This window comes from Pleuronectes platessa, chromosome 24 (genome assembly GCF_947347685.1).
Source record: "Pleuronectes platessa chromosome 24, fPlePla1.1, whole genome shotgun sequence".
Lineage (NCBI taxonomy): Eukaryota > Metazoa > Chordata > Actinopteri > Pleuronectiformes > Pleuronectidae > Pleuronectes > Pleuronectes platessa.
Genome location: NC_070649.1, coordinates 1,630,720 through 1,750,816, shown reverse-complemented (window position 1 = coordinate 1,750,816; position 120,097 = coordinate 1,630,720). Strand labels below are relative to the sequence as shown.

At 45.6% G+C, this 120,097-nt stretch overlaps 8 protein-coding genes and 2 long non-coding RNA genes across 17 annotated transcripts; 7 read left to right on the top strand and 3 right to left on the bottom strand.

Annotated features, from left to right (window-relative positions):
- The first annotated feature begins 4,351 nt into the window (after positions 1-4,351).
- zgc:113142 (uncharacterized protein LOC503524 homolog) lies at positions 4,352-8,180 on the top strand. Its single transcript, XM_053417158.1, has 5 exons — positions 4,352-4,934; positions 6,100-6,487; positions 6,875-7,027; positions 7,150-7,283; positions 7,553-8,180. Exons 2-5 carry the CDS (start codon positions 6,136-6,138, stop codon positions 7,916-7,918), a joined length of 1,005 nt encoding a protein of 334 aa, XP_053273133.1. The 5' UTR covers positions 4,352-4,934; positions 6,100-6,135; the 3' UTR covers positions 7,919-8,180.
- A 1,441-nt stretch (positions 8,181-9,621) lies between these two features.
- LOC128430986 (uncharacterized) lies at positions 9,622-12,906 on the top strand. Of its 3 annotated transcripts, XR_008334092.1 has the most exons (4): positions 9,622-9,902; positions 12,024-12,113; positions 12,225-12,300; positions 12,580-12,906. It is a non-coding gene; the product is annotated as an uncharacterized LOC128430986 (long non-coding RNA). The 3 variants fall into 3 exon arrangements; XR_008334090.1 differs by lacking the exon at positions 12,225-12,300 and having other exon boundaries at positions 9,622-9,767; positions 12,362-12,906; XR_008334091.1 differs by lacking the exon at positions 12,225-12,300 and having other exon boundaries at positions 12,362-12,906.
- Positions 12,907-17,760: 4,854 nt separating this feature from the next.
- On the bottom strand, positions 17,761-33,036 carry LOC128430984 (protein Shroom2). The gene is made up of 10 exons (XM_053417155.1): positions 32,818-33,036; positions 32,028-32,176; positions 25,931-26,053; positions 23,497-25,810; positions 23,315-23,370; positions 21,466-22,077; positions 20,446-20,961; positions 19,829-20,000; positions 19,442-19,714; positions 17,761-19,359 (listed from the first exon to the last, which is right to left on the bottom strand). Exons 1-10 carry the CDS (start codon positions 33,034-33,036, stop codon positions 19,087-19,089), a joined length of 4,707 nt encoding a protein of 1,568 aa, XP_053273130.1. The 3' UTR covers positions 17,761-19,086.
- Positions 33,037-34,625: 1,589 nt separating this feature from the next.
- LOC128430983 (uncharacterized) lies at positions 34,626-36,205 on the top strand. 6 transcript variants are annotated; one of them, XM_053417154.1, is made up of 6 exons: positions 34,637-34,737; positions 35,136-35,195; positions 35,308-35,442; positions 35,626-35,655; positions 35,689-36,012; positions 36,101-36,205. In XM_053417154.1, the coding sequence occupies exons 3-6, from the start codon at positions 35,395-35,397 to the stop codon at positions 36,197-36,199; spliced, it is 501 nt and encodes a 166-aa protein (XP_053273129.1). In that variant the 5' UTR covers positions 34,637-34,737; positions 35,136-35,195; positions 35,308-35,394; the 3' UTR covers positions 36,200-36,205. The 6 variants fall into 6 exon arrangements, with proteins under 6 accessions (XP_053273125.1, XP_053273129.1, XP_053273127.1 ...); XM_053417152.1 differs by having other exon boundaries at positions 35,308-35,523; XM_053417151.1 differs by having other exon boundaries at positions 35,308-35,553.
- Positions 36,206-36,818: 613 nt separating this feature from the next.
- LOC128430982 (sodium/hydrogen exchanger 2) lies at positions 36,819-42,479 on the top strand. Its single transcript, XM_053417148.1, has 13 exons — positions 36,819-37,500; positions 37,584-37,909; positions 38,070-38,207; positions 38,821-39,071; positions 39,563-39,780; positions 39,855-40,054; positions 40,232-40,321; positions 40,404-40,474; positions 40,588-40,755; positions 41,077-41,182; positions 41,416-41,532; positions 41,616-41,709; positions 41,818-42,479. Exons 1-13 carry the CDS (start codon positions 37,212-37,214, stop codon positions 42,177-42,179), a joined length of 2,430 nt encoding a protein of 809 aa, XP_053273123.1. The 5' UTR covers positions 36,819-37,211; the 3' UTR covers positions 42,180-42,479.
- Positions 42,480-45,390: 2,911 nt separating this feature from the next.
- LOC128431248 (inactive dipeptidyl peptidase 10) lies at positions 45,391-73,555 on the top strand. The gene is made up of 26 exons (XM_053417512.1): positions 45,391-45,587; positions 56,067-56,181; positions 56,814-56,909; positions 60,678-60,772; positions 60,879-60,953; positions 62,165-62,217; positions 62,316-62,397; positions 62,879-62,999; positions 63,604-63,758; positions 63,858-64,079; positions 64,597-64,635; positions 64,841-64,948; positions 65,032-65,123; positions 65,526-65,573; positions 65,657-65,775; positions 65,901-65,948; positions 66,885-66,983; positions 67,071-67,140; positions 67,304-67,432; positions 67,506-67,571; positions 68,278-68,332; positions 68,450-68,549; positions 69,000-69,058; positions 69,870-69,942; positions 70,021-70,094; positions 70,693-73,555. Exons 1-26 carry the CDS (start codon positions 45,528-45,530, stop codon positions 70,822-70,824), a joined length of 2,385 nt encoding a protein of 794 aa, XP_053273487.1. The 5' UTR covers positions 45,391-45,527; the 3' UTR covers positions 70,825-73,555.
- An 813-nt stretch (positions 73,556-74,368) lies between these two features.
- On the bottom strand, positions 74,369-79,407 carry LOC128431250 (tubulin alpha chain). Its single transcript, XM_053417514.1, has 4 exons — positions 79,280-79,407; positions 76,387-76,609; positions 75,865-76,013; positions 74,369-75,598 (listed from the first exon to the last, which is right to left on the bottom strand). The coding sequence occupies exons 1-4, from the start codon at positions 79,280-79,282 to the stop codon at positions 74,624-74,626; spliced, it is 1,350 nt and encodes a 449-aa protein (XP_053273489.1). The 5' UTR covers positions 79,283-79,407; the 3' UTR covers positions 74,369-74,623.
- A 1,557-nt stretch (positions 79,408-80,964) lies between these two features.
- On the top strand, positions 80,965-104,968 carry gpd2 (glycerol-3-phosphate dehydrogenase 2 (mitochondrial)). Its single transcript, XM_053417511.1, has 18 exons — positions 80,965-81,283; positions 81,380-81,448; positions 93,816-93,925; positions 96,134-96,305; positions 96,734-96,858; positions 96,942-97,039; positions 97,303-97,466; positions 99,271-99,435; positions 99,649-99,793; positions 100,274-100,467; positions 100,611-100,745; positions 100,825-101,000; positions 102,250-102,381; positions 102,504-102,662; positions 102,753-102,865; positions 102,951-103,029; positions 103,153-103,251; positions 104,775-104,968. The coding sequence occupies exons 1-18, from the start codon at positions 81,253-81,255 to the stop codon at positions 104,898-104,900; spliced, it is 2,292 nt and encodes a 763-aa protein (XP_053273486.1). The 5' UTR covers positions 80,965-81,252; the 3' UTR covers positions 104,901-104,968.
- LOC128431249 (nuclear receptor subfamily 4 group A member 2-like) lies at positions 84,732-87,885 on the bottom strand. Its single transcript, XM_053417513.1, has 6 exons — positions 87,040-87,885; positions 86,149-86,278; positions 85,910-86,061; positions 85,629-85,828; positions 85,233-85,411; positions 84,732-85,051 (listed from the first exon to the last, which is right to left on the bottom strand). Exons 1-6 carry the CDS (start codon positions 87,883-87,885, stop codon positions 84,861-84,863), a joined length of 1,698 nt encoding a protein of 565 aa, XP_053273488.1. The 3' UTR covers positions 84,732-84,860.
- A 5,050-nt stretch (positions 104,969-110,018) lies between the features above and the next one.
- Positions 110,019-111,389, top strand: LOC128431179 (uncharacterized). Its single transcript, XR_008334117.1, has 3 exons — positions 110,019-110,141; positions 110,688-110,759; positions 111,368-111,389. It is a non-coding gene; the product is annotated as an uncharacterized LOC128431179 (long non-coding RNA).
- Positions 111,390-120,097: the final 8,708 nt, after the last annotated feature.

Sequence of the window (120,097 nt, the reverse complement as noted above, 5' to 3'; positions counted from 1 at the left end):
GTGTGAAGGCAGTGTGAAGGATTTCATGTGGAGGATCTTCAGACACAGAACAACACTGTGGCTGAGCGAACAGCTGGACTGCACCCTCAACATCAGCGTGTTGAAACCCGTCTGGATGAGGAGAACAGACACCTTGATCCCTCTCTGCACTGACATGTCGATTTCAGGCCTTCAGGAGACTTTAAACCTGAATTTATGTTTGTGGATTTTCACATAGCGCCCTCTAGTGGACAGATTCTGCCTTGTTCTTCATAGTCATAAGAAGAATCATCACTGATAATGAAACAGAAACACAGAGGGATTGTTCCTGAAGGTTAGAAATGACAGAAATGACCTGAGTTGTGAACATGTATGAAAATAAGCAGATAATACGTAATACTTGCTTTCAGGAAAGAGTTGTTTTTGCCAGTAGCTTTCATAATGAAACAAACACATGATTTGAGCTTTGCAGAAGCAGCTGCTTGTTGCATTCATGGAAAACATTGAGCTTGATTCATCATCGTCTTCCATGTGCTTTGCACCGAGGGAACAGAAGCTTTTATCAAGTATACTTCAGATTTTATATATTTTCAGGCAGCATTTGCTACTTTACTTTTCTCTTTAGGTCTTCCTGCTTTTTGGGAAGAGAGGAGGTTGTTTGCTTCCACTTCAGCTTGAGCACTTTCCAGCAGATCTGGGTCAGATATGACTTCTCACTGACAGAGTTCTACTTTGACTCAAGTCTTTAACAAACTGATCAGGGTCAGGATTTAAATTAATCAGACAGACATCAAAATAAACATGATTCCTTCCCCTTTCCCTTTCCTGCACATGCATGTTTTTAAATACCTCACACATGTGAATGAACAAACCAGGAAGTCCAGTGATGACCTTGACCCTTGGAGAAGAGTCGTCCATCTTTATTCACAGTCTGTCGGAGCTGAGGAGTTTTATTGGATCTTTATTGAACTTTAACTGGTCCCAGTTTGCCTCATGACAATCAGTGAGTTAAGAATTCAACCCACATCTGCTCTCATATCAATTCAGTGGAGTCAGATCTTCTTTAAGATGCAGTTGGTAGTTTGGCTCCTGATGGAATGTACCACAATAGGACTTTCAGGGGAAATGTGTTCATGTAGTAATGTGTCTTCGTCCTTCAGAGCATTGATCTGGACCCGATCACGTCCGTCCACGTGTTGACTTGGTTCCTTGTAACGTACACAAAGAGAAACGGGTCCAGATCTCAGCTGTCGCAGGTGAAATTAGCTTTATGTCGATGGTCGGTCACTTTGTTGGTAGCTGCTCTTTAAGACGAGTGAATGAGGAATGTAGCCGTGTTCGTGCCAAACGCTTCCGTCAGGTTTTTTATCAGGTGAATTCAGCTTCGTTAGAATTGTGTTTGCATCGAGCTCGAGTCAGAAACCATCAAGTCTCCTTCCTGGAGACTTTTATAAAGGCTCCATCCCATTAAGATCGACCCAGTAAGAGAATAGATGAGACCAGAATAACCTCCACTGGGAGAGTGGGGTTCTCTGATGAGCCCGTAAACCTCAAACACACGGACTGAACCAGAAGAAGAAGCAGAAGAAGTTGTGCTTTTAATTAATAAGAATTATATTTTATTAGTCAGATAAAAAGATTGATAACTGATTAACCAAATATTCATCCATCTTATAGGAGTATTATATTTATGTGTTTATCTCGCTCAGCGCTACCTCTGTCAGACCAAAGCAACAGTATTAGTTCCTCTTTGAGATTAATTGAAATGTTATGAGTTCACATCTGATAAATATGCATCATCATGAACAAACAGGGATGTGAGGAAGCAGCAATTTGTTTTATCTTCAATGTTGAAAAGGTTTTCAAGGATCAGGCCGAGTGAAATAATAATTAAATGATATATCACACTGAAGAGCTTCCTACAACAAATCAATCTTTTATGTATCAGAGAATATACTCGTTCCGCTGTACATTGTATTTAAATGCTTGTATTGCCTAAATATTTGCTACATCTATATATATAAATTAACTTATTACAAAGAGTATAAATATATATATATATATATATAAATAATCCATATTATGTGAATACTATGGTTGTGCCATGCTCACGCTGTCGTCACTTTATATTACAGCTACTTATGTGTAGTTACTGCAATATGCATATATTTATGTTTTTTAACCCCGACTGTTCCCTGTTCATTTCTTTGTTTGTCACTCTGTTGACACAACAACAGTTTGCATGAACTTGTAAAGCCCTGAAGCACCATGTGAATTCTAATGGTTTGTTTTAGCTGCATCAGAAAAATCAACTGCAGGATATTATGTCAAAAAGAAGTTATTGCTTTAAAGTTTTTCGCTTGGGTTCAAATTAAACTTTCTTTGTTTACTTGTTTTCTTCACACCTCTAAAGTTTAAATGAGCAGTTTTCTGTTGAAGCTCTGGCTGTGTCCCGTGCTACATGTTGCACTTAATGTACCACAAACCCTAGAGAAGCTCCCGTCCTGAGCCGCTGTCCTTCCCTAATAAAGGATGTCTGCCTCCACCTGCAGGATGAAAACACTCTCCACTGATATTCTGTGGTATTTAAAGTTGGTTTGATGATTTATTATTTATTCTTTGCGTCTCTGAGCCTCGTTCACACGTCGTCAACATGCGTCTCAGGTGAGTCGAGGACAAGTGGGGCAGAGAGACACCTCAGTGTTCACGTCATGGGCCAAATTTCTTCCAGGACATGGAATCAAATAACTCAGAATTCAGCACAGAAGCTTATTACAGTTGCAGCAGGAGATTACAGATTCAAACATCTGCTTGTGTTTCTCCTCTGGCTCTGTCTCCTCCTCCTCCTCCTCCTCCTCTGTCTCCTCAGCGAGGGCTGCAGACGAGAGAACACCGTGAAGAACGTGGGATGTCGGAAGTACGCGTTCAACTCGCTGCAGCTCAAAGCCTTCCCCAAACACTACCGCCCCCCCGACGGCACCTACGGCAAAGTGGAAACCTGATTGGACTGCACAGACTGGTGCGTTGGGATGTTTCCCTATTATTGGACCAGTGTGTTCTGGGAAGTGACGACATGAAACTGGGCAGAATCAAGACAATCCAGACACGGATCATTGGTCCATCACGTCGCCCCCGGCTGTTCAAGAGGCTTTGGATTTGGTTTGTTTGGAGATTTGTTCTGACTGAACCCACAGATTTCTACGAGCTGAGTGTAATAACTGATTGTAGGTACTGTAGCACCGTCTTATGTCTCGTTACACAACACAAGAATGTCGCCCCTGGCAGCTCTTTACTTAGAAATGACCGCCACTGCCTCCTGATCAAAGACTGATGTAATCAAAATGAGCTTCACAGACATTATGTATGAAAATCAAGACAAACTAGAATAACTCATTAAAACAGACAATACTCTAATTTAAAAACATGGTTCCATCTTTAAATACTGTTTCCCCTTCACAGTCGTTGAAGAATGTGAGGCCCTCTAAACTTCTGAAGTGCCCTTAAGCAAGACGTTAAACCCTCCCAAGCGTGAGGGGGGGATGAATCTGTGACGACTAGTTTTCATCCCATCTTTCAAGTGAATATATTCGGCCAAACAAAACAAATTAAAGTCTTAATTTCCATTTGTTTGGACGTTTTTTTAATATTTTTCTTCACACAGTTTTGATTTTATAGTTTTTTCTCTATAATCTGATCTTTACTATTTGTTGTGATCATGAAAACAAAATACAGCTCGTTTAAGGTAAAAAAATCCGACCAAAAATATTGAGTAATGTTAAAATATTACCAGATATGATTAAGAATTGATTTATGATTTTATTATTTAGTTTCTATGCAAAATGTTTTCATAAGGATTGTGGATTTTGAAGAGGTTTCACAGACACAATGTTAAAAAGCAGCTAAAACAACATTTTGGGCATTTTATTTGTTTTTATTCACACTCCTGCAACATTCATCTGCAATGATCTGTTTGTACCACCAGGAGGCGCCGCTGCTCTGCACTGTAAAGCCTCCACGGTTTGTCTGGCTCCATCATATGTGACCCGTTCAGTAAAAAGCATCTCACTGTGACATGACCCACACTGTCAGACTGTTATTCTGCTGCCACCCCTCCCCCCCTCACTAATGCATCTGTCACTCAGTTTCTATTCTGTAGCATCGTGTCACACGTTCATTTTAAATCTGCCTCTGAGGCTTGAGGCCAGAAATAAATATCTAAATAACGGTGCTTTTGTTTTCTGTTGTCGAGTTATTATTAAAATAGAGATAAAAATGGCCACGAACAAATTGGGCGGCTGAGTATTTTCCTTGTGCGGTTTTGTAATTTATCCCTTAACAAAATGTATTTATCAGCATTAAATGATCATTTAATCTCAATGTTTCATAACACAGATTTCTGCTCTTCAAAGGAATCAGATCCGTGAGTGAATCTCTGGGAAATCGAGACACATAATGTTTCAGGAAACAAAACCTGGATCTGCACCAAACTCTGCTGAGTTCCTCCCGGAGTCCGACCGCAGCCGCTCGCCACGATTCAAGGAAACCACTTCTCTTGTTTCTGTGGAATCCGGCTCTTTCATAACCAATTTTGCGGATCTTATAAAAATACAATTTAGTTTGATTTAGTGTCTCTGCATCGCCACATGTGTTACTTTAACCACTCCTTCATTTATCTATGATTGTTTGTGCTGTTAACTTACAGATCTGAGCCGACACAGTTACACTTTGTGCAGGAGGAGAATGTTTTCACTTTGTTTGTTGTTGAGCAGGATTCAGCACAAACCTCTGGACAGATCAACATGGAAACAGGAGGCGTCAGGAAACCAGACTTTACATTTTCACGAGGATCCAGAAAATCTGTTTCACTTCCTCTGCAGCGTCTCCTGCAGAATCCAGTCTGTGGCTGGAGCTGGGCCGGACGTCGCTCTCAAGCACAAACCGATTGGGAGTGACAGGTACACAGACTCCAGAACAGAACTGGTAACACTCACAGGAGGCAGAGACTCTGGAGTCTGACTGACTGCGTGGACGGTAAAAATGTTGTGGACGGACAGAGCAAAACACTGAGTTATAGATATATGTAAATAATCTTTTGGATCATTATGAAACTGTGGCAGGACACATTAGATTAAGATTAAGTAAAACACAAAGAAATAGATAGTTTTATCAAATGAGTAGTTAAATGAGAAACCAGACCCTCCCCTCCTCTCTCTCCCATCAGACCAGTGCTTCCATTACTTTCTCTCTTGCTGGCGTTCCAGTGAAACGAGCCGTGATAACACTTAATCAGTTCCGAGAAGTGCAAACCATGAAAGTGGTATCATCAAACTTTTGGGAAATAACTTACTGGGATAACAAAGTGATTAATACAGGTCAACGTTTGTTATCCAAGAGGCTTCTTCAGCTGATGCTGGGAGTCACTGGGAGTCACTGGTTGTCATTGACCCAGTGAGTCCTGTGTCCTGAGGTGTGAATTGTAGTAAGCTTCCTGGGGATGGAAGGTCTTTAACCTTCTCCTCCGGTCAGAGATAGTTTCTCTAGTTTGAAGTAGCCATGGCCTCCTGACCTGAACACTGGGGGAAACTGGTTCAGCAGTCAGGAGACAACCATGTCCACATGTTGAGCAGGGACAACAGGTGGTTTGAAAGTAGAGTCCCTCAGGACACATGGCTCACAGGGGGAGAGTGTTTTCAATGACTCCTAACGACCCTGCTTGGGAAGTTCCCCCAGAAAACCAGAGTATATAATGTGCCAGACAACATGTCCCCTTGTTGAGTCGTGGGACAGACGTGGGGACGAATGAGAACTAAAGAAGGTTGGTTTTTACACTTACAGTAATGAGTTTATAAGAAAAGGTTGTAATCCTCATAAAGCCGTGTGACTTTATCTGAGTTTACTTTGGGTTTTCCCAACACAATCATTTGTTCGTCCTCAGCAAACATGTCGAACAAACACTTAAACCCCACTGTGGTTCCCGGGTTGTCTTTTAACGTCACATGAGAACCTGAACAAATCGGCTCAAACACACACCAACACATCTCAAACCGCACAGCCATCACAATCGATTGCTGCAGTCTGGTGAATGAGTATATGTAGTGAGCTCGGCAGCTTATCACACAGTCCTCAGACACGGTGGTTCACAGACACGTCGGCAGCATGAACACGCTCCTCATCGGCCAGGTCATCGGCATCATCCCCATCTCTGCCCTCCTGCTCTTCCTCCTGGCCAAGCTGGTTTCTCGCCACCGCCCCGGCCCCATGCAGGACGGCCGCGGCTACGCTGTGCTGATCACGGGCTGCGACAGCGGCTTCGGACACGCGCTGGCTCGATGCCTCCACCTCAAAGGGTTTGTGGTGTTCGCCGGGTGCTTGTATCCGGAGGGAATCGGGGCCCAGAGTCTGTCCAGGCAGACGTCCAGCAGTCTGACCATCCTCAAGCTGGACGTCACCAAGGACGAAGACGTGAAGCAGGCCAAGAAGATGGTCCAGGACAACCTGCCGGAGAAGGGTGAGAGTCTCTGTCTCCCTCAAACTCAGATTCTGATGTTTGATGAGAAGTGTTTAGATTTTAACTTTCATCCTCAAAAATCAGCACGATCGTGACTTTGTTTCTCTTCTTTAACTTCTAACATTCAAAGTTAGGAGTCAATACTTTCAACAATTATTTTGATTTACATTCGGGACTTAGAATAAAAAAGAAAATATGTGAGACACAATCGTAATTTTGTATTGTTCTGGTTTAAATGAGCTTCGATAGATTTCAGTGACGTATCTTTGATGAAATGTGAAGATTTGATTTGGACTCATTGTGACATGAGAAAGTAAAAAGCACCACGAGACCACCGACTCTCTTCATCTCATTCTGAGTCCTGACCTCTGACCTCTACGTTCCCAGGTCTGTGGGCCGTCGTGAACAACGCTGGGATCACAGACTGGTCCGAGATCGAGTGGAGCACGTTTCAAGATTTCCACAACATGGTGGACATCAACCTGTTTGGCTGCATCAGGACGTCCATCGCATTCCTGCCTCTGGTCCGAGCTGCCAAAGGTACGATGTGGTCCTTCACTGTGACGTCACGTTGGAATCATAGAGGAGATGTTGAAGATGTTTCCTGTGACGTCACGTTGGAATCATAGAGGAGATGTTGAAGATGTTTCCTGTCTCCTCAGGTCGGATGGTTTATGTGTCGAGCATCTTCTCCTTCTTCAACTGCCCCAACATGGGAGCGTACAGCGTGTCCAAGAGGGGCCTGGAGGCCTTCGCCGACTGCTTGAGGGTCGAGATGGCCAGTTTTGGTGTGAAGGTACGTAATCCTTTGACACCACACAAACACACACACACACACACACACACACACACGAGCAGACCGCCACACCCCTCTTGGAGCACGAGGTGTAACTCATGCATTGAAACTGACATGTTCACATGCTTTTATTCTGAAGAGGTGGACGACAGAATTGATCAGGTGGCAAAGTTTCTTCTCCGTGTTTACTTTAATTTATAACTTTCTATCCTAATTAGTCTTTTAAGAGGTGAATGCAGCCTCTGATTTGTGTTTTCTCCCACTTTCAGGTCAGCATCATCCAGCCGGGGAATTTCGGCCAAGCCACCAACATCATCCGGATGAAGTCGGGCCTGGACATCTGGGAGAAGCTGGACGACGAGCGCAAGCAGACCTTCAACCGGCAGTACATCGAGCTGGCCAGCGAGTACTTCCTCTCCACGTGCAAGGCGGGGTTCAAGGACACGGCGCTGGTCATCAACGCCATGATGCACGCGGTCATGTCCGGGCAGCCCAAGTACAGATACCTGCTGGTCTCAGTGCTGGACCGGTTCTTCTTCCAGCTGCACCCGCTCCTGCCCACGGTCTTTACTGACGGTGTGTTTTCTCTCAGCTCCATGTACGGGAAAAGAAAAGAGATGCTTTACGCCAAGTAGGACAAACACGGGTCGCTCGTGGGAGATGCTTTGTTTGGGTTGTGAATCATTCTGTTGTGTGTGTTATTATTATTGTTATTATTTGAGTGTAACGGATGTTGTTGTATATTTTTATTATTTGTCTTGTATGCTTTCTACTGTTCCCTACATTTCCTATACAAGAAAAACAGAGAGTATCTTTATCACTGAGTTGAAATGAGCTGTTTGTTCATCTGTGTCAAACTCGTCATGTAAATCAATAAAAATCTCTCCAATAACACGATTGTTGTGAGTCACGTGCATTTGTTCGGTAAATAAGGACAACAACAGCTAGATTTTGACTAAGTGTAACTCACACACTCGTGGATATCAGTCGTTTGAATGTCTGATTATTTTCATCAAGATCCATGGATGTTTCTGTAGGAAATTGGTGAAAATGTTGTGAACACATTGTTTAAGAAAGTGAGAGAAATCCTGAAGTTTGTGTAAACCTGCTGACAAACAAACCAACAAGGGTGAAAACACAACCTGCTGTTTTGTGCTGAGCAGGTTGTGGACGTCTCTGAAGCCGTGAGAGTGAAGCTCAACAACAACCTGACTAATGAGCTCAAAGACCGGAGCTACACAATCCGGTGATACGAGTCACTAATCAATTCAAATCCCACTGTTGAGCTACACAAACACGTGTTGTTCACCGTGTTGATTGTGTGTCTCTCTCGGTCGACCACAGAGATGCCCCTGCTCAGGAGGAAGCTCTGATTGTCTCATGGTCTCCGGTTGGTCAGTCAAAGGTTAGATTGTGGTCACAGGCATTAAGTGAAAAGACATCACACGATCGATGAGTGTCATTTCCAAATGGCCCCCAGGGGGCGACAGACTCATCAGCTCAACACAATCAAACCATTGTTCCATCTTTTTTACTTATTAGATTGTTTGCCTCGGTTTAGAGTCACCGTGACCTTTGACCTCTGATTTAATCACTTTATCTTTTCGATTTTCTGTCTGTCATTGACTAATCCATGGACCAACAGGGTTAGTGGTTTAGTTTGATTTCCAGGAGTGTGTAGTCTATAAATATAATTTCCAGGAGTGTGTAGTTTATAAATATAATTTCCAGGAGTGTGTAGTTTATAAATATGATTTCCAGATATCTGGGCTGAAATGATGTCTCCACAGAACAAGGCTCTCACAGACGTGGATGAAACGTCCCTTTTCATAACTGTAAATATCAAAGACTGTATTACATCATTGGATTTTCCCATTTCTCACCAGACGCCACCTGATGGTTCAATTTTCAGTTCATTGTGGGTTGAATCAGAAGTTTCTCACTTGAAAGAGTCATGGTTTTTAAAGTTTGTATAAGCTCGTGTGAGTTTTTACAGACTTTGGACAACAGTGTGAACACGGCCTTTGTGGTATTAATACAATTGTTCAGTGTATAACCTAGAAAGTAACACAACTTGTGTGAGCTTTGACAACCGAGCTGTGTGGGCTCATGACCGGATCTTTAACCCAGTGGCGACAATTTAATGTTTGATTTAGTGAATCAGATTTGTCTGACACCATGTTCACAATTAAACACTGATCCCTGTTTACTTCAGCGATCTGTGTTTACTTGCGTTCGTGACATTCTGACAAGTCTTGTTTTCACTCGGTTAACTGCACTTGAACAAACAGGGGCTTTGTATCTTATTTATACTGTTTCACCACACAGGAAACCGGACTGAACCAGCTGACACACACCCCTGGGTTCTGGAGCTCAGACGCATTCTGCTGTCGTTTCACAACCTGGTACCAAACTTCCACTTCTCCCATCAGGCCTCACTGGTTCGGACCAAAGTGCAGACCGAAAATCATAGAAATGAAACTGGTAAAGTATAGATACACCTGTGGTTGTATGGAAAGTGCATCTGAGGTCAAACAGGTGAAGTGTCTGTGATGCTCATGAGGGCAGGAGGAGGGGTGATGTCTGTAGATCTGAGGAACATCACTGACTCGGCCAGAGGTGAGTGTCCTGAAGTGAACAACACCTCATGAGACTGGAAATAGCTTCGGCTCAACTTGTTTGTTAGCTTAGAGCAGAGGTGGGTGTTAGCTTTGAGCAGAATTAGCTGTTAGCTCACAGAGCATCTTTACCTGTTAGCTTATAGCAAAGAGGGCAAACTTAGCTGTTAGCTCAAAATGCAGAATTAGCTGTTAGCTCACTGAGCATCTTTAGCTGTTTGCTTATAGCTTAGAGGGCAAAATTAGCTGTTAGCTCAGAGAGTAGAATTAGCTCTTAGCTCAAAATACTAAATTAGATGTTAGCTCACTGAGCATCTTTAGCTGTTAGCTTATAGCTTAGAGGGCAAAATTAGCTGTTAGCTCAAAATGCAGAAATAGCTGTTAGCTCACTGAGCATCTTTAGCTGTTTGCTTATAGCTTAGAGGGCAAAATTTGCTGTTAGCTCAGAGAGTAGAATTAGCTGTTAGCTCAAAATGATAAATTAGCTGTTAAGTCACAGAGCATCATTAGCTGTTAGCTTATAGCTTAGAGGGCAAAGTTGTATCTGTTAGCTCAGAGAGTAGAATTTGCCGTCAGCTCAAAATGTTAAATTAGCTGTTAGCTCACAGAGCATCAATAGCTGTTAGCTTATAGCTTAGAGGGCAAACTTAGCTGTTAGCTCAAATTGCAGAATTAGCTGTTAGCTCACTGAGCATCTTAAGCTGTTTGCTTATAGCTTAGAGGGCTAAATTAGCTGTTAGCTCACAGAGCACTTTTAGCAGCTAGCTGAAATGCTGTAGCCCCCAGCTCTGGATGATATGAAGCTCTGGTGGGTTATATTGGTTTTCAGCGTGTGTCACTGGGTCTTCTCTGTGTGACGTGTGCTCAGAGTTTCCCACCGGGATCAGTTCCAGATGACAAATGGCTCAGAAAGCAGAGAACAGGGTTTTTATCAGTTACATCATCAGTGCAGAGAGTTAAAGTTAAAGTCATTCAGACAAAGACTTGATCTATAACAGTTCAATCATAAACTTTAAAAGGATATATAGAAGTTAAATATTTTTTTCCCACGTTAAATCTAACCATATATGCACATCACATGACATAAAGTGGTCCTATCTGCGTATATTGGCCGATAGCGACACATCCGTGAAAGTCTCACATTAGCCCATGTTTTTATTAATCATCTGATAAATCCACTGGGCTGTGAAAACCGTTGACACTCATCTTGTGAGCTGTTCCCAGAGGGGGTTTACCCCCCAGATATGAACCCCCCCAAACATATTCATACACATCAGTCCCTATCACGACACGGTGTAATTATGAAAAGCCCACTTTGATCATATGTGTTGAATAAGTTAAGAGTGGCTCTGACAACAGAGGGCGACTTGTGGAGCAGCTCGTTCACATGTCAGAACGTGGTTCTATTTATTTACCGTGCAGCTCATCTACTTGATGAATGGATCTCTGGCTGTTTGACATAGTAGCAGCATTTGTTGGCTTGTAAATCTGCCATAAACCATCAAACCAGCAAGCTGACGTCTGAAGTTCACCTTAGGATCCTTCTGGCTGTGATTCTTCAGAAAAACTAATCTTTATTACGATCTGGCCCTCACTGGGAAGAGAATTATCAGAAAACAAAAAAAAAAGAGTCACAATTCCAGGATATTTCTTCGAAGAGCGATATCACAGAAGACCTTCTCTCTAGCCCTCTTCTTTTCAGATTAGATAAACAACCTAATTGTGGTAGATAAGAGACACACTGCAACACTTGAGTCATCTGAGCAACTGACAAATAATCACTTCATTATGCATCATTCATAAAACAACATAAATCAGTGAGTGTCAGTGCTGCGCGCTGCAGAGATGTAGAGCCAGTTGTGTTACTCGTTTCCCTTCTCCTGCTTGTCATCAACATGTTTACGTGAACTCTCACAAAGTTGTACATTAACACAATTTCAATTAAATCCAATTAAAGGACACAAACAAATAATTATAATGCTGGAGGACTGAAATTAGTGGGAGTGATGCCATCATTGTGATAATGTGTGATGTTGATGCCCCCAGCTGGTCAGATTATGAACTGTTTTTCAGCAGTCTCACTTATTTGCACTGTTCTGTTCCTGCTGTGCGCCCCCTGCAGGTTGAAAGTTGACCTGCAGGAGCATCAGAGAACCGCCTCCCTTCCTGGAAGCTACTCGGGATTTCAGTGGTCGGATTAAATCATGTGGAGGTAAATATCATGAGACATCATGTGACCATTTTCATAAATGTTCAAACCATGTTTCTATCAAATTTAATGATCAGTAGGAAATCAGGTCAAAATGGTTATTTCCTCTTCCAGAAACTTAAGAGATGTGGGTTTTCGTGACTGAAATCTCAAATATTTGGATCACTCACAGTCCACCTTTCTATACAAGGTATTTATTAGTTTAATATTTTCTCTCTTTTGACATTATGTGTAAATCTAAATCATCCCAGAGAGCCAGGGCGGCAGGAAGAGCCCGACTGTCCCCAGCAGACACACGATGATGAACATTCACACGAAGATACGGTCCACGACCATGGCCACGTACTTCCACTCCTCCTTCACCTGTAGAGACAAAACAGAATGAGAAGAGGACGAGACTCTAGATGAAAGTCTCTTATTAACCAGAAGCAGAGACACTTGCTGAGAAGTCTGCGTCCTCTGCTCTCAGATGCTCTGCGATGTAGATGACCCCCTCCAGGGCTGACACCACAGCAGGAGACAGAGCAGCGCCGGATGGGCTCTGGATCAAACCATGCTCCACAGGGGGGGTGTCCCAGTCCAAACTGAGTGTGGAGCGTCTCTGTGGGAGGAGGGTGTAACCAAGAGATGGAGGGGAAGGCGGAGAGAGGGAGGAAATCCTCGGACGACCGCTTCTCCTCACCCCCGACCTCGGCAGGTTTGAGTAACCATGAATATCGCAGACGTGAATTTCATCTCCGCTGTCCAAGGAGTCCAGCTGGTGGCTGCAGTGGCAACCATGGAGATCGAGGTCCGACTCCTCAGTGATCCAGGTAGATGTGATGTCGGGGGGGCCAGGGGTCCAGACAGGGAGGAGCCTATCGGTTAGGCGTCCACAATTGGACGGCAGGTAGAAAACCAGCACGGTCAGGCAGGGGATGATGAGGTTGATGGTGTAGAACAACGGGCGGATGACGAAGTAGTAGGTGATGTCCGGGGAGCTCTCGTGGCAGCAGTCGTACTTCTGTTGTAGGTGCCCACGGCGTTCACTATGGCCCACTCGCCGCTCTACCAGTAATCCTGGAAGTTAGACTTGTGTTAGTCGTGCTCATGATGCGGCTCCTGTTGGTCAGTCGTCAGATTTCAGACTGAAATTCATGGCTCACAGACGATGTATCAAGTCGACAGACAGTCTAGACAGACCGTCTAGATAGACAGACTGTTGTTGTGCAATAGTGCTTAAAAAGTGTTACCATAGAATGGTGTGCCTTTATGCACTCAATAAATTTGGTTATCAAAATAAAATATAAAACATTAATATTTAAAATATTAATATTAAATCATAACTTTAATTGGTTAAAGTTCTCGCGGGGCACCACCCTTCATAGAAGGGAAAAGATAGCCAATTTATTGATTAAGATCAGTCTCATTTAGATTTAGTTCAATTAGAAATCTCAATATTTTACCATTAAAGATTATATAATGAATAACAAAGGTTTTGGAGTTCTTAACAGTGTTACGGTTGGCAAAATACACTTATGCAACATTAATGAAATAACAATTGTGAAAGAAGAACATTTATTATGAACATAATAAAGTATGAAAACACAAATTACTAAACAATCAAACTAACTAATGACTAACTGACTAAATATGAGTGTGTGTGAATGTAAATTAGGGGCCTCCCAAAATGGCTGACCAAATTTCACACCTTTCTAGAATGCTTTCAAAATGGTAGTTTATCCCCTAAGATAAGAGCCCCCCCCCCCCTTCTTCTGAGGTTGCTTTACGGGGGTAGGTTTAACTAGGTGGAGACTATGCGTGTGTCTGTGTAGATGTTAATCAGATAATGCAAGAGTCAGAGAGACCTACAAAGGAGGCCTGTGAAGGGGCCTAACTAACAATTACTTTCAAATAACTTGTTGCCACAATATCACACCACATATCAAACTTATAAACACACACCGATCAAATAAACAGTCTTGCTTAGCGTAGTATAATTATTAAGCCCAGATTATGTTACCAGTCCGAGGGAAAGGGGAAAAGAAGTTGCAGTCCAGTTGCAGTTCTGTGACGTCTCCTGGGTTTGTCGGAAGGGTTCTGCCTTAGCGGTCCTGTTGAGCTGTGAAGCTCCGTTGCTTGTTGAACTTTTCCTGCAGGACATCGCGTCGCTACGAGGAGTTTGTAGAACTTGAAGGGCGAGGAGATTTCCTTAAGAAGATGAGCTGGGAGCTGCACCTTTGACCTCCGGTAGTTGGTGGGAAGAGAAGATTAGGCTGGGGCAGCCAGGCCCTCTCAGCAATGCAGGAGAAACGACTGGAAAGCCCTGCTGTCCTCGGTGGGTGGATGGAAAGAGAAGGAAGCTGGATCAGCCAGTTCCCCACCTTGGCGATGTAGGAGAGAGAGGCTGTAGCAGCCTTCCGTCCTTGGAGGGATGTGAGAAGAGAGGAAGATTTTGGGGAGACCTCTCCTTATATTGGCCCCGGTGACCTCACAGGTCTTGGACCAGAGTGACCAATAGGAGTTGACCCTCGTGGTTCTTGACACCTTTGTGTGACATTGCCCAGATCCCAGGACATGCAGCATCCTGTTATATCCTCTGGGAGACTGAGTTCCTTGACTTTCTAAGATCAATGAAACCTGTGGCATCTTGGGGGATTGAGTCCACTCCAGCCCATGCGGCCTGTTTGTTTCAAGTTTGACTGAAAGGAGGCCTGTGGTTTGCACAAAAACCATGTCCCAACACTGTCTAGACAGACAGACAGTCTAGACAGACAGTTCAGACAGACAGTAAGACAGTCTAGACAGACAGTCCAGACAGACAGTCAGACCGTCTAGACAGACAAACTGTCTAGACTATCTGTCTAGACATAATGGACTGTCTAGACAGACAGTCTAGACAGACAGACAGTCCAGACAGTCTAAAACCGACAGACAGTCTAGACAGACAGACCGTCTAGACAGACAGTCCAGACAGACAGTTCAGACAGACAGTCAGAAAGTCTAGACAGACAGACAGTCTAGACAGACAGACCGTCTAGACAGACAGTCCAGACAGACAGTTCAGACAGACAGTCAGAAAGTCTAGACAGACAGACAGTCTAGACAGACTGTCTAGACAGTCGTTCTGTCTAGACAGACAGACAGTCCAGACAGACAGTCCATACAGTCTAGACAGACAGACAGACAGTCAGACCGTCTAGACAGACAGACTGTCTAGAAAGACCGTCTAGACAGACAGACAGTCCAGACAGTCTAGACAGACAGTCTAGACAGACAGTTCAGACAGACAGTCAGAAAGTCTAGACAGACAGACAGTCTAGACAGACAGTCCATACAGTCCAGACAGACCGTCAGACCGTGTAGACAGACAAACTGTCTGGACAGACAGTCTAGACAGACACTCTAGACAGACAGACTGTCTCGACAGACAGACAGTCAGACCGTCTAGACAGACAGTCCAGACAGTCTAGACAGACAGTTCAGACAGACAGTCAGACAGTCTAGACAGACAGACAGTCTAGACAGACAGACTAGACTGTCTAGACAGTCTAGACAGACAAACTGTCTAGACAGACAGTGTAGACAGACCGTCTAGACAGACAGACTGTCTAGACAGACAGACAGTCAGACCGTCTAGACAGACAGTCCAGACAGTCTAGACAGACAGTTCAGACAGACAGTCAGACAGTCCAGACAAACAGTCCAGACAGTCCAGACAGTCTAGACAGACAGAGAGTCAGACCGTCTAGACAGTCCAGACAGTCCAGACAGACAGTCAGACCGTCTAGACAGACAGACAGTCTAGACAGACAGACAGTCCAGACAGACGGTCAGATCATCTAGACAGACAGACAGTCTAGACAGACAGTCTAGACAGTCTAGACAGACAAACTGTCTAGACAGACAGTGTAGACAGACCGTCTAGACAGACAGACTGTCTAGACAGACAGACAGTCAGACCGTCTAGACAGACAGTCCAGACAGTCTAGACAGACAGTTCAGACAGACAGTCAGACAGTCCAGACAAACAGTCCAGACAGTCTAGACAGACAGAGAGTCAGACCGTCTAGACAGTCCAGACAGTCCAGACAGACAGTCAGACCGTCTAGACAGACAGACAGTCTAGACAGACAGACAGTCCAGACAGACGGTCAGACCATCTAGACAGACAGACAGTCTAGACAGTCTAGACAGACAAACTGTCTAGACAGACAGTTTAGACAGACCGTCTAGACAGACAGACAGTCCAGACAGTCTAGACAGACAGTCTAGACAGACAGTCCAGACAGACAGTCCAGACAGACAGTCCAGACAGTCTAGACAGACAGTCCAGACAATCTAGACATAGTCTGTCTGGACATAGTCTGTCTGGACATTGTCTGTCTAGACATAGTCTGTCTAGAAAAAGTATGTCTGTCTAGACATAGTCCGCCTAGACATAGTCTGTCTAGACATGGTCTGTCTGTCTAGACATAGTCTGTCTAGACAAAGTATGTCTGTCTAGACATAGTCCGTCTGTCTAGACATAGTGTGTGTGTGAGATTCCAGTTCCTGTGATTATATTTGACTGTTTATAACCTGACGAAATAGTGGTTCAGGTAACATGGTAATGAATGAAAACGCTGTAAGGTTGTTTATCCTAATTATTAAGTTAAACATTTTATTGAATTTTAATTTAATAGAGGACATTCATAACTTGTTAGGTATTAAATATTAGTATTATATCATAAAGCCACAAAGTTGTGTATTTTAAATATTATAAGTCAAATGTTTTATATATCTGAAAGAATAAAAAAAATATTATAGATAGATAATACAGTAATTTTTGTAAAATAGGAAACTACAAGAGACATTTACAGCTACACAATGAATATTGTTAAAATGGTAATTTACAGACTAAAAGATTTCAGAGAACATCAAACCTAGGATTCAGAGTTCTAAGTATCTTATTAAATCACAGGTTTCACGAGGAAACACACAGAGAAAGAAGCAATTTGAAAAATCAGTCAATCTTCACTTATCTGTGGACGCCTCACTCAATGGAGCTGATGAGGATCCAGCAGCAGCAGCAGCACAGTGGCGTCAAATCCATTGAAAACAATGGAGATGTTGTTTATTAATGTTGTTATAAATCAGACGGAGCTCAGGTGGTGTCAGAAATGTTCTTCCTTTGTTCCCAGTCTCCTCCGCTCGTCCTCAAACAGCCCCAGCCCCCTTCGACACTATCTCACCATCTCCTGGCGTCAGGAGCCAATCACGTCACGTGTTTCTGCTGCTGCTTTAATAATAATAATAATAATGATGATGATGATGATGATGATGCTCCAGTCTCTCTCTGTGCCTCTGATCCAATTACACATTTTTATTTTAGGACACAATATTTAAATATGTGAAGCTTCATGGTTTCACTCCCCCACTCACCCCCACTCACCCTTCTTAACTCTTTAGTATAAAGTGGTGACTGGGTTCTGGATACATCATTTCAGTCTCACATATTTAAACTTCTGGAATCAGCACAACCGCTCGACGAGAGGAAACTTAAGTACTGAATATTAAGTTTGACTTATAAGTCAACGCCCTTCGTTTTAGGGCCACGGTCATTAGTGATGAGGGAGCTAGTTAAAAACTCATAATACATATATACAATACTTTGAAATAATAAAAGTCGTCATCAACAAATCATTTTATTGCTTTGAAGCTGGTGGTGGAGCCCCCTGCATTCAGATGGGCTGTACGCAGGAGCCACGTCAGTCCATGAAAGTTACAGCGGTGCGGAGCTACAGTAGGCACGTCTTCTTTTAAATATACATGTCGAGAGTCTCCTAAAATAATAAAAGGACCAGAGTAAAGTGCTAACGTTTTGATTCAACTTCACTGAGAACCTCCAGCTGCACGTCAGTCCCTGTGGTGGATCCAAGGAGAAAACGCTCATAGCTCAGGAAGGTTTTTGGGGAAATGAAAAAGCTGTGAGGTCACAGAAAAGAAGCAGGAGCCACATCTGTACTGCTGGAACACATCAGCCTCGTCTTCTCCAGTCACCAGGTTCACGGCTTGTTCTCAAATAAATTAAAGAGTTCCTCTCCAACGTGAGAAAAGCATCGAATGTGACAGTGACAGCGACTCAGAGAGAATAATACACGTCGTCGTAAAAGTTGGGAAAAAACTGTCAGGATGAAACAGTTTAAAAAAATGCAATTGGAATCAATCTCTTCTTTTACTTTCATTAGAAAACAAAAAAGTATGTCAGGAAATGAAATCACAGGGGAAACGTTTCCCCTTTCTCCAATACACGTTTTCAAAAAGGCTACAATAAATTACTAGAAAATATTACTTTAGAAATGAAAACACAAGCAAATGCAGAGCGATAAATACAACTCGTAAACACAAATATCAAGGTGGGGCTGGAAATACTGTGAAATTAAAAGAAAACCAAATTTATTCTTCTACCAGTTGATTTAAAATATCATCTGGTGTGTGCATGTTTGGTTGTTGTTCGGTCACTAGGGGGCGTTTAGGTGCAAAACAACCAATTAAATGTATGGTGGCCTGAAGATTCAATTTAGTAGCTGCTGAAAAGATCAAATTTTGATTTTAGCTTTTGTATCTGAAATACCAGATTATCATTAAAACTAAAAATACAAAATACTGTTATATTAGTGATTATTGCCTAGTTTTACCAACAGTCCATGGTCAGTTTTTAACGCAGTGATGTATTAAAGTAGAAAATAACCTGTAAACAATGCAGACAGACTCATCTTCTCTCCATTCTTGGTTTGAACGACAGTGTCTCCGTGTCCTCGTCTAATGTGCAAAACATTATTTCTTTTAAAATCCTCTCTGGTCTGAGATCTTTGCAGCACAGGAACTATTATAATCGTGTCTTCTGAGGAACAGTAAACAACATGGATATTAAAGATGCTGCATGTTGCACCTCCAGCTTGTTGTGAATCTGATGCACGATTTCTTCTGCAGAACCAGATGCTGTTTCCAGGCTTCAGAGCATCGGCCTCTGCTCCAGCGGCAGACTGTCCAACAGACACTTCAGCTGCTCCTCGCCCAGCTTGATCTTGTCCTCCAGTTTGCGCTGCTCAATGATGAGGGCCGACTTCATCTTGACGAAGTGCCGGTAGTCGTCCAGGCTCTCCGCGTCCAGGTGGACCTCCATGATCCCGGACACCAGGCGCTCCCGACGGTCCAGGTTCTCCTTCAGCTCCTTGGCGTCTTCGTGCTGCCGCATCAGCAGCTTGCGTTTCTCTGTCAGGTTCTGCTGAGGGAGGCGGATACAGAAATGTCATCAGTGTATTTATAAACCAATCTGAATCTTTTTTTCACGTGACCTGGTTGATTACCTTCTCCTCGGGCGAAGCTTCGTCCTCCAGGCTGTTGAGGGCGTTCTCCACCCGGGCAAGCCGCCCCGACAGCGACAGCAGCAGACTCACCACCTTGTCCAGGTCGCCCACGAACATGCGGAATTTGTCGAGCTGGTTGGGCTGACAGAGGCGCTGCACGGTGACCTCCACCTCCCGACCCAGGGTCTCGTTGTCCTCCACATCGTCCTGCAGGCTCTGCCGCGCCTCCCGCAGCACCTCCAGCTTCCTCGCCAGGCTGGAGATCAGCTCTTGCTGTAGAAGACACATTGAGTCAAACACTATTAACACAACAAGGAGAGTTTTTCTACACTTCCAACTTCTACATGATGACGTCAATGTCCCAGGACGGCGGTGGGTGAGTTAGACCTTTTTACTGGCCAGATCGATGTCCAGCTCGTCCTCAGAGTCCTGCTCCTCCAGCTGCCCCTGCATGTCCTTCATCTTGATGAGGAGCTCGGCTTTGGGAGCTGATGTGTTGTAGTAGGAGGAGCTGGGCACCAGAGAAGCTGCTGCAGACACATCCTCATCCTCCCCCCTCCTGACAGGGAGAGCAAAGGAACAGACGGCTTTCAGGTTAATCTAAGAGTGATGGCTGGAGGATATAACTGTAATGAATCGTTTGACCACTAGAGGGCAGGCTGGGTGAAGGGTGGACATAGACAAAACTTTAACTCCCTCTTTTCTGGGCTGTAAAAGGCCTTTGAAGCTTAAATCTAAACCATTTTATATTTTATTTGATGTCACTTTCCTCTAATATTGATTATTCCCTTTACATTTGATGTATTTTATTTATAAATGCATTTGTCTTTTTTGACAAAGTTGTGAAATGTTTCTACAGTAAGCTAGTGTTGCTGTGGGGAGGTCAGAGGTCATCACTTTCAGGATGTCAGGAATTCTTGCTTCATCCAGATAAAAACTTCATCAGGATGTTTTGGTGAAGAAATGGAGACGACCTTGCAAAGGTTAAAGGATTCTTTCCCCACCTGTCCGGGATCCTGGGGGACGACGTGGTCGGCCTGGAGCTGGTGGGGGTCCTCCTCCTCTGGTGGGCTCCCTCCAGGATCTGCTCCTCTGGAGGAAAGAGCCCCTCCATGAGGTCCATGGTGGTCTTCCTGCCGCTCTGGTCGAGGATCTCCACAAGGGACTTGTCTTTACCCATGATGTCCCTGGCCAGTTCCTCTCTCTTGGCGTCCTCCTCTGAGCGCTGGACACCTGCCGAGCTTGACTCTTTGTCTGTCTCTTGTGAGGAAACTTGACCCGGGTCCTGAGTGACCTGGCGGATGTAGGCGCTGAACAGAGACGACACCGGGTGCTCTGTGGCCCCCAGGCAGGGGATGAAGGGCGAGGGCTCAAAGGGGCGGCAGGTCTCGCCCGTCGGGGGCAGGTAGGCACGCCCCCCCCGGTCTGAGCGGCTCTCAGCGTGGACGATCCTCACGGGGACTTTCCTCACTGGACTGTTCGCGTCCATCCCTTCTGAAAACTTCAGCTCATTTTCTGACCTGGAAACAGCTCAGTGTCAAAACCTGAAATTATTCAACTTCTATTTTTTTTAAACATGAGGCTGAGACTAAATCTGGAAGTGACTGAGGCGAGGGAGATGCCTCGGAGGACAGACGACGGAAAATAAAGACAAAACAGTATTGGCTTAATTTTCTTTGACAAACCCGAGAGCTGCTCAGTTGACTGGTTCTAATTAAAGGATCGTACAGTAGAGTCGCGATGGAAAGCAAAGGTCACAGCACTCATGTGGCTTTCACAAAATTACAGCCTCCACTTGGATTCATCTGAGGCTTCAGAGGAGATGCAGCCCAGTCGTTCTGCAGCAGCTGACTAAGCTACTACATCGTTCTTCTGACAAACTTATGTCTCAACTGAACTGTTCCCTCTTGAACTTGCTTACCTGGAGCTCTTCTTCAGAGCCTCTCCCACGAGAACACGAGGGAAATGATTTACGTAACGAGGGGCACTGAGGAGACCTGAAGCACTTCTGCTAAGCTGCTTACCTGAGTGTTGAGTCATCCTTCACGGCCGGCGGCTTGTCCGTCAGTCTCAACGGTGCAAACTGTGGCGAGGGAGACCGCACTCGATCCGCGCTGGGTAGAGACAGAGGGGCCGTCCAGGAGGAGCGAGGCGACGTCGGCCGTGGCAGCTGCTCCTTCTCCTGCCCGGGCTCCACATCTCCTTCACTCACATCTGGTGGGGATGTCCAGCTGAGGTTTGGGGAGCTGGCCGGGGCGGGGCCAGCAGAGGAGCCGGGGGTAGCATCATGGTGCTGGGTGTCAGAGCTGCAGCTGGACAGAGGCTGGAGCGCCGCCGGGTTTGCCTGGGAGGCAGCGGGGAATTCCTGGGAGGAGGATGTGGTCTCTGGCCCTAAAAGGGGCCTGGGCGGCGGCAGGAGGCCCTTGGTTTGTGGAGGCTGAGCTGCGTGATGGGAGCCAGGGTTGGGGCTGTGGCTGCGAGGGCCCGAGGAGAGTGTGGTCTGGGAGGGATTGGCAGCGTTGGATTTGGTCCTGTGGTCAGAGAGGCCTGGTGCTGGGCCCTGGTTCCTGGGCACTGACGGGGCTGAGTGTGGGCTGCGGTCGGGCTGATATCGCAGTCGGTTCTCTGATTCTCCTCTAGTGGTCAAAATAAAGACAAACTTCATCAGTGCCAGAGATTAATATGGTCTTAGACAAATACATAGAAACAATAAACTTCCCACAGAATAAACACACACATGGGATTCAACAGATTCCTTGCAAACCCATTGAAATAAGCTAAATACAGCAGTGAAAGGAAACCTGAGGTGAGGGCTATTTTAATTTAACAAAAATACATTGATTTAATTTGTCTTTCTTTCCAAAGCAGCTCAAACTAAGTACAGAACAGTTTGTTTTTCGACTCGTTCTCATGGATTCACCTGCATCGACATGAGTCAGACAACGTTGTGTGGCTGTTTGAACCACAGCTTGCTTAAAAAAAAACAAGCCTGGGACTGAACAACTGACACAAAAAAGTAAGATTTCTATTCTGCACTTGAAAAAATATGTTTTTGACAGAAAACTTTTGACTGAGATGAAGTTAAACATTTATTTTATTTACTCCTCTTGTAGAAAAGGATGAGATTTTTAGACTTAGCCCAGTTGTTTACCTGGCGAGGCACCACTCTGTTTACTCCAGCCTGAACCACATGAGAGGCTGTTTGTGTGCTTACAGATTTTAAGGCTTTAGAGATTCAGTGTGTGTTTGTGTGTGTGTGTTTGTTATTCTGCAGGAGACCTGAGCCATGAATGTAAAAACACTGAGGCCTGACTTCCCCTGAACTGTGTATAATTATTGTATTTACCTAATTGTAAACCTGTAACATTAATATTAGCATTTGCTAAAGTATTTCCAGGTTAATATCACATTTCCTGACGCATGTTTTTCTCCTACTCTGTGCAGAATGAAACAAATACAACAAAGGAGCGAACGCAGTGGATTGATTTCACCATTTGACCAAGATGGTCACGAATGCAACAGATCGGTAAGTTTTCTTTGTTAACAGCAGCTGAAGAATGAAGTGATCCACTCTCCGCCCATCGTAAATCACCAGTCAACCCACTGACACCTGTTTAAATCTAGGTGTTGTTTGCTATGGGAGTCGGGGAGATACCAATCAGCTCAACGTGAGCAGGAGGTAAAGTTGGAAAATGATCGTTTCCTTTCAGTGCAAGAAACCTGAGCTGTTCTCTTTCTGAAATCTCACCACTCAAATACATTCCTCATCTACGTGAAACTTCATCGGGATTTCTCTCTGCCGGATGTTTTGACAGGTCGGAGTGACCAGGCGGCTGGTCGGCGATCAGCTGCCGGTCGGGTTTAGAACCTCACCTGGTGGTGTAACTGCTCTGCTGGTCTTCAGGGTCTCTCCATGATGAGGGAAGGTTCTGCAGAATCAAAGGTTGAGTTCAGGGCTTTTGTAAATTCAGACTCTCCTCAATGACCGTTATTCTCCTTTAAAAAGACAGATTTTGAGAAGTGGAACTCTGAACCATCGAGATTTAAAAACTGACCTGTGCGTAGAAGTCTGCAGAGGGGGATGATCTGGATCTCTCATGGGTGCAGAGGACTTTCTCCTCTGCATCCAAGATATTCTCTGCAGAGTGATACCTCCCTTGCGTCTTGGCCTCTGGCGACTTCTTCTGCTTGTTCCATGTGGCCTGGTACTCAGCGAAGGTCCCGAGCCTCTGCTGCTCCAGTAGGGTCTGATTGTATCCAGGACTGAGGAGGTCGGGCTCTGCGGAGGAGTGTGGCTCCTCAGGCTCTGCAGAGGAGGTGTTCTCTTTGACTTTGCTTATCTCACCCAGGTCCGTGTTCAGGTTTGAACTTTGACTTGACCTCAGCACAGGTCTGGAGAAAGCTGGTTTGGCCTCGAAGAACCTCCTGCGCTCTCCGAAGGAACCCCTCTGAGGTTCTAACTCCACCCCTACTTTGTCTATCTTGTCCGGCTCTGAGAAGGAGTGAGTCCTCTTTGCCAGAGGGAAGCGTTTACGTCCCCTAATGCGTCCATTAGAGGTTTTCACTACCGGCACCTCGGGTCCAAGGGGCTCCAGGTCGCGTCTCTGGAAGGAGGTGGCCTGGAGAACCCGGGCCTGAGCCTCTTTCAGGTGATCCTTGTAGATATTGGAAAAGGAGGCACCAGAGGAGGTGGAAGTCTCAGTGGATCTCCACTCCTCTACCTCCTCGTCCTCTGCGTCACACGTCAGAGTTGCGGCGCTGCGACTCTTCTGCAGCTGAGCTCGTTTCTGCTGGATCTCTTTTCGGAGCGTGGTAGCGTAGCGGTCACTGCGTCGATTCACCTTTCCACTGCCGGTGGCCATGGGGTCACCAGTATCCTGGGTGGACATGACGCCCATGGTCAAAGCCGCAGGTTGCCTCTCAGCCAGACTCCTGCTCTCCTGGGCCAGGGAGTGGAGGAGGGGGGTTTTCAGGGGGGATATCCGCTGGTCTTCTTGAGGCACCCATGGGTCTTGCTGCCTTGAAAGACTGACCTTATGATCATTACTTAGATGTGTGGAAAAATGTCTTTTGGTGTCATTACTGTGTCCTTCAGCTCTCTTTGCAGCGTCCTCTGGGCTGCGGCTCTGATTACAATGTTCCGAGGTTGGATGAAGACCATTCCCCAGATGGGAATGACCATTGCGCTCCTTGTTTTCGCTGTAAGGCATCTGGGAATGAGGTAGAGGGTACTTTGCCTTCAATGAACTTGAGAAGCCTGGTTCACTGCTGTTCACCCAGTGTGCCTTCTCCGTCTCCCCCCTCCGGCCTTCTGCTTTGCCCTGCCTGGCCTGAAGCTCCGCGGCCTGAGCCAGATGCTTCCCTGCTGGGCCGTAGTATCTGCTGTGGCCCCAACCCTCCAGGTGTGGGTTTGCAGCACAGCTTGTCATGGATGCGGTGGAGTGCCTAACCTGCCTGCGGTTGAACAGATTAGTGGGTAGATCCTGGAGGCTGCGATAGTAGCTGCCAACACTCTGAGTCTTTGCGGGAGGAGCTGACCTGGTTTGCAGGTAGAAGGGGCTTTCATCACTGTACTGCCTCTGGTGGGCAGCCACTTGGGTGTAATGAGACTGTCTCACGTCATTGCTGGACAAAGAGAACAGTTTGTTGGGGTGCAGCTGGTTGTGGTTGTGGTCGGCGGCTGCGCGGGGGGGATGGAGGGAGTCTTTGGCGGGCAGGGGCTTGAAGCCGTGTCTGGGATCTGAGGTTTTTCCTTGTCGAGATCTGAGGCCGTTCTGCTCGTTGCTCTCAGTCAGTTTTTCGATGGATCTGCGGTGGCTCTTTGTGGGAACACTTGACCCTTCGGGGTAGGGGAACACTTTTGTGGCGGCAAAACTGTCACTGCGCAGGGGAGGAGGTGGTGGAGGCGGAGACTGGGCCTTCTTCTCTGGTACCTGCCACACTGGGCCGATGTTCATTCTCCCTGCGATGGAAACCCGAGTGGCCGGCTGCTCCTCTGCCCGTAACCCCTCCCAGCCTCCGTTCCCCAGCGCCGGCTGGTGGTATCTGGGCCGCCCGGCCTGTTGAAGCCCCTCGCTCTGAAGGCCCTTGAAGAAAATGTTTTCAGTGCTGGTTCCCTTCCTACCAGACGTGGTCTGGTCGTGAACTGGAGGGCTGGAGCCATTGGAGAAGCAGCTGAACGCAGAGTCTCTCTTGCCGGCAGGTCCAGCGAGGGCCTCTGCATCGCTGATGTATTTGGTTGGGGAAAGACGAGCCGGTGGGAAAGGATGAGAGGGACGGTCCAGTCTCTCCATGTTGTTCACTGAGCTGAGCTGACTGGTTAGCTGACGCTGGCTGTTCTGTTCCCCTTGACTGGACGATTCTTTGGGCCTGGTTTGTAAAGTCAGCAGAAAAAGTTAAGTTTAAGGTGTGAGGCAAACCAAATGACAGAATATAATGTGTGCCCTGTTTCATGCAGAGGAAGAGAAGAGGAGAACTTTAAATCCTCACCTTGCTTCATGTTTTGGCTGCCGGACCGGTGCCGAGGTGGCCTCTCTCCCAGCGGGCTCTGTCTCCTCTTCTGTCAGCTTGGAGGAGTGCCAGGAATGGGGCCGCGAGCCTGGATCATTCTTTCTGCAAGGCACAGAGCAAACACAACAGTTTACTCTATCACAAGGGAGTGTTTGACATTTAAGCTTCTGCGCTGTTTTCCCAAACTCGGGTTTCAAACACAAATAATTCAGCTGAGTGGGTTTTTTGTGCAAAATAGCAAACTTTAAACAACTTGTTAAAGTCTGCGGTATAGTATTTAATTTTTCTCTGCCCTGGAAATCAAATGCAATCCTAACTGATAAGTACTCCCCCCCCAACGTACACATACCCTTTGAAGCGGTTCTTCCTGGAGAGCGTGTTGAAAGAAAAAATCATCACACATGGTTATTGGATAAAACACACAAATTTGATGATGTGAACTAAACCAAATAATAGCACTAGAGCGGACGGGACATCCCACGACTGGAAACAACTTTAAAACCCAAATCAACTAAGACAAAGGAACAAATCACAACTAGTAACATCACTGAGGGAAGAATTCAAAGGAACACAACACAAGCTCAGTGACCAATAGGGACTCTGCTTCATCACAAACTACCAGCAATCACAACAGGACACGTTTCGCTGACGGTACCTCATAGAGCTTCGCAAAATCTTGGTCAGAAAGCTCCTCGCCACGTGAACTTCGGTTTCTGACGGCATTGTGCGTGGCGATACAACATCAACCATTATAGGCCTGATGGGTGGTGAGTAAAAGGAAAAGTAAGGAAAGTAGGAGGAGGACACGTCGGCATCAAACATCAACAGGGAAACATCATGAAGCTGAATTTTCTTCTTTCTGAAGAAAGAACAGGAAAACAGTGAGTTGGAGGGTTAGGCCAGAAACACTCTCTCTCTCTCTTTCAGCTTAACAAAAGCACTACAAGGGATGGACCCCCCCCCCCCCCCTAACCCAGAATGATGTATAAAGGCCAAGCAGGCTGGTATACCCCCCCCCCCCCTCTCTATTATTGTGAAGAGGCTTCAGAACAGGAGCAGGAGACAGACCTGTCACAGCCATATGGCTCCTACACAGCTTAGCTGCTCAGCTTTGAGAAAAAATTAGACGGCTGTAAAGTAGATGCTTCCCTGCCACCAGAGGCTCCTTCTCATCCAACTGAGTAGATTAATTCATCTAAAAACAAAAGAACGACCCCTGAAGATGACAAACTATCCACAAAGTTACAAAAAAACCTCTTGATTGGACTGATCCTGAATTCCCAGAGTTCAGAAGTCGATCGAGGTGAAATGTCTCGTCCAGACGAGACGTGACTCACCCTGATTGAAACGTTCACTCTGCCGGCTCGCGATGGAGACGCTGCATTCTTTCACAGGAGGAATGCAGGGAGGTATTTTCCCTCCCTGCCGTACCCTTGATTCAAGTGGGACGTCTCTGTTGGACATCTACCAGGAGACTGACTCCAGCTTGTCACTGTGATGGATCAACAGACCATCATCTTTCAGACTTTCTGTTAATTCTGACTTCTTTACTTACTCATGTTTGATTTTGAGTTTAAGTTTAATACAAAAAGTTTCTGGTATTCATGAAAAGCCCCAAAAGTATCTAAAACCAGAGATGGGGTTTCCCAAAAACCTTCCCTGCCTCTGTTCAACGGGACACAAAGTGAGAGTTGCGTTGCCTCCAAACAACCTCCTGCACAATGGAAATGCAAATGTCCCTTTTTCTAAAGCGCTGAGGGTCTATTGTCAAGGGATACAGCTGCTCTGTCACAGATATTCCACAGGGGAGGAGACGCCGCCGCTCGCTCCCAGGGAACATGAGCTGACGTGGAGCCCAGCTCATTCAGGAGGGCATGAAACTGAAACACAGCTGACCCAGTTGGCTGTGAGTGAATCTGTCATCGAGAGGATTCATTAAAGGTGAAGGGAAACAACATATTGGTTAAGAGCCGAGACAAGGACACAGACATTTCCCTACTCCACCAAAACAATGTGGGGAAATCTAGACTTTCAAGATGTCAACTAATACAAGGACGTGTCTGTAAACAGCACATGCAGTGAGTCCGTCTGTATTTTGAAAACACAAAGGTAGATTAAACCAGATCTCAGCCTCTGTTTCAGTTCTAACAAAATATAAAGAAGTGACAAGGAGCTTCTTGTTTCTCTTTGTGAAATGAAAGCATGATGCTGACTCACCCACCCTGTGAGGCTCTGTGCTCTATGACAGGCCCGGTTCAGAACGGACACCTCCACGGCCGACTCCTTCAACAAGCACCTTGACACCGCAGCTCTCACCAGTCTGACAGAAACGAGTGCTGAGGAATCTGGCAACTCCATGACTGAGGAGCCACTGCCCCCCCCCCCCCCCCCCCCCCTGGTATGAACACACACACACACACACACACTTTGTGCTGCAGAGGAGATTTCCTCCTCAGGGATTATTGAGGGGGATTTGAGACGAGGGGGAGGAGTTATTGTCCTGTCCCGCGTCCTTGCTGTAATCTAGTGTTTGGACTCTGAGTGGCTGCACAGGGGCGTCAACACCACAACAGGTCTCTGTGTCACAAAGACAAACACACAATCTGAAGTACGGGATGACCAGGATCCAGAGCGTCCCTCAGCAGAGCTCACACGTCCACACATGATTCCACTGGTAGAAAGAGAAGTGGTGTGAATCCTGTGGACTAATAAACCATAAAACAAACAAATGGACCTTTGAGGAAAAAGTGCTGATATTAGAAAAGATATTCCTCTCTGTAATATTTACTTTCAAAGTGGGGAGAAGCTGAACCCTGATCTCAAGAGACTCTCCTGCTTAAATAAACCAAAGCAAATCATTATCAGATTTAGATTTGGGTTAAATTCCGACCCTGCTGCTGCATCTCATGTATCATCACAATGTCTGATTCAATCTTCGTCTTGTGTGTTTCACAAACCAGCTTCCTCTGTCCTACGTCTCCTTCAGTGTCCTTGTGGAGAAACACAACACAGACAGGAATGTTTGGCCGGGGTCAGTGTCTGTTTTGAGAGATACCAGCCAATGTCAGACTGAGAGGCAGGAGGAGGAGGAGGAGGAGGAGGCAGATACCAAGCGGCTCCCTCACCATGAAACAACTGCTCCTCTGAGAAGAGAAGTCAGAGGTCACGTGATCCACTGAGGCCGGGAGGACGCAGTGTGAGTTTTAAGTTGCTATCAGGTTTCCAGGAAATCAGTCGGCGTTATCAGACTTTAACTTTGTCTGAAAATCTCCAGAGTTTCTTTCACACGTGAAGAAGCAGCAGCAGCAGATTCTCTGGGTCAAACTCGTTCACTACAGAAGCTTCAGGTGTTTACTAATATTATTAATTATAAGTATTAACTAACTGACGACTGGATCAGACACGTTGTTTTCCTGAAATTGTCAATCCTGGTATTGACTCAAGAATGTGAACCAACACATGTCCTGGTTGTACAGAGCGACGCACACTAAGTAATAACTGACGTTCAGTAAGATGATAACTCCCTCGCATTTTCACTCTGCTCCTGCGGCTCAGTGGGGACACGTGTTGCTGAATCACCAGCTTGTTGGCAGCGGATCCAGCAGCGGAGGACGGTGGCATCGGGCCGTGGGGCCGAGCCACGCCGCGCTGAGCTGAGCTCTAAACACAGACGCACAATAGAAAATGCCGGCGTCATCACAGCTGGGCTTATCGGTGTGTCACCGCCGGGACCGGCCACAAAAACATCAAAAGAGGAGGGAGGCAGAAATGTTTGAATGAGAAAGAACCGATCTCTGATTTACCTGAAGACACCAAACAGCCCGGATCAAACTCAAGATGAATTCATAGCAACTAAATCCTGATTCTTTTTATTATCTTATTATTTATAATGGTTTTAAGTATAAGTGATGAAAAAGTGTTTTGAACTGACCCACATTTGAAATATACAGACAAAAACATAAGCTTTAAAATGCCTCATGTGTATTATAAGAATACATTAAGATTTTATGTTATTATTTACATTACAATTTAAAAGAGCCTGTTAAATTAATAAATTTCACTTACGTTTTATGTCAAAAATTAAGATCATGTTTTTAGGCCGAGGATGAAAACACACACGTACGACAATAGTCTGAAAATGATTGAAATCTTTAGTCGACAATCAGATCAGCTGCTTTCAACCTGTGTGTATTCTATTGTGTGTGTGTGAGTGAGATAACAGTGATTTACCAAGCCAAAGATTTACCTTGTAAATTTACTCTACACACATACACACAGACACACACAGCTTTAGCTCTAACAGTTTACCTGCACTAAAGCTGTCATCCGTCCGTTTCCCCACCGTCACATAAATCCTCAGGATATTAAAGAAAGCAGAAGAACCCCCCCCCCCAGCAGTTTGTCAGCTCTCTCTCTGACCCTGGGACTCGAACCTGTCGCCGTCTGTTAAAGCTTCATGTGTCGACCACATGAAGAAAAACTGTTATCTCAAAACTCATCCAGCGCTTCCTGATCTAATCCCATTTGTCAGGAAGCCAAATGATTGAATCCTAGCAGATGAAATAATAAAGAGGTGGAGAAAGAGAGAGAGGGAGAGAGAAAGAAAGGGAAGAGGAAATACCTGAGAAGTGAGGGATGTCCTCTTTATCTTCTAATAGCCAAACATGTCTAGAGAGAGAGAGGAGAGACACACAGACAGGAGCGCCCACTCTGCAGCCAAAGCCCCTGAAAACAATAGGCTCTGCTGATATGGCCTATCCCACTAAGTAGTGTCAACTCACCTAGGCAACGCGGACTGTACCACTCCTCCTGCAAACAGGGGAGGACGCCCGGCTCGAGGCAGCTCTGTGGACGACTCAGCGTCCCCTCAGAGACAGATTCTGAGTTTCCACCTGCTGCTGTGCTTGTGGCGTTCGCTCGGTGAACGATTCTATGATCGGGTGTTTACCGTCGGTTGAGTGAGTTGTTGCATCTCAGTGTGAATCCACCTTCTCTGTCTGTTGGCTCCTCCCACTCTGCAGAGCTAAACCCAGGACTGTGGCTTTGCAGCCAGTAATTGGATTCAGGCTTAAAGACGTCAGTGACACATGTAGTAAAAAGTAAATTGAATAAATTATAATTGACCCCCCAACTTTCTTTTAAGTACAAACAATTATATTTAATTAGTCAATTTGATGTTTTCACTATTGTGTTTCATCTAAATTGTACAACGTGTTGTTTTCTGGACCCTGGATTGGGTCTTTTGTGTTTAAATACTTTATATTTACACACTTTTGAGTTTCTATGATAACTGAAGCTACCACAGGTTCTAGTTGATGTTTGGAAGGAGAGGCTGCAACATGCAGCTTCACCACTAGATGTCACTAGATACCCACTAATCCTAATGTATCTTTAACAGAAAATTAATAGAATAAAAAGTGATAAGCAGATGAAGCAGAACAACATTTAAACAGATTAACTAAGGCTGTTTGAAATACTGTGTGTGTGTGTGTGTGTGTGTGTGTGTGTCCGTTTGTGTGAGCACAGAGCAAAAGAGGCACAAACAAAGAGCAGAACACAAATACCACTTGATTATGTCATGATTATAATTGGCTAATTGACGTATTACATAATCCTGCAACCTCTCAACACGCTTTATTTACTTAGATTACTTAGATTACTTAGATTGACAGTAGATTTCTACAACACTTTTTAACGTTATCCTCATATAGATCGTAGCCGGTACAGCCACATCCTACATTTTGTCCGGTTCTTGTTTTGATCACATGCTGTCGTCATCTGAGCGTCACATTCACTGAATCATTATCTGACCTGTGGAGTAAGAGAGTTGGCCGAGGCCCGACTGCCTCCACAATACCAGCTTTTGTTTTCCTCTCAGGGGTAAACAGGCGGCAAGAGGCCCACGTGTGAGGCTGTCAGGCTGGGTCTGCCTCCGCTGACCCCCCTCCCAATAGAAAAGTGACTGGTTGGTGAAGTTAATATCATTTAGGAAGTTTTAGACTGTTTTTTATTTATTGTTGTTTTATGAAAATAAAATGTGTTTGTATTTCTCAGGTGTTAAACTTGTGTGCGGTACCTTCGGACCACCATGGCCAGGGTCTTGTGGGAGCCCTTCACCAGGCAGATGGCCTCCTGCCGGGAGCCGCCGAGGGGGACGTGGTTGACGCTCACCATCTCGTCCCCGGCCAGGAGACGGGCGGCTGCTGCCAAGCTGCCCGGCTCCACCTGCACCCGCACCCAGAGACGTCAGGTGCAGTTAGAGGTGAGTCACAGAGTCGAGCAGGTTTTATATTTAACAAACACAACAGGACAACAAACCATCGTGGATCTTTCACTTCAGATGAGATTTCATCCACATCATCCAGGGGAACCTGTGGAGGACGGCAACCCGAGTGCTCTGATGAAAAATTAAACTCTGTGGTCTGAAACCGGAGCTGCACGACGGCTCCATGTGAGCTGCAGCTCTCAACAGCACGACACGCTTACAATAAGCAGGGTTGTGGGTTCAATTCCCAAGATAAATGGCCTTTTTATATTCTTCAACTGGCTCTTTTGAACCTGATGTGTAATATCTCACACACCAGTGTTGTGATCTCTGGGGGACACATTTGCTTTCAGCTGCTTCAATATTTCAGACGCTGGAAGGGTTCAAATTCTGCACCATGAATCTAATTCAGAGGAGAGGAACCTTCACACTCTCGTCTCAACTCAGCAACACAAGACAAGTCGGATGAGCAGTGGAATCCAAGGGCAGTCAGACAGACCTCTGGATTTAGTTGTTGGCTTTCTTGTTCTTTTATTGTCATATCTGATTTCTGAACTATTTTGATATTGTTAAATAAAACCTGGGCTGTCTATGGTTTTACCTTGGTGATGACCAGCAGCTCCCGGTGCTCGGTGCCCCCCCTCAGGGTGAAGCCCCAGGGTGCTTTGCCTCGGAGCAGCACTTCCACCAGCTCCTCGTCCTCCTCCTCCTCTTCATCGTCGTCCCCTTTCCTCCGCCGGCCCGCTCCCCGCAACTTCTCCACCTCCCTCAGCCATCTCACCCTCCCTGCTGAAGCTCTCAGCTCGTCCATGGCAGCCATGACGCCTCCGGCTCAGCGGGCGCCATCAACATCAGATCAGTCAAAACAACGTGAACTATAGTGAGCAGGAGGTGTCTATTAAAGTTAGACCTGTATTAAATGAATGGGCAGCTCTTCTGATATCCTCTCATATATTATCTGAACATTTACTTGTTAAACTATTAAATGTGAGATGTTAAAGACTAAATACTTGATACATGATTTCAAATTAAGCAAAATGTGGCAGCTACAAACTAAGCATAAGATGTAAACAACAGGGGCAGCTGATTATAACTAAACTTATTCTAATGTCAGACATTGTAAATCGACTTTTTAGTTTCTGAGCTGTAACTCACCTGTGAGTGATGTTCTCTGCACCAAAGCTGCAAGCAAAGGTCCAAAAAGAATAGTGAACAGGAAACAGGACAGAGACGAGAGGACTGACGGTGTCTCTCTGTCTGTGTGACGCTCCAGCAGGTGACGGGTCTTTCTCTGCAGCCCCCGTGTGGAGCCTCTCTCCCCCCGACGCCACCCGTTCCCCCCATGATCGATGTCCTGGCTCCCTCTGCTGGAGACGTGCAGCATCGTCAGCTGGGAGACGCCTTGAGGGGCTTCAGGTAGACCTCACTTCTCTTTCCTGCTGTTTAATTTAATGGAGGTTTTTCTAAGGAAGAATATCAAAACATACGCAGAAGAACATCACCATGAAATAAACAGATTCAAGGCTTTATTTCCATTTCAATTAATTAGATTGGGATTTGTTTTGATAAGCAACAGAAACAATTTAATTTATAATAATAAATCCTGGAAGCAAGTTTAAAATAAAGAAAATTAATATTAAAAGTAAATAGATGTCCACACATGAATAGGCAACACACACTTACATCTGATGGGAGTAATCAGCAGTGAGTTTTCCTGCTTTACTTGTTTTATTTCATTTCATTTTGACATGTGTGTCAAGTGTGTGTGTGTGTGTTGAGGTGTGGACGGTGGGTGTGTCGGCTCTACTCAGACTTGACGCCTCGACCTGTCAACTCTGTAAAGTAAAGTTCCTTCTCCCTCAAAGTGCTTCACAAGGCAACGACTCAAACAAACAAGTCACCAGATCCACAGAACTCAAAGGGAATAGTTCTGAAAGTTAAAGAAACGGCTCAAAGACCATTCAAAGTATTTGTACAAGGTAATAATACTTAAAATAATACTATAACAAAAAAGATTGTACAGTATTTATTAGAAAATAAGTCTGAGATAGAAATTAGATAGATAGATAGAGCGATAAATAGATAGATACAGCGATAGATGGATAGATAGATAGATAGATAGATAGATAGATAGAGCGATAGATAGGTAGATAGATAGATAGATAGATAGATAGATAAATAGATAGAGTGATAAATAGATAGATAGATAGATAGATAATAACATTTAGAATAACATTTAGACAGTCAGATAGTCTTTCTTCCATTCTCTCCGTCTGTATCATAACCCCGAGGGGAACAGATCAACTTTCACAATGACTCACATCATTCTCTTGACTCATTGCTCATTGCACTCACAGTTCCTACAATAAAGATTTTTTCAATATTAAAAGCCAACGCCTCTAACTCCGCCTCCGCTGACGCGATGAGACAAGAAGGCGTCTGTGACAGACAAGGTTATTTATTGTGGCTCATCCTCTCTGCACGGACAGAAGCGGCAGGAGTCGACAGACGTCCACATCACGTGAGTACACACTTCTTGAAATTTAGATTTAATGAAACTGGAATATCAGATTGATTAAGATGATTTTTTACTGTAGAAGCGGAAAGTGAAAATATCTGCATAACTTCGAAAGAAGCAGAAAAATAAAACTACTTCCTGTCAAAAGTAAAAACCATGAAAGAGGTTTAAATCTGTTTTTCTAACACAACACAGAAGAAGTGTTGCGTTAAACAACTCTGCAAGGTCCACAACGTTCTGCAGACTTTTCCAAGCTGTAGAACTCAAATCAAAGGCTGATGTTTCCTCAAATTTTTATCATACACAGAATAATTTGCTTAGCAGATAGTTTTTCGTCGGTCTTGTCAAACTGGTTTAACTGAAACCTAAATGGCGCCTCCCTGTTTTTTTTTTTATTGTAGTGTCTCATCCTCCTCATATAGATAAACACAGACGAGAGAGAATGTGGAGCACCAGCTCTGGTAAGAAACTTCTCCTTTTCTTTGTTCTACATTTTCTTAGTTTTTCTAGATGTTGCAGTTTTATTCTTCTTGTAGTAACGTTGACTCTGTCTTCTGATGGGTCTTCCCACAGACACCCACCCGTCAGGCTTTGACCTGACCATGGGGTTGGATGGGGATAAAGAGGGGTGCCACGGGTCTGGAGATGTGAACAAACATCATGGAGGAGACCAGAGAAAAGAGGACCATGGTTCTCATGGCGGAGGAGGCGGCCACGATGGTTCTCATGGCGGCGGAGGCGGCCATGATGGTTCTCATGGCGGAGGAGGCGGCCATGATGGTTCTCATGGCGGAGGAGGCGGCCGTGATGGTTCTCATGGCGGAGGAGGCGGCCAATATGGTTCTCATGGCGGAGGAGGAGGAGGCCATGATGGTTCTCATGGTGGAGGAGGCGGCCATGATGGTTCTCATGGTGGAGGAGGCGGCCGTGATGGTTCTCATGGCGGAGGAGGAGGAGGCCATGATGAATCTCATGGTGGAAGAGGTGGCCATGATGAACCAGAGAGAAGAGGCCACCATGGTGATGGTGGTGGTAGAGAAGGCTGCCATGATAATGATCGGAAAAGTCACAGCCCTGGTCGTCGTCGTCGTGGGAGTGGTGGTGGGAGCCCCAGACGCCGCAGTGGTGGAAGTGGTGGCAGCAGTAGCAGCGGTGAAAGCTCTGGTGAGGACGGAGGCCACGGAAAGCATGGACGCAAACACAAGAACAAGCACGGCAAGGGGCACGGGCACGGGCATGGTCATGGTCATGGTCACGGGCACGGAAGATGGTAGAAAGGTGAAAACTGGCAAGATTTGAATTTCACAAATGGCCGATCATTAGAGAATTTCTCTGTTTTCTCAATGTTTTGTTTCTTGATTTTCAGGCGGCCGAAGAGAACCCGATCAACAATCTGCACAAACCGATGTCGCTGATTAACAATGAAGTCAATCCTGTATTTCTGCACTTCAATAAAATGTTTTAAAACAAACTCAATCATCTTTTTGGTCCTTTTATTTAAACTGAATCTAACTATTCAGATATTACCCATGATCCTCTGCTTCCAGAACCAGAAGAGCTGCTCACTAAATTCTGTGGAGAATTCTTTAGATAAGGTTCTGACAGTTGAAGCTGTGACTCTCAGTCAGTTCTTCTCACAGGGGATCGAACCCACTCACCAAAGTCACAGGGAACAGACAACTCAGATTATTAGATTTAAGATGTTAAATCAAACTTACGTGTTTTAATTGTGTCCTGCCACCTTTTCACTGTGTTTCTTCGAGCTCAAGGGTGAAGGAAGTACTCATATACAAGTACAAATACACATTAGAAGGAAAAGTACCACATTAACTGTTATTCTATATAATGTAAGTATTTGACCTGGTTCCCCCCTTGAATAAAAGTATGAATCCATTAATTAGTTCATCAACTGACCGTACAAATGATAATTATACAACTTTATCATTTGATTTCCCGTTTTGCAGAAACCACTTTACTCATGTAGAATTGTCTTCTACTGCCACCATGTTGTCATTATGTGGTATTACAGGTTTCAGCTTCACACACATGAACCAGTGGTTGTTCTGGTTCATTTTAGAGATTTATACTGGGGCAGAGCAGCAGCTGGATTTGAACCAATGACACCTGTAGGAGGTTTGAGCGACTCCACCCAGTGGGCAAGGCACCGGTGTCAAGCAGGTTCAGCAAGACTGGAAACCAGACCTGTGTAGCTACTTCTGTTTGGACAGTTGAGAAGGAAGTGTTTCTTCTTCCAATTTAAACAAAAACTCCACGATGAGGTTTCTAATTGAGATTCACTTCATCTGGACATGGACTGGACAGAGGGATTTTACTGGGAATCTTTGAATTCAGATTTCTTTCCTGCAACTTGCTGAAGTGAAGCTGCACCATCAACATTCTTTCAATGTTTTGCCGCTCGTGTTTTGCGTGTGTCGCAGCCCACATTGGAAATACTTGACATCTGTGGCTGAGTGGAAATGGGGACCCGGGTTGCATGTGGAGTCGGGACTCGCAGAGGAACTCTCTGCATGCTGCTGCTCCTCCTGCTCTGCTGCTTCGGGGGGGAATGTGAGCACCAGGAGTCAAAACCTGTGGAGCCGACAAACCTTCCTCCCGTCAAACCTTTCCCCGATCAGATCAATGAGCCTCAGGCCTTTCCCGAGGAGGAGAGGGCCTACCTCCCTGTCTTTACTATGGACTACCCTCGCATCCAGGTCCCCTTTGAGTTCACTCTGTGGATACTGCTGGCCTCCTTTGCCAAAATCGGTATGAGCCACGATGAATCACAGTGTTTGTGCACCATGTCACAGTCGAGCCTAAAGTCAAATCTTTTCATTCTGTCTCTACAGGTTTCCACATTTACCACAAAATCACCATCTGGATCCCGGAGTCCTGCCTCCTGATCGCCATCGGCCTCGTGGTCGGCGGCATCATGTACTCGGTCAAAGAGGAGCCCCCCGCAGTGCTCAACTCCAACGTCTTCTTCCTCTACATGCTGCCGCCCATCGTTCTGGACAACGGCTACTTCATGCCCACGAGGCCGTTCTTCGAGAACGTGGGCACGGTGCTGTGGTACGCCGTGGTGGGGACGCTGTGGAACAGTATCGGCATCGGGCTCTCTCTGTACGCCATCTGCCAGTTTGAGGTGTTTGGAGTTCAGGATATCAACCTGCAGGTCGGTGAAGGTCATAGGGGGGGGGGGAGTGTATCAGAACTCTGTGACAGAGGAGGAAAGTGTGAAAGGTCAAAGGTCACCTGTGGATAAGACAGTTGAACTACCTGGATACACTATCAAGGGATTAAATTCTATTGATGCCACTCCCTTTATTTCCCAGGAGAACTTGCTGTTTGCCTCCATCATCTCGGCCGTGGACCCGGTGGCTGCTCTGAACGTGTTCGAGGACATCGGCATCAACGAGCAGATCTACATCGTCATATTCGGTGAAGGACTCTTCAACGACGCCGTCACGGTGGTGAGAGCAGGAGACGTGTGACCTGGAGAACATGACCTCATTTCACACCCTTTTCTCAGGGATTGGATTTATTGGGCTTTGATTTGTTTGGCTTTATTTGTCTAGTTGGTCAAATTTGAAAAAGTTAAAGCCTCTTTCTGCACAAACACTTGAAAACGTGATCATATGTGACTGAATCTCTTTCACCTCATTTGGCCCCCGGCTGGTTTTAAAAACAGGTTCCTTCTGCAAAAACCTCCTCCGGCTCAGGTTTAAGCTTTTTGTGATGTGCTGACTGAATCTGACTGAATCTGACTGAAGGTGTAAGAAACTATTTAAACTTTGATAAGGTGTCACCACAGTGAGAAGCAGCCGGGGTCCTGTGCAGGAGCGACACAGTGTGTTTTCCACTGCGCCTCGTCGGGCCAGTTCCTTGCTGTTGAATGGGAATGTGGAGTCATTACTTACCCGCCTTAGCTTTGGACGAGTTTCACCTGGGAGTGTCACATCATCACCTCCTGGCACTGATGGTGTCCGACTGAGCCAGAAATACGTTTTAACCCAGTTCTTGAATGGGACGAGATTCATGAGTGTTTGAGTTTAACAGATATCTCCTGTCTCTCCCTCCCCTCAGGTTCTGTACAGCATGTTTTCCTACTTTGCCGATCTGCCCGTCGCCGAACCGAGCGACGTGTTCCTGGGGGTGGCCCGTTTCTTCGTGGTGGGCGTCGGAGGCATTCTCTTTGGCCTCCTGTTTGGCTTCGTGGCGGCCTTCACCACCCGGTTCACCCACAACGTGCGTCAGATCGAGCCCCTCTTCGTCTTCATGTACAGCTACCTGGCGTACCTGGTGGCCGAGCTGTTCGCCATCTCCAGCGTGTTGGCGTGAGTGAAGCACAAACACTGAGACCAGTCAGACGAGGGATCGCCACTGACCTGCATGTTACAGCTTTATTGAATCGGTCTCAGGGTTTGCAGACGTTGCAGTCACGAGAATAGTTGGTCAGATTCTCTAAATGCCTGTAAGATAAGATTTATTGATTCCTTTCCCTTTCTGCTCCAGCTCAGAAAGATGCAACTCTTTAGCCTCAAGACTCTTAAAACATGTTTGTGCAACTTGTACAAACCTTCTCCTCTGCATGAGATCACCAGTGGGATTCATTGTTGTTGTTTTTCACCTGATAGCAGAGAAGTCACAGATACACAAACTAGTAAACAATTCCCTACAAAATCAAGTAAGAGTAGATATTCTCTCTCTTTGATTTCGCTCCATTTTAAAATACGCAGGCATTTATAATCTGATTCTAATCGTGGACACGTCTGTTTGAATTATGAACAAACCTCCCTCACACTCGTGTTTTGTTTCCCGCGTGCAGCATCATCACATGTGCCATAACCATGAAGTACTACGTGGAGGAGAACGTGTCTCAGCGATCCTGCACCACCATCCGTCACGTGGTGAAGATGCTGGCCACCATCTCAGAAACCCTCATCTTCTTCTTCCTGGGCGTCGTCACCATAACCACCCAGCACGAGTGGAACTGGGCCTACATCCTGTTCACGCTGCTTTTCGCCTTCATCTGGCGAGGACTCGGTGAGAGAGGCTGAGACAAGGCTCTGTCCCCTCCCGGTGTAAAGGCTGGTCTCTAATCAGTCTCTCTCCTGCAGGGATCCTGGTGTTGAGCCAGATCATCAACCCGTTCCGCACCATCCAGTTCTCCTTCAAGGACCAGTTTGGACTGGCCTACGGGGGCCTGCGAGGGGCAATCTGCTTCGCCCTGGTCTATACTCTGCCCGAGAACGTGAACAGAAGAAACCTGTTCGTCACGGCTTCCATCGCCATCATCATTTTCACAGTTTTCATACAGGTGGGCCAGATATTCACCTCCTGCTTCAGATTGTTAGTGTTTCAGTACCTTTTTTTAGTCTTTTGTTTTCCTCTCTTATCTTCTAAGTATCTTATCTCATCCTTTTCTTATTTAAAGTATTCATAACCATCTGTTTCACTGGAGAATTTACCATTTTCACCACTTCCTTCTTTCCAGGGAATCAGCATCCGTCCCATCGTGGAGTATTTAAACATCAGGAGAACCAACAAAGTCTTGACCTCCATCAACGTAGAGATTCACAGCCGGGTAACGTCCTGCAGCACGTGGGCTCTTCTCTTCTTGTTGGTTGTGTTGTGTTGAGACTGTTGTGTGTCTGTGTTGTGTGCAGACGATGGAGCATGTGGTCTGTGGTATCGAGGACCTGTGTGGACAGTGGAGTCACTATTACTGGAAGGACAAGTAGGAGGCTTTGTCATTGATAGAACTGTTCCTCGCCATCTTGTCTCTGATGCGTCTCCTCCTCCTCAATGAGGATCAGTGTTATTAATATTTGTGTCGTTGTTGTGCGTCAGGTTTAAGAAGTTCAACGATCGTTTTCTGAGGCGAATCCTGCTCCGAGACAACAAGGCCGAGTCCAGCATCGTGTCTCTGTATAAGAAGCTGGAGCTGCAGAACGCCATCGAGCTCCTGGACACGCCCGTGTGGGACCTCAGTGCAGCGCCCTCTATTGTCTCCCTGCAGTAAGTTCAGCAGGCCCATCCGTTTCGGGCTGACTTGACGAGAAAGAACTGAGAGTGCAGCTTAACTAATTAGATTCAGATCCAGCGATAACACAAAGAGACGCAATGAAACACAAAGACAGGAAGTAACACAGTGATTGATTAACACAGCAGAAACTGTATCTGTCCACTAACAGCACCACAGCCACTAAACCTTGATGCCAAATCGAATCTGTCTCCAGCTGATGATGCAGATGGAAAAACATCTCAATGATAATCACGAAGCTTTATGTTTCATTAGCGTCTCTGGTTCACTGTGCGTTGCTCTCGCCCTCCGATCAGCGACGAGAGGATGGAGGCGTCTCGACCGAGGAGGAAGTTCCTGGCTGCTGACGTGAGCAAGATGCACGACATCCTGTCCAGCAACATGTACAAGATCCGACAGAAGGTGAAGTCATCGCCACAACTTCACAGAAACTTTTCACCAGTACACATTCTACATCCGTCTGCTTTGGGAAAATATCATCTTCTGCTAGAAACTGTATGTTTATGTGTGTAATGCTCTCCCCCTGCAGCAACATCAAACTACAGTGTGTGTGTGTATATGTGTGTGTGTGTGTGTGTGTGTGTGGGGGGGGGGGCTCTTTGTAATTCCACCAAATATCTCTCGATGCATTCCAGACGATGGCGTACACCAACAAGTACAATCTGCCGGACGAGAGCCGGACCAGGGAGATTCTGATCCGCCGCCACATGAGCATCAGACGAAGCCTTCGCGCTGAAAGCTCCCGTGAGAATGTGAGTTGTCTTCAGTTTTTCTATTTGCAGACGTGTTTGCTGTGTTTTCTCTCCTCTGACCTCGACTCGCCCTCGTCTTCCAGTCGTCACAGAACCCCCCCCGGTCTCAGAAATACTTCTCCCTCCAACCCGGAGCTGATCTGGAGTCGTCCTTTCCCCTCAGAAGACGGAGTCAGGGTGAGTTCACAGGGATTTGATTTGTTCTCCCAGATGAATGAATCCCAGAGATGTGACTTTGTGATCTTCAAATATTATTTTGATATTCAAATCCTTGTGTTGTACCAGGTGGCAGCGAGCTGGACCGTGTCTCAGCTCGTCTCCAGTCGTCCAGTGCGTCGCCCCGCTCCTCCGCCCGCTCCTCCGCCCGCTCCTCCGCCCGCTCCCTGGCTCCCGGGAGGTTGAACACCATCAAGGAGGCAGGAAGTGCTGGGACACGACCCGCTGCCCCTGCGCCCCGGAGACGCAGCTCAGAGTGGGATGAGGGAGACGAAGACCCACATCCAGGTGGAGCAGGCGTGGAAGCAGAGCGTCCTCCTCCGCCTCCGCCAGGCTGGGTACCTGAGGACCAGGATTCAGGAGGAGCTGAGGCAGGGAATCCTTTAATCAGACACTGGTCCCAGGGGCCTCGAGGGTCAGGGAGGTCGTGATGATCATAGGGAAGTAGGTTCCGTCCGGTTGATGTAAATCTCCACATTCCCTGTTCGGCTCTTTTCTACAGAAATGTGGCTCTTTAGCTGTAATTCAACCGACAGGAAGTTCACGTCCGTCTTCTTCTAACTTCCACAAAAATCGCACTAAAATAAAAACTGAAATTCTCAGGTGCCACGTTCTGTACGGTGCACGTGTATGAAATATTTAAAAGTTGTTCGTTTTATTTTTTTAAACAGCGCGGTGTGATTTTTTTACAATATTGCAAAAGTATGAAAATAAATCTCAACAAACCTCAACTCTCTTGTCTTGTGGTGAAAAAGCCACATTTGTCTTCACTTTAGATCCAATGACACAACATCATTAATCCTTAATTAACTGAGCTGTCAATCAAACCCACACAACAAGGTCACGTCCACGCAGAATCTGTAAATATACCAACTTTCCATTGAAGCTTAAAAAACATTTTCTTCTGGCTTTTACTGGTTATTTATATTCGCCATAACTCTCCTGTCCAATTGAGCAGATGGCAGCAAGTGGCTGCAGCTAAAATTAGCAGCAAGTGGAGGTTGAGCCAATGAATGTTAATTCAAATCAAAGAGGAAACATGGTTTTTAATGCAAAGTCACAAAGTACAAGTAAAAAGTATAAAAATAACAGAAAATAAATAAAAAATAAAGGTTTTATGTCCCTTTAAATTAAGAAATATTTACACTCTGACATTTAAAAGCATTGAAAACCATTGTGTTGAGTTGTTGTCGTGGGTTAGCTTGAATGCTAACGTGTGGTTACAGAGCAGGTGCACAGTACTTTGTGTTCTCGAGGAAATAAACATGAAGATGAATGTGTGTGTTTAAATAACGGGATAAAGCTGCATTTACAGATTCCACATTTACAGTTTAAACTCAGCGTCTCATTCAAGCTGCAGCGGCTGCTGGTGTGGTCCTGTCCTGGTTCTAGATGTGGTAATAAAACCTGATGGACGCAGACCTGGTGTAATACGACACGTCTGTATTCCACCATCCAGAAACAGGCCGAGGACCCACAGGTACAATTAAACCCAGGAGAGCGGAGCAGTAAACAATCTCCCCTGTTCACTTTAATGTCCAGTTTTACGAGTGTGTCCGACTCGGGGACGGCCGTCCACAGCCGGGTCGTCTTTCAGAGTCCACGTCTTTATATTTGAGGCCCAGAGAGTCAAAGGAGCCGTAAAACATCCTGCTGACAATATAAGGAACCAGCACAGTGTTAGAAGTTGCACTCAAACACCTTTTATAAAGGTTATTTATTATTTAAACTCTGTTTCTTTGTCATTTTTTATGTTTATATGAGTCACAAAACTATTTTCTCTCAAAAGAAGCAAAGAACTTCAGGCACAGAGTTTTAAAAAACCTGTATTTGAAGACGTGAAACATCCTCAAAGAGACTTGAAGTGTTTGAATTAAAAATCTATTCTGATTTTATAGTAAATGGAAAATAACAAGGCGCAGGAGTAATTCTTCATCTCATAACCAAGTGTAACTTTCTCCCCGTTGAGGCTCATTACACCGGGTTTGTCTTCATTATTCCTGCTGCTCCGCGGCTCTGATGAAAGACGTTCCACTGCGAGTGGTATTTACTGCAAAGCTCCAACACACTGTGAAATCAACTGTGTTGGAGACGGATAAAAGAAATGAAATAACTACATAAACACAAGGGGAATATCGTTTATTAGTGGGAATTATAGATATGAAGATAAATGAAACCAGAAGAAAGACTCCACAGTTCATTTAAACACTTTCTCACACAGATACTTTATGATTTGTGGGCTCTACATGTGCTTTTCTATATATTTGCATTCATATTTCTACATATATTATATTTCTTGTTTTCTAGTTAGGTTTTTCAATAACACACTGTTTGTCTTTTGCTCTAAAGTGAATAGAAATCAATAGAAACTCAGTTTATAATGTTGAAAGCTTCTCTCGCTCGATGACTGTGATTGTTTACTGGACAATAAATATGATTAATGGCCTGATAAATAGCCGGGGTCATGAAATATGCATTATGCTCTTACATTTTTTATGAGGGCAACAGTTTAGTGTAATGTTCAAAAACAGGTCTGGGAAGACGGATGGAGATTTAACCACACGGGTGGATGTGAGTCCACGTTCGTGATGGATTCACATCCTGTATATATATATATCAGGAAGTGATTTTCAAGATCTTTATATCTGTTTGTATTTATATTTTCTAACCAAAATTGTCCGTAGGTGTGAACGTGGACCCTGTGATTGGCTGGTGACCAGGATGTGCCCCGCCCCCTCGTCCTGCTGGGATTGAATCCAGCTCCTGAAAAAGACCAGTATGTTCTGTTTGCACAAGTTTGCTCTTTCTTAAATTTTACTTCCTGCAACTTCAGCTGAAATCTCACTGAATGGTAATTTCATGTTCAACACAGTTTCTTGGAGTCGAGTGGGATCGACGGAATAAAAATTAGAAGAAAGGAAATACAATTCTTATTCCATGTGTAATTAAAAGGTTTGAAATAATAATTAACCTGCTCCTCATTGAATATTCTATTACTCCAGGATGTTCTGGGTTTTCATCCTAAGCTACAGACTGAAGAAAACATGTAAAATACATTGTTAAAGTAAAACCTGGTTAAAAACATGTATATATCTCAGAATCTTTTGTTTCTCATCATGTCGTTGAAACAGCAGCAGGTTCACGACGGGTCAGAGTCTTTAGTTAAACATGGATCCATCAGTGTGAGTCCTTCAAACACAGAACAACACAATCCACACATGCTGTCAGAACAGCTTTCATGCAAACGCCAAACCTCCTGCCCTCAGATGCTTTGAATAGAAGCGCTCAATGTAGAAGCTCAACACCAAACGCCTGCAATATCTTGGCCCGGAGCACATTTGCATTCTGATGAAGAAACGTCTTGGTTCGTGGGAGGATCTGGCAAACGTCCTGGTTTATGAACTGTCAGTCAGCCGCATGTGAAGCTGCATGTACAGGAGTCGCCATGGAGGGAGGACCAGGGGGTTATTCAGTGTTCTGCTGGAGGAGGAAACAAAGGAGGGAGCAATTAAATAAATAGTGTGTTTAAATAACAAGGAGGAAGAGGAGGAGGAGGAGGAGGAGGAGGGTTTCCAGTCTTCAGCTCCCAGCAGCTTCAGCTTCGATCTGCTCAGAGCTGAAGAGGAAGAGGAGGAGGAGGAGGAGGATGAGGAGGAGAGGGGGAGTCTCAGGAAACTTCACATCGAAGCTGCTGCTGCTGCTGAAGAGGAGGATTTTATTCTGACTCCCTGTGTTTCACATATTATTAAAGGAGCATCGGTGAGAAGTGAGGAGCAGCGATGAATCAAACTGCTTCTGTGTCCCATCAGATCGAGTGTCAGCCGATCAAGGACGACAAGGTAGGATCCATTTACTCTTTTCACTATCGTACAAATCCTCACGCTCAAAGTTTTGACCATACTTTGTTTCCCTGTGATCCAGTTTAGCTTGGAATTAGATAAAGTTTTAGAGGTTTTATTGATTCAAACGTCTCAAGAAATGTGAGAGAAGGGGAAACATGCATCATCTCTCTGAAGGCAGGTATTTGACAGAAGTCTTTACTCAGTGTTTGCAGAGCTGCTGGATGAAATGTGAGTTTCCCTGCTCTGCCTCCACAGTAAAGACTTCGAGGGACATTGTGTTGTTATGCTGGCGTCTGTGACTCGTTGTGTGACGGCGATAACACAACAACAACAACCTCACACTTATTGACCTGCTGTGGAGAAAACCTGAGTAGAATTTGGTGCATACATTTTCATATTAATGAGGTTTTTAAAGAAGCTACACTCTCGTGGTTTTTGTGTAACAGGAATGATGATAGTTGTTTTCCTCACATCAGCAACCTGTTGAAATCAGAGCAGGACCACAGCACATGAACTAAAGCTGCATATGGTTTAGAGGTCAAAGTTTTGTAGATGTTTGCTTGTTAATCTGCAGCTTCTGTGTAACAACAACCTGTATTTATAATGTGAAAAACTAGTTTTATTCATGGAATGGAGACTAATTCAAATCCTAAATCCTTTTCCTCCACGTGTGTTAGTGGAGGATCAAAGTGAAGGAGTTGTTTTCTGACACCTCCTCGTGTTTCATGGCTGATAAAACGAGGCAGAGACACAGTGACAGCAGCTCCCACATTAAAGAACCTCATTATCACATGCAGTTTATGCAAAGAGGCTCTCAGCTGCGAGCTTGTTCCTCAGGCGTCGAGAGGAAGAGCAACACGAGGAAGAGGAAGATGATAATCCACACAGCGGCAGGGCGGGAGCTTTGAGAAGAGAGACAACTTCACAACGTTTCTTCAGATCCATGAGAGCTGATGTTTTCTACAGTTAATCATCTCGTCCAAATTAACTTCAGAACCGTCAGAAAGGACCAGAAACAGAAAAAATGAGCTCGGCTGCATTGTTGCTTTGCATCTGCATTATTTAGCCTTAGTGCTTTTAATCGTGTCATCAATCATCGCTCAGTAATCCAACCTCATGTGCCACCGGGTTTTAGCTGCTTCATAAATAAGATGCAACGTGGAAATTCTGCCGATGCCCTCGGGGAGATAAAGATCTTTTTTACGAGTTTAGATTTGAGCCTTGACCCTGAAGCGGAGGAGATACAGGGAAGGTTTGACCATATTGGAAGAAGCAGGGATTCAAACCCTGACTGGGAGCTTGAGGACACTTCACGCCCACCGGCCGCCTGCACCCAGTGGACCAGGGACGGACCCAGACCAGCCCCAGCACCGGGAGAAACAAAGCATTGGATTGGGATTGGATGTGCTGGGCTCTCCTCCCACTCAGGATGAACCCACAGGGATGAGAAAGACACGGAGGATCGTTCACCGGCTGCAAACTCGAGGTCCGACCGGATTCAGGGACGGGTCAGTGGCCTCACGCTCAGTGAGCTGCTCTGGAGGCGGCGGAATCTAAACATATCTGTTTCCATAAGCAGAAATCCCTCATCTAACGTGAGATTCAGATTCACCCAGGGACATTAAATATGCATATATGCACTGCAACCACATTCCTCTCACTGTCAAGGTCAGGTTTAATAAAGCAGTGGTGTGTTGATGCTCAGAATTCAACTCGGCTGAACACCACCTGTATGTGTTGTGTGTCTGTGTTGAACGTTTCCTGTGGTTTGCTTTGCAGTGTTTCTGAAGGTGTCTGGCTGGTTGTGTGAAGCAGCTGCTTCTAAACGCTGTGTGTGTGCGATGTCGGGCCTTTGTGTTGTTGTGTATTTCACTAAGTGCCACTTGTTTACTGCTGATTCTGTTTTCAAGAGCTTCGATCAAGTCCAGCCGGTTCCACAAATCCACTTATCTGCTGAGATGTTAGATGAGAAGACTGATGTGGTTTAAAATGATAACACAACTCAAATTCTCTAATCTCACTCAAAACCTCTAAATCTGAATATTAGCCCTGTGTCGTCACTGCCATCTGTTGCCGTGGAGATGGACATGGAGGACAAACGCTCATTAGCATGTGAGCGGAGGAGGAAGGTGACGAATCTGTCCTGTCCTCGTTATCAACTGTCTCCACTGCGTGTGAAGATAAACATGTCATTATCACGTCGACCTTTCAGCGCTGATCAGCTTCAGAGGCTAATTTTAACACTTCCCACTCAGTCACTGATGCTGCTGCAGCTCCACAGTCTCATCGTGCACACGTCGCTGAGAGGAAGCAGAACTTCCAGTCGCTGCTGCCTCCACAAGTTTAGATTCAAAGACACATTATTCTCTGTTCAGCTGCTCAGCCTTTTACTGTGATCCTGTGAAAACCAGGCCGAGTGTGAGGAGCAAGCTCGAGAACAGGATCCTCTCAAACCGAGGCCGAGTGACGACTCCTGTGTGGCAGCCTGAACTTAACATTCACTGTCACTGCAGAACCGTCACAGTCACACTAGTACTGATACTGCATCAGGTACTGCATCAGGTACTGCATCAGGTACTGCAACAGGTACTGCAACACGTACTGAAACATCAGCGACACTCACCCACACCTCTTCATGTATTTATCACATCTCTAATGTCTCCTCAGTCTGTTTGTTTTACACCTTCTGTATCGGTACAGGGAGGAAATTAATCAGATTCATCTTTATATCAACAATATTATTATATTATTATTATATTATATTATTGTCCATTATTTTAAATGTTGTATATATTTGGACTAGGGGACATTTATGGTATTACAGCAGCAAAGAGGACAGCAGAGTGGAAGCATCTTTTAAAAAGTAATAAATAAGTGAACGTGCAATACACACATCAGGAAAGATAAAGAGAAAATAAGGGCAATATAGATATTCAACATCTAAGGAATTATAAAATTATAAAATATACATCATAACAGGATAAATACTGTATAAGCCTCATGGGTATGAGAAACAGCTCAGAGGAGCTGAATCTATCTGGTCTATAAATGTATGCAAGTCTATTTTCTGCCACTAGAGGGCAGCTTTACACAAGTGATTAAAAATAAGCACTCCAATGCTTCTTTATACCAAATTATATTTACACGTCTTATTTGATATATAACTCGCTTTATATTTATTCCAGGTTAGTGTGAGTTCCTGCTGACGTCACCTGTGATCCCTGCAGCACGTGAACAGAAACCTAAAGAGGCAAATAGAAAATCACAGTGTTTGTCATCATTGTGTTTGTCAGTGAGCTTCACTACAGACGGGAACAGAAGCAGCAGATGTTGATTTGATTGCAGCTGCTGGTCAGTGGCTGAATCCAAACCACTGAGAGACGAGGGCCGAGCTATTTAAAGCTTTTCTGTTATTCAGTGATGAACTCTGATCCACGGCTTCTCTCCAGGTGGAAACACGGGAGGTGAGATGGAGGGAAACGTGTAATAAGCTTTTTAAAAAGCTTCAACGCACCTTGAACTCACCACGACCTGATTAATATCCCGAAGTGGTTAGAAATTCTGAGAAGATTGATTCCCATGTTTTACCTCCATCCACCATGAGTCAGTGAAAAACACCAGTTACAGTTCTTGAATGAAAATTGAGGCCCAAATGTTTCCTGTTCTAAATTATTAAGAAGTGATTCAACTGTAGGTTTGTTAGTCCCAGATAAATAAATGGATATTCTTCCTCTTTTTTTCCTTTGAGGCGTCTTTGAAACTTTCGCCTCTTTGTCCCTTTGACCCAGAAACCGAATCAGCTCATCAGGCCTCAGTGTCACCACCAGACCAAGCCCCCCCGACACAGAATGAGAGTATCAGCCTAACGATGCCCAAGGGAAACTGGGCTGACTGGTTTTCATTTATGAATGACACCATTTTGTAATGTAGTAAAATCAGAACAGAGCTTTATTTTGGGTGTGTGTGTGCACGAGCGTGTCTGTTTACTTCGAAGAGAGAAGCCAGACGGACGCCAGTGGCAAAGAGACGGAGAGAAACCACCGGAGAAGTCCTGTTGTTCAGACGTCTTCCACTTCTGAGTCTGGAGTTTTGACCGGAGACGTCAACATGATTGACCCGGAGCTCAGGTTCATCGAGGTGAGGGGACAACACGCTCTTCAATATGAGAATCAATATGTCTGCTGATTGATGATGGCCTCAGACTCTATGTAGAGTTTGATGTGAGGTTGTTTGTGAGGAGGTGACAGACTCGTGGTCTATCACCTTCTTATCATAGAGTCCCAGGAGGTGTCAGATGCCTCCAGAGAGAGCGGCGGCCCGGAGGAACAGCCCCTCTGGGAGGCGCAGTGTGTCAGGACGGAGATTGTTCCTGTAGGCTCGAGTGATGGAGGAGCTGCAGAGTGGGTTCTCTGTGAGATTTAAAAACAGAACGTCGGGTCAGGACTTGAATAGAAAACCAGAAAACGTGTAATTCACATCCTGTGAGTGGAGAAGAAGAGTAAAGTGAAACTAAACGAGAGCAACATGCTGCTCAGTAGAAATGTTCACTTCTGGTTTGACTCTGTAAAAGTTTTGAATCTCACGAATCTGTCTGAACATGAATCCTCTCTTTCCCCGTCGCTCTGGATTCAACAGGGCGTCAGGTTGATAGATGGCATCGCACACTCGGTCGCTCGCTAAACTTGACCTACTTTCTTTTCTAGGTCAAAAAAGCAGATTCAGTTTTTCCTCCACAGCTCGGTTGTTTTTCTTTCTCGGCTCCTGACATGTTAGATTTGGATTTGTCTTCCAACTGCGACCGTTTGTCTTTAATATCTAAATTTAAATATTCAATGAAGTAATATTACTGAGGATATGAAGCTTTGATCCCTGTTTATAGATTCAAGTATCTGTGTATCATCAGCATGGAGAAATGCTCTGCAGGTACATGGGACTTTCATATGCAGCAGCGTTAACCTCCCACCCACTGCTCTCTGTCTTTATTGGTAATTTTGCATTTCTATAAATGGATGTTTAAGCCTTGAGGAGATTTACAGCGTTGCCACGGTTCAGAGTTGAAAGGCTTCTTCTGCTGCAGAGCACACAGAGGTGTGAATTCATATTCCAGCAGGGGACGTGTTACAGTTATTTACAGTTTGCTTCTTCCTTTATTTAACTCTATACAGAGAGAGGATGGAGGAAAGATGAAAACGTGACAAGCAGCAGGTCAAGTTTGTTTATTTGCTGCTTTCTGCTTTGTTTTTTGAAATAATCTTAAATACACTAAATACAAATACTTAAAAATCCATGTTTGATTGAAGTAGCACTTGCACCAGCACATAATGAAACCAGGATTCTTCTGATTGTTGTTTGTGTCCCAGAGAGGACGAGAAGTGAAACACCTGTCCTCTGTATTTTGAGACTCTACCTCTTATCAGCACTCGACCTTCTGGGTCAATCAACCCACGGAGGAGATGTCCTTATCACTCCACGTTCCCTCCGAACCTCAGTGGTGCCCGACTCGGAGCCCTGTGGGTTTCCGTCCCGGCAGCGGGTTAATTACATTCACCTGGCGTCCCGGGCGTGAATCCCTCTCTGATAAGATGGAGGAGTGAAGCCCGGGAGGGTTTGGAGATCAGGAGAGAGGAGGAATCTCAGCTTCTGGGCTTGTGACTCATTAAAGACAGTGTTGTCCTCTTAGTGCACCGGACACAAGCTGTTAAGTGTTTAGCTGAAACAATCTGGATGCTGACGATTACAAAGTTTGGTCGAGTTGATGTAGAAGACCTAAAACCCGATAAAGATAAAACACAAGTAGCTTCTGTGGACTGTTCTGGACAGAAAATGCCACAAAAGGCTGGTGCACGTCAAGAAAGTGCAAACACGCACGGCTGCTGCAGCAGATAATGGATTTGTACATAGCTGCACAAAGTAGCCTGTGGTCTGAACAGGCACGTGGAGGAGGTTTCTGCCTCGGGGACATTAGAGAACATCCCGAACATCAGCAGAGGTCAGTGAGGAACCAGATCGTTTCCACGTGCTCTCTGATTCCACCTGTTTAATATTTAATGCCTAAGAGAAAACATCTCTTTCCTCTTTCCCCTTCAATTCCCTTCGTTTACCCCCCCTCCTCCACATCTTCTATCAGCCTCATCCTGACCTCCTGACCTCCTGCTCCCGTCTTCATCTGAGCTCCAACGCTGCTCGATCAGTCATAATACTGCACATGGTTTCTCAGCTCCTGATGCTGAAATCCGAAGATGCCAACTCTGAAGATCTAAAGAGGCGGTTGGAGCTCTCACGTTTCCTTCGTCATCACATGGAAGTGAGACGTTTCTCCAGCACTTTGTGTTTAGGTCTAGAAACACAAACACACACGCACATGAGGACACTCGGTCTGATTGTCTCTTAGCGTCCACTGCTCCGTCTCCATCTGCGTGTGCTTTTATTTTTTCTCATCCCCTCCCTCCTCCTGTTTTGACATTTATTTTCAGATGGGAGTGTGTGAACAGTGTGTGTGTGTGTGTGTGTGTCGGTGTGTGTGTGTCGGTGCGGTTTGCGTCCCTCAGGGCTTTTCTCTGTGACACCTATCAGTTTGCATCCAGTCACTTGGCAGCGTGAAAGGCCGGCTGGTTTCTGATCCGCCCGATTGTCTGGCTTCGTTCTGCTCTGAAGGGATTTCAGACCAAGTCGCGCTCTCAGCTATAATCCTATCACTTATTTCCGAAGAATATTCCAACGCCCGATATTACAGAAGGGCTCAAAGTCCCTGAAGTGATAGGGAGGGAATAGTGGAGTGACATCATCGGAGGTAAAAATACCACAGAGTGCTACACACTGTAAATCCCCATGGGAATATTACACTGCTTCACTGTAATTCACAAGAAAACTATGAAAACTGCAGCCTTTGGTTTTGTGTTTCTCTTTTACCCTGTCGAATAAATATGAATATTATAAAGTCTTAATTAGATTTTAGGGACACGTGCAAACTCCTGCAGCTTAATAAGATGATGTAATACTCTTTGATTAAATTAAAGCATGTGTTGCGTAATCTGTCAGCAGAGCAGATTGCTAATTAAACCCCACGCAGGATTCTTAGTTAAGTTAAAACAATCTAATGACTGAGTTGCTTTATTATCGTGCCACATCTTTAATTAACTGAGTGGAGGACTGGATTATACAGTGACTTTAAAATTCATAAAGTTGTTAATAACACAGCCGGGTTTAGAATCAGATTTCTCCATAAGATGAGTGAAATACTTCAGATCAGCACCACGGACAGAGATACGTCCACCGGCTTGTGACTCATTCAGGACCCTGGACAGAGGCTCCAGTATAGATTTAGGTATAACAGATTAAATCGGTCTCTTATCAAAATAAAAGCCCATGTCAAAAAACTTTCAAAATAAAATCCTGACTACCATGAAATTGATCTTAAATACTAGTCATACTGTATTACCATTAAAAACCGGTGTTATATTGGTACAAATGTTTTAACACACGTGTATATACAGAAAGTAATAATAATTTTAATGATTTCCCAGTTAAATATGAGGCCACACTTTCAAATTCAATGGTCCCAGTCATTTCTAGAGACTGACTGATGATTAATCTGTGTGTAATAATATTATCTGTATAGAAATAATTGTAGGTTGAAGCTTAATATATATCCATATGAGTAAATAACAGTGTATGTATATATATATATATATATATATATATATATACATACACTGTTATATATATTTCCGTTTAGTCACTACCTTTGTGTGGTTGTTCTACGGAAGTAAAAGCCCAATAGAAGAAGTATGTTGAGGGGGCTTTTATTTTGAAGAGCTCAGCGGGGATGTGTGCTTCCGCTGTTCCCGGCAGCTTGACGCTCGTGCTGCTGCTAAATTGAGGCGCCGACGGGTCTGGATGTTATTACCGGAGCGAGCCGCTGGATCCAGGCTGAGCATCGACCCCGAGCCGCGGCCACAATGACGGCGTCCAAAGACCCGACCAAGAAGAAGCCCAAGGAGTCTCAGCAGGACGAGGTAGAGCACCACACGTGTGTGACTGGACAGGGGACAGGGGACAGACATGATGGAGGGACGAGGGGGACAAACTGTGGAGACTCCCGCTGCTGCTGCTCTTTCAATTACTGCAGGATTTAATGAGAATAACAGGGGGACGGTGGAAGGAGCTCAGCGCGGGGACGTTCACACAGGTTCTGTCTCCTCCTCGGGTCTTTCTCCTCCTCGGGTTCTGTCCTCTCCTCGGGTTCTGTCTCCTCCTCAGGTTCTGTCTCCTCCTCAGGTTCTGTCTCCTCCTCAGGTTCTGTCCTCTCCTCAGGTTCTGTCTCCTCCTCAGGTTCTGTCTCCTCCTCGGGTTCTGTCTCCTCCTCAGGTTCTGTCCTCTCCTCGGGTTCTGTCTCCTCCTCGGGTTCTGTCTCCTCCTCAGGTTCTGTCTCCTCCTCAGGACGCGTCTCACCACAGCAGCTTCACTTGTCTCAGTGCGAAAGGACAGTTTGCTTGTGAGTGAGACAGGATGAAATCAGACTGGGAGTGATTCCAGCTGCGTGGGGATTCACGTTTAAACTCTAAAGTTGTGGTTGTGGGTTTTTTCCAGGTGGCTGGATTTGTGTTTTTGGGATTGTTGACTTGTGTGTGTGTGTTGTTGTGGGTGGGTGTGTGTGTGTGAGCAGCTGTGAGATGTGTAATCTGTCATTGTGTTGAGTTGACTCAGAGGATGAACAGCGACCAGCATCCTCAGCTCTAATGCACATAATCACACACAAACAGGCTAATTCCAAAACTCACGTGTGTTATAACAGATGAGATCCGTGTTGTGTTGTGTTGTGTTGATGTTTCCGTGAGAATCTCAGTTTCTCCTCCTGTAAATTCAGATTCTTTCTTTATTTGTCGCCTTTTTCTTGTTGTGTTTTTACCTGAGAAGTCCAGAATGAAACGCACAAGGCTGCAACCTTAAGAAGGATTTTCTCCAGACTATTCATAAACCTGTGAAAGACTCATATTGCATATTGTACGTTATTCTAGATGGTGTTTCCAGTCTTTATATTTAAAATAATTTATTTATAGTTTTAGTTTTTTACAGCCTCTTGCAGAAGAAACAGTTTTTATCCAGTCTCAGGTTCACGTCTGCAGATTCGTCAATATTTGATAACACAAAGATCTAAATCCATCGTCCTGTGTCTTTGTATCACTGAAGAACAAGTTTATAATTTATGTCCTATATGAGAGGGTTAGTAAAAAGACTGTCGCTCTGTTATCACTGTAACTGCCCCTCCTACACACACACACACAGACACACACACACACACACACACACACACACACACAGCAGTGGGTGGGGCAGTCATTGCACACCACTGGGCAATTGACTTCACTTCGAGTATTAGTTCAGCATCTTGGAGATAATTCTTTTCCTGCTGTGTGTGTGTGGGTGTGTCACTGTGTGTGTGTGTCACTGTGTGTGTGTGTGTGTGTGTTTATGTCAATGTGTGTGTGAGTGTGTGTAAGGCGAGCTTCAGTTCCCTGTCTGTCGCTCAGACTCGCTTCAGTGGAAAGTAAAGCGAAGCAAGTGACAAGTTGAAGTGTGCGTGTGTGTGTGTGTGTTTTGTGTGTATCAGTGTGTGTGTGTGTGTGTGTGTGTGTGTGTGTGTCCCTGCTTCATTAATTACACAGTTGTTCTGGGCTCGTTTGTTCCTCTTATCTTTTCCGTTTCTGACACGTTCATTCATTTACAATGGTTTTAATCACAATTATCCTTTAGTCACACTCGGGTGTTCGATGCTGAGATACCCCTATGCCCCCCCCCCCCCCCCCCCCCCAACCCCACCCCACCCCACCCCCCTGAAAATCCCTTCAATCGACTGAGATTCGTTTCGAGGTGAAAACGAAACCGTCCACATTGGAAACATCACTTGAAAGACACGATTATTTTGAGCTCATCTCTCTCTCAGTTAATGTCTGATACGATGTGTGAAGAAGACGTGTGTCTGTCTTCGTCTGTAGCTGCTCTCAGATCTGCACTGAGCTCCAGACATGTCCCTCCTGGCGTCATGTTCCTCAGGTAACTTTCACCAACCGGGGCTGAAGCCGGAGACAAAAGATCAGTGGGAGGAGAAATGATGTAATCCAGAGGCTTCAGGAGCTCTGGGTCAGCGAGTCAACACATTAAAAATCTTTACTGCCCCAGATTCAAAAAGAAAACTGATTTTCTGTCTGCGAGTCAGAAAATATAGAATCAGAAGCTTTTCATTTCGTGGAGCCCAAGTGATTTGTCACTCTAATGGCCGTTGTTGGTGGATAATCCCTGATCTGTCTAGACAGGACGAGTCCAAGCTGCATAAGAGTCTGTCTGCTTTCAAAATGTTGATCCTGAAAACCCAGTTTCTCTCTGAGCTGGGACCAGAGGAGGCTCAGGAGAGGAAGCTTCTTCCTGTTCCTCCAGGTTTCCAGTCTGACACCCGACGTGTGTTTTTCGTGTCTGCAGGAGTTCGTGGACGTGAGCGTGCCGCAGAGGAACTGGAAGGGCATCGCCATCTCCCTGCTGGTCATCGTGGTGGTGTGCTCGCTCATCACCATGTCCGTGGTCGTCCTCACACCCGGTAACAACCTCCCCTGCACAAAGGGGCTTTTTAATCCAGACGTGAATATGAAAGAAGCCACTTGACATTGATGGAGCATAGAAATCAAAACTGTATCCGGCCACTTGAAGCAGAAACAAGTTTCCTCTGGCTCGTATAGAAACGTAAAGATGCATTAGAATGAAATATTCTCAGCAGTTTCACATTTAGCTGTTTCATTATACTCTGTATATTATTAATGGCTCATATTTCATACATTTCTATTCCTACGTGTATATATACATTTATATTATATCATTTAAAGCCGCTCGGTGTCGTATTTAAACATTTCTGACAGCTTTGCATAATGCAGAGAAATCTCTTGAATGAGAATAAGGCTTATTCTCCTGTGTGTGTGTGTGTGTGTGTGATATGTGCATTCATGAATAGATGAATATATGTAATCACTGCATCTCTCCGTCAGTGAGTCGGTCCCCCCCCCCCCCCCCCCCCCGGTCGTTTGTCTTCCAGGCACCATTTTGATGAAGTGTTTGCTTTTCATCGTCTCTTTGCTTTGTCCTTTCGGTCTTCACAGATAAACCTGTGAAAATACACTGGATTTCACAATGTGTGTGTGTGTCTGTGTGTGTCTGTGTGTGTGTGTTTCTCCCCAGTGGAGGTTCCCGGCAGCAGCAGGTCCAGGCTGACGGTGGCAGATCTGTACAAGCCCGAGTTCAGCGTCCACGACCCCGAGGCCACGTGGATCAGTGGTAAGTCACATCCAGAACAAAACCACTCAGGGAAACAAAGGGAGGAACAGAGCAGCGTTTCTCTTCTTCCTTATAAATTATTGAGTTTTACTCTTTTCCCACCGACGTGGTTGTGACGTGGAGGAGACGCCGTGCATCCACACACTGTAGATCACTCTGTGGTCGGGTTGGGACTGTTTGAGTGAGTCCATGTGAGAACACCTCAATCAGAGAACCACAGATCCACCGAACAGTCGGGATCCACCGGTCACACTCTGTGTTTGTCTCTGAGCCTCCTGCTCTGCAGTGAGGAGGACGAGCTGTGGAGGAGAAGCTGGTGCAGCTGAGGAAGACGAGGACAGCGTGACATTGAGGGAAGAGCCGTGATGATGTAACAGAGGAGAATGACACAGTGCGACTTTGAGAAGAAAGTAGGGAGGTGACGTCTGAGCAGCGTTTGTTATTCGAATCCTCGTTTGAAATAGTTTGGTCAGAGGTTTTATTTTGGAAGGAGTGGCTGGTCGGGGGGATGTTTCCTGATTGGATCCTTGATTCTCTCGACCAATCAGAGACTGGAACACTCAAACAAATCATCAGTTTCCATTCGTTTCTAACCAGGATCACAGTCTCTCCCTGGGCTGTGTGATATTAAAGGAAACTAATTAAATATATCCGGATTCAACATCAGTCATTTTGTGCGTTTCCTCGTTGTGTTGATAAAATCATAATTGTTCTTTGTTTCATGTGAATTAGACGCATGTGAACTCCAGATTAATAATGAGGATCGATAACCTTGTTCACGGAGCGAGTTCCAACGTGGCAGCAAATTAAATTCAGAAAATGATCATTAATGTGAGATTAAAATACATTAATTTAAATGAAATAACTAGATAATGAAAGGATTTTCAGGTTAATTGTCTCCGTCGTGTTGAACAAATGATCTGAATAATAAATCCGTGGCTCAGACGCTGGAGATGGACTCGATCTTTCTATCAGCGCAGGTGAAACGGGCTCGGAGCTCGAAAATGAGAATCTGTCCACCTGAGGTTTCATTACAGACTCCAAACATTTGTCAGTGAGCGGAGGGAGGCGGTGATAATTCCACATTTATTAAAACCATCTATTCAGAGAGATTACAGTCTGTGGAAGGAGCCACCTGCAGAAACCCTGGTGAGAACTCTGATGAGGTAAAGAGGGCAAAGTGGTTCGTGGGACAACGTTTGATTTTCACTTTGTCCTTCGAACGCTTCCAACAAGCAGGTGACTTCATTTGACTTGTGACGGAGACTTGATCACATGAACAGCTGAGACACCATAGAAGAAAAGCTGCAGAGCTCCATCTCCCTGACCAACCTTTTACCAAACCTTTGTGTGTTTGTGCATGAACCCATGAGCTAATCAGAGCGCCCCCTGCTGACGTGCTGATCCAAACACAGATGGCCTCACAGTGTCGTGTCTTTACTGACTCTGGGTCAGATCCTCCCACCAGGAAGAACCAGATCTAAACGATATAATAAGAAGAAGAACTGTTGGAAAATCCTTTACAACACTCCACTGCCTCACGTCCTCCCAGTTCCCCGGCACTGGTATCGTAAAGAGAGAGAAGTTTAAAATACGTCGACGCTGCAGTTGCTAAAAAATGTAGTTTCCTAAATCCTCTGTGCACACCCCCAGCTGAATTGAACACGAGCAGCTCTGGTGAAGCCTGAAGGTGACACGCCCACCTCCACTGGGGGTCAGAGGTCGATGTAAACAGTGGTCGGCCATTAACTGCAGTGTTTTGTCAGCGTGCCCTTGAGCAGGACACAGACTCGGACTGAGGTCTGAATGCAGCAGATCCACATCTGTGTCACGACGAGCGTCAGTTCCTCGCTGACCTTCCTCCCCCCCGACACCTCCTCCCGCCCCCTGGTTACATAAGGAGCACTCTGCTGGAGGTGTTGGTTCTCTGCCCGACGTTTGACCGAGCGCGCCCCCCCCCCCTCTACATCAGATCACATGTTCTCGCTCCCACTCGAGTCCGAATGTGGATAATCTGAGATCCCAGTGTTTCTTATCTGCCTCCACGACAGATTGTCTCCATCCGGGGGAAGAAGGAAAGTAAATATCAGCTCCAGCTGTTTGACCACATGACAGTTGAGTTATTGCCCCGGTGGTTAAATCAGGAAGATGGAGACGGAACATATGAGCTGAGGGACGAGAGACACAAGGGCAGAAGCAGAGAGAGAGAGAGGGGAGAGTGAGAGATGGTTTCCCACCGCCTGCTGCGTCCTGTCCTTCCACAGGGAGATAATACTAATCACTAGTCCCGCGGCCTGTGGCTTCTCATTATGGGCTCTGGTTTGGGATGCCTCCTAACACTGACACACACACACACACACACACACACACACACACACACACACACGCTTGTGAGAACCTTACTTCAATCCCTTAAATCAGGGACATTTGATCTGATAGGACTCAGACGTCTCCGACTGACTTTGTATCAGCTCCACCAGCTGCTGTTGACAATCAGCTCAGTCTGAGGTGTTTACAGCTGCTATAACCGATATTTTATGTAAACATACTTGATTATTTGTATATGAAACAAGTCAATTTAATTTATGAATTAGAGGATTATTAGATAATTGAGTGGAAAGGCTGGAAAAAACCCTAAAAACTCAAAAAACCTTGGACAAAACAGATTTGATGTCCAGAAGTCCAACTTATACTTTCTTTTAAATCTTAACATGACCTCTGTCCAGATGAGGTTTCTAATTTGCCTCCTTCGTGTGTGACTCCTCCCTTTCATTCTGAAAGCAGCTTCAGAAAACCCTGCAGGCGTCGGTGCTCTCTCACTTGACTGCAGAGCCGTGCACGTTGTTGTTGTGTGTGTGTGTGTGTGTGTGTGTGTGTGTGTGTGGAAGCCGTCAGCTTGTGTTTGACAGCAGCTGAATTACATCATCTCAGACTGAGAAGGGAATCTTTTTTCTTTTCCCATCAGAACCACAATATTGAATTTTCCAGCCCAGCAGGGTCAGACGTCCCATTAGCACTTTTTGTTGAGATTGATGATAAAGTTGGGAAATTACCGTCTGACACGTTGTTGTGGTGTAAATCTGAAGTCGGGGCCGGGTGCGATGAGGAGCTGAGAGCCCGGCTCTGGATTTACTGCTGCGCCTCCTGGAGGAGTCGTGCAGGCAACTCAAACAAGTCCTCCAAAGAGAGACATTTAGAAAATAGAGAGAAACCCAGCTTCTCCCACGAGCAGCGACAGGAAGGAGTCGATGGATCGTTCTGTGTAATTCTCCTTTTATCATTTAAATCATAGAGTCCTCCCTTCAGTAACATGTCCCCAGCAGGTCCTGTGTGAAGCTCGTGTTACTGAGATGGAGAGATAGATGAAGGTGAACACAGGAACATGGACGCTCCCCTTCAGCCACAGTGAAGCCAGTGCAGAAGAGCCTGTCTTCTCTCAAATGACTCCACTGGTCTCAAAAGGAAGATCTCACCACGGAGATGATAAATAATAAATAGCGTCAGCCTGCAGAATGTCCTGTGATGTCACGATGGTGCAGAGGTAACAAGACGTGGGGTTCTCTGTGAAGGGGAGGAGCTTCCTTCACCTCAGAGAGAACTTTGACCTTCTGGAGTAGAAAACACAAACCAAACATCTCCTCCTCAGGTCTCCACACGGTAGCTTGACCTTTGTTTTGACGAGGTGAGGTCACGTTGCTCTTTGCCGACGGTGAAGTGACCTTTCCAGGAGCCGCCGGCTGTTCCATCCTCTGTTCTTCTCCCCCTCAGATTCCGAGGTGGTGTACAGGAACCGCGACGGCCACGTCATCAAGTTCAACTTCGCCCTGAACGAGACGGAGGTCATTCTGAGCAACAGCACGTTTGTACGCTGGGTTTTTTCTTTTGCTGTTTTTTAAAGATGAAGTCGTGGTTTCACGTTTCTGTTATCATCCAATAACTGTGTTTATATTTGTGCTTCCTGCTTGTCAGGTGGCTTTCAAGGTGGCCAAGTACTCGCTCTCTGCAGATCTGAAGTACGCGCTGTTCGCCTACGACGTCAAGCGGGTGAGTTTCTCTTCTGAAAAGACGTGTCTCCTCCAAATGGCCCGATAGATCAGAGTCACAGTGAAACCAGCCACAGACCTGCCGGAGCCTCCTTCTGGTTTACGTCCCTCTCACGCAGCCGTGGATCATCGTCAACATCACCAGCTGCTCCTCTCTGCTCGCTCTTGTTTACTTCCTGGCCGCCTGTCATTTACTTTGTTCTCCTGTGCAATACCCACGGGTGCTGTCAGTCTCTCATCACACACACACACACACACACACACACACACAGACACACACGAATGCTGTTTTCCTGTTGGACGTGTCGATGAGGAACGTTCTCCACAGGCTCCTGTTGATTTACAGTAGAAACATGAAGCAGCTCAGGAACCAGGAGAAGATCCAGCTCCTGGTGTCAGGGCCTTTCTGTCGGATGGATTTCTGTTTGATAGAAGACGGATTCAACGGCTCATCCATCTTTATATATAGAAACATTCATGCTCGAGCATCATTTTCACTCCATTTCCTTTTCAGCACATTAAATTAATTGCGTTCCCTTTTTTTTTTTTTTTGCCAGAGCAACGTGAAATCCCCTTGAGGAGCTGGTATCGGCTTGAAATGTGGTTTTCTTTTTTTTTTTTACTCAATTGAATTTCTCTCAGCCAGTGCACGGCCATGCGTGAAGAGAACTCAGCTGAGCAGGAAGCAGCTCAGCTCACCTGGAGGAGCTGAGGAGCTGAGGAGCTGAGGAGCTGAGGCTCGTTTCTGGGAGAGAAATAGATTTTAACTTCCAGTGAGGAGCCGGAAGTTTCTGCAGAGACTGAAGATGTCAGAGGGAAGTTTGAGGAGAGAAAAGCAGAATCAATATCTCAGTGTAAAACGTCACACAGGATGAAATCATGACCAGTTTGGGATCAATGCCCTGAAATACACGACTTGAAATATGATTTAGCTTTAATTTAAGGAGCCTCTGTTTAGGAAAAACACACAATGGTCTATTTTTATAACACAGCACCACACACACACACACACACACACACACAGAGAGATGTGGTTTTTGAATCTGTAATTTCCTGAGATTGTTGTTTCTCTTTTATCCTTCTTCTGTTTGTTGTTTTCCTGCGGTTGTTATTTTACGAGACGCTTCAGTGACTCCTCTTTCGCCATCGCCACAGACTTATCAGACCCAGATCAATATTTCTATTATGTGACGGTCTGAACTCTGATTGCAGATTTACAGATATTCCTACACGGCGTCCTATATCGTCTACAACATCTACACCAGGTGAGTTCACTCTGCTGGTTTTATTTCTATGTTTTTAAATGTGATGACGCTCTGTGATGTTGTGTGTGTTTGTGTGTGTGTTTGTGTTTGTGTATCAGGGAGGTTTGGGAGCTGAATCCTCCTGAGGTCCAGAACGCTGTGCTCCAACACGCAGCTTGGGGCAAACAAGGACAACAGCTGGTACGTCTAAAGGCCCCAGCTCACACCATTATGAGTGTTATCATATACCATGTGTGGACAGTGGGAGGAGAGTGTGTTCCCAGTCTCTGCATCGTGAGGCTTTCAACGGGAATGTGAAAGTTCATTCTGATTAAAACCCTTGAAACCATTCGTGACCTTTTGCTCGGCTGTTGAACAAAAGAGCTTTTTTTACATTTTCCCTAAATGTTGTTTTTTTTGCCCCGGGAGCTCAGACTGTTAAAAGAGGAACGTTTTATTTGCATGTGTGTGTTGACCCCGACAAAATGTGACAGAAATTCAAAGTGGCCGCTGGAAACCGAGCCGGGGGAAAGTGAATAAAGAAGAATCCAGGTGGAGGCAGGATGTTTGTTAACATGCAGGAAACGTCACACGGGCTTACTGCACCGGAGATCAACAAGAGGCTTTAACAGGAAAAAGAAGAAGCACAAATCAAATCCAGGATTTCTGTGTTTCTCTCCAGATCTACATCTTTGAGAATAACATCTACTACCAGTCGGATGTGAAGAGCGTCTCCCTGAGGATCACTTCCTCCGGGAAGGAGGGCGTCATCTTCAACGGCCTCTCTGATTGGCTGTACGAAGGTGAGCGCCCGCGAATGTTCTGTGAAGTGGAAACACGGAAAATTAGAAAGTTTCTGGACTTTTCTGATGCATCTTTAATCTGTTTGTCTATAAATTCTGTGTGAAATGTTCAAACTCAGCCAGCTGCAGATAGTCAATGTTTTTTTTAGTTGTTTATTCTGTGAGCAATGTTCAATGATCTTAAAACGAGTCAAAGATTTGTCTCTGACACTAAAACAGCCGCGGAGCAGACGAGACAAACTCGATGAAAAATCAACAACAACAAGCGTCCACGATCCATTAAGTCGCTGTGTCAACAAATTCAGCACCGAGCTGCAGTTTGCACAGAGAGCAGCAGAGACAGAGACAGATGGGAAACCAACAGGAATCATTTCAGCTCGTGGATTCAGTTTCACAGTGAAGGAAAGAGCAGGTTTATGTTTTACTCTCTGATTCAAAGCTGTATTTTGGCTGTTTTTGACCAGCGTTCACCAGATTAGACCGAATCCACACATTCAGCTGTAGAAGCTCATGTCAAATCCTCTTGAGACTCTGGTTCCTGCTCGTTGTGGTGTTCTCCTCTGAGCGTCAGGAACCTCCTCAGATGTGTGACCTGTCTCCTCAGAGGAGATCCTGCGCTCACACCTGGCTCACTGGTGGTCACCGGACGGGGAGCGACTGGCCTTCCTCACCATCGACGACACCCGGGTGCCCAACATGGCTCTGCCCCAGTTCACCGGCAGCACCTACCCCAAAGGGCTCCAGTACCCCTATCCTATGGTAAGCCCCCCCCCCCTCCTCCAGCTCTACTTCCAATCAGGCGTAGTGTCAGGTGGTGTCTTCAGTCCATCAGTGTGTGTCTCCATCTGACGTCTTCAGGCCGGTCAGACCAACCCTGCGGTCAAGCTGTCACTGGTCAACCTGTTCGGAGCGACTCACACTCAGGAGCTGCTGCCTCCAGATCAGCTGCGGCACCGAGACTTCTACGTCACGATGGTGAAGTGGATCAGCCCCGCCCACCTGGTGGTGCGCTGGGTCAACCGGGCGCAGAACCTGTCGCTGCTGACGGAGTGCGACGCCACGCTGGGAGTCTGTCTTCAGGTGGGTGCTACTGGTGCTACTGGTCCATGGAAAGAGATGCAGCTGACCAGTGAGTGTTCACCATTGATTCTTATCGCCCCCTGGTGGCTGGCTGCAGTACTATTATATACAGTGTTAAAAACAGGGTGAGACATCATGATGACAACTGAGAACCTTTAATTGCCTCTTGGTTATTTAGCACCATCAGCTGGTCGGTTGAGTTGAAGCCTGACACTTGAGCATCGGATGTCTTGTAGCCTGTCGGCGCCGTGACCTCTCTCAGAAATGGAGAAATGCAATGAATCCTGGGACACGTTGTCCTGAGACCTGTCCAAATGGCGACAGACTGGTTTGCGGTGCTGGGAGGCAATCTGTCTTCAAATTGAGACACAACTCTCATCTATGAATTATTTGTAGAAACTTAAATTCAGGTGGACGTGAAGTAATCACCTCTTATTCAACATTTGTCTGGATGAATCCCGGAGAACATTTACTGTGTGGAAAAGTGAATCTTCGTTTGTCTCCTCCTTTCTTTCAGAGACACAGGGACACCTCGGAGACGTGGCTGTCCAGACAGGTAAACCTGGACACACACGTTTCTCTTCAGTCACTGTGTCCTGCTCACTAAATGTCCTCTCAAGTGCAGGACATGAAGTAATGACCTTGCCATTGTGTGGTGGTGCATCTCCATCTGTATCTCCCAGTGATGCATGATCCATCACGGAGGCAGAACTCGTCCATGCATGAAGTGTGTCCCCTCTGAAGTCTGTGTGTCTCTGCAGGGACAGGAGCCGCTGTTCTCCAAGGACAGGAGCAGGTTCTTCCTCACGCTGCCTGTGAAACAAGGAGGTCAGGGAGACTTCCACCACATCACCATGTTCACGAAGAAGGTGAATCCCCCCTAGGTCTCCCTTCCCCCCCCACCCCCCCCTGCTGTTTCTCCTTCTAACCCTTGACACTGATTGTCCTCCAGCTGCGGAGCGACCAGGACGAGGTTCGCCACCTGACGTCAGGAGACTGGGAGGTGACGGACATCGTAGCTTATGACGAGAACAACCAGCTCGTGTGAGTTCCAGTTTAAGTTTCTGACATTAGATGCAGAGAAAAAACCAGTGGAACTCCAACTCCCAGCACTGTGGCCTTTTAGCTGCGTGAAGACACAACTCGCTGCAGAAAAACACTTATTAGAAATTGAATTATTTAACATCCGGTGCTTTGTGGCTTGTTGTTTTTCCGATGTGATCAGAATGTTCTCGGTTCTTTGACGTCTTCTCGATCAGAATTCGCCCGGTGCAGCGGATTCTTCTGTTGTGTGTCGCAGCAGTGAAGTGTGTGTGTTTGTGATCGTGCTCTGTGCGCCGCAGGGTGTGTGGTCGGGCAGCCCCGCCACGCAGAGGCTGCTGAATGCACATGTATAATAGATCCACGACCTTGTCCTACTTTAGCTGCTCTGCTTCTCTCACACAGATACTTCCTGAGCACAGAGGACTCGGCGCAGCAGAGACACTTATTCTGGTAACTCACCACAGCCCTGTCGTCCTCTCAGGTGACTCATTCCTCCTATGACCAGTAGGATAAACACGTTTCACCTCTCACAGGGTCTCCACCCTCGGCCTCTTTCCACGCAGATGTCTCACCTGTGGACTGAAGGAGGAGTGTTCGTTCTTCGAGGCGAACGTCCACCCCGACGCTCAGCACGCCGTCCTGAGCTGCAAAGGTCAGAGAGTCCGGAGGAGCAGCTTCTCTCCTCTGTCTGGATTAGTCTTCTTTATAATTTATGATCTGTTTACACACAAACTGAACCATCCGTCAGTAAAAGTAGAAACTCTCCTTCCCTGTCAGGCCCTGGAGTTCCAGCTGTGCTGCTCCTGAACCTGGACGACGTGGACTGTGAGTCGTCCTCATCACGTTTCATGTGAACCCAGTTTGTGTGTCCAGATGTTGTGTGTCTCAGATTAAGAGTCATCATCTGGTTTGTGTGGAAGCAGCTGCAGGATTCCAGGCCGGTGATTTATTTCAGTTCAAGATGTTTTTATTCCAACGCCCACGACCGGAGGAGCAAAACACATTTGTAAAAAGTGCTGAGTCATTTGTCCGAATCATGATTCTGTTCACCTTCAGTTCTGATCTGAGTCTGAAGCTTCACGTGTTTCCTTTGATCTGTGAGTTCTGGTTTCACATGGAGATTCAGGGACTAAAGACTTTTGTCTGACAGACGTTCGTCATCACCCGAGTGGGCGGCGGCCACCGATACTTGACTCTGATTGGTTTGTAGACAGCTGGGAGGGGGGGGGGGAGTAGTCTTTCTGTTACTGGTTCATTTGGTTGCCATGGTAACATCATGATGGTTTTACTACCAGCATCAGCACCTTCAGGCGCAGTCTCTACAGTACTACACAGTACTACAATACTCTACAGTACTACAGTACTCCACAGTACTACAATACTACAGTACTAAAGTAGGACACAGTACTACAGTATTACACAGTACTCATTACTAGTTCAAATGCATCAAATGAACGTCCTCGTGGTTCACACATTGTTTCCTCCTGCAGCTGCTTCCCCTCTTCTTCTTCTTCTTCTTCTTCTTCTTCTTCTTCTTCTTCTTCTTCTTCTTCTTCTTCTTCTTCTTCTTCTTCTTCTGTTGTTTGACGCCGTCTCCGCTTCCTGTGATTGGTCCAAAAGTCCAAGCTATCCACAAAGTTCTTTCCCTCTAATTACCTGTGGTGCTCTGGTCCGAGGCCCTTCTCCTCCGAGTCGTGTCTGTTTAACTCTGTGACTCTGGTCTTCATTCAACAGAAACTTTATTAATCTCTTTCTTCTCAGCGTATTTCATCCTGGAGAACAACCTTCCCCTCCGCACGGCGCTCGGGACCAAGAGGACGGTTCAGACCGACATCCGCGTCATCACACACGGAAACTTCGGTACAGATGAAGAGCAGTAGGAAGCTGTTTGTGTGTCTGTGTGCGATGCTCCTGAGATCTCACACACAATATGTCTGCGTCTCACAGAGCTGCCGCTGAAGCTCAACTACCCCCCCGACTTCTCCGAGTCCTTCCTCTACGGCCTCCTCCTCGTCGTGTAAGCCTGTTTCTCTACTTTTCTGAGACTGAGACTTTTTAAACTGTGATGTCGTCCTTTTATTACAAGCAGAGATTAAAACTTGTTGTTTGATCTGATTTAAAGACGAGCAGATTCATAATGTCTATGATGAACCATTCACCTCTCGGTTGCTTCCTGACAGCGGCAGTTCTCCTGGGACCCAGACGGTGACTCAGGAGTTCAAGCCGGACTGGGACTGGGTGCTGGTGGGATCTGAGCAGGTCATCGTGGCTCGACTCGACGGCAGAGGTTCTGGTTTCAGAGGTCAAAGGTGAAGTTGATTCTCCTCAAAGCAACACACATAGAAGCTGTTAGACTCTGTGCTGATGGTTTCTTCTCCACAGGGTTTCACAGGACGTTCATCTGAAGCTCGGCTCCGTGGACGCTGAAGACCAGATGGCTGCTCTCGAGTACGTCACACGCTCCGGCTCCTTTTACTTTGGAATCGTCTGTGAAGGAGATTTGTAAAGCTCCGCGTTGGCAGCCCCTAGTGGCCGGAAGGCAGAATGTTCTTAGGTTGTCTGTCCGTTAGTCTCACTCTTCGATCTATCGCAGGAACAGCTTGAGGGAATCTCTGGAACCTGAAAATTTAAAATTTGGCGTCCTAGTGATTCTAATTTAAATTAATAAATCTGAACGTTTAATGAAACCGGACATTTTAAGAAAGATTATCTCACGTGTGATGGAGCTTATGATGAGTTCAGTTAATCCATGTCTTCAGGAGGTCTCTCAGGGAAACAGCTGTTTGTGTTTGGGATCAGAATAAAGAATAAAGAATAAAGAATAAAAAATAAAGAACAGATTAAGGTTTGAGGGTTTGACTCAACTTCTATTATCGTGCTGCCCTTTTTCTTTATCTGCTTTAAAACGCTCCGTGTTATTTTTTCATGAATATCTTTATGCGTTGAGATTCTATCAGTGCGACTCAGGTTCTGAAGAAAAGATTCAAACAGATGGAAACAAACAGGCGATTCTTCTTCTTCTTCTTCTGTCTGGTTCTCTTGTTTCTCTCACGCGCTTGTCTCAGGATTGACCTTCGACCTCCTGCTGGTCACAGAGCTGCAGCTGAGGCCTCTTTACTCACAAGCTCATTTTAAATGTGTGTGTGTTCTGCAGATACCTGGTGAAGCTGCCGTTCATCGACCGCACTCGGGTCGGAGTCTTCGGAGAGGTTCGTCCTTCAGACTCTGAATTCATCAGATTCTCTTGATTTTATAAATATTAACACAAGTGTGTGCGTGTGTGTTTGACATGAGAGTCGACCCACAGCTCGTTGTGTCTCCACCAGGATTACGGCGGCTTCCTGGCGCTGACGATGCTGAAGTCGCCCGAGCGGCTGGTGAGATGTGCCGCGGCTCAGACTCCGATCATCGACTGGTCCATGTACGGTGAGTGAGGCTCTGCAGGGAGGCAGGAGGTTTATTACCTCTGCTGCTGCGCTCCACTCGTGACGTCTTTGTCCTTCACAAGTTGGTCTGGCGGCTGAGACTTTAATTATCTGTAGGATCTGCGTACGGGAATTCAGGCTTATTGGGTTTTAGGATGAAAAGCTTTCATTACTGGGACCAGTGTCAGAGCAGCGCTGCAGCCGAGCAGCGACTGGTGTGTGATTAGAATCTAATAAACACAAGTGAGGGGAAATCCTCTGGAACAGAAAACATCAAGGATTCAAAGCCTTTGTTCGAGGCTGGAAAAAGATGCTTTAAAAACATCATGAACTCTGTTAAACATGTACAATCTCTGTGTTAAAGCAAAAAGAAGCTCCTGCATTTGTTGTTGTGCCACTTGATTCTGATTCTACTTCTAATAACCTGTGTTTTCTGCTCTTTCTCCTTCAGCCTCGGCCTTTTCTGAGAGATACCTGGGCTCGCCCTCCACCGAGGAGAGCAAATACCAAGTGAGCTGCTTCTCCTCCTCATCCTTCTGTGGCCGGGCCTGGGTTCATGTTCAGTTATGCATCAAATCTCAGTTTTTAATCTGAAGTTCAGGTTAGATTATTGATGGAAACAGGAGTTAAACTGTTCACAGAGCCAATAAAACCCCAAAGCCTCTAAATGAAAACCCCCCAGTCGAGTGTCATGGTTTGTTTCTCTGTGCACGTGGACTCCAGCTCGGTTTCCTGGTCGTGTTTCTAAAGCAGGTCACCGAGGTCTAAATGGAAATATGCTCCGCTCCTCCTCGCTTCACAAACAAACCTGTCACGTTCTGTTAAAGACAAAGAGGAGAACGTGGCCCCCGGCGTCTCAGGCAACGCTCCAAGTATTATCTGAGGCAGCAGCGAGGGGAAGAAGAACAGGGAAATGCCAACAGGTGGAGGCGGGAAACAAAAATACACAGTTGTCCTCCACGTGAAGGTTGAAGCCAGCGTGTGTGTTTTTCCTCCTAAGTGGGCTGAAGCATAACTGGGCCAGAGGAAGCTATTTCTGACTCTCACAGCCGGTGGCAGCTTGTGTGTGTTGAGTTCTGCAACAAATGACGTCTATAGAAGTGAGACGTGAGATGTGGCAGCGTCTGATCAGACTGATTCAATTTAATCCTCATAACTTAAATCTGAATTTAAAACCCAAGATCCTCTGAACCTGTAGCAGCGTCTTTCTCTTTTTAAAATCCTTCCTCCCGCTGCTCTTCAGTCGTCGTCCTCGTCTGCTCTTGAAATCCTCCTCTGATGTTTCTGAGTTGGACTAACGTCTCTTTATCTGTGCGTCCAGGCGTCCAGAGTCCTGAGCAACATGAAGGGTCTGCAGGGAGGAACTCTGTTCCTGGCTCACGGGACGGCCGATGGTACGTCCACTCTCCTCACGTGTGTCCTCACCGGCAGGAGTGAGTCCTCTGTGTGACACGTCTCCTTTGTCTCCACAGCCAACGTCCACTTCACTCACTCAGCAGAGCTCATCAAGCACTTGATAAAGATCGGAGCCAACTACACCATGCAGGTAGATAACACGTCTTATTCTGAAGTCAGCTGTCAATCAGGATGTTTCACTCTGTGGTATGAAGGAATGAACCATGAGCTAACATGGAGGATGGGGTGTATGACATGTACTGCATCCAGCCCTAGGGGGCGATCACGATGCTCTGGGAGCTTTCATCTATCTCTATACAAAGCTGCAGACAGATGAAAATACAGCTTCTGTGTTGTGTTGTGTTGTTGTGTTGTTTTCTCACTCACCTGATTCTCACTTCACCTCAGGGATGAAATTCCTCTTTAATTCAAAATCAATGTTATCGTCCCTGCGCTCATGAAAACCTCATTTCACACCTCGATGACAAACCAGAAAGTAAAAAAACACTTAACTCACTGAAAAAGAGGCTTATTTGTCTCGGATAATGAAAAAAATGTATATTTAGAAACTTGGCTCCAACAGAAACAAAGAGTTTTTAATAGATTAAAAGAGTTTGAGGAAGATTTCCACTCTGACCTTCAGAGATCAGTGCGGAATATCTTGATTTATGAATTGTTGATATTCAGTTTCACATGAATCTGCGTTATCTCTTGACTCTTTTTCCCTCCTGTCCTCTTCATGTCTTCAGATCTACCCGGACGAGGGACACTTCCTGTCCCAGCGCAGCCGCATCCAGCTGACTCACTCCCTGATTGGTTATTTCCGCGGCTGTCTCCTCGACGCGTCCTCGTTACTCGAGCAGCAGGTGGACGACGAGTGAGAGGAACAGCCTTCCACCACTGTGTGTCTCGGTTTGTGTGTCACTGAGCGTTTGTGTCCCCCCGGTAGACTCAAGTGTGTGTCTGTGTGGGCGTGTGGGTGTGTTTTTTATACCTGTCGTACAATATTTGACAAGACAAGCTTCTTCTCGACGTCTCAGACTAGTTTCCATCGCTCGTCTCCTCAAGTAGAATAAAGTTCCAACCGTCTGCTGTAATGTCGAGGATCACGATGCTGTGCAGACCTGTAGGGGGCGCTAGCTCGCAAGCATCGGAGAAGTTATCACAGAATATTTAATTCAAAATGTATTTAACTACGTAAATAAGTGACGGTAGCTTGTTGATAACGTGTGTAACTTCGGCCACTAGGGGTCGCCCAATCAAAACAATAAGGAAAGAGTTCATGTATAAAAGTTTTACTGACGTTACACAGAAATATAAATCTAGTTTTTAGACTTTTTAATGAAGAATTTTATCTTGAAAGATTCTGCAATTGGCAAAAATCTAAAGTAGAAAATTATGATCAACCAAGTGAAACAAATGTATTTCAATTTAAATGTTTTCGGGGATAAAGCCATTAAAATAGAAAATGTCACAGTTGATCATAGTTAGAACATTTTCAGCCTGTGTGTGTGTGCTCGTCTTTGTGTGTGTGTGTGTGTGTGTGTGTGTGTGTGTGTCTGCCTCTGTTCACTGTATTTTCTTATCGTGCCACAGAAAACACTCTGAGCCTTGATGAAGATTCTTTGTTGACGGGTTGAAAACGTTTATTTTTTTCCATTTAGGATTAAATGGATTTTTTCAGTAGCCGATTACATCGATCACAAACTCTCTCTCTAGATATTGTAACATTTTTTGTTTTCATGCAACTCGGTCGTCTTCTGAAAAACGCATTTGGTTTAAAACCAGACAAGAAGGACGTTTTGGTGACGTTTTGTTAATCATCTCATTTAATTTCGACATTTATCACGAGAGTCAGTAGAGTCGTGCGACCTCTAGACCTTGATAGATGGACAGAACTTTACTTTTCAGTCCCTGGTTCTGTTTCAACTGGGATATTTTTTATTTATTTTTGTATTTATTTATTTCTCAAGTCGATATTTATTGTTTCACAACATTTAAAGGGTCAGTAGGTCACTTTCGATCTATTAGAAAAGCACTTTCACTTATTATATTTTGGTTTACCTCCACGTCCCACGTCCTCGGTCTCTCTTGTTTACGACACAGTTGCATGAACTAAATGAGATTATTGCTGTGACGTGACTTTGACACTAGACTCATCTGTTAAACACAGAAGACTACAGCTTATGATTTATAACAGACAGTTTATTATTACTAATAATTGGGGAAATAGCAGCTTTTCTACGTTCTTATTAAATTTGACTGCTCTTAAAGGTGGTTTAAAATCACTACGTCCCTTTTTATCATCAACTGAAACAAATATCTGGAGATAGAAACAAGTTTTTTGAGGATTTAACTCAATCTCTATGCCCTGCTAATTGAAATAAGTGTAGCCACAGTTCTGGGTGCTTTTATTTAATGACTCCTCTTCACCCTCCAGCTGTTTGACAGGTTTTTTGGGAACCATGTGACACTGTGGTCCGCTAAGCGTGGCACTAACAGGCTCAGGATCCTCCAGATAGAGGTGACGCGTGGAGCTGCTGTCGTCCACTTTAGAGTAAATGTGTGTGACGTCCTTCTTGTCTCTGTTGGGATTTGTTCTGTAAGTCTGGTTCTGTTCTCGGGGACGGGGAGTTCTGTGAATGTCCGTGTGATTCTGGAGGAGCTTACTGTATTTTTTGGCTGTTTTAATATTAAAGAACAATGAAGGAGACGTGTTCGGGTCTTGTTTTGTGGTTGAGGAGTAAAAAGCAACTCTATTGTGTTTCTAAGGTTTCCAAGCTGTTGGCTTTGTGTCTCTTTGTGGTCAATTTGCATCAGTATGTGTTTGGTTTGCATCATTTTGTGGGAGCTTTGAGTCTTTATATGGTCATTTAGCATCGTTTTGTTGACATTTTGCATCATGGTGTGGTCATTTTGTGTCTGCTTTGCGTCCCTGTGTTCAGTTTGTATATCGGTTTTTGGTCTCTTTGCATGGTTTTGTTGACATTTTGCATCAGCATGGTCCTTTTGTGTTTGCTTTGTGTCTCTTTGTGGTCGCTCTGCCTCGTTTGTGGTCTCTTTGCATGGTTTTGTTGTTGTTTTGCATCATGCTTTGGACATTTTTCTTGTGTATTTCTGCAGATCTAACTTAAACCTTTTTATCTAAATGTATTTCTTCAACCATCCATTGAACCACGTCAATCCGTCCTGGTTCCAGCAGCTTCTTGTCTCTGTCCTGCTGAGGACATGTGACTGTGTTAACGTGCCTCAGACACTCACACGTGACGGAGGAGCTTTCTGTTCTAATGAAGAACCGGAGAAAAGAACATTTATCTTTGTCTCTGTCCTTCGTGACCTTTTCAAATCCCCTGCCCACACTGTTCAATCTCAGCTTTAATTACATCAACGCAATTACAGAGTGAACGCGAAGGTGAGGACGAAGAGTCACACAGCAACTTCACAAACTGTGAGTTAAGACCTGACCCGGGAAGTAAGTCTGTCTCTGGTGGCTCTGCTTAGACAATCCACAAAGAAGAAGAAACCTTTTGTTCATTTTCTACTGTAACAAAAGAGAAAAAGCTCCTTTTGAAACCAGCTTTACTTTAAAGAGCGAGGCCGCGGTCACGTCTCTTCCCCACCAGAGGGAGCCGTGGAGCTCGTTGAGGCTCAGGAGAAACTTCCACTTACTGCTGCCACCAAGATGGAGGCTGTTGTTCACAGACCACGTCCTGTCCAAGTTATCTGGTGACTTCTGCTCATTCGGCAGCTCTGATGTTTTATAATTCTGTGTTTGCTTTTTCTCTGTAGTTATTAAGCATCATATCGTGGACACCACATCTTTTATTCGATTTTAATCTTTTAGAATCTTAGCAGTCGGTTCGCATATCTTTAAATTTCTCTTTCATGGAAGTCAAAATTATTTTCACCAAGAGGAAGAACAGGAGGGACCTGTATGAAAGTAAAATGTGGAATCCACAGTTCCTTAATAAGGAGCCGACACTGGTCAGTTTAGTTTATAAATCTTATAAGAAATAAAAAGATTCGTCAGATATTTAAATACTGGTGAAAAACTGCTGTATTCAGAGGCCTCACACTGCCATCTGGTGTTGGAAGTTATGCAGTTCACCCAGAGTGGGAACACTGATTTAGTTCAGTATTTGAAGCAAAACAGAAGAAAAATTAATATCTTTAGTTCAGTTTCATACTTGTACTGAAAGAAGTTATCAATTAATTTTGGATGAGTCATGTTAAAACATTTATATCATAGTAAATATGTAGATTAATCACCACAGCCCCTGAGAAACATATTCTCAGACTGATGATTAAATCGATATATAATTTCAGTTTCTAAAAGCAGATGAATTGCCAATAACTCTGATCAACGATTAGGTTATCATTTTCAAACAGCATGTTAAATTGAATAATGTGGTCAGAACAAGAGGAGTCGATGTAAACAGCTTTATTTAGAAAAAAGCCACAGATGAATTCTTCTCCTTCACTGGAGATGTGAATAAAAACAAACACCATTGGATTGAGCTCAGACAAACTGCTGCAGCGGCAGGAACGTTTTGTTTATTAGTGGTCGACACACCAGCTGTCAATCTGCACATGAACACTCTGTTGAACATTAAAATAAACTCTGGACATTATAATCTGAGAAAATTTGAACATTTCGTCAACCCAGCCCTGTCCTTGTGTTTAATATTCTTCGCCCTCTTCGTCTTCCTCGAACGAGTCGACGCCGACCTCCTCGTAATCCTTCTCCAGAGCGGCCATGTCCTCTCTGGCCTCGGAGAACTCCCCCTCCTCCATGCCCTCTCCCACGTACCAGTGCACGAAGGCCCTCTTGGCGTACATCAGGTCGAACTTGTGGTCGAGCCGCGCCCAGGCCTCGGCGATGGCGGTGGTGTTGCTCAGCATGCACACGGCCCTCTGCACCTTGGCCAGGTCTCCACCGGGAACGGCGGTGGGCGGCTGGTAGTTGATGCCGACCTTGAAGCCGGTGGGACACCAGTCCACAAACTGGATGGAGCGCTTGGTCTTGATGTTGGCGATGGCCACGTTCACCTCCTTGGGCACCACGTCTCCGCGGTACAGCAGACAGCACGCCATGTACTTGCCGTGGCGAGGGTCGCACTTCACCATCTGGTTGGCGGGCTCGAAGCAGGAGTTGGTGATCTCAGCCACAGTGAGCTGCTCGTGGTAGGCCTTCTCTGCAGAGATGACGGGGGCGTAGGTGGCCAGAGGGAAGTGGATACGAGGGTAAGGCACCAGATTGGTCTGGAACTCGGTCAGGTCCACGTTCAGGGCGCCGTCGAATCGCAGGGAGGCGGTGATGGAGGAGACAATCTGGCTGATAAGGCGATTGAGGTTTGTGTAGGACGGACGCTCGATGTCCAGGTTCCTGCGGCAGATATCGTAGATGGCTTCGTTGTCAACCATGAAGGCGCAGTCGGAGTGCTCCAGGGTGGTGTGGGTGGTGAGGATGGAGTTGTAGGGTTCCACCACGGCTGTGGACACCTGAGGAGCCGGGTAGATGGCGAACTCCAGCTTGGACTTCTTGCCGAAGTCTACTGAGAGGCGCTCCATCAGGAGCGAGGTGAAGCCGGAGCCGGTTCCTCCGCCGAAGGAGTGGAAGACCAGGAAGCCCTGGAGCCCAGTGCACTGGTCTGACTGGAGGAGGGAAGAAGAGAAGGTTCAAACACACATCTGGTCTCAGGGTTTAGAAGAGAAGGAATTTAGTTTGATGTGGTGGTTTTCATTTCAGCTCACAAAAGCAATAAATCTCCCTGAGCTCTAAACCACCAGCTGATGGAGTTTTCTCCACTTCAGACACTGTGATTAATGACGTCTGCTGGATGTGTTGAAACATCCGGTAATGACTTCAACGTGTTTGGATCTCAACTCTAAGCAGCCAGTGTCTCCTCAGCTCCTCTTACCAGTTTGCGGATCCTGTCGAGGACGGAGTCGATGTGCTCCTTTCCGACTGTGTAGTGACCGCGGGCGTAGTTGTTGGCGGCGTCTTCCTTCCCAGAGATCAGCTGCTCGGGGTGGAAGAGCTGGCGGTATGTTCCTGTACGAACCTCATCTAGAGAGAGAGAGAGAAGAGGTCGAGCGTTAATACTGATTATTGATTTGTCTAAAGTATAAATCTGTTTAATTCAGATGTTAAAACTTATTGAAACAAACTGCAAATATTCAGTGTATAAATAGTCAAACATAAATCTACAAACACCTAGTTTTGAAGGAATTTATAACTTTAATTGCTCAAATTGAACTTTGGCCAGACTCTAAATGAATGTTGCATCACCCCTCTCTTGAAACAGTTTATTGGTTTAGCTAATGATCAGCTCGAGTCCTCTTTATGGCTCACGTCTCAAACAGAAGCTGTTTGAACTCCTCGCCTGTCGCTCTAGGGCAGGAACGTTCTCTAGCTAAAGGAACCGGTTTCTCCTCCTCACCGATGACAGTGGGCTCCAGGTCCACGAAGATGGCCCTGGGGACGTATTTCCCGTTGCCGGTCTCGCTGAAGAAGGTGGTGAAGGAGTCGTCTCCGCGCCCGTCGGACTTGACTGTTGGCATCTGTCCGTCCGGCTGGATGCCGTGTTCCAGACAGTACAGCTCCCAGCAGGTGTTGCCCATCTGGACACCGGCCTGGCCAACGTGGATAGAGATACACTCGCGCTGTGGACGGAAGAAAAGAAGCAGTTAGTCTTTGATTTAAACAACGGCTGACCGCAGATCAGTTTCCAGCGGCTGAAAGTCAAAAACACTACATTTCAAAACATAAAACAGGTCAAACTATTTTTCTGGAAAGCTTAAGCTGTCATATCTGTTTTTAACTGGTCTTGACTTGCTAAGAATGACAGTTAACTGGGTGGAGTCCACGTGTCACGGGGACTTTTCTTGTTTTGTTTGCATGAGGTCGTCCTCTGCACACAGCACAGTGCTCAAACATCCTTGTCAGTGGGATGTGAAATCAGTCGTCAGATCTAAATACGCGATGGGAGGTGATTAGCAGAGTCGTGTCGGGGCCAAAGTGCTCCCACACCCTGCTGAGGCATTTCTCCTTCCCTGTAAATAAACTGGGTGTTGGAGGAGGAAGGCGCTGGTTCCTACAGACTGGAAACCAGTTTGTTCTAATTACTTGAACATTTGCCCAGAGGGACTTTAGTAAACTGCTCTTTTCAAAATGAGAGAAATAACTGGAGGATGAAATCAGCTTCATTCGCCTCCCATCTGCTGATGTGTTAAAGCTTTGTTCCACTGCTGTGGTCACATGACCGCTGCAGGTCTGTCAACAGAAGTCCAACTGCCACTGGTAACATGAGGACACAACTTGTTTCCAAGTGTTGCTGCATCAAAGTGAAATCCACGTCTGACTAATAGTTCCTCATTTACTGGTGATGTAAGGGGGGGGGGGGGGGGGGGGGGGGGGGGGGCGGGTTCAGACTGTGCCTCTGACCTAATTCTTAGAGGAGACGTGTGACTTGCGCCTGTCAAATATTTGTGTTGTTAAATTCCAGTGCGTAAGTCGCTCTGTGAGCCGGCGCTAGAGAACATCCTGACAGAGCGGCTCTGGGTTTTCCAGTGAGACGTCACCAGCAACACAATCGCACTCCAGAAAAGAGCTACACAACTTCTGATCACTAAGTACACAAGAGTTTCTCTCCTGGCTTCACTGAACAGACACAACTTTACATATATTGATACGTTTATTTACCACTTCTCAAAACTAACGATTCATAAATAAAATACATGTTTAATTACTATAAAGTAATTCATTTAAGAATGACCAACTATTACAATAATAAACTATAGCAGGAAATGCATTTAGAGATAATAAACTTGAATTCTCTTTCTTCCAGCCTTGTTGTGAATATCGACCATTTGACCTCTGACCTCCACTAAGAACCTAGAGGTGGACGTGACGTGGGAGTGGCTAAGTTTGGAGGCCATCTCAGCAGAAGGGCTATTCTGAGTGAGCCACCCCCTCCCCCCACACACATACGCAGCAGCTCTAACCGACAAACCCTCCTGCTTATTAAATATATAAAGATGTTATGCTCTTAAAAATAAAAGCACCCGACCAGCTGATCTCAGTGCAGATTATAAAAAGCTCCAGACAAGTCACAGCTGCTGCGTGAGCCTACAGATCTGACATCTGCGGGGGGAGTGCGACAGGAGGAGGGAGCGGCCATGTTAGCAGCTCCAACACACTGGTTCGTGTTTATAGGACAAACCCCGCCGCAGAGATTTTTTTTTACACATCCGGGCTCCGACACCATCTACTTCCGGTTTCTCTTCCGGCCTGAAAGTGCGTCACGCTCGACGTCGGGGAGGCCCTGCGCGCGCGATCGAACACAAGAGGAGCATTGTGCGGTAAAAAGCGGGTTCGAACCCGGAAAGGCGCATTTGAACGGGTTTTATTAATGAAATCAAAATGGCCGGATGTGTTAACGGTGCTTTAGCTCGGATGAGGTTCGATCCCTCAGATCTTAAATGTGTCGAGTGGAAAGAAGACAAGCTGTTCCAAAGGATTCCCCCCCCCCGTTCCGCCAGGTTGCGACCCGAAGCGGGAACAGCCACCAGATGTCAAATGTCTGTTTCTCAACGATTTCAAAACGATCCGCAAACATTACGACATTCTTCCTCTACGCAGGAGCTAAAGTGGAACGCACATAGAAAGGGAGGGAATCGAACTCTGCGCGGTGACACGTTGGATCGACAATGGCCCCCCGCGCCTCGTGTCTGATTTAAAATCTCCTTTCCCTCGGTTTGGTAAAAAAAAAAAAAGGGCGTGTGTTTTTCAAAATGGATGAAGCCGGCAGCGGATCGTAGGTGGCGAGCAGCCGGAGCACCGACGTGAAAAGAGCCACATCAGCATTCCTCCTCCCGGCGGGCGAGCGAGCCTCCTCCCGGCTGACAGGCCCCCGCAGCCCGGGTGGGAACACCGCGCCTTCCCCGGGCCCGGAGCCTCGCGGCTGCGACACGTCTCCCCCCACCCACCGGCCAGACCTCCATGTTGTTTCTCCGATTTTAATAAAACACTTTAAAAACACTTGTGAGCTTCACGTGCCACAAAGCGCCCCTCCCCCCTCCCGCAGCCCGGAGGGCCATTCAGGAGGAGGCGAAGGAGAAAAGCTCCAGATCAACAGGATTTAAATCAAATTAAATCAAATCCACTCAAACCAGAAGCAACCACGGATTAATACGAGATCATTAAAGTTAAATGTCGGATTCGATACGCAGCAGATAAAGAAAAATCTCTGAATGGAGCCGGATTTAAATCTGATTTAATATCTGACAGCACGCGTTAGTTATTAACCACGATGATAATAATGTGAAACTCACCATTTTGTTGCTTTAAGTTTTTCCTGATTGTGTAGACGAAGAAGAAACGTGTGTTCTCACAGTTCACCTATAATGAGATCTCTGTGAGGGAAGTCCCACCAGAGGGGAGCGCTGCTGTTTATATAGCTACTACAGGGGGCGGGCTGGGGAGGAGGAGCCGAGGGCCGCGGCCACGCCCCACACTGCTAGTTCTAAATATGAAATCACACGTCAGAATAAAACCTGGAGCATGAAAGTGCGTTTAGTGAAGTGTTGGACTTCTGTTTGAGAGGATTCAGGAGTGAAGAGTGTGCTCGTGTGAAGAAGAACGAGAAGAAAGAGAAGAAGAGGACAAATGAGACAAAGGCTGAAGGACAAGAGGAGGAGAAGAAGAGGTAGAGGGAGAAGAAGGAGAAGAGAGTGGAAGAACAACAAACTAAATGCTTAACAACAAATAGATTAACGACAAGAAGAACAAGGAGAACAAGAAAAAGAGCAGCAAGAATAAGATCAAGAAGGGAGAGAATAACAAGAGGAGGAACAACAAGAAAAAGGAAGAAACAAGAAGAACAACTAAATACGAGCAAGAATAATAGGAGCAAGAAAAGAGAGAGAATAAAAAGGATAGGAAGTAGAAATGGAGGGAAGGACGAGAAAAAGAAGAGTGAGAAGACATTGAAAGAAGGGACAAGGACATGGATAACAAGAAGAGGAACAACAAGAGAAAGAGGAAGAGGAGGAAGAAAGACAAGAAGACAGAGGATTTTTACAAATGGGAACAACAACAAGAGAAAGTAGAGCAAGAAAGAAATGAGAAATATAATATGAAAAAAGATAAGAAAAGAGGAGGAAAGCACAGGAAAAACAAGTATTTGTGTTTATGACTCAGACATCAACATATAGTTTATGTAGAAAATTTAAATTGATTTTCTCTTGAGTTTATACTGAAAAGTCTCACATGTTTTTTTCAAGTGTCTAATCCTTACAGCACCCTGATCCCCTGACGGTGTGCTGCAGGTTCCAGCCACTGGATGGCGCCCTCTCTTCGACGTTTCCTGTATTGACACACACACCCGCATGCTGTGACAGTGGCTCAGTGGACAGCTCTGGACCCTCAGGGGCCCTGAAGCCTCCCACCTCAACCACGTCAGTGTCTTCTTATTACCTGCAGATGTGATCATGCACCAAAGTATCAAATGAGGCGTAAACTATAATCATGATGTCACCTTCACAAGTATATCACATCTTAGTCTTAATAATAGTTTAAAGTGATTTTCTACCACCTTCCCTTTGTAGTGAAAAGCTCATTGAGATTTGTCGGACATCTCTGAAGCACTGAGTTTCATGTGTTGGGTCCAAACGTGTTAAAAGTATTCCCCCCCCCCCCCCCCCCCCCCCCCCCCCCGCTCGAGCCCTGTGAGCCTCACCTGTCCATCACTCTTTGCAGGAATGCAGAGCCGACCCAGGATCAGTCAGAAGCCTGAGCTCCTCTCACCAGGACCTCAGCTCTGAATGTGAACGTCGTCCTAATCCTCAGACGCAGCCTCGAGTCCACAGGAGCCCAGAGCTTCATCCCCTCCACTGCTCCATCCTCTTCAAACACACCTGCCACCATCTCAATGAGCTTTTTTCAGACCAGACGAGAGATAGTTTGCGATAGAGGGATGATGGGGATCTTTTTCATGTGCTGTGTGTCCCCCCCCCCCCCCCCCTCGGAGCACCACAGATTACTTTTCTTTTATAGCCTGAAAACTATTTCAGTGTTGTGCTACTTTTTCTCTGCAGCAGCTTGAGTCAGAACGTGTGTCTCAAAGAAATTTAAATGAAATAATACAAAATGCTGTCTATTATCACACAGATTATTGATTTTGTTAAGTTGTTATTGAAGTTGTTTGTTTTGTTTTATTGTTTACCATCTGTATATTCTGCCTTTATCACAGTTTTGATATTTTACCCGTTGATGGATCGCAGCAGACGGAGCTGCTGTTACTGTGATGAGTGACAAACCAGTCAGAACCAAAACCAGTAAGAAAGTTCATCTTTGTCTCTTAAATCACAGTTTGCACGACACATTTCAAGTTGTGGTTTTAAAACTAAGCTGTCTGCACCACGTCCACACAGACACGACTTCTCCTGCAGAGTTTCTGAGACGCTGGACGTCGTTGGACGAGTCTTCAGGAGACGGAGCAGGTATGTAAACAGCGTGTGAAAGAGAACTTCTTCCATCTGCACGTTCTCCCCCTGGAGGAACTTTAAATGCATGTAAATCTCTTCCCAATGGCTGAAGTGGGACATTTCAGGTGCTTGACGAACCACAGGAGATCCCGTGTATTTATTCTGTCCTTTGTCTCCGGGCTGAAATAATCCAGCGCTCGCATTCAAGTGTTCAGACGACTGTTGGTTTCATTTCCTCCAGACTCCCTGAGTGACTTCCCCTCACGTGCAGCTCACTCTAATCCCCCCAATTATTTTCATGACAAGAAGATTTAGAGCAAGTGTTTCATCCACCTGACAAAACACTCGTCTGTTCTCGAGCTGCTGCTGTTCCTCATCACAGGGAGAAGAACCAGTTTGTGTTGTACAGATGGAAGTGGAACAGGTTTGACTCTTTATCTCACAGCTGCACTTGTTGCACTGATTTTGGCCATTTTTCTCTGATTTAGTGTAATTTTTCATCTCTTATTGGTCATTTTATCTCCTTTATGTCATTTTGAAGCATCTTTTGTGGCATTTAACTTCTCTTTTTGGACATTTTGTGTCTCCTTTTGGTCATAATAGTTTTATATTTGGTCCTGTTGTGTCTAGTTTTGGTAGTTTGGTCTATTTTAATAGTCTTTTTGGTCATTTTCTCATCATTCCATCGTATTGTGGTCGTTTTGTGTGTTCACCTTGTGGTAGTGTGTCTCTTTGGTATCTTCCTGTCAGATTTGTGTTTGGTATATTTCAGTAGTACTTTTGCATTTCTGTTTGGACATTTTAAAGCATCTTTTCAGACATTGCATAGAGGCTTTGTCTCATACCGGATCTCTCGGGCCCCTGCTCCTGTTGAGTTATCTGTGTGTTGATGAAAATCGCACAATTCAGAAGAGTCAGTTCAGTTTTAATGAATAAAAAATCTGCAGCATCGTGTGTGTTCTAAAAGAATCCAGCAAATGAAACAAGACACAAATCCAGATACTTCATAAATCACAGAGATCAGACATTGACATGAAGTAATAATATCTGATTTCCTATCAAATAGATTTTTCCGTTTATAATTGCAGCTGCATGTTGATCTATAATAATGACCGGTAATGGATTACATGTTGAGAGTAACTGGTGGGGGGGGGGGGGGGGGTCCCAGGCTGTAAATCACAGTGGATGCTCAGTGTGTCTGTGCTGCTGGTGATAAGAGTTGAGCTGTATTGAAGCCGGATGGATGCAGAGATCAAAGTGGGCAGTCAGGGCCTCGGAAAAAAAAAATCCCACAAATCGTGCTCTCCAGATAAAAACCTGATGCTGCCAGCAGCCGGAGGGCCCCCCCCACACACACACACACACACCCCCGAATAACAACCGGTTAGTGGTGTAGGAGTTTTACAATCAGAGAAATCAGAGGGGAGGGGGTGGGGGGGGGGTTCGTATTTTGGGAAAGAGCTGAAGTTTCTTTGAATATCTCTGTAGCTATTTCCTGTTGGTGATGATATGTGGACACCAAATAATCCCCCCCCCCCCCCCCCTAAATATCCTTATTTATTTAGGGGACAGATATTTATGAGTGTTTGTGATTTGGTGCAGATCCAAATGTTCCCGTGGAGTCACAGTCCTGGTTGACCACACTGCTCAGTATCAGACCTACGCTAACTGTGGACTGTCAGTAATATTCTCTCACGACCTGCCAATCACCATCAGCATCAGAATGAGTTGGACCTTCCTCAGATAGCGTCATTGATTTGCTTCTATCTCCCTCGGCCACGCCGCAGCATCGAGCTGCCTCCACTATGGATCTGCAGCTGGAATAATAACGGGAACGTCGCCTCATCTGGATATGACTTTTATTCAAAAACTCAATTCTCCTCGGCCACGGAGAAAAGAAAACGTGTCACATCTCAGCAGACGAGGCTGTGGACGAATCAAACAACTCAACAGGGCGGATTTCTAATGAGTTAACCCCCCCCCCCCCCTGATTTAACGTTGAGTCTGTCGTCGTATGAATCTGCAGCCGCTCTATTAATTTCCCCAGTTTGACTTTTCCCGGTGCAGGTGCTTGGATTCACAGCCTTTATCTGCTCCTCTTAATGTCACATGTAACCAAAGGGCTGCAGAAATGTCAGGCGCCCACACACACAGACACACACACACAGACACACACAGAAACAGAGACACACACACACCTTCCCCTTTTCTTTGACAAAATAATGCATGAAATCTTTGGCTTTGCCGCAAAACAATTTCCTCTCTATTGAGCATCGCTGTGACCTTTGACCTTTAACACAAACATGCAAATATGCCCATGATCACCGTGGTTGTAGTCGACTCTATTTACTCTCCATACTCTGTCTCTCGTGGCATTTAAACATAGAAATAAGAAAATAGAAAATAAAATGACCATATATTCCATCTGGGAACATCACGTCCTGCATCTTTAATTATTCATCTAATTCAGATTCAAGTATTATTTTATGTGTAGAAATGCGGATTTGTAAAAAATACATTACTCAAATAAAATGCTGAATTACGAGTAATAAGAGTTAAACCTCAGTAAAATTATAAGCAGATAAAAAGAAATAAAGGTCTCTAAATCTGTTTCTGTATTTAAAATGTTAAAAAAAACGAATTTATGAGGTTTTATCTGATAAAGGAACTAATAATTACATTTGACTGTAAATTAATAATTTGTCTCAAAACATGTTATGTCGGTAAAAATTAAAAAAACTTTATAATAATGGAATAATTTATAATAGAATAAAAACATTCATATCAAACGTTCAGCAGCAGTAACTCAATTTATTTATGAAATCAGACAACGACAGTTTACTGTGAGAACACAAGACCAATAGAGTAATTCTACTTGAATACTGTGATAAATCACTATGACTAATAAACCAGGGTTTGTGATAAACAACACAAAAGGATGAGACGCACAAATCTGAGAAGCACAAAAAATGTAGAAAAAACACACCGTATCTGCCAAACATGTTTTTATACACTTGCAGTTTATAGTTTTGTCTTTACTTAACAATACAAGGCAAATAATTAAATATCTAATTATAATTTGAATTAATGAAACAATAAAATCAGTCCTTTCCTGGTCCACAGGATTTAAAAAGGAACCGTTACCATGCGTCACTTCTCGATATGATGAAAATTACAGATAAGATACGACTCTTCAAACAAAAGCTTTGCGTCCAAAATCCTTCTGAAGTGTTTTTTATGCGGCGCACAGAGTTCAAACTGAGCGGATGGACTCCAGGGACTCAACTGGAAATAATCTAACAGAGCCATCTCCGAGGAAACAACCGTCCCCCGTGTGTCGCCTCGTTCTCCCCACGTCTCTAAAATGGCAATGTGTCCAGGAATAACTTATCTATGACGGCGGGCGGCGGCACCAGATCCTCCAGCTTCAGGTAGAAAATCCTCTGCAGCCCTGGATGCACAGAGTGCGCAGCTCGGGCAGCTTCTGTAAAAGTCTGGACAAATGGTTGGACCAGGAGTCTGAAGCTCCGTCTGCACACAAGCCTCCGTCCTTCAGGCACTTGACCACGTTGCTCTGCAGCTCCTCCACTCTCTTCGGCTCCTTTAGTCCGTGTCTCTCTGCAGGTCCATAAATCACAAAGAACCTATTAGATTGTTTATCGATCGATCAACTGTGGCCAATTCCAAATCTCTAAATCCTATAAAGTAACAGGCTGAACCTGAACGCAACATGAGGGGACGAGTTTGAGTGAAAAACAACAAAGTGTGTGAGCATGAATTGAGTGTGTCTGAGTCTCACCGGTGACCAGCGCCAGGCTGCATATGCAGGAGAAGGTGGAGACGTCCAGGTTCATCCTCTGCAGGTTGGAGGAGAATTCCACGATGCTGTCGATCCACTCCCCGAAGCCCCGGAGGCACTGGAGCCGGTGCCACACCGAGCCATCGCAGAAGATCAGCTTCCCCTCCTCAGGGCTGGATCTGAAACGTGGGTGAAATTGAAACGTAAAACGGGGCAGAACATAAATCACACTTATATGCACAAGACGGGGGGGAAAAGAAACCTGTCATCCATGTGGGATCATATCAAAAGAAGAGTGTAGCCTCAAATTTCAGGCCCTATGATTTAAAAGTCCTCTTAATAAATCTAAAGAGAAGTGATAGAAGTCAGGACCTGGTGTGATATCAGCTTCTCTACCTGTATGAGAGGCGTAACACAAAGAGCTCCAGGAAAGCCGAGTAGAAGAGCAGGTCCTGGTCGTGTTTGGGCAGAGCGGTGAAGCCAGGCACCTTCTGGGCCCACCCCCGAATCACCTCCATGGACGTGGTCAGGAGGTCGTAGAACTGCCGGACGTGCTGCGCCTCATCTCCCACGGGACTCCCGGGACTTTCCCTGAACTGCATCATGGGAAACGTCACCAATCAGAGCTGTGTTCTGTGTTTCAGGTTAACAGTGGAGCAGTTATCGTCACCTCTTACTTTGGAGTAGTCGAGATGAGAGGGTGGAGGGTTCGACTCCACATGTGCCCTGGTGAGGGCGCTCAGGAGGCTGCTGACGGGGGAGTCTGTGAGGCCTTTGGGTTTGGAGGGCAGGCGACCTCTCCGACCTTTCAGACCGTCGGTCCTCACCACTGCAGAGCACGTGGGGAAACAGACGTGATGAATAGGGTTTGGATCATAGACTGAACATAAAGAGGTTTGGAGGTGTGTCTCTTTACCTTCTTTGACCATCCCCACCGTGAGGCACTTCTGGAAGCGACAGTACTGGCACCGGTTCCTCCTGCGTTTGTCCACCGGGCAGCTTTTGGCCGCCAGACACACGTACTTGGCCTTTTTCTGCACTGTGCGCTTCATGAAGACAGGAGGAGAATCAGTCAGAGGACAAAACCTGCTCTTGACCTCAATGTGATCATGTGTGAAACCATCTGAGAACCGTGGCTGACATCTCAAAGGGGTTTTACGGCACCAAAGTGAGCCTGGGTGAGATGTTCTGATCTGGAGAACCCTCTTGGAAGGGTTCTCCAGATAAGAACCTACCCCGGTTCCACACACGGATCTTTAAACGGTCCTTTTAAAACCGACAGCAGCGCTCTGGCTCCTGTGGGCCGTGCGAGGCAGGATAAGGCATTCAGCTGGCGGACAGGGCAGTCTGGGTAAATACAGGGTCGTGGACATTCATAATTTGGAGAATCGCAGGGGGGAATCTCCTCAGAGACAAGGGGGGGGGGGGGGGGGGGGGCTGTTTTTATTCAGGGCACGTCAAAGGCCATTTTCATGCAGGACATTTGCCCCTGTGTCAAGGGATCAGAACGTGCGTTTGAAGTGTAATCACCAATTTAGCAGGTCTCAGAGGGATTTTTATATTACAGCCTATTACTAGAAATTAGGGTTTTATCAGGCGACAGTGAGACCATGTGGAAAAAAGATTACATCAGTGCTTTTGTTAAAGAATGGTCTAATCTTCAAAAGAACCAAATTAAATCCAATAAAATCTTAATTTCTGACAACTGCATTAATCTGTTTATAATGTTAATGCAAATTTAAAGGTTCCTGTTTTATTTGTGTGAGTCTGCTGCAGTTTTTAATGCATCTTTAAGTGAAACACAAACCTTGAAGAATCCCTTGCAGCCCTCGCAGGTGCGCACTCCGTAGTGCTGGCACGCTGCGTTGTCCCCGCACACCGCGCACAGCCCCTCCGCGCTCAGGGGTCCGCGGCCGGGCGCACACGACCCCTGGTAGTCCATGAAGGGGTGCGTGTGGGCGAGCTGCAGCGGGTGAGGAAACCCCACCGCGGGCTGCTTCCCCGGGCCGGCGGAGCCCAAACCCCCGGGACCGTCCAGCGGCTGGTGCGCGTCCAGGTTCATGGACACGTGGAGGGATCCGTCGAACTTCATCTGGCAGGCGGACACACTCTGCCCGCTGTGCTGCGCGTGTTTCAGAGAGAACAAGGAGAACCGGCACAGCGCGTTCTTCCTGTGCGCCGCCGCCGCCAAATAGTCCTGACGAAAAGTGTACAGAGAAGCGGAGTCGTCCCAGATGTGGCCCGCTGGGGTCTGGAAGCCGGGCGTGATGGGGGTGTGCGGGGAGGGAGACCGGTAGTAGTAAACCGAGCCCGGGGAGGAGAGCAGCTCGTCGGGCTGGTGCGAGGGATGTGGAGTGGGCTGATAGCGCGGACACCCGTGCGCATCCTCCACCTTTACGCACGGCAGCTCCGCCTGAACCGGCATCTGGAAGAGGCACGGGGGCTTCACGTCGTACCCGGAGCTGTACGAGTCCGCCAGGGGGCCGAAGCTGGGACCCGAGGAACCAGCGGAGATCTCGCTGTTGGTGAGGTCCATGCTGAACTTGACAAACTCCGGGGTGAGGAAGTCGCAGCTGCGCTCCCCGGCTCCGCTCTGGGAAGCCGGGCTGGCTCCGGGTGGAGAGGAGCCGCACTGGGTCTGCACGCACGGCATGGTGGTCTCTGCACACCAGGAGGCACAAGTGGGAGAAGGAACTGGTTTCACTGCGAAATACAACCTGTTGCATTCAGGAGTTTGAGTTATTTAACTTAAAAGCTGATTAAAATCTAACAATATGTCGAAAAACACTTTTGTCTTTGTCACACAAATTATTATAAAACATTTAATTTAAAACTAGTTTCAAGACTGTTCTTTTCCGCAGTTTTAAAGATCAGCATGCATAAATAATTTAATGTCATTATTTATTACCAGAAGACTTGAAACGTCTTATCTTTCAGAGGAGATTGTTTCCTGCAGGATTTGATTTCTGGAAACAAAATAAAAAACCACACCAGAGCGTCACTTGCAGGATTTAGACGCAACTGAAGCTGTTATTATGATAAATGAATAATCAGAAAGTACCTTAAAGCTCCGTCCAGTGCAGCAGAGCGGTGATGAATAATCCCATCTCTCCTCTGGAGCTGGACGTGTTAAACTCCCTCTTCCCTGCTCCAGCGCTCTGCTGCAGACTCACACCCACAATGTGCTTTTGTTTACGCGCACCGTGTGCCAAACCCCGTTACGCACAAGCCACAGAGGGGTGGAGTGTGCGCCATTGACTGGTCCGGGCACAGAAAGGAGTCCATGTAATTAGGAAATAATGCTTGTGACCCACTTCCCCGCAGTTTGCGTCATAGTTATGGTATTTTATTGCCGTTTAATAACGTGTAAATCTACTAAATCATGTTGTGTAAGGATGTGTGTTGTGTTATTAACTGATAAGAATCAGATTCATCTTTTCTTTTATCTTTGGTAGAAATCAGCGTCATTCTGCAGCATTTGAGAATGTCAGATTGTTTCACGCTGCTCGGCCTCTGGGCTCAGACGAGTGAAAGGTCTCAGTGTCTCTGAGTCGAGAGACATGGGTGTCTCTTACTGGTCGTTTTAAAGTGTCATTATAGTTGTGTGGTTTTATGTTTTTGTGGTTGTGTATTTTAATCATCTTCTTCATCTCTTCCTAGTATTTCTTTTTCTTTGAGGTCGTTTAATCTCCATATTTTGTGTCTTTGTAGTTGATTCATGTGACCTTAGAGGTATTACTGATCTCTTTGTGGTTGTTGTGTTTTGTGGTGATTCTGGTTGTTTTGTGTTTCCAGGGTCATCGAGCATTTGTGATATTTTTGCATCTCTTTCTTTGGGTGCTGTTGACGTCCCTGTTGATTTTTCTTTGGTCTTTTTCTGTGTCTTCAGCGTCATTTTGCATTGTTTGTGTCCATTTTGTGTCTCTTTGGGTTGATTTGTTTCATTGTACATCTTGTTTTTGGGTCATTTAGCATCTTTGTAGTTGTTTTGTGTTGTAGTCCAAGTTATTCTGTCTCTTTGTGGTCATTCAGCATCTGTCTGTAGTTATTTTGTGTAACTCAGTAGTTTTAATATTTTTTTGTAGTGTGTGTGTGATTTTACAGGTCAGACTTGGAGTAAAATCCTTTTGGCTTGTGTCCATCAGATCGCTCATTAATCCAACCATGACCGAGACAAGCAAACGACAGCTGGTGGCCCCTCAACCTTTATGATTATCCTGGAGGAGGAGGAGGAGGAGGAGGAGGAGGAGGAGGAGGAGGAGGATTGAGATGGAGGAAGGAAGAGGAGCAGGATGGAGGTGGAGGAGAATGGGGAGGGGGATCGAGCTGGAGGAGCAGGATGGAGATCTAAGAGCTAGTCATAGATTTTAGGAAAGTGAAGGGAGCGCTTAAACCAAGTATCATCCATGGGGAGGAAGTCCAACTTGTGGACACCTACAAATATCTAGGCACAGTATTTGATAACCAGCTTAAATTCCATACAAATACAGAGGTAATTGTTAAAAAGGGACAACAAAGAGTTCACCTGTTGAGAATGCTGAACTCTTTCAGTGTCTCTAAAGTTATTTTGAGAATTTTTTACCAATCTTTCATTGAGAGTCTTTTAACTTTTTCCTTTATATGCTGGACTAACAGTCTGTCAGTTAAAGACATGAATAGTTTAAATAAAATTGTGAAGATCTGCTCTAAGATCACTGGCATCCAGCTCAAGAGCATAAGTTCATTGTGGAACAAACAAGCAGTCCAGAAAGCCAAATGCATTATCAGTCAGCCTGACCATGTCCTCAGTAAAGAATTTAAACTAATGCCTTCAGGGCGGCGCTACTGTTCAATCAGGACAAGAACAATGAGGTACTCCCACTCTTTTATCCCTGCAACCATCAGGTTACTAAATGATGACAAAAGTAAGGAGTAGGTGGAGAGCACACCAGTGTTGCTGGGTGTTTCCGGGGGCAGGGTGGTTGTTACTGACGGGCTGAAATGAATTGTGAGTTAAATGTGTGTGTTGGACTGCCTTTGATATATGTTTTTGTCTACCTCCTATTGCTATTTATTGTATTTATTAAGTAATATATTATGTGAGACTGGAAACTGTGAACGAAATTGCCCATTTTGGGATAAATAAAGTTTTCTAATCTAATCTAATCTAATCTAAGAGGAGGAGTAGGGAAGAGCATGGAGGAGGACAGGAAGGAGGAGAGGTAATGGAGGGAGGAAGAGGTGAAGAGGTAGGATGGAGGTGGGGGAGGAAGAGGATGAAGGAAGGGTAAAGAGGAGGAAGATTGAGGGAGGAGGAGTAGGGAAGAGGATGGAGGAGGACAGGAAGGAGATGGAGGAGGATAGGGGATGGAGGGAGGAGCAAAGGGAGGATGGAGGAGAACAGGGAGCCGGAGAGGTGATGGAGGGAGGAAGACGTGGAGAGCTAGGATGGAGGTGGGGAAGGAAGAGGATGAAGGAAGGAGAAGGAGGAGGAAGATGGAGGAAGGAGGAGGAGGAAGATGGAGGGAGGAAGACGTGGAGAGCTAGGATGGAGGTGGGGAAGGAAGAGGATGAAGGAAGGAGAAGGAGGAGGAAGAAGGAGGAGGAAGGAGGAGGAGGAAGATGGAGGGAGGAGGAGGAAGGAGAAGGAAGGAGGAGGAAGAAGAAGGAGGTAGATGGAGGAAGGAGAAGGAAGAAGAAGGAGGAAGAATGATGGAGGAGGAGGAAGTAGAAGGAAGAAGAAGGAGAGGGAAGATGGAGGAGGAAGAAGGAAGAACACCACCATTGTGCAACCCTGCCCTCCCATTACGTCGCCTCGAACACGATTGGACGAGCTCGCCCCAGCGCTGCCCCCTGATTGGCTGCGGGCGGCGCCACTCCCCCGGGTGTGCACTTCCTGGTTGTGGCTGTCAGAAGCAGAGAACGTTAGATCAACAGCTGATGTCGCGAGTCCTGCTCAGCTTCACCTCCACAAACCTGTAAGTGACGCTTCCCGAGCGACTTCCGCCCGTTTCCCGTCGCAGTGTGACCGTGTGTCTGTTCCGAGGTTTAACCGGAGAGAAGCCGGAAGTGTGAGAGTTGATGTTTGTGACGTAGCGACCATTCCGTGTCAGGGAAGGACACGAGAGGTGACCGAGAACTCTCAGGTCCTCCATCGCTTCCTGTCCGGGGGGTGTTTCCTCTCGTGAAGCGCGTATTCCTGTTAGCACGCAGCTAATCCACTGTAACAACACGGTGCTAACACACAACACGGTGCGAACACACAACACGGTGCGAACACACAACACGTCCACACGGGTCGCGTGCACGCTGCTGGGAACACTGGTCTCACGCTAATCTGCTCCCACAGAGGAGAACACAGTAGAAACACTGTACATGTGGAGGTTGATGTTCGAGCAGCTTCCTCTGTGATGGAGGAAGAGGAGGGTGAAGGAGGGGCACCTCAGCTTCATCATGAGGAAGAGAAGGGTGTAGGAGGGGCAACCCACCTTCCTCATGAGGAAGAGGAGGTTGAAGGAGGGGCATCCCACCTTCCTCATGAGGAAGAGGAGGGTGAAGGAGGGGCACCCCACCTTCCTCATGAGGAAGAGGAGGTTGAAGGAGGGGCATCCCACCTTCCTCATGAGGAAGAGGAGGGTGAAGGAGGGGCACCCCAGCTTCCTCATGAGGAAGAGGTGGGTGAAGGAGGGGCACCCCAGCTTCGTCATGAGGAAGAGGAGTTGTTTATGTTAACAGTTAGAGACAGCCCCAGTGGTTGATCCTCCTGAACTGCAGCCGTCAGCAGATTCCTGTCACCAGGTTGCTCGGGGCTAATTATTGTCATATTTGGCCTTTGCAGGGTTTGGTAATGAGCAGCCGGTGAAAGGGTGTGAGGCCTGTGGCAGAGTGTGTTTGTGTTGTGTTGTGTTGTGTTGTGTTGTGTACATGAGGACAATGCACAGGCTCCGGAGTCCAGAGGTTTCCAGATGTAGACGAGAAACAGGAATAATATGCTTAAATGTGACCTGATTTAAGATCGGAAACGTCCCTAATGCCACACTGAGGAGATTCAGCAGCAAATCAAATAGAAGAGGAAACGTTAAAGTATGAAAAGGACGTAGAAATACTCTAATACAATGAGAAATACAGCCAGAAAATACTGAGGCTATGTACATAATACACACCTTTCATATTATCTGTAGAGAAATACAGATGAGTAGAGGAGATATTAGAATAAACTCTTCTAAGTATATAGATATATTTAGTTATTTAAATCTACATTTAAAGAACCTGAAACTTATATATTTTCTGGTAGTTTTAAGTGACATTGTACAATTTTAAATTGGTCAGTAATGTGCAGATGTTTGGTGCAAATCTTTCCTGTTCTGACGTCTGTGTAATAATTATTCAGACCAAACTGCTTGTTGACATTTGGACCATCTGTGGCTGAGTTGAACAGTGAGTCTGCCTCAGTGTGGGTCGACTCTCTGGATCCTTACACATGCATCACTGTGCAAATGCAGATATTTGGGGCGTGTCTCCTGGGGGGGGGGGGGGGGCCATGTCCCTCAGCCTCAACCTGGTGTCATGTTCCTCTTTTTACGCAACACAGGCTCATATAGAGACGCTGTAACTGGTGCTTATGCTAAACTGGGAATACACTTTTCAGATTTTTATTTGCGTCGAGTTGCAGAATCTGATCGAATGAGTTGAAGCTGTAAGTTTCTCTGTTTTCAGTCATAGTCTTTATATTAGATTAACTGCATTTTAAACAATCAGCGGATTGTTCAATCAAGTCATTTTTAAGAATATATAATTTGGTCTATAAATCTGTTTTAAATAAAAGGTCAGAATAGTTTTATAAAGTCAGAAATTAAGTCTTTTTACTGTAAATCAACTTTCATACTGATGAGCTGCAACAAGAGAAAGTTTGTTTGTCCAAATAACCAATTAAATGAGTTGTTAATTGATCACGTCTCAATCGGCTAATTGATTAATCAGCTCTAACTGTGATACTTCCTGCAGGGACTCTCTGCAGGAACATTTCAAAGTGTCCTTATGTGAAAACTAAATGTCATCTGTGTAATTAGTCATTTATCACCGACTCTTAATGCGTCGCACACTCAGTTAATTATCAAAGCGTAGACGCCTTCATCAACAATCCTCCTCAGTATCGAGTCATCTGTCATTTATTGATTTCCACCAATCGAAGTGTCTGATCATGTAGTGTTTTTAATGTCAAATCTGAAAACAAACGAGCGTGGTGAGTTTCCAGAGGGACGGAGGTGTCCTCATCTTTATTTACTACTTTAAAAACTTAATAAGGACAGGACAGGGACACAGGTGGAAGCTGCAGCTGTGTAGTGAAGTTGTGTAACAGGTTATAAGTTTGTCTCTAAGTTCTGAGAGTTGTCAGGTGATATAATCTGACACCAGCTTCCTGTCGGCATCGTCCCCATGCGAATCTTTGTTATGGTGTTGCAGCGTCTTAGATCCTCCCCCCCCCCCCCCCCCTCCGCTCACACTCGACTCCCTCTCTTTAACTTGCCTGCTTCACCTAACAAGTCAGAGCCTTCTAACCCGGGTGTCCCCGCTCTGTCTCCTCTCTGCACTCCACTCCGGCAGCGCCCACCATGGCGTTCAGGAAGACTCTGAAGCGGACGGCGATCATCGGCGGGGGGGCGGCCGCCACCTTCTTTGGCCTCTCGCAGTTAATCGAGTACAGGAAGATGAAGGTAAGATGGAGGAAGCCGCCCTGGAGCTTGTGTGATCATTCCACCACATCTTTGCCTGTTTTTCTTCTTGCATGAATTCAGTTTGCAAGAGTTCAGTTGTGGGTTCATGAATCCTGGCTGTGCCCTTCCTGATTCCACGAGGGAGGAGCTGCCTCTCACCACAAGTCCGCTCTAGTTTTTGGAATGTGTTTGCTTTTGACCTGAAGGTTTCTGTTCTTTTCTTTATTTGTATTATTCTTTACAGAATGCTGTGCACGAGGCCACGTGCACTGGGTCCTGATCTGCTTAGAAACAATGAATAACATCAAACTCAATGTATTTTCTCCTCAGGTTTTATTGAATTCAAATGATTTTTCTTCTACTTTCAAGTCCGACGAGTTTGTCTTGATCATCAAACTTTTAATTGGAGAGGTGGGGGGGGGGTTGAACAAACAGTCAAAGGTTGAGTCAGTGTGGAAAACACTGAGGCTACCATAGCTTAGCATCGTAGCTCTGGCTGAAAGTCACCGGCGACTCTAAAGCTCACGTCCTAAATTACATCCTGTGTTGTTCTCTGAAACTCTTTTACTTTATGATAAAAACTCCGGTGATTGGAGAACAACAGGTCGAGTGTTAGTCGAGGGGTTGAAGTCGAGGTCTGTAGTTAGAAACCCAGCGTTTGTCTTCGGGTCGAGTCTCCAAACCGAGCCACGGATCATCTTCATTATAAATAACCGCCCAGCAGCTGTTCTTCCCCTGACCTCTGACCTCACGCAGGCCTGTTTTTAGAACCTGCCGCTCCACTACATGCCAGACTCTATTTGACTGTACAACCTAATGTGAACTCTGTTTTGTGTCCCGGCGCGATAATGTCTTCTCTTGTCCACCGTCGTTCCCTCCACCAAAGCATGGATTGGTAAGCAAAGAAGTCGACCCTGATGAAATCTAATTATTTCACAATAGTTGATAATCATGCATGCGCCTGATCCCAGTGATTGCAATGCTGCTGAGAGGAATGTCCGTCTTGTCTCCTGTAGCGAAGGCTTCTGGCTTGAGGAAGTTTGCAAGGCAGCGGCCGATTGGCTATTAGCATGGGCTTTGCTGTGCCGTTCAATGTCCTAACCTGATTACTGGGGGGTGGGGGGGCATGCTGGGGCTTAATTCTGTGGAGATGTTTGTGTGTATGCATCATCCAAAAATTGACAATGATTATATCATCTCCTTGTTTGCGGCGGCGGAGCCTCAATTACAAACGCCTGCGGCCATTTGCAAGTCAAATCTCCGCGTTCGCCTCAAAGCAATCAATCAATCAGCTGGAAAATGAATAAATATCTCATCACAGGTGTGATTCACGTCCTCGTAGCGGAGGAGCTGTGTGTTCCCCTCGTAGCTGTGATTATATCTGTAAAGTGAATTGTCCTGATAGTCAGACAATGGGTTTTAATGAAGTCCACGGACTGGAGTCGGATTGGCTCGGTGGGTCTGAGATGCGCTTGCTGCAGCAGCAGGTAGAAGTCTCCTGTAGCACCATCTGCTTTGCTTCTAACCACAATGTGTTTTTATTGTTTGTAGCAACACTTGTGAAGTGAAGGGAACAACCAGATATCATAAGCACAGTTATTTCCTCACACTCGGCGAAGAACAGCTTCAGAAAATCAGTTTGAGATTGAATATTTAAACGTAAAAGGATAAATCAGCAAAGTTATCAAACCCTTAGTGAATGTAAACGAGGTTTAATGATACAGTTAAAAAAGAAAACACAAATATAACAGTTGAATTAGGAAATTAAACCATTAAGCTTCTCTTTATTGTTAAATCTGTGAAAGTTTCATATCAGCCGATTCCTGATTGATTGATAAATTGATCGACTCTAACTTCAGATACAGACGATATGATAACTTATATTTTTCCGGCTGCTCTTCACTCATCGTGAAACCAGTGGATGTATTTCCAGTCGTTATGGTTGTGTCCACACATCCTGTCCCATCCATTACAACCGGATGCATCCTCACACTGATGACATCATGATTCAGAATGATGCATCGGCCCATCTCACCGTCCAGTGCATGCTGTGTGCTTCTAATGTTTCAAACTGCAAGTGTTGCTATATCTAAGATGTTTAAATAGATCTCAACATAGAAACTAACATAGAACTCTATTAACCTTGAAGTTGTGCGAGGTTGTGTGCGAGGTTGTGTGCTCATTGTGCGTCTGATGTGTCCCGAGCAGACTCGGATGTCCCACGTGGCGGCGGAGGCCGAGCTGAAGGCGCCCTTCGCCCACGAGCTGCCCTCCCGGCAGGCGCAGCTGGCGGCGCTGCAGACCACCGAGGAGTTTGACGTGCTGGTGATCGGAGGAGGGGCCACGGGGGCAGGATGTGCCTTAGACGCTGTCACGCGCAGTAAGCTCACCGTCGGCTGCTCCGTCTGCTTTACACTGCCACCCCCCCCCCCCCCCCCCCCCCCAGGGACCAGACAGGTTTCGAGTCTGTAGTTGTCCTCGTGGAGGGAGAGGCCGGGCGGCTGGTGACGGTTTATACTGGTCTCGCTTGGAAGAGCAAAGGTCGTCACTGGAAATACACCTAATGGTTTGATAGTTCCACACTAACACAGATTATAGTACTGGGAGTTATGATATCCTCCCTCTCCCCTGTTTAGCTTGATGCACATTTATCTCAGCACATAAAACATTTGTGTATCAGTGAAGCTTCTCTCGTTCTTCTCCTCGACTTAGACAAGTTCTGCTCGGTTGATATAAATAACTAAGATTTATAACAAGTAGAAACTTTATTCTGAAGTGCAGTGACTCATCTCACACGATGCTCCTCAGACCTGAAGACCGCCCTGGTGGAGAGGAACGACTTCTCCGCTGGGACGAGCAGCCGCAGCACCAAGCTGATCCACGGGGGCGTCCGCTACCTGCAGAAGGCCATCATGCAGCTGGACTACGAGCAGGTTCCTCTTCCTCTTCTCACTTCTCCTCTTCATCCTCGCCTTGTTGCCGCTGTTGCTTCATCTCATTTCTTGTGTCTCTTCAGTACATGATGGTGAAAGAGGCCCTTCATGAGCGAGCCAACCTCCTGGAGATCGCCCCTCACCTGTCGGCTCCACTACCCATCATGCTCCCTGTTTACAAGTGAGTGTCAGACTCTGGTAGAAGGTTCCAGTCTTATTGTTCACTCACTATTAGCTTCAGGGGCAATGTGAGTCTCTAACCTGCCCAAGGACATTTCATCTGTGCCCTGACCAGCTGAGGATTATACAACCCCCCCCTCTACTTAGTGGACGACTCACTTTACCTCCTGAGTCCACAGCATGAATATAAGTGAGCTCAGGACACGAGGACAAACAGTTGAAGTCTTCAAACGATGTCTCAAAGAGTGAATGTTCCTTCCCAAGGTGGTGGCAGCTGCCTTACTACTGGGCGGGGATCAAGATGTACGACCTGGTGGCCGGGATCCACTGCCTGAAGAGCAGCTACGTCCTCACCAAGACCAAGGCCCTGGAGCACTTCCCCATGCTGAAGAAGGACAAGCTGGTGGGAGCCATCGTCTACTACGACGGTGAGTCCCCGGCTCCGTGTGTGTTCACATGACACGAGCGTGTTTGGAGAGTAAATCCAACAGGAAGGCGTCGGCTTTGTTTCCTGTAAACACCGAGAGGAGGTCAGAGCTGCTGCTTCTCTGCTTTTCACTGGTTTCTCTTCTCACTGCCGACGACTGGAAATGAACAGATGATTTTTAAAATGGAGCTAAATGTTCTTTTTAAATAAAGTATCCCTGTAGCCAGGTTTCAAATGCCAAGAAGTAAAATGAATAACACCCGAACTAAAAAGACCAGTGTTCAAGAGGGGCAAATGTTTTTCTTTTTGATTTGACCTTTACTTTTTGTGGGAAAACTCAGTGGACAAAAAACATCTGACTTTAAAAGTGCCAACCTGAAAAATGTAATTCCTAAAAAGAGTGAATAACGGGTCCTGTTAAAGAAAGTGAAAGATCACAGAGCTCCCTCTGATGTGAATCCTGCCTGAGGCGTCCACATGTCCACTGGTCCCTGACAGAACGTGTTGACAGGCCGGTGGGACGCCCGCTCCGCCCCCGGGCCAGTAAAGGTTGCATGTTCGCCGGGTGGGTGCGGAGCAGAATCCTACATATGCTGAGTGTCCAGCTGAGTGTGAGGAGATCCCCCCCCCCCCCGGGCATCGTCTCCTCACCGCCACTGTAAAGAACAACTGTGTCTGCGGGTGATGTCTGTGTCTCTGTGTGTGTGTGTGTGTGTGTGTGTGTGTGTGTGTGTGTGTGTGTGTGTGTGTGTGTGTGTGTGTGTGTGTGTGTGTGTGTGTGTGTGTGTGTGTGTGTGTCGTCTCACAACAGACACAGCTTGTTGTTTAGATTTGAGGATTTTACTGTTTATTGTATCTCACAGTTAAGAACAGCCGATTAGAGGAGAGCCAGGCTGATGTGGATTTTACTGATCTCTGATATTTTGGACGATGTATAAACAACAAATCCTCAGATGTTGTTTGTTATTGAGGTTTGAAATTTTACATTTTAACCTCGAAGTCAGAACTAAATTAAGAAACAGAAATACACCGCTACAACCAAATATTGTGTTATTTTTAAATGTACCTTTTCTGCATTTAAATTCCAACTGGATGTTTTTATCTCAGTAATAAGTGGATTTGCTGCCGGCTGGACAAACGGGAGAGAGCATTTCCTTGGTGTGAGGCAGCACATGTTTGATTTCCTCCTCCAGCGCCACCTGCTCTGAGGGGCAGACGGGGCCGGGCTGGTGGAGGCTGGTGGAGGGCTGGTGGAGGGCTGGTGGAGGGCTGGTGGAGGGCTGGTGGAGGGCTGGTGGAGGCTGGTGGAGGGCTGGTGGAGGGCTGGTGGAGGGCTGGTGGAGGGTTGGTGGAGGGCTGGTGGAGGGCTGGTGGAGGGCTGGGGCGTCTTTTCTCCAATTATGCCGTCTGGAACAATCACGCCCGTGACATTTGGAAATCTGACCTTCTCTCCTGGCGGTGAGCGGCGGCGGCGGTCGGGCCGGAGGAGCAGCAGCCACTTTCTCCTGCTGTCTTGGTTACCGCCACCAGCCGCAGCATCTTTTATTCTCATACACGGGGGGGGGGGGGTGAGCACTCTGAGTGAGCTGCTGCAGCGTGGTCTGGTGGTTCAGTGTCGGTGCATTACTGAGGTGTTTCTAATATTCTGACCCCTGAGGTAGAAACACCTTTTAAAGAAACACCTTTAATATCACGCGGTCTGGACTGAATCATTCTTTATTATCAAACTAAGACTGAACTAATATGATCCTTTGTTTATTAATCAGAAACTCAATCCCCCCCCCCCTCTTGTCCGTCCCCTGCAGGGCAGCACAACGACGCCCGGATGAACCTGGCCATCGCCCTCAGCGCTGTTCGCTACGGCGGCGCCATCGCCAACTACACGGAGGTGGTTCACCTGCTGAAGACAAAAGACGAGGAGACCGGCAAGGAGCGGGTGAGCGGCGCCCGCTGCAGGGACGTCATCACCGGTGAGGCGGGGCCGAGGTTTCCCTGAGGCACCAGTTAATAAAATAATAATCGTATTCGTAGGAAGTGAATCGTCTTCTCGGCTTCTACTTTTTATTGTTAGATATAATAAAGATTTATGATGCCGTTTGAATTTAGAGGCAAAGGTCAACGAGAGCTGCCGTTAACCACGATATGTTTTTACATCTTATTTGAATTGTCCGTCTTATCGACAGGAAATGAATTTGACGTGAGGGCGAAGTGTGTGATCAACGCCACCGGCCCGTTCACCGACTCCGTGAGGAAGATGGACAACCAGGAGACCATGAACATCTGTCAGCCCAGTGCCGGCGTCCACATCGTCATCCCCGGCTACTACAGGTGACATTCATCTTTATTTGAGTTCCCTTCTTTTCCAGTGCACATTATTCCAGTGTGTTCTCATTTCTCTGTGTAAACGCCGAGCCGGATAAACTGTTATGTGACCTATACTCACACGCACAGAACGACGCTCTCTGGTTAAGACAGAGCGGCACGATAGAGTGGTTCTGTTGGTAGTTGAGGTTTTTTAAAGTTCAGCGAAGCTTATTGAGCGAAACCCGAGGGAGAGCGAGCCCTTTGAGCGGCGGCAGAAATGGCAACCACCTAATTCTCTCGTCTTCCTCCTACTGCGATCTGCCACCCCCCCCCCACACCTCTTCCTCCTTCCTCCTCTCTAACTCCTCAATTTGATCATCTCCTCATTGCCTCCCTGTTTGTTTTCCCTGTCTTCAAAGCTTCACCTGACACATTCAGTAAATTAGATATTATAACCACAACCTGCTGCCACTTATCATTTTATTTTCGTGATGAATCCGACAGTCCCGACAACATGGGTCTGCTCGATCCGGCCACAAGCGACGGACGGGTCATCTTCTTCCTGCCGTGGGAGAAGGTGACCATCGCCGGCACCACCGACAGCCCCACCAGCGTGACGGCTCACCCGATCCCGGGGGAGGACGACATCAACTTCATCCTGAACGAGGTCCGCAACTACCTCAGCCCGGACGTAGAAGGTACCAGGCTTCCTCTCTCTAAGTCCCTGTCCTTGTTTTTAAGAAGAAGAAGAAGACGTTTCTGAGTCTAGTAGAGGAACGATGACTCTGTAACATTCCCTCTGGTGACTGTGTGTTTGTGTTGTTGTGTTGTTGTGTCGCAGTGCGGCGAGGTGACGTGTTGGCAGCGTGGAGCGGCATCCGTCCCCTGGTGACCGACCCCAACTCCAAAGACACTCAGTCCATCTGCAGGAACCACATCGTCAGCATCAGCGACAGCGGCCTGGTCACCATCGCCGGTCAGTTTGAAGGTTGGATCATATTCTTCTTTTACTTGAAACCTTTTGATGTTAACGCCCGGCGTCCGTCCTCGTCCAGGTGGGAAGTGGACAACCTACAGGTCCATGGCCGAGGAGACACTGGACGCTGCCATCAAATCTCACGGCCTCTCGGCTGAACCCTGCAAGACGGTGGGTCTGATGCTGGAGGGCGCGAAGGGCTGGACGCCGACGCTCTACATCCGCCTGGTGCAGGACTACGGCCTGGAGCAGGAGGTGAGACCAGGGGAGTTCAACCTCCGAGGCCAGAGGAGTTCAGAGATGACGTGAAGGTTTAATCTAAACTATAAAGTCAGAGAGTAAAGCCCCAGAGAACGACTGATTCTGTGCAGCCACAACATTTCATGAGAACCCTTCAAGGTGACCTAGGTTCAGGTGTTTGTCTCTGTACAGCCAGTAAGATGCTGTTCACGGTTTCTGCTCCACATGAAATAGTTTCAGTCTTTTCGCCGAAATATCTTCATCAGGATTCAACCTTTAAAAAGACGGGAACTATTTCTTTAACAGCAGCAGCAGCGCCGCCGAGAACAGTTGTGACTTCCTGAAACATTTTCATCGCAGTGAGGTGTAGAGAGAGGAGACCTTTAACTACCTACTGTACACACACACACACACACACACACACACACACACACACACACACACACACACACAGACACACACACACACACACACACAGACACACACACACACACACACACACACAGACACACACAGGTTCATCTGCAAACAAGCCTGTAAGAGACAGTCACTCTCTTCCTCAGCAGCCGTGGATCTGACATTAAAGCCGCTGCTGTAACAACGCTGACATTTCTTCTACACAAAAGACTGGACACACACACACACACACACGTGGAGACGCTCTGTTCGCTGAGCAGTGTATCACCGGCATCAGGTCGGGACGCATCGATTTACATCAGCTACACGCCATCTCTCCAATAATTGGCCTGAGCGTTTTCATTAAAGCCAGTAGGACATTGTTTCATGAGGAAAAAGTGCCAGAGCGTCTTCAGAGCACTTACTGCTCATTAGAGGCTTCCGGCCGCGGCTCTGGAATATTCCTCAAAGGTCACTGTTGATATTTGGACAACGTTTGCCCTTTGAACATGATCGGCAAGCCCCCGCGATCTGAATAGCAAAGAGCGCTCTCGTGTTCTGTAACACATGACGCGGCACCGGCGAGGTGGCGCTAACGTTTATCGCCCGGCTCCGAGGAGCTGGAATCGACCCTGTGACACGAAGGACACGTGTTGTTTAACATGTGACTTTAGGGTCGTGGGAAGTAAATAAACTTAAAGACAACAAATCAAATCTCAAATAATCCGACACAGAGTCAATATTGTGTCTTAATTTCTAACAGGTATTTCTCTATTTTCATTGTGTTTCAAGTATTTTATTATTTCTCCCCTCCACTGACTATTTAATTCCTCGTCTCCTTCTTTCATCTCCTCTCCTCTGGGCTCAGGTCGCTCAGCACTTGGCCGCCACGTACGGAGGGAAAGCGTTCGACGTGGCCAAGATGGCTCAGGTCACAGGGCAGCGATGGCCGATCGTGGGCAAGCGCCTGGTGTCCGAGTTCCCGTACATCGAGAGCGAGGTGAAGTGAGACGCAGTGGAAACGCCTCAGTTGTGTCTCCCAGCTTCTTATCTCATCCGTGTGTGTGTGTGTGTGTGTGTGTGTGTGTGTGTGTGTGTGTGTGTGTGTGTGTTCTTCCTCAGGTGCTGTACGCCATCAAGGAGTACGCCTGCACCGCCATCGACGTCATCGCCCGGCGGACGCGACTCGGCTTCCTGAACGTGCAGGCGGCCGACGAGGCGCTGCCACGCATCGTCCAGATCATGGCCAAGGAGCTGAGCTGGAGTCAGGAGAGGACCACGGTGTGTGTCCTCTGAAGGTTCATCTGTCACCAGGTGAGACACAGTGAAGAGGAAACACTCACTCTCTCTCTCTCTGTGTGTGAACATCAGGCTGAACTGGAAGCAGCCAAGAAGTTCCTGTACCAGGAGATGGGCTACAGGTCTCGATCTGAGCAGCTGACCAGGACGTCCGAGATCAACCTGGACTACCAGGAAGTCGTCAGGTCAGGAGATGCTGATTGGTTCAGACCAGGTCGACCTCTGTGACCTCTGTGACCTCTGTGCCAATAACACGTGTTTGTTTGACAGATACAAGAAACGCTTCCACAAGTTTGACAAAGAGAGTCGAGGATTCATCACCACGGTCGACGTCCAGCAGGTCTTAGGAGTAAGCATTCCTTCTCTCTCTCTTTCTGTCTCCCTCTTTCTTTCTCTCTCTTTGTGTCTTTCTTTCCTCACACGTCTTCCTGATCTATTATTGATCCTCCTTTTTTTCCCCTCTTCTCTAAAGAGCATCAACGTTCACATCGACGAAAACGCACTTCATGAAATCCTCAACGAGGTCGACGTCAACAAGAACGGACAAATAGAGATAGACGAGTTCCTGCAGGTACGTGACAGATGCTGAGTCATATGTTATAATTATTATATTTAATTGATCCTGAGGCAGATGGAAATCTCCATTTTGACTATTTCAGTGTGTTTCCAATAGAAATAATGATCCCTGCAGGTCTGAGTCCTCAGAGAAAGTGAATGTCAGTTTGGATTCAGTCACAAACATCTTCTGCTTCATCGGTTGTTTCCAGGAGAAATCCACATGAGGCAGGAATGTTTTGAATTAAGGAGGATTCGGCTCAAAGTGAAGAAAATGACTTGTCACACTGCAAACGGACAAAAAATGTCATTCAATAATTTGCAGCTTGAACAGCTTCTGCAGAAATCTGGATTCAAATCCTGAAATTCAGCTTTTTATACACCAAGTATTAGTTTTCATAAATAGATATTAGCTCTCACGCAGCAGTAAAACCCCCACCATGTCTTCAGTCGTGTGTTTTCAGTGGTGTTCCTCGTGTTCCTCGCTGCCTCGCTCCCTCTGGTCTGGAGTTGTGGTTAAAAAACAAAGTGTCCAGCAGAGACGTGAAGGTGTGAAGTGTGACTCACAGGTTGGAGCTGATGAGCCTAATGAGAGAGGAGTTATTGTCTAATGAGGCCTGAAGTGCGTCCGCTGCTAAATCACTTCCTCACAGAGTCGTCAGGCTGGAGCTCGGTGACAGGAGGGGGGGGGGGGTTAGTCCTCGTTAGTGGACAAGTCTTTTCCCAGAAATCAGCTGGAGTCAAAATACCTTAGAATACAAACAGATCTTTATTAAATTCAGGTTGTGTGTTTTTGTTTCTGCCTGGGTTTTATTCCGACTGGCTGTGGACGACTTAGGGACGACAAGCAGGTAGTGAAGTGCCGGGGGGGGGGGGGGGGGGGGTCGGCAACCTCCTGAGTCGACAATCATATTAACAACAAAGATACACAACTTTCCTCAACACTTTAAAACTGACAAAACTAAAAACGGATCCAACAAGTGTTAAAGCTGCACGAGGTGACTTCACATGTTGCTGTCATCAAATCCCATGAAAAGACCAAATCAATACATATATAAATATGTATCAAGTATAATTTATTTATCTCTGCAGCTGAAAACATCACCAATACATTTTCTTTATATTATTTAAGTCCAGAATTGTAGTTTCAGTTAAAACAGAATGTATTTATTTATTTACAGATCTGATGGAGGCAAATAAATAAGATAAATAAATGTTCTAAAATCATTTTAAATGATTCAATTCAATTTGTAAGATTAGAGACAACTGTTAGAAAAATACACACAATCGACACGTGTTTGTTCCTTTCATGGGTTTTGCTCGACAATAAGAGAAAATCAGAACAAGGTGAATACCACACACGAGTCACACGCCTGGTTCAGCTTTGACACGTGAAGAACACGGCTGGTGCTGGTTTCACACGTGACGGTGGTCGGACGCCTCTGGAGTCTGTGGGGATTTCACACAAGTGTCGTACTGGTAATTATTTCCTGCCAGTGTGACAAGTTAACCCCCCCCCCCCCCCGCTCTGTGCTGCAGCTGATGAGCGCCGTGAAGAAGGGCCAAGTGTCGGACAGCCGGCTCGCCATCCTGATGAAGACGGCGGAGGAGACGCTGGATAAGAGGGGCCCGGTGTCGGTGGACCGCAGCGGGGGCGGAGTCTGAGCACGCCGGCTTCAAGGGACGCAAAGGAGAAGGTGGTAATGACGACAACAACAACAACAACAACAACACAACATGCAAATGGTGCTATTTGAATGACAATGCAGCAATCAAGCACCGGGGCGGACACTCCTGATTCCTGAGGGGGAAAGAGAAGCTGATGATCCAGGGCAGATTCTCAAGAGTCGATGCTTTTTGTATGTTTCTCCACATCCGGTGCCTCAGAAATCACACAACCTGTTTTATACTCTGTCTTTCAATCTGTTTAACTTGTCTCTGCAGCGCCTCCAGCACTCCTTCTCTGAAACTTTATTCTTTGTAAACGACTCCGAGTGAAGCTTCGTGTCTTTGGTCAAGTTTGATTTCACGGGTTCATTGTTTCCCTCAAAGTTTCCTGGAGAGGATTCGTGTGAAAGGACAAAAGAGAAAAGCACTTGAAACGTGATAAACACCAATATCTGGATTAGAAAGAAGAAAACACAACGTTCCTCCAGGGAACTTTAGAGGGAAATGTCCTGTCAATCATTTGACTGACTGACGTGTCAGTGTGTAGTTTCTGATCTGTGCACTAGTGGTTTTAATATTTAATATTTAACGGGTTTTTAAAAAGCACTCTGAGACGTTTCTGAACCTTTTCTGTTGCCTGTTCTTTGTCTTTTAGAGTTTTTAAACCACCGATCAGGGTTAAATGTAAAAATCATTTAACATCTATTTGTCCAAACTACTGACGTTTACATGAGGTTTCAAGCTTTAGCTTCTAAATCACTGCTGTTACTGCTCTTTCCATATTTGTATATTTATTCTGTTGTCCTCATACGCAGAGATCATAGATTCTAACTATATTTTAAAGTGCATCTCTAAATCAGGATGTTTCTATTGCTACACGTTAAAAAATTCAAAGCTAAATCTACATTTTGAAGAAAGAATATTATTTTGTTAGTGTTTGCTTCTCTTTAGATTGAGCAGCTGTATTGACGCACACTCAGTGGGAGGGGCGGGTCTATAACCTGCATGCTGCCAGCTGATGGTCATGAGAACCTTAAAGCAGATTAATGTTGTGGCATGTTTGGTTTTAAAGAGTTATTAGAGTTAAAGGTGATTTTCTTCTTTGAAAGGGTCTGAATGTAGAGATTTACCTTCACGTGCCTCAGATATGACACTTAACTATTTTCACTCTGTGTCACAAACAAGTGCAACAAATACAGGAAGTAATGTTGAGATATTGATCTTCATAAGAGTTATTATAATAGGAAATGTGTTTGAAATGCATTGTATGTTTATACGTGTGAGAACTGAGGCCTGTTGTAAGGGACGAGTGTTTTAATATAAACAATAGTTCGGTTAATAGAGACGTGTAACTCCAAAAGGGACTTTTATTTTGAAGGGCTGGGCAGTCACTGATATCTGGACGATTAAAAAAAAAAACAATGTGGGAATAAATATCAATATTTGAGTTAAATTTATGGATTGGAAGGACGTGTAAGTGAGATACAATGTTCCCACTTTTAATTGTGCGCTTATTTTATTCTGAATTAAAAAAGTGCAAAAAGTAGGTGCACGAAAAGCACTTGAGGAGGATTAGAGGCGGCAAATAAATAAAAGATAATAAATAAAGATCTCAGCCCTTTTTAAATGTGTTAGATTTAGTATATTTAAGTATATGTACTCTGCCCCCCCTCACCACAGGCCTGTGTTCAGTCTTTTATTTTGAAAGGCTTGTATTTGTATGTGTGTGCACTGTGCTTCCTTATTGCCTTCACGCTTATTCTCACGAGCAACTGCAGATGTGCAGATCTTCTGTTGGACTCTGATCGTTTTTATGCAGTAAACCGAATCATTCCATTCCCTCCACGAACCAAACGCACTGTTACTGAGGTGTGTGTGTGTGTGTGTGTGTGTGTGGTTGTGTGTGTGTGTGTGAGAGTGACACAACCCTTCAAACTTCCCGATGTTTGATTGTCTCCTGCAGGATGAAATTTCAGCTTCATCCCGACTCAAAGAGAATCATGTTGCTGGTTGTTCTTGCTCTTCTCCTCCAGTGCAGCGGCCGAGTCGTGAGGTCTGAAACACGAGCGAAGGAAACAAAGTCATTGTGTCATTAAATGTCTCCGGTTGCTTGAACAGCTTTTGTGCCGTTTGTGTGTTTCTTGTGAGCGTGGTTGAAACCTGGCGTCAGAGCGACGGGAACCGGACACGAGCATTTGTTTGCTCTTTATTTGTTTGGGGTTTATTGTCTCATTTCTTCTGTCAAATCATTTTGAATATGTATCTGTCTTTATGTCTTTTATTTCTTAGAACCTCAAGTGTGTCACCACAAGGTCCATTTAGTTGTGGAGCTTTAGATCGGATCACCTTCATCTGCAGATAGTTTATTTAATTAGTTCTTAATATAATCTGTATTTATTTTATTTATATCTTGATATATAAATTAGATTTGTTAGTAATTGTAATTCAGCGTCGTCCTGAGATGGTTCCTTTACTTTCTGATCCTGATTTACTTCTCCTGTGTTTGTAATAGAAATAGAAGATTTGTATGATGTAAATAGAAACATCATCTATGTGATGTCCTGATGGAGGCTGCGGTCTGAGGGATTCAGTTTCCTGTGAGGTGTAAACTCAGGCCCCCCCCCCCCCCCCCTCGCTCAGGTTGGCTCTCACACGGATTGAAGTACACGAGCACACGCTGAGTGAAAACATCCTTTTCTCCTGAAAGGTCACACTGAGATTTGAATGACAGCTTCGAGTCCGGGGCTCATATTACAATCTGCAGCCGTCGTCCCTGGGAAAGTACGGTCTGGGGGGGGGGGGGGGGGGGGCAGTTAATTGTTATGAATAATGGGACAAATGCTGCACATCACCACCGATGCTCTGTTTCAGTCTCTGGGGGACGGCCGAGGTGTCCGCCTGCACGCTAATTGAAAAGTGGGGATGATGGGGGAGGATTGTAATGAATTCAGATTCTTGTCTCTGTTCTGGAGACACGTGGAAATTGAAAACACCAGAAAATCATGTGTTGGAATCATGAAATACTGTATTAACTTCTGAAGCAATCCCCTAAATGCCTCCGTCCCGACTGGGAGGACTGGTGATGATGCTGAGGTGACAGGAAAGAGGGAGAGAATGTCGGCTGAACCCTGAAATGTGTAAGGAGGTGAGATAACGGCCCAGTCCCCTCTGTGACCTCCTCTGTGACCTTCAGTGTGACCTTCAGTGTGACCTTCACCTCGCTCCTTCACAGGCTTTTCAGCTTCCAGCGTCTTCACCGGAAACTCTTTCAGGCTGTGTCTCGATGGACGCCTGCCAGTCAGTGAGGAGGTTGGACTGAAGGGAGGAGGATTGTTAATGGTTTCCTGTTTAATGTCAAACCAGCACAGAGAGGAACCAACACAAGGTGACGACCAAGCCTCAGCTGTTCAGAGACTCCCTGGATGTTGTTGGTTCCATGGATTTTACATTGGATTACATCCAGAAACCGGTTTATGGTGAAGTCTTGTGTTCAAAACATCAGTTCAATTCCCCGTCAGAGTGATCATGTTGGTGAGAGAAATAGACGTGAGTTCCAATCCGCAGTAAAACAGATATTAAATTATTTAAATCTGATAAATGTGATTGCTATTAAAAAGTCAGTGAAGCTCAGGAATCTTTTCAAATAGTTAGAATCGTTGTATAATTTGAGTCACAAACACAAGCTGTCACATCACTCAGTGTGAGTGCAATGCATGATGGGATATTAAATATTAAAGGGGAAAATAATTGGCCCTGAACATTCAGTCAGAATATAAAAGAAATGGCAAACTCACAATGTAGCAGGTGATTTCATACACAACTATTGGATGTGATTAAAATGTTAAAATCTTGACACAAAAGGCAAATTTGATTCATTCAAATTAAATAACGTTTTAAATCAGTAAATATGGGAGTAAATCAAAAGTTGTGTTTTAGTTTTCATGTATATTTGGCCTCGACCACTGTCGGACGTACGGAGGTGGAGCGTGCCGCGTCACTTCCGGTGTCTGAAATGTTTGTGTACGGACTCGCGCGGCTCCTCGTGTCTCCTCCACCAAACCGTCCTGCTCATCGTGTGAGGCGGGACTCGAACCATCTTCACTGAGCCACACGTGGTGTCTGGTTCAGATTCTGTTCGTGAAGCACGAGGAACGAGGCTGAAGGTTTGGCGTCATCTGTTGTGAATCTGTGAAGATTGAAGAGAAACTCTGCAGCTTCTCACTGGAGCGTCGAGAAGCTGCTCCTGATACGTACTGTTAGAAAAGCTCCCCGAGAGGAAATGTGTGTGTTGCATCTTTGATTAGAATATTTACCAGGAGCCAGTTGTAGATGATTTACAGTAAAAGTACTTTATTTTATCTTTAATCATCCTGAACAAGAGTGAAGTGCAAGTTGTTAATCACCTCTGAATGACTTGTTAGAAAGTCAGTAATCAGTGTTGTAATTTAAAATGTAATTAATATTAATATCCCCTTAATATTGTACAGAGATAAGACATTAAATACTTTATTTGTGCTTGTTAAGGTCTTGATTGTAAAACAAATAAAATGTAATAAGTGACATGAAAGTTTCAGTGTTTGCCTTTTTGATCCAAACGTCAGTCCCACACCTGATGATAACTTTATTCATAGAGCAGCAGAAAGGAAACATAGGAGAGGAGCTCTGTGAGGTCACTTTACATATTAATGTGATAAATGATAAGAAAGCACTTGAAATGCCAGAGGCTGCAGTTAATTATCCTTAATGGAAGAACAGGAGGAGGAGGAGGAGGAGGAGGAGCAGCTCAGGTTTCTGTTCAGCTCTGTAGCCAGGCTGACACAGAGAGTCTGTTCCTTTCACTATGAGGAGCAGTGATTGACAGGTGTCACTCACATGGAGTCTGGTTCTGGAGGTTTCTTCCACCTAATGAAGCTGTTTCTCTCCACAGTCCCTAAAGTGTTTTTCATTGGGTAAAGAAGAGGAATCAATGTTTCTAAAGTGATTTAAAAGTGGAGTTATGAACTTATCCATCAATATCTTTGTCATCACTTGACAACTAGTATGTTCCTATGAAAAACACTATGTAAATGTATGTAAGTGCTTCTCATTCACCATATGTAAATCAATGTGTTGTGTGCTGCAGATGCTGAAGAGTGTTGGTGTGACTGAAGGTGGAGGAGGACGATAAAGACGACACCATTGTCCTCAACGTGGCTGAAAAAATGTCCTGAAGACGACAAGAATGATCTACACCTCAAAGTTAATACACATAAATAATGTTTAATACTTGTGTTGTGCCTGTTTGAAGTCTGTTTGAGTCCTGGTCAGTAGTGAGTCGTCCTCATTCACGAGCAGAGCTGATAGAAAAGTTTGTGTTCATCCAATGTGTTGTTGAGTCAAAGTTTTTCATGAAATGAAACAGAATTTGCCTTTTGTTAGTGATTATAGACAAGTTTGACTGATTTACAGATGTGATGTTATGTGATCATAAATGACACAGCTGATTAATTCAGACCCAAGCTGCATGAATCTGCTCAGCACGATAACATTAAAATCAATGTGCTGTTACTTTGAAGAGAGCTTTCCAAACAGGAAGTGATTGTGAGTGTTGTCATATTGAAGTTAATTGGAGCATGTGTCCAAAGTCAACCATGAACCTTGTGTGAGCTCTAATAAAGCACATGACAGGTGTGAAGCTGAAGATATGAACATTTGAGAATTGGCAGAAATCTGAATGAAAGTAAGTACTGCAGTACTTGTTAGTGAAATGTATGTTTATTGTATTTGTTTTTTATTTTCTTATAGTGAGAGACATGAGGCCAAGAGCCGGACTGGATGTGAGAGAAAGAAGATGTTGCGCTTCAGTACAACTTTGAGGTACATGCAACTCACAACACTACATTTGCACTTCACTGGTCCTGCAGCTGGAGTTAGTACGTATAGATAATGTACAGTAAAAATCAAGAAAAGGTAAAGTGAAAGAAAGGCATATTGTAGACCTCATACTCAGTATACTGGTGTGTGTGAGATCATGATGCTGTGTGTGAGACCAAGTATGAAGGATTTATTATACGGCCTTTCACACACACACTGTATCCTGTAATGCAACTGTCAGTGGGTCTTTATTGAGTGATGTGTTGCTTTGTGAGCGTCCAGTAGCTGAGCTGCAGGTCAGGGTCCTGTTGAATGAGCTCCTTAGATCATCTGTGTCATTTGAAATGGGTTTGATGGAAGGATTCCCTCAAAGCCTGGTGGACGGATGTAGTTGAAGATGAGTCAACGATGCATTTAGTGAAAGTAGATTCATCATGAAGAAAGGCCATTAGCAATAAGTGGCTGTTGACAGGCAGTGAAATATGAAGTTTAGCTATTTTGTTGGTGTAGTTCCTGTTTGAGAAGGTTACAATCCACATGAACAAGTGAAGCATTGTTGAATTTTGTGCCTTGAGGAAAAAATGGGTTTCATTCAGACTGATGTTTTCCAGGTGACTCTCCCATCATCATCATCATCATCATCATCAACACCACTGTGTGATCATGATGTTGCTGCATGAGGTGAGTCCTTTTACATTGGTCTCCCTTCATCAGCTGCTCTGGGGTCCCAGGTGTTTGCTCCTCACGGTGATCCTCTGTCTCTCTCTGTCTTTGTAGTTGATGTTTTCCAGCTGTGTCAATGCTTCTATCTGCAAGCGTGTGATTGGCTGAGAGAAGTAAAAGCACCTGTCACTGGATGTTGTTGTTGGAGCACAGCCGAGTTCTCACCAGTAGGTGGTGGTGTCGTGTGACTTGAGTTTGTCATGTTGATGATCAGCTGGTGTGGATATAGGGAATTGAGAATTTAGATTATATATGGTCCTAGAATTGTGACTGCAGTATTCCAAACAAATGTTCATCTAGTTGAGTGTAAAGAAGAAAAAGTCGTAACCTTAGTCTTTCTCTAATCATATTTTAAACAATAAAGTAACATGTGCTTATATTATTTGAATCAGTTTTCAGATGACAGGGTTTAGATTATTAGACCTTAGGTGGGATCAAATATAATGTAGTGCCTTTGACTAAAGTGCTTCATATGTCAATTAAAAGTAATGATCTGAAACAACAACTTGAATTCATTGAAGCTACCTCGGAGCAGCACCAGATAGACATCGTATTGATGAAGTCTCATTAAAGTAGTTACTATGATTAGTAATTAAATAAATTCAATGAAGCAAAAATAACTAAGTTGAAGGATCTGGAGTTGGTGACAGTGTAGAAGTTAGAAAAATGGAAAGTTATGAGACATGAATGAAGACAACGTTTGTGTTTGAGAAAAGTCTTTATTATGAAAATAGTCAAAGTAGAAATACACAAACAAACGAAGGGTAGGTACCAAGAGTGTGTGATTGAACAGTTGTGTTGTCAGTTAATGTGTAGGGATCCTGTTTGCATGTCATTGAAGTGGTCTTGCTGGTTGTGGTGATTTATCTCTGGTGTTGAAGGTCTGAAGAGGGAGAGGTGTCCCTGGCCTGGTGACCAGATGAGCTACATTGTTTGTCCTGGAGAGGTGAGTGGAAATTAAACCCATCTTTTGTCAGTCTGGTCCCAATCAAGCAGTTGTGGTTCAAGTGTGTTAATCAGTGTTTAATTGTGTGAAGGTGGTGAAGAGAGGCCTGAACCAATCACTACCCTAGCTCCATGCAGTTGTGGGTGGGGCTGCCGACAGGCGGCGCGTGCCGGAGCAACCGCAGTCGGTATAAAAGCCAGATAGGCTTTGAAGCGTCAGCTTCAGCGTCGGCCTCAGTGTGAGCATCAGCGTTAGTTTCCTGCCTTGGTTCAGCCTCGTCCGATGAAGACTAGGAGAATGAAGACGACATATGTAGACTTAGTAGTCGGCCGTGGTAGTCAGCTGGGGAAGGCACGGGGACAAGCGGGAAACTCTCTACTCTAACCCTTGTTCTTCCTTGCCAGGGCACTCCAACATGTGGCCTAACCCTTCTGCTGCACTACTGGTAAGTAGAGAAAATATTCATTTCTCAGCCCTACTAGGTCTTGAACACTTTACCTTCACACAAACCCCATTTAATCCCCCATGTGCTTGTCTGACTCGGTGCTAGCCCGACAAACGAGCCCTCCCAGTGTCATAAAGACAGGGGCTGAAAATCACTAAACCCTAGGGACCTACTCTTCCCCTTTTTCTGCAGCCAAAAGCTCTTTGGGTCAAATCAAACTTGTCCCTCTTTTCCACCCTTCTAAGAAGCGCTCCTTGTTGTCAAATTGGCTTTCTTCTTCTGATCCTGCTCCCAAGCATCTAACTAATCCTGTCTTTTCTCTCTCAAACACAGGTTGCAGCAGCTGTCCCTGCCCGTCAGACCAACGAGACCAAATTCCTTGACGGATCTTTGGCATCAACTTGAACTTACTTGACTCTTGTTGTTCTGCCAAATGAAATGAACCGTGTACATTTGCTGAGTCCATTAAAGTTCAGCATGTCTTGTGCTGTCCAATTTCACTTTGACTACAGGAACTCTTTTTCCACTCCATCGGTTGCATCAAATGTAACCAAGTTGTCTTTTCACACTAAGATTCTGACATTTCAGGTAGATTCCAACTCAATAGCACCAGACACTTGTAGAAGCACTAAATTAGATTCAAATGAAATATTCATTGACCAAACATAGTCACTTTACTCAAATACTGGTTACAACTTCATCCCAACACCTAACTCCACATAAAGAAATCATTAAGTTTCAACATTGATTCTAGGAATCTGCTACCACTAACTCATAATGCATCTCACTATCAGCTGACCAGGGGCATAGGGACATGAATCCTGCAACAGCTTCTGAGTTTGACACGGTTTACCTACATTCCCAGTTGTAGCTGGCTTGTTCGGGACACGTTTTGTTCCCACAGCTCTTTCTTTCCACACCTGATGCCAACACTAAGGCTGTGTTCAGGTCCAATCTGACTGAAGCCATACACACAACAGCAGCTGTGTACAAAAATACATTCGTGAATTTGCTCTTCAATGATCCCGTTATGTCCAATGACTCGCAGACCACCACTTCAGTTCACAAAGTTGACTTTATTGTGACACAAACACACACACACAACCTCTACAGCACTCTCACAACAACAAAGCCTTTCTGGCAGCCTGTCATCAAACGGTCATGCATAAAGCAGTAACAACAGAAACGACTGCTATGACACATTCACAACATCTTCCCCCCCCCCCCAGAAGGAAACTAATACACACAATAGTACTTGGATCCTAACTAAGCGTTCTGGGTAGTCTGACAATCACCACTACTTTTACTAGTGTCAAAGTCTAAACAGGTAACAGGAACAATGTCAGCTTGCATGCCACCGTGGTCCATCAGCCAGACAGAAGGTGGTTGGCCCCAAGCTGTCTTGAAGGGGGCATGAGGGGTGGAGTAAATGGATAAACTCAAGTTCAAGGCCAGGTCTGGTGTAGGGTTGATGGTGGCTCAAGACAGTAGCTCTGCCAGGAGTAAATAGCGTGGTGAAGTTGGAGCCTCTCTCGCCAGCAGTGTATCATCAGCAGTCTATGCCCCGACCCAGTTGGCACATGCAGGGCTACGAGGGCCAGTTCACAAACAGCAGCATGTAGGAGTCCACGTCCAAGTGCCATCCTTTTCCAGGAGCTCTCGCAGCAGGCCAGTGGCCGGGGAGTATTGGGGAAGGAAGCACAAGTAGTAGGCTGTCTTTCCCAGGAACGATGCCAGTTTAGCTGGCCTAGGCAGTTCAGGGAGATGCTGCACAGCCATCACATTACAGTGACGTGGGCTGAGGCCATCAACTTTTAGGCAAAACCCCCACTGACTCAATACAGCACAGCAAAGACACACTTTTCCCCATTCAGTGTGAAGTTGTGGCTGACGAGGACATTGAGCACCTTAGTGAGGCACTCGTCATGGATGGCCAGGGTCACAACAGGTACCACTATGTCGTCCAGGTACATGACTGCTACTGGAATGCCAGCAAAGATGGTGGCCATGACTTTTTTATCACGCAGTCACCACCCGCTCCCTGCCTCCAGCAGCTTTTGGAGTTCAGCAGTCTCATTGGCACAAGGGTCATGCAGCGCAGGGGCTGAATGATTGGACACACCTCAGGGTTGACAAGGAGCTGGTGGTAAAGAAAACAGCCCAGACCGTTGGACAGTGAAGGCCAGCGCTTCACCCAAGGCAAGCTAACAGTTATGATGGCTGACCCAATGTTTTCCAGGAGGGAGAAACCCAGGTCAAAAAAGAAGTCAACGCCCATGAGGTTGGCCCCTGGCAAGACACTTGGAAGGTGAATGACGGAAGAGCCTTGGTCTCGTAGCACACAGAGAAGAAGCGCCACTGGACAGTAGAAACGTTTAGTAGTGACCGCAGAGCCACGGTATCCAGCAGTAGTGTTAAGCACACCCCATCTAGTTTCACTGTGAACCACTTCAATGACCACCAAGTGGAGCTCACTGAATTAATGAGCTGGTGGCAGTAGGGGCACCACGACAGCCCCTGGCTTAATCTTTCTATTGGCCCCTTGGTAGGGCAGGTTGGGGCCCGGGTGAGATGCAAATTGAATCCGCAGACTTTACTTACCAAGCAAGACTCAGACTGCCCCTCACCAGTTTCACAGAAGACTTCAATCGGCAAAGAAAGACTCCAGATGAAACCGAATGAATCTCGACACGTGGTAGTGAGTGTCAACGCACAGACTTTGGTAGCGGGCTGCAAATGGAGACCAGCCAATGCAGTGGAGGAAGCAAAAATGGCTCTCAGACATACGGCCATCGTGGGACATGTTCAGCTACGAAGAGGAGGCCTCAGTCTAACAATCCAGCCACAGCACCAGGACAGGACAGAGAAAGATGGTGATGGAGGAAGTACACCAACAGGAAAGCAGCAAGGTGGGGTGGACACATTGGGACTATGTGGAGAGGAGGAGGATCAGCTGGAAGGACTTGTGGAGTACGGAGCTAAATATGACATCCTTCCAACACCAAGCAATCTTCTTCAGTGGCTGGGTGAAGACCCAGGATGTGGCCTCTGCTCCAGGCCCGCCTCCTTCAATCAGGTCCTGACAGGGTGCAAAGTCAACCTCACCCAAGGACCTTTCACCTGGCCTCACAACCAACTCCTCAAGAGCCTCGCCTCCACCCTGGAAAACAAAACAACTAACACTGATTTGCAATCCACCCACTGAAAGCCACCTTCAGGGACGCCCCACACTCCTGGTGCATGACCACCTTCGGTCGCCTGCGACTGGAAGACGCTGGTGGAGGACGCCTGTTTTTCCACCAGAGGTCACTACTGCTACCCTCAGGTCAGACATCGAGGAAGCTTCTACTTCACACCAAGGTTTTAAACCTGCACCTGGACACAACTTTCTAACACCATTGATCACTGTGGGCCCCAGGGGGTCACCAGGCCTATAGAAGCCCAGTTCCCCCACCCCCCTTTCTTTCCACTCACCTCTCCCGGAGGAGTAATAATAATAACACAACGTACATCACACATTAAAAGCAGTTCTGAAAAGGTGACTTGTGAGTGGAACATTTGGTGCAGTCTCAGATGTGTTTGGGGAGGTGGTTCCAGAAGGGGGGGGGGTGGGGGGCGCTACAGAGAAGGCTCTGTCGGTGTTGGTGCTGAGTGGATGGGACAGGATGGAGTGTAGTGGTGGGGTAGGTCGGTGAGGTAGGAGGGGGCCTGGTTATGGAGGGTTTTATGAGTGAGGAGAAGGACTTGGTGTTGGATGCATTGTGGGACAGGGAACCTCTGGAGAACAGGGGGGGGGATGTGATCACGGGGGAGAGCAGCAGAGTTCTACATGTGATGTTTATTTAGTATTTTGGATGATGTGCCATCGAGAATACTGTTTCAATAGTCGATTCTGGAGATGATGAAAGCTGTAGAGGAGGAGAGTGATGGGCAGAGACAGTCTTTGTGTTTTAGATGAAAAGAGGCAGCTGTAGGTGATTTGGTTCACATGGGGTTCAAACATGACTCCAGAGGTCAGGGATGTGTGGGAGGGGAGAAACAGTGGAGTCCAATTTGTCACTATTTACTTTGAGGGAGTTGATTTACATCCATGATTTAATGTTGGTTTACAATGGAATGAGCAGCAGAGGTTATGGATTTAGTGGAGATGTAGAGCTGGCCAGGAAACCTCAGTGGTGGGGGGGGGGGGGAGCCCAGCTCATTTCATTTACTTCATTAAGCTGACAACAGTTTACTCTTTGGCTACTTTGGAAAAATCTCGACTCTTCGTTATTTGGAGAGTCCACCTCAATGCATTGACATTAACTGAGTTAACAAATCTTAAATGCATAAGGGGTCTGTCGTCTGAAATATGATTATGATCACGTGAAGCCACGTGATTTCAGTCACATGATGTCCACACTAACTATGGTACAAGTTTTGTTGGAACAGGAAATAAACAGCCTTGAGCTTCACTGTCCCACATCTCCTGGATTCATCTGAATCTTTAGAAATCGTTTATTTTCATTGTCTTTTAATTTATTTGACATTCAGGGTCAAACTTGTCAAAGATAGATTGGAGAGAAGAACCTCAACTCTGTAACAAATCTATAAAACTACAAGTGACAAATAACAAATGGAACAGAGGGCCATGTCTTGGTGCTTCCATTATTACACTCAATTCTTTTTTTTATACTTAATCTGTTGTCTTTATTGCAACTGTATATTATCTTTATGTACTAACTACAGCTGTGAGAACAGTTTGGTGCAGTAAAAGTGTAGTGTGTTGAGTAAGTACCTCGAAGTCGTACTGAAGAGCGACGTCTGGTTTCTCTCTCGCATCCACAACTGAGCCTCGTGTCTCACTGTAAGAAAATTATCAACAAATCCATTAAACATCAATTTAGATAACTACTGCAGTAGTTGAGTAAATGTACTTCGTTACTTCCCCTGACCATTTGCTGTAAATAACATTAAGCTTTGTACTAAGAGCTTTCATTCAGATCCCTGTGAAGTCTCACAGATCTCAACTGTTCATATCTTCAGCTTCACACCTGTCGTGTGCTTCATCAGAGCTCACAGGAGGTTCATGGTTTACTTTCTGGTTAGTTCAATATGACAAAACTCATGGAATCACTTCCTGTTTGGCAAGTTCTCTTCAAAGTAAGAGCACATTCATTTCGTTGCTGTCGTGCCGAGCAGAATACAACAGCTTTTATTTTGACAACTTGGGTCTGAGTTACTCCACATTGGAATGTATAGAAACATTTACAGCACTTCCGTCAAATTTTTCTATAATCACTAACAAAGACAAATTAACAACTTTAAGAAACCAGATTGGATGAACACAAACTTTTCTCTCTTCATCATAAACTGGTTTATACAAATCTCTGCACGTGAATCTGGAATCATTTTCAAAGATCTACAAACAGGCAGAGCACACTTATTATTCATGTGTATTAACTTCCACTTGAAGATTATTGTTGTTCAATCAGCAGCTGTCTGTCCGTCTTCAGGACGTCTTCTCTGCAGCGTGGACGATGGCGTCTTCATCATCGTCCTTCACCTCCGGGGACACTCTTCTGCATCTGCAGAACACAACACATTGATTTTGATATGGTGAATGAAAAGCCCTCACATGTATTTACATAGTGTTTTTATATTGTTACATATGCATCAAGGATATTGATAAATTATTTCTAAACACTGATGTTCAGATTCACATGAAATACAAATCAAAAACAGACGTCGGAGCATTTCACTTAATCTACATCACAAGTTTCATTTACAAATTCTATTAAATTTCACTTATATAACTCCAAATGATAATTCACCCCATTACATTTAATTTAGCTTTTGTCCAAACCAGCTTATAATAACTTCTCTCAAGGTTCTTTACATAGAAGGTCCTCACCTTCAAAATAAAAGTACGAGATCACCGGATACGATTTTAGAGAGAAGACACCTCCAGAACCAGACTCCATGGGGGGGCGACAGGTGTCAATCACTGCTCGTCACAGATGGATCAGTGCAGCTGTGACTCTGAACCTCACCTTCTATTAGTGATCATTAACTGCACCTGCTTTCTGATCATTCATCACATTAATGAGTTTGAGTTACACCACACAGCTGATCTCCTGTTTCCTTTCCTCTGCCAGTTGTTCACAATGAGGCGGCTGCTCTATGAATAAACTGATCAACTGGTGTGGGTCTGAAGTTTGGGTCAAAAAGGAAAAATCTGAAAGGTTAACGTCACTGATAATGAACTTTGATTTGTTTTCCACTCAAGACATTAGCACGTACAATCAAATGAAGTAATAACACGGCTTCTACATTACAGCACTGATTACTAACTGAAATTGAGTAGTATTTAAAAATGAATAACTTAGAGGTGACGAAGAACGTTCACTTAACTCTTGTCCAGGATCAGCTCCACTATCTGTGCGTCAGCTTTCAAGTAGTTCGACTGTAGAAAGTTAGAGACAAACAAAAAGGTCAAGTCACGTGTTTTCACTTTAAAGCATCTACAACTGGCTCCTGTTAAATATTACAATAAAAGAAAGTGACAAACACATGACGTCAAACCTTCAGCCTCGTTCCTCGTGCTTCACGAACAGAATCTGAATAAACTCACGAGCAGCTCCGAGTTCAGTGAAGGAGGCGAGAGAGGAGCTGCAGCTGCGGAACCAGCTCCAGACACCACGTGGGAGACTCAGGGAAGATGGTTCGAGTCCCGCCTCCCACGATGGGCTGGACGGTTCTGTGGAGGAGACACGAGGAGCCGCGGCAATCCGTATACAAACATTTCAGCCCAGGAAGTGACGCAGCACGCTCCACCTCCGCACGTCAGCACAATATACATCCGTCCTTTTATTCTGCTTTTCAAACAAACATTCACTATTTTTATGGGCCAATATATAGAATTAATTTAACAATTCTCCAATTATTTTGATGTACTATTGAAATCATATTTACCAACAAACACTTGTGAATATCGGCTAGAGATAGATGATATATACAAAAATTATTATCAGAATAGTAAAACATCATACTCTTACAGTAGCAATAGAATAAAAGCAAGCAATGATGGAGCAGTAAATTCATATATACATTTATGACTACTATAAGAAAAAGGTCATACTCCAATACTACATGAGGACCAAAATATCCTAAACCTTCATAGTATATTTCGGTTTCCCACATTAATATAAAAATGTCAGTTCATTATGTCATAAAACTGACATTGTG

Excerpts from the sequence above, each read along its gene's own strand:
- zgc:113142 (XM_053417158.1), top strand. The coding sequence starts at position 6,136 with ATGAACACGCTCCTCATCGGCCAGGTCATCGGCATCATCCCCATCTCT. Across the intron at positions 6,488-6,874 it reads GGACAACCTGCCGGAGAAGG|GTCTGTGGGCCGTCGTGAAC; the intron begins GTGAGAGTCTCT and ends CTACGTTCCCAG. Across the intron at positions 7,028-7,149 it reads TCTGGTCCGAGCTGCCAAAG|GTCGGATGGTTTATGTGTCG; the intron begins GTACGATGTGGT and ends CTGTCTCCTCAG.
- LOC128430984 (XM_053417155.1), bottom strand. The coding sequence starts at position 33,036 with ATGGCTGCCATGGACGAGCTGAGAGCTTCAGCAGGGAGGGTGAGATGG. Across the intron at positions 26,054-32,027 it reads CTGGCCATGGTGGTCCGAAG|AAAGAATGATCCAGGCTCGC; the intron begins GTACCGCACACA and ends TGTGCCTTGCAG. Across the intron at positions 19,360-19,441 it reads AAGCTTCGCCCGAGGAGAAG|CAGAACCTGACAGAGAAACG; the intron begins GTAATCAACCAG and ends CGCCTCCCTCAG.
- LOC128430983 (XM_053417150.1), top strand. The coding sequence starts at position 35,395 with ATGGAGGAGACCAGAGAAAAGAGGACCATGGTTCTCATGGCGGAGGAG. Across the intron at positions 35,524-35,625 it reads CGGCCATGATGGTTCTCATG|GCGGCCATGATGGTTCTCAT; the intron begins GCGGAGGAGGCG and ends ATGGTGGAGGAG. Across the intron at positions 36,013-36,100 it reads GCACGGAAGATGGTAGAAAG|GCGGCCGAAGAGAACCCGAT; the intron begins GTGAAAACTGGC and ends CTTGATTTTCAG.
- LOC128430982 (XM_053417148.1), top strand. The coding sequence starts at position 37,212 with ATGGGGACCCGGGTTGCATGTGGAGTCGGGACTCGCAGAGGAACTCTC. Across the intron at positions 37,910-38,069 it reads TTCAGGATATCAACCTGCAG|GAGAACTTGCTGTTTGCCTC; the intron begins GTCGGTGAAGGT and ends TTTATTTCCCAG. Across the intron at positions 41,183-41,415 it reads TGTACAAGATCCGACAGAAG|ACGATGGCGTACACCAACAA; the intron begins GTGAAGTCATCG and ends GATGCATTCCAG.
- LOC128431248 (XM_053417512.1), top strand. The coding sequence starts at position 45,528 with ATGAATCAAACTGCTTCTGTGTCCCATCAGATCGAGTGTCAGCCGATC. Across the intron at positions 45,588-56,066 it reads AGCCGATCAAGGACGACAAG|GAGTTCGTGGACGTGAGCGT; the intron begins GTAGGATCCATT and ends TCGTGTCTGCAG. Across the intron at positions 63,000-63,603 it reads CTCTGATTGGCTGTACGAAG|AGGAGATCCTGCGCTCACAC; the intron begins GTGAGCGCCCGC and ends CTGTCTCCTCAG.
- LOC128431250 (XM_053417514.1), bottom strand. Across the intron at positions 76,014-76,386 it reads CCTGGAGCCCACTGTCATCG|ATGAGGTTCGTACAGGAACA; the intron begins GTGAGGAGGAGA and ends CTCTCTCTCTAG. Across the intron at positions 75,599-75,864 it reads TCGACAGGATCCGCAAACTG|TCAGACCAGTGCACTGGGCT; the intron begins GTAAGAGGAGCT and ends TCCCTCCTCCAG.
- gpd2 (XM_053417511.1), top strand. The coding sequence starts at position 81,253 with ATGAGTGACAAACCAGTCAGAACCAAAACCA. Across the intron at positions 97,040-97,302 it reads ATCATGCTCCCTGTTTACAA|GTGGTGGCAGCTGCCTTACT; the intron begins GTGAGTGTCAGA and ends TTCCTTCCCAAG. Across the intron at positions 102,382-102,503 it reads TCCCGTACATCGAGAGCGAG|GTGCTGTACGCCATCAAGGA; the intron begins GTGAAGTGAGAC and ends GTTCTTCCTCAG.
- LOC128431249 (XM_053417513.1), bottom strand. The coding sequence starts at position 87,885 with ATGCCGTGCGTGCAGACCCAGTGCGGCTCCTCTCCACCCGGAGCCAGC. Across the intron at positions 86,279-87,039 it reads GCTGCAAGGGATTCTTCAAG|CGCACAGTGCAGAAAAAGGC; the intron begins GTTTGTGTTTCA and ends GTCTTCATGAAG. Across the intron at positions 85,052-85,232 it reads CAGCCTGGCGCTGGTCACCG|AGAGACACGGACTAAAGGAG; the intron begins GTGAGACTCAGA and ends ATGGACCTGCAG.